This window comes from Atractosteus spatula, chromosome 14 (genome assembly GCF_055471065.1).
Source record: "Atractosteus spatula isolate fAtrSpa1 chromosome 14, fAtrSpa1.hap1, whole genome shotgun sequence".
Lineage (NCBI taxonomy): Eukaryota > Metazoa > Chordata > Actinopteri > Semionotiformes > Lepisosteidae > Atractosteus > Atractosteus spatula.
The window spans coordinates 40,149,931-40,283,839 of NC_142719.1; the positions used below are offsets into that span (position 1 = coordinate 40,149,931).

The 133,909-nt window shown below is 42.1% G+C and overlaps 8 protein-coding genes across 9 annotated transcripts; 3 read left to right on the top strand and 5 right to left on the bottom strand.

Annotated features, from left to right (window-relative positions):
- The first annotated feature begins 35,731 nt into the window (after positions 1–35,731).
- On the top strand, positions 35,732–38,110 carry atoh1b (atonal bHLH transcription factor 1b). The gene has a single exon (XM_088932875.1). The coding sequence runs from the start codon at positions 35,884–35,886 to the stop codon at positions 36,745–36,747; it is 864 nt and encodes a 287-aa protein (XP_088789001.1). The 5' UTR covers positions 35,732–35,883; the 3' UTR covers positions 36,748–38,110.
- A 641-nt stretch (positions 38,111–38,751) lies between these two features.
- Positions 38,752–50,425, bottom strand: dok3 (docking protein 3). The gene is made up of 5 exons (XM_088932518.1): positions 50,290–50,425; positions 48,478–48,783; positions 47,629–47,719; positions 45,124–45,296; positions 38,752–40,364 (listed from the first exon to the last, which is right to left on the bottom strand). Exons 1-5 carry the CDS (start codon positions 50,344–50,346, stop codon positions 39,423–39,425), a joined length of 1,569 nt encoding a protein of 522 aa, XP_088788644.1. The 5' UTR covers positions 50,347–50,425; the 3' UTR covers positions 38,752–39,422.
- Positions 50,426–51,542: 1,117 nt separating this feature from the next.
- On the bottom strand, positions 51,543–68,278 carry ddx41 (DEAD-box helicase 41). Its single transcript, XM_088931802.1, has 17 exons — positions 68,139–68,278; positions 67,580–67,669; positions 66,661–66,814; positions 64,038–64,112; positions 63,752–63,812; positions 62,765–62,901; positions 62,367–62,439; positions 61,112–61,265; positions 60,484–60,620; positions 59,899–60,061; positions 58,426–58,557; positions 58,146–58,217; positions 57,722–57,818; positions 55,520–55,669; positions 55,252–55,323; positions 54,595–54,705; positions 51,543–52,242 (listed from the first exon to the last, which is right to left on the bottom strand). Exons 1-17 carry the CDS (start codon positions 68,163–68,165, stop codon positions 52,106–52,108), a joined length of 1,842 nt encoding a protein of 613 aa, XP_088787928.1. The 5' UTR covers positions 68,166–68,278; the 3' UTR covers positions 51,543–52,105.
- A 646-nt stretch (positions 68,279–68,924) lies between these two features.
- On the bottom strand, positions 68,925–86,861 carry fam193b (family with sequence similarity 193 member B). 2 transcript variants are annotated; one of them, XM_088932843.1, is made up of 10 exons: positions 86,596–86,861; positions 79,186–79,485; positions 78,372–78,555; positions 77,824–78,042; positions 76,970–77,375; positions 76,383–76,578; positions 75,030–75,263; positions 73,361–74,366; positions 71,935–72,010; positions 68,925–71,394 (listed from the first exon to the last, which is right to left on the bottom strand). In XM_088932843.1, exons 1-10 carry the CDS (start codon positions 86,743–86,745, stop codon positions 71,298–71,300), a joined length of 2,868 nt encoding a protein of 955 aa, XP_088788969.1. In that variant the 5' UTR covers positions 86,746–86,861; the 3' UTR covers positions 68,925–71,297. The 2 variants fall into 2 exon arrangements, with proteins under 2 accessions (XP_088788969.1, XP_088788968.1); XM_088932842.1 differs by having other exon boundaries at positions 77,824–78,075.
- Positions 86,862–87,657: 796 nt separating this feature from the next.
- On the top strand, positions 87,658–101,894 carry LOC148821329 (lateral signaling target protein 2 homolog). The gene is made up of 13 exons (XM_088931803.1): positions 87,658–88,652; positions 92,152–92,292; positions 92,442–92,579; positions 93,059–93,261; positions 94,827–94,916; positions 95,522–95,611; positions 96,319–96,420; positions 96,836–97,540; positions 98,033–98,154; positions 98,989–99,105; positions 99,578–99,691; positions 100,558–100,661; positions 101,230–101,894. The coding sequence occupies exons 1-13, from the start codon at positions 88,611–88,613 to the stop codon at positions 101,350–101,352; spliced, it is 2,091 nt and encodes a 696-aa protein (XP_088787929.1). The 5' UTR covers positions 87,658–88,610; the 3' UTR covers positions 101,353–101,894.
- Positions 101,895–102,815: 921 nt separating this feature from the next.
- On the top strand, positions 102,816–110,370 carry mxd3 (MAX dimerization protein 3). The gene is made up of 6 exons (XM_088932473.1): positions 102,816–103,007; positions 103,789–103,888; positions 104,653–104,682; positions 105,483–105,597; positions 105,860–106,025; positions 106,406–110,370. Exons 1-6 carry the CDS (start codon positions 102,938–102,940, stop codon positions 106,522–106,524), a joined length of 600 nt encoding a protein of 199 aa, XP_088788599.1. The 5' UTR covers positions 102,816–102,937; the 3' UTR covers positions 106,525–110,370.
- Positions 110,371–110,812: 442 nt separating this feature from the next.
- Positions 110,813–115,980, bottom strand: prelid1a (PRELI domain containing 1a). Its single transcript, XM_088932472.1, has 6 exons — positions 115,787–115,980; positions 115,091–115,249; positions 114,024–114,249; positions 112,493–112,606; positions 112,090–112,168; positions 110,813–111,672 (listed from the first exon to the last, which is right to left on the bottom strand). Exons 2-6 carry the CDS (start codon positions 115,180–115,182, stop codon positions 111,542–111,544), a joined length of 642 nt encoding a protein of 213 aa, XP_088788598.1. The 5' UTR covers positions 115,183–115,249; positions 115,787–115,980; the 3' UTR covers positions 110,813–111,541.
- Positions 115,981–124,362: 8,382 nt separating this feature from the next.
- Positions 124,363–125,499, bottom strand: npy7r (neuropeptide Y receptor Y7). Its single transcript, XM_088932985.1, has one exon. The coding sequence runs from the start codon at positions 125,497–125,499 to the stop codon at positions 124,363–124,365; it is 1,137 nt and encodes a 378-aa protein (XP_088789111.1).
- Positions 125,500–133,909: the final 8,410 nt, after the last annotated feature.

Here is a 133,909-nt window from a genome sequence, read left to right on the forward strand (position 1 = left end):
ATTGTTTTAGGTTCCCTCGTAGTCTTGTCTATTCAAGACCAGGTACAGTTCTTTTTGGGAAGGACATTATTTCAAGTCCCAAAATGAGCAAAGATAAGCAATATCTATTCTATAACAATGGCGACCAAAATTATACATAGTATTCTAAGTGAGATGGACAGCTTTGATTGATATAATTTTTGTATTATTCATAAATTTAACTACAGTACTCATAATTGAAAGCAGTATCTCTGCAAAGGTTACTGTACACTCATTCCTCCTAGCTTCAACAGTACTCTAAAAAGTTATTTCTGATTGTTTCAAGTGAATATACGGTATAATTGATCAGAGAAATGGGATTTTTAGAATAATGCTTTTCTTGTCACAGAAATACAGAAGCAGGTAACAGCAAATGGAAAAGGGAGAAAACTTGATCCGTCTTATTTTATTTGTTGTTTACTTACTTTGATGCTGTGAAGAAAATGTTCTTCGAGACTTCCTGTAATATTTCAAAATTAATGGTGTTTTTTCATAACCAAAAAAAGCAGTACAGAAGCTCTTCTGAGAAACCATGACAGCACAAATATTCTTGCTTGTTGTTTTTCAGGCCTGTTGTCTGGGAAACCAGACACTTTGTTTTGGACATGTTGTCAAGGAAACAAAGATGGAGAAACCTGTGAAACTAAGTTATATTTTTAGAAATAGAAGTTTCAGTAGCATTTAAGAAAAACTGCTTCATGAATTGGAAATGACAAATAATCATAGCAGTTATATAGAAAGAAATATGAATACACAGCTAGATACATGTTTGCATCTTGCTGTGTTTTAACTGCCATCAGTGCTGAAAATTAGACTTGTCTTTGCCCCATCACATAACAGCTGTTAGTAGCACATTTCTTCTTGTTTTTCACAGATCATCTCTTTGCGGAAAACATTGCACCTGATAGAAGCTGCTTTTCAAGCTTGTGTAACATGCACCTCTCTGTAGCATTCACACAACCTGTGACTACAAGACCCCACATATTTTTAAATGAATGCCCATCGTGAGAGAGAAGGAGTGGCATTGTGGCGCAGTGGTTGTGGGATGCAGTTTGTGTGTTCTCCTTGTGTTCACAAGGGTTTCCTTCAGGTACTCCTGTTTCCTATCACGGTCCAAAAGATATACTGGAAGGTTATCTGGGTGCTGGAAAATTGGTAGTGGTGTGAGTATGTGTGTGTCTTTGTGTAAGTGTGCGATGGACTGGCATCCCAGCCAGGGTATATCCCGCCTTGTAACTGCTGCTTGCTGGGATAGGCTCCATTTCCCCCGTAACGTTTTGGATAAATCGATTAGAAACTGGATGGATGAATGTGAGAATGTTCCTTAGTTCCAAGGACTGGAGATGCCTGACAAATAAAAATCTATAAAATAATTAGCTTGTTGCTGAATTTGCCTGTCCCTGATACGTCACATTAAAACTGCATTAGGACAAGCTGAATCTCTGATCCCGATCTAAGTAACTCAAAGTTTAACAGGCTTTGGTGCTCTGTAATTTGTGTTTTGATTTTTCTCTCTCAGCATTCATCATTCGATGAGTCCTGAAAAGACTCAGTGAGCTTTCTCCCTTGTGAGACTGGAATAGTTACTGATTCAATATAATTGCGCTTTCCAGTTTAGGAGACAATCAGGTTTGAATTGGGCAGAGCAGAAAGAAGCAGCTGCTTGCTGTGACCCTGTTTCCACCTGTATGATGATTCATATGTCATCTGTTCCTCTTCCAACCAAAGAAAAAGACAGAAATTAAATGCCATGAGGTACTAGCTTTGTCTTCGTCTTAATTTCCCTTCCCTAGGGTTTCATTTATCAGGTAGCAGAGACTTTTTTCCTCCAGGAGCCCCTTACACGTTCTGCGCTTTCCTTTAACCAGCCATCTGTGTCGAGATGAAGCTGCGATCCAGCTTTTTGTTGTTTTTTTTCAACATTTCTGCCCTTCCACCCATGCCAGGATGCCTCCACAGACAGGTGTGGGCTGAGAGCAGGCACAGCGCCACTCCTTGGACAATGACAGAGGAGCTCAGCTGCGACAAAGGGCCAGGCCTCTGGGGGGGTGATGTCAATTTCTGTAACAGGATCGGTGCCACTGAGCCCTGTCGTCCCTCACAAACCAAGACTTTGTCACGTCTCTCCTGAGAACTGTGTGGATAAAATACTAGGAAGTTATTTCTAATGGCAATGAGGGTGTGCAAAGTATTGTGTGGTTGTTATGTGCTTAAAAAGGCTTTAAAGGTTTCCATGATGTTGTTAATTAATTTAATGTTATTACTGGAATAAACCATGGGGAGCATCACATAGTGGGTAAGTCTCTGGACTCATAACTAGTAGGTTGTGGGTTCAAGTCCCCAGTGCAGACACTAGTGTTGTATCTTGAATGAGGTATTTTTACTTCAATGGCTCCAGTCCACCCAGCTATAATAATGGGGACCAACATTGCTGGGGTATCTCCTGTGACGGACCGGTGTCCCACCCAAGAGTGTGTCATGTGCTCTTAATTATGCTTAACATCCAAGTAGTTACAGTGTGTAGTTACAGTTTGCCCCCCTAAAGACCTATTTTTGTAAGTTATTTGGAAAATGGTTTTATAGTGTGTCAATTATTTTTTGTCTCCTTCTGAAAGCCACCTATGCTTTTGATATTCAAAAAGAACACACCACCACACACCCCTGTAGTGAATTAGGATAATCACAGCAGCACTCACATATCCTCTGAGACAAATGCTGTCAGACTGATCCTCTGCTGAAGAGAATGGAACTGTGTTTGATAGACACTGAGAGGAAAAGACTTTATTGCCCATGGATAGTGTATCATTGCTTGGCAGCTTCCAGCAGTCTATAATATTGACTCTTTGCTTCAAGATACTGGTTAGCAATATTTTTCACATACTGCTGGCAGACAGAGTGAGAACAAAATGCTCTGTTCACTACTCAGGCTTTTTGAAGAATATGTTTGTATACAGGCTCTGTATTTCTTAATGACAAATATGCAGAAGGCACTGCATTTCATTTCCCTTTAAATTTTATTTCATTTGTTCTTCTGTTTCAACATGATGAGTGTTGCCTAGAAAAATAGTTTTGAAAGCTTTCTTATCATTAAATATTGGAAGTGATTAGGTGGGGGGCCTGACAGACCTATTTTAAATAATGTGTGACTTGGTTTGCAGCATGCTTTTGAAGAGTTTCTGTAGACACTGCAAGTGTAAATAACTGTCTTTTATCACTGGAACAAAATTCCACACCAGTAACCAGAAGGTATTGTCAGCTGTGAGGAAAAGACACTTGCATGATGGAACAGGATACAGTTATGTAGTGGACAAAGGCAGAAGAGTACAGCAAATACTTCTTGCAGTCAGACTTCAGTCCCTGTGCAATGTTCGGTCTACAAAATTGCAAAATGTCTCTTAAAAGCTTTAATCCCTATCCAATCAAATCTTATTCTCTATTTTGCTCTCTCTACATTGGCCTCTAATATAATGACTAGACTTAATATTAGAGCACATGTTTGTGAGCTGTGATGAAAGAATTAGTTATCTATCAGTCTTAGTAAGACTGTATCATACAAGACAGCAACGGCTGGTTATTAACATATTTTCCTCTGTTGAAATTTGAATGAACATTTGTAGAATTTTAATAAGAGAAAATGTCAACAACACAAGGGGCTATTTTTTTAGATCAGTACTGTGTGTGATTCTCATTAGCAGGAAAAGATTCAATACAGCAGCACCTGAAGAAGCGTGCCCAATGTGGGTACATGGGTGGTGCCCTGTTGCTCTCAAGAACAAGGCAATTGTTCTTGACACATCACAAGATCTTGTGGCTATTATCTCAGTTTCGTCAACGTGTTCAATTAGTCTTATGTATGGTGACAGTAAGTAGCCTATCCACATGAGCTCATACAGTTTGATTTTGGAAGCCGTGCAGAACTTTCTGAGTGTCACAAAATCAACTCATGTGAAAGCACCCAAAGAGCCCACTCCTGACTCAACATGCTCCCTGAGCTAACAATGCCGGATGTTGGATCCTCAGGAACATTTCCTTGGATCTCTCCATGGTGTAGTTGATCATCAGTATGTAAATGTGGTATTATATACCTAGACGGAAATTTAGTGCTGTACACTATATTCACACAGCATTAACCAATCAAAAATATCTTGAAGAGATATATTAAAAAACATCACTTATTACAAGACGTAGACTTATTTTATTGCCTATTATTGTTTTTTTCCAGCACAAATTTCTTAATAAATCAAGACAAATACCATTAACATTTGGTCTTTGTTAATACATCTTTATAGAGATCTGAATTATAAAACTGATTTTTACCAAATATTATCAAAGTAAAATGCACCCAGCTTTTTCTGGCTTCCAACATACTGTGCTTCTTTTGCTGCATATCCTTTTATTTCTTTAGGCACAATTATGCTACAATATAACAGTGAGCAATTCTGCACCCTTTGTATGAAAATGATTAATTTGAATTGCTAAGTATATTAAGATCCGGTCCATTTAATTTGTTTACTGCAGCAGACTTTATAGACACAGCTATTTTTAAATTAAATGTTTTCTTAAATAATGATTGTGATTCAGTCATTTCTGACAGTGAGTGCACATAGGGAGAACCTTTTTGTTGTTATCTCAGACAAAGACAATACAGAAACCAGATTCTGTGTCATTATGATATCTCATTATAATTGATTTTAAAGGGCAATAATAATAGTTTCTTAGCCTGTGAAATGTTTTCAATACTCATTCCATTCTTCAAGCAAAATCCATTTTAGTCTTCAATGTTCCTAGATGGATATACCAGCGTATAATATATGGTTTAGAACCTTTTTTCCTAATCAGGAATCACCAGATTTTTCACAATTCACATCATGATGTTGCCTCCATTATTGCTCTGGACCCACAGCAAACTCCACAATCCTTTACTGGAGAGTTAGCACTGGCAGTGGGGATGTCCCTTTCTGAAGCTTCCACAAGCCTGCAGGATTCTGATAAATTAGAGTAGTAGCCCTTTGGCCAAATGGAGTGGGAGACTCTGGCCCAAATATATGGGTATCCCACAGTTACCACCAGTGACGCTCAGCCAATTGAGCTGGTGCTTGGGAAACCCCCGTCACAGAGCTCATCCTGGACTCTATTGGGTGAGTCATGTGAGAGCCCAGAACCAAGGTTTAAACCAAAAGAATACTAGCCTGGCATGCCTCCATCATAGTACTATTACACACTAGGAAACCAGTTATCACCTGTTACCATATTCACGACACCAGATCCATCCAGCCAAACCCTGTTCTTCAAAAGCACATGCTTGTGAGACCTGTGTAGTGATATCACCACAAGTGCATCAAACAATACTTTCCCATGAATCATTATGAAACAAACACTATCTTTGATTCATTTTCACCTTTTTTTTCTTCCATTTGACAGCTGAGTATTCAGCAGTTATTTTTTTGAAAAAAATAAACTGCTGCTTAGTCCTAATATTCTCAAAGCATCATTTATTCATAGTCTATCGTCTTATATTTTCCTCTATGTTATTTATTTCTAGATTTTAGCATTTAAAAAGGATTGTTTAAAGCCAGTTCTGTCAGTGCCTTATTCATTAGATCCTGCAAATTCCATTCCAACAAACACATAATTACAAAATCAATGATGATTCTTTAGCACATGTATGGTGGGTGCCTGCCATCTTCACACTATTAAGAATTAACACCACATTGGGCAAGACAGAAATCACAGCATTTGTCGTCAACATTTGATACAGATCTAAAAAGTTGCATTTGAGCTCTTTAAAGGTACTACTTTAATTAATGTTAACTAGTTGTAAAGTCACTTGCATCACTAATTTTATCAATTCTTTTAAAATACAAATTAGTAGGTTTTTCACTGATGTTCTCTTTAGGCCTGCTATATCTACAAGCTCACTGCTGCCATTGATAGCGCATAATTCTGGAAGCAGATGACATTGACAAAGGAGCAACTACAAGAAAAAGTCTCATTAGAAAATATATACGTTTGTTAGATATCCCTGCTTTTTAACAGCTTTCACCAAAAAGGAAAATTCAATTAGTTAAAAACTTTTTTATCCTTGTAACTGAACTTTTTTGCAGGCTGACTAGGAGTCCACGTCTTAGTATTCGCGAGTAACACCTACGTTTCTTCTCAAAAGATACATATTTTTTGTTCTTTTCCATCCTTAAATGTCTGGCTTTTCAAACAATTATAGATGTACAGAGCTTGGAGGTCTCTTTGAAGGGGTGTCCCTTAAAAATACACCTGCTTGGAGACTATGGAGAATAGAACAGGTAAAGGTTTATTCCCTGCTGAAAAGAGGAGAAAGGAAACACAACGTTTCAGCTGTGGAGCCTTCTTTGGGTGTGACCGAAGGGTGTGAGACCCAAAGAAAGCTCCAGCCGAAACACTTTGTTTCCTTTCTTCTATTTTCAGCAGGAATAAACCTTTACTTGTTCCTTTGCAGCCCACGCATGCTGACGCAGCTACCTACTGTACGTGTACTATAGAGAATGGAGGATTTGGTCATCATGGAGGCGTACATGTTGCAATATTGACACCTTCTTCTACTCCGTCTTTGTAAAAGATAATAAATCCTGTCTTGCACAATTTCTGAATCAGTAAGTGTTTTTTTTTAAAAATGCTAATTTTTTATTCTCTATCACATTTCCGGCCTCCGCCACTAGTTAGCGAAGTCCAGCTTGGTCTTTTTGACACAGCGTTTGTGCATATTTGCCTCAGCCTTTGAAAGGGGCCACACTAACATGAGAGGCAGAGCTTAATTTGGCCTGCTTAGCTTTTCAATTTGCAGAGCTTTTATAGCAGGGCCTTGTAATTGTGGCAAATTAGTGCCAATTGTACAGCCATATTCATGTGTGAACTTAGACTCGCCAGGGACCAGACACTTTCTATTCAAAAGCCTTACTAATGAGAGCACCCACACCATCAGATAAGGGCTGCACTTATTTTCTGGCTAGACCTGGCTAGACCTGACCTGAATTACTGGATTAAAGGTCTACGTTGCCGCGCCGGGCCACACACTCCAGAAAGCAAAAGGAACGCGTCTGGTTGTCTAGGAAACGATTTCTTGCATCGCTTACCTAAACTTAGTAGTGAAGAAAGATTTCCTGTGACGGGCACAGCTGCCTTTCATCTGATGCTTGAGAGTTGATTATGACTGAGAGCCTTTCCGAATGAAAAAGGAAAACAGGTACATGCAAGGAAAGTAGTGACAGACGCGTTATTTCTTTTTTTTATCCCTTCCCAAAATGTATTTTGCTATGAATATGAGAAAGAAAGTGTGAGTTCTTCCTGAGTCTCGTGAAACATACAAACCATTGTCAATAGGCAGGTTTGAACTTTCTTTCTGTGACACAAGTCCGGCATATATTGTCCCTGTGATTTACTAAGAAGTCTAGTAGCCCTTGTCTGACACTTCTCTGCAGTGCTATTTTACATGCTCATTTATTTCCCACGTCTTATAGCATCAGTTTAACTGTAAAAAAAATGGACACCCATACAGCTTGCTCATCAAATGATTGCAGATCTGTGTTTGGAATACCTTTGAATCTTCTATGAATGACAGCTGCTGCAGGGCAACAGCACATGAGAATTGAGAGATAGACGTTATTTTTAATTTTATCGTTGCACAATGACTGCATTTTCACGGGTTGTTCTTCGAATAAGAAGTATAGTTTTTAGAACAAAGCAGCCATAAACGTTTTTTATATGAGCGGGCCATGAATTCTTAGCAGGAAATTTATTTTTGGGCTGTTTTTGCTCCCCATTTCATCACCTCCTTCTGACCTTTTTAGAGTTTTTCCACAGTGTTAAGATAATGATCAGCTCAATTAGGTCATTAAGAGCAGAGGTGGAAATAAAATCCATAGACACTGCAGTCCTCTGGGACTGGAGTTGTGTACCATTGATTTGAATTTTCTGCTGGCTCTCCTTTATGTCATTTACGACACCCTGGCCTTAAGCTTACTTTCTGCAAGGCTTGTGGATTGACTTTAGATCAGATGGTCGGTTAAATATTTTTAACCGGAGGGAGGAAGTTTCAGTTAGACAGTTTAGAATATTGTGTACAGTTTTGGAGAAAAGATATTGCTTCTCTGAAATCAGCCAGGTACATTTCAAGGCTTAAGGAAAAATCTGACACTGCCAGGCTAAATTAACTAAACATTTTTAATCTTAAACAGAGAAGATTAGGAGGAAACCTGTATGTGTTTATAATCCTCACAGGCATTAAGAAAATCTTCCCAGAGGACGTCTTTAGAAACAATTGTGAAACATGAATCACAAGTAGAAATGGTTTGGGAGAGCATTTAAAACCAAGAACCGCAAGCTCTTCTTTATCTGGAGGGCTGTAGGAGCACAGAGCAAGGTATCCAGACATGTTGTTGAAGTCAATATCCTGGTCTCTTTCAGCAAACGGTTGGGGGGATATCCTGGGGTCAATCAACTACCAAATGGCCTCCTCTCGTTAGTAAGTGTTCTTCTGTTTCACAAGACTCTTTTTAGTCTGGCCTGAAGAATTTGATGGGTCCCTTTTTTGAGCTTTATAAAGTTCATTTATTAAGCTCCTTCTGAATGTGAAAGTATCCAAATGCAATGCAAAACAATCCACAGTGACACTCAGAAATAGCATGACACCCTTGATATACACTTCTTAAAGAGTTTTAATAAAAGCACAGAGAAAATTAAGGCGATCAAAATTAACCTGTGATATACATACCCTTCATGTGTCTATTATACTGTATATTCAGGTCTTTTTTCTTGGAGGAATTGGTTTTGCTCTTCTGCAATTACAAATTCAAGTGTTCTTTTAAAGAAAGACAGCCCTTATCTTTTGAATCAATAAGCCTTTCCATAAACCTTCAATAATCTGGGTCTCCTAATTTGTGACTCCACTTCTGCCAACTTGCTCTCCCTGATATAATCCAACTTCATTTGAATTTCACAGTATTGTTTTATCACCAGCAGGGCTTATCTTAACATGAGAAAAGCCTTTTTTAACTTAGAATTCATAGAGGCTATTGCAACCAAACACAGAAGACAATTTTGTTTGCATTTCCACACTGGATGGAAAAAGTGTAGAGTCAGGACCCTTGCATGTCTCTAATTACTGTATCAATGTTTTATTTACAGAAAAGATTATTTATTGGTGCCTAGTGTGTGTGGGGCGCAGGGGTGGATAGGTTTTGGGGTATTGTCACTGTTTGCCTTTAGTCTGCTGATATTCCCTGAATGCAAATGATCTTGAACGGAATTGGCTGTTATTTTAGCAGGGTATTACCATTTTTTTCTTCTTCAGCCTGAAATCTGGCTCTGATATACTTCGACAGAAGATATGGGATATGGGGATTTGGTTACTTAAGATTCAGGATTTGCCAGTTCTTGGTAATGTTTTTTTTTTCATTCTTTTTACATTTTTAAGTCTTCAATGAACTTTTTAGATATCTCCCTTGCAGGTAAAGACTGTATCTGCTGGAAGCACTTGTTTTATTCTACAAATCAAGAACATTCTTTGTTCATTTAAGTTACTTCATTTAAATTGCTCTTAAGGTTAGATCTGGTCAATACTGAGACAAGAGTGCCGCTAAGGAATATGTGTTTTGGTCGACCAGCAGGTAGTGATTTTCAAACCACTGGTATTGATGGAAAGAGTTCTGACCATAGAAGCCTGGCTAAATTCCACTCTGAAATTGCACAATATAGCCTATCGTCTCAGCAAGAATGGCTGTTACCTTCTTAGAATGATATCATATCATGCACATTGTGTCTTCAATTCATGTTCACCTTTAAACTATTTATCATATTTCTCATAGCTACAAATATAAGCATGACTTATGTTCAAAACAATTAAGCAGTTGCTCAGCATCCAGTCTCTCTGAAGTGTGTTTTCTTTGCCAGGTTATCTGACATGTGAAAACCGTTACTCAGCGGTAAAGAAGTATGCAATTAGATATATAGCATAAATGGCATTTTGCAGTAGCCTTTGATGGAACGCTAATGCAACATTCAACATTTCAACATTTGATTTCTCTTTTGAAATTAAATGGTTTTCCAGGGCTTGCATATACTAACATTTTTCAGACATTATATGAAAGCCGCTGACAATAACTTCAGTAATAGCCATGGGATGCCATAATAAATAAACTATGTCAGCTCACATGCCTTGTATGGGTTTGTACTTAAACAGTTTTTTTTATATAATTTGCCACAAAACCTATTATTAAGGTCTGTGAACTTGTGTGCGTGTACTTTAAACTAAGATGACCTAAATGTGAGCTATTAGATGGTACATTATTGGAAGTCAAAATGTTAATAGCAAAGTTAATGTTTAATGCACCTAATGAATAGTTCATTGGATAAGAGGCTTGAAAAATATGATGTATTTATTAAAACACTACATCACATGTTGGGCTCGGGGGCTCAGCTGGCGTGGAAAGCAGTAATTTAAGCAATCCTGATAGTCTTGTGTGAGGGCTTAAGGAGGCCTTCCACGATTTAGAGGACCATAGCATTTCAAAACCTCAATTCTAGGCCAAAAATGGGGTTGGTGGAGGAGAAAAGGATCGAAAAATGGGTTTAATCTTTTTTTTTTGTGCATGTGTCGATGTGTGTGACATTACTACTTGCCGTCATGCTCCAGTTCATCTTTAATATCCTGCTTCAGTCTCCTCCTGTTAGCCACATACGCCTGTGTCACGCACAACCAATTAGTGTAATCGGAGGCACAGCCGGACTCCCACGCCACCAGTACAAGTACATCAAGTTGGAATTTTACAATTTACGATGTTTCGCACCATATTCCATTTGATTTAAACACAGCGCATAATGAAAAGCTCTTTTCCCATCAAAAGTGATTTACTCCCATCAAAACAGCAACAGAAGCTATTATGGTGTGTGATCTACTGTGAAGCAGCCTTTTCCCCCACCTCTCGTATGGTATTGCTTACATAAACAGATTGCGATTTTGTAGCTGGAGCTCAAAAGGGAACAAATTATTAGAGTCAAGAAAAAAAAGGCTTTCTCGGTATCTCGCTTTTGACGCATGCATGAAGAAAATTCCCTTGGCACAAGATGTCTCTGGAAATTAACATAAAATACACATGGTGTAAAGGTGCTCCACAGTAAGGTCTTCCAGTACTTTCCAACACAGGGACGTGATACAGCTGGCCTATTAATTATTACACTCCTTCATCGCAGCTGCAGCTGGCTTGAAACAACTTTAGCGTCTTGAGGCCTAACATGGACTTTAATGAGAGCTGTGGTTCAATTCCGCACCCTGCTCCATCTTAGTTGTGTGTGGGTAAATCAGGTATCTAAAACCTGTAGGGAAAGTTTAAGGTCTGCTGTGAAAAATGTGAGCTGGCTGGTAACCTTGAGGGAAGGAGGTAGCAACTGGGAACGTCTTGAGGCCCTGTCACAGCTCTGGGACGTGAAAGCTGCTCTCTTTACCTCACTTCAACACAGGCCTTATACCATGTGCTTCAGCAGTGACTGAAGACTGACAGTGGCTCCCAACATTGTCACGACAGCGTCCCCCTGTTGAGAGATATCATACTTGGAGTTAATTTAAGAACAAGAAATGCAACTGCAGTTAAGGCCGTGCAATGTGATTGCCTGAGGCAGGTTCCTTAGTTGCTAAGGTCCATCTGCTTCAGGAAGTTCTGCACGTATCTGGGCTCTGGCAGTTCTTCGGCAAACTTTCTTGCCCTTGGGAGAATTTAGCAACCAACGGTTCCCATTCACCTCCCTCCACACTATTTCCCACATATAAAGCTTCTGGTACATAAGCTGAGTTTCAGCCCACCCTGTCTCAAAGGTCACTTTGCTCCCTGAAAAGAGAAGACACGTTGAAGAGAAGACGCATTGTTCAGATCATTTTAAACTTTTAAACTCAAAAAATAAAATTAAAAAAAAAGAAATTATTCTTCAGGCTGACTCAGATCTCAAAGGGCTTCAAATCTTTTATAGCCTGGAATAAAAAAGACTTTAGGAGATTTTGTTGACATTTACCAAATCCTAAAAGGGATTTAAGAAATCACACTTTAATTTCCTACTAGACATACAGCTAAATACCAGAGGCAAAAAATGGAAATTAACCACAACTATATTTAGGAGACAACTTCTTTACACAAATACTTGCATGTCTGGAACATATAAAATGTCATAATTGTTACAAGTTATCTTTTAATCTTAATCTACCAGTTTATACTAAAGTGGCCCTCTGTTTGAGAAATCTGTTGGTATTAGTACTGTAGTAGTCCTCCTGACGCTGATGCTGAGAGACCATTGTCTGTTGTTTTTTTATTCCAACTGAGATTCCTGTCTCCAGTACCAACTGGTGCCTTTGACTGGTCTGCTTGCTTGTTTAGACGTCTCGTTAACTTTTTTCTCCATGTGGCCTAGGGTTCAAAAACACCTTGTTCCAGCAGTATTGTTTCCAACACCTCCGGCGTACAAGACTTTAAGTAGCCTCTCCTCTACTTGCTTACCTTTATTTCTGCATAAAAAAGCTTTAAATGGGTGCAAATGATAGTGCATCAAACAGCACCTCAATGACTTTAAGGTCTTTATTTTTCCTTTGGCCTAGGCCTAGCTGGTTACATCTCAGGCAATGCACGTGGATGTAACAGGGAGCTCAGGATTTGGTACAGTGTTGAAACCGATTAGAAATACTATTCAACTTTTGAAGAGCCAAAAGCAAATTTAAAAATATGCTCCAGACACCAAACAGAAATGAAGCAGCCCGTGATAAAGTCTGTGGCTGGAATGAAAACTTGCAGCCAACCATAGTGGTACCTCGAAACCAGCGATGAAAACCCCTCATCCTGTTGGTTTGAGTTTGACACAAGGGGCCGTGTCGTGTGCCGTCAGTCTTAGGTTTCGTACAGCAGTATTACCCTGCAGAGAGCAGGAAAGTCAGTAAGGCTTCATTTATAGACAAGAGGTGATCAACTAATGCAATACAGGTGTTAAATATTTAGCCAAATAACACATAGAGAAGGGTCCTCATAAAAGAAAAAAGTCTGACAGTCTGTCTAAAAAAAGTCAAATAAAGAGATGTGACAACAGTAGCCAACAGGAATGAAATGACATGATGGATGTACTTGCTTCAACTGTGGTATTGACTAATATGAAGGTGACAGCAATTGTATAGTTGTGGAAAGAATGAGTAATGCAGGGAGGCTCCCAAACACTTCACCAAACACAGGCATGCACTCTGAGCCCACGCTGAGTTATAGGATGGAGCCTGGGTGACGATGGCCAGGAGTGACCACATGGTGGAGAGCATTTGGCTCAGCACTTCTGGGGGGTAGGACTGGGATAATTCAGTGAGGACCCTTGGCTCCCAGAAAAACACAGGAAAAACATGACTTCCTGGGCACCCACAGATTTAACGTGATGTCAGTAATGGATGTGCCTCTCATCCAATCAACGCTAAACATCGCTGCAGAGCTTGTAGAATGTCAAAAGATTAACAGGTTGTAACAGTGAGTTATTGATTTTCTATAAAGACAGGAATACTAAAACCCAGGTTATAAATGTTTTATAGATATAACTTGCAGCTCCTAATGTAAAGCCTTATCCAGAGAACTAGGGGGTTAGTAACATTGTATTATGTTTAACTAATTGCTCAACTAAATTGAAACTTACTGTAATTATTCTAACAAGCCACTGATTAATGATTGAGGATTAAAAAGAGCTCTGTGTAATTTATTTTTACCACAGATTGCTTGCAGTTTTTTTACTTTTAGTAAGCTAAACTCCAAACGATCTACAGTATTTAAAAGAAAAACATGGTTTAAAATAGGACCTGTGCAATACCATACCTGCGAAATATTTGCAATTATGTATTGTCAAGGAAATATTATGATTAATTAATCTGAGGATTAGATTTTCTGTAATATTACTAAGTATCTCCAAAAGTACTTGACTTTTCAGTGTATTTGTAATAGTGAGAAAGGGTTAAACTGAGTGCAGGTGAGTTATGAATTTTAATCAAACTGAGACACACTTTAAACGATTATTAATGTGGAGATTTAGTCAGTATCGATTAATTAAATTAAAACTGCTACAGCTAACCTATTGCAGGATGACAGTTAAATGTCACAACTCACTTCAGGATTTAAACAGAAGTCTGTGAAGATTCATGTCTTTGTATACAAAATGCAAATGTATTTATATGATGTAGAAGATACAATATTCAAAGACATACAGTAATGAAAATAAATACAAACTGACATGAAACATTTAAAGAACATTTTGTTAGCTCATCTTAGCAGTTTAAATAACAGATATGAAAAAAAATTATGAATTACTCCCTTAATTTCAGACATATGCATCATAAATCATACTTGGAATTTTATGAACTGCAGTCATCAGGAGTGTTTTATGAATCCTTTATGACACAAAAGGGAAAAAACGCAAGACAATAAAATACAAAATACCAGAAGAGTTCACTCCTCACCTCATGTGCAGTAATGAAATATCAGCTGTGATGAGGGACTATTTGATGTCAAGTTAGTAACCATGGAAACAAATTTTTGGCAACCAGCTGTTTGACTACACTCTCCCAGGAGAAAGATGCAGTCTAATCCCTTAAATAAAAGTTCAACACTTGCTCACAGGCAGGCCCAGAGGACTATGGACAATCAATTGGATGTTTTTAAACAAATCATCAGAGGATGCATTAAGCAGCATTAAAATCCCAGTTTTATTGTTATCACTCTGAAATCATCAATGCGTTAATGGATGAATGAAAATCCCAGATGAAAGTAAGAAGTTCTGAGCTGGAAAGCTAGTTACCATACTTTTTCTATTCAACATGCAAAAGTTCTGTGTACAGTACTGAAAACCAGAGATTTAGCCCCTTGAGTAAAAAAACAAATACTGCATAAAAACAGAAATAAGTCTAAAAGGAGACTTCTTGGTGGAATTCACCAGTAGTTCTTGGAGTCCTCTAATATTCAAGAAATCATGAAAACATCCTGAGCTGGTTCTTAGCACAGTCCTCGTGGACCACTGACTGTTTAATTCATTCTTTATTCAGAAAGCTAGCAAAGATGACAGAAGAAATGAGGAGGAAATTTATCGGTGAAGGAAACATTAAAATGCTCAAGGATCTCGATAGTTAATTCCCTTGTCTTTGTTTTACAGGTGCATTGGGTTGTGGATTGTTTACTGACTAAAAGCTTGATGATCCCCTGGGCAAGACACTACCACTCACGCAGACTTACAATAGCACACCCTGCAGTAATGTTGATAGATGGAGCTTGTTACTGCTGCACCACTGCCAAATCAGTATAAAAATGTGATTTCATAAAGTGTTGGGAAGTGAATCCCAAACCAAACACAACAACTTGCTGCTAGCAACAGTCAGCACCTGTGCTTCTGTTTTTTATGACAAATGTTTGCTTTGATCTCTTAGTATTTTTGTCTCAGGTTTTTGACATTGCTTTCCAAGAAATACTAACATTTCTAACAGTACTAACATACTCAAATAATTGTATGATGTGAAACTTACATGTGTGTGGGAAATTTAACCTATACAACCCTGTTAGGGTCTGTCTCTTTTTTTCACCATTAAGCATTGCATTTAACTGCATTTTGCATAAAGAATCTTTACAATAATCATTTTAGAGGGGTTTATTGCTCAAGGATGCACAGAACTTTTTGTGTCACTGAATATCACTGAATATGATATCACTGAAGTCACCGAATATTACAATATTACTGCTTAATAGAACTATGTATATTATATGCTGTATAATGCTCCTCAAAATGGGCAGCGGCTTAAAGAAACTATCCATCACTGAACGGCTGGTTGACCTCTGAGCTCAAGGTTGGCAGTCACTCAAAATCTACTTGTTAACCATAGCTCCCTGTGGCTTAATTATTCTATTTATAACACCAACATTTGGTTTTTTAAGCCCTGTTCTGTGTATATATGTGTGCAATGACAGCCAATTAATTCTGTACTTGGCAAATTGGTAAGGAGCTATCGTAAGATTCAGGCAGGGTTGCTTAAGCAATATGGCAACCCAGGCACAAAGCAGAAAGGACTGATTTCGAGTACTAATTTAGAGGTGACAGTGGCTATATATGCCACACTGCATTTCTTTAATATGGCAGCCAATCTCTCTGGTCTTTCACCACAGGCCCTACTTGCAGAGCCTGAGTAACTCAAGTGGAAGGGCATTCTGAACACAATTAAATTCACATGCAGTCTATTAGCAATTAAAGTGTTGCTGTGAGGGATTGTCACATTAGCAGTTTGTCCTAAATGACAAACTATTAATGCATATTTCATCAAGAAATATTTGGCTAGCAATATCTGATGAAAACACCAGAAGCTATAGCATTGTAATATGAGCACGTGCATGCAAATACTTAAAACAAATAAGGATTGTGCTACAAGGTGACCTGAAAAATATTACAAAATAAAGTTCTCACATCAGTGTGTTGTGCATTCCGTTTTGCTATACATTCTACAGGTTTCTAACCCAGGAATGAATACAGAAGGAAATGGGAGGCTGGTAGTTTAAAATTTTGAACACCTAAACCCAATTATAAAGATTGGCTATGTTTGGCTATGTTCAGATATAACTCAGGTTTAGTAAAGAGACAGGGCACTGTTACTAAAACTGTAGATAGATGCTCTTCAATATCCAAATATTTAAAGACTGTTCAATGAAATTAATCTCTTGCACACCTTAGATTGAAATCACTGGAGGACTGCAGCAACATATTTACTCTTATCTGCTGCTGCAGTAGTCAAACACATGGTGACAAGTATTAAATTTAATAATTCAAATACTTAATGAAAGCAATGGAACTGTGGAATGAAGTGATTTAGCTTGTAATTATGAGCGATAGCAATGCTGTTGAAATAAGGGGGACAAATCCTCATTAACGAAAAAAACTAAGACGACATATCCATATTCTCTGTCCTGTTTATATTATATATACAAATAGTCTAAAATAAATACCTTAACACCTATTCTTCTTGCAGAGAGTGTGTGTGACCAGGGAAATGGGAATATCTGGAGCTGCATGCTATATCGGGTCCAAAACACATTTCTCGTTCCTTTATCGTCTTCAAGCTGGCGGAGGATGCTGGGAGAACAACAGAGTGGTGTTGCTGTAGGATTAGAAAGAGTCATGGGAGAACATGGTCAAATCAGGAGCAGCTACAGATACTAGGAAGTGAATATGGTTAGGTTATACTGCCCAAGAAACGGGCCGTAAATTCTGATCATTTGGAAGGAGTGTATATGAAACAAATAATCAGAAGCAGAACTAGTTAGTGTGTGAGACAGTACCTCTCTCCTTCTTATAACACATTTTATCCAAGGTCTTGCCTGGCAGGTGAAGGCTCCCTACTGGCACGGAATCACAAAATGATTTACTATCTTCTTATTTAACAAGAAAGAGATGAATTTATTTCTTATGAGAAGAGCTCGATTGACAGCAATGCTGGGGAAAATCCAGAGGACTGCAGCAATCGCAGCCTGGTTCTTCTTTACAGTGAGAGATATCCTGCCTAAGGGGCAAAAGAATTCTGTAAAAAGATGTCCCGAATAATCCATCACGACCCTCAGCTACAGGACACAGGGTGATTATACCATGTGTTCAGGTGGCTGCAAACCATCACCACCGTTTTAAGGATCAGCTTGTGGATACCAATGCCCATAAAGACAAAGATAAAATATATTTACTTCTGTAGTACGCATGGGGAAGGCAATGCCAAGGGGCTGTATTTATTAGCAGCCTATGATCCACCCCAAGCACAGCTGAAGATTCGGTTTAGAGGGAAGAATCCTTTCTTTTCCTGAAGCATGCTGGGCCTAGTTAATCACCGGGAAATATTATGTGATTCTTTAAATTCCCTTTTTGCAGAACTTCAGTCATCTAGTGAAGTGACAATGACACCACCACATTCATAAATTTTATACTGTCTATCCTGCAGTATCAAAATATACTTTATATAGTTATATTCTGTAGCTATATAGCTATAACTAATGCATGCTACACAGTATATGGAAGATACAGTATATATGTGCCTAATAGACCTCAGTGGCAATTAGAGCTATAACATGTAATAGCATTGATGCCATTAAATGTTTACTGATGCTTCTGGTGACATAGGATAACTCCTAACTCCAAGTGTCATGCAATGGACTGTCCCTTGTGTCCTGTAGCCTCTTGCAGTTTGAACTGGGTTTCTGCTTTGTTTGTTTGCCACAGCACAGTACACTATGAAAAAGCCCGGGTCTGCTTCTATTTTATAGTCCTCGGGAATGGGACACCTGTCACCGGGCCTTTTCATTACCTGGGACAGAAGGGGTCACACCTTACGTGTCACGGTCATCATCCCTCCTCTAGAGGGCGCTCCGATCCTTTTGTATCTTAGTTTCATTTTTACGTTCACCAGCCCCCCTGTTCCCCGTTTATTATTTAAGCCTCGTGCCTCCGAAGCTCAGTGCTCTGCAATGGAAGACGGACGCCCGGAGGCCCGCCTAGCATCAAGTCACCCCTCGTCCATGGCTTGAGGGCAACGGCATCCTGACCAGCTGAGTCCGGGGCTCGGAGCGCCTGGCTTCATTACCGTTCTTTTAAACTTTCTTGTTCCTGGTTCCATGTCCCCGTTCCCTGTATTTATTCATGTCTTGTCTTGGATGGATCTCCTGGTTTTGGATCATGGACTGCGCCCCAGTTTTCCTATTTGGACTGTTTTGGACTCGTTTGTCTGCGCTCCCCCCATGCACCTGGATCACTGTCAGCACCGCCCCCTGTTCGCCATCCCTTCCATTCCTCACCGTGTTTCCCTGTAGCCCTTCTCCAGTCTCTTCCTGATTATACCGTCTGCATAGGGTCCTAAACTACACACTACACGGGAGTCAGGACCAGTTTCTGTTACATTACTGATGTACCGTTCCCTTGGTATTTCAGTAGTCAATGGCTGTTTTTTTATCTAGAATTGTAGATGAAACTGCTTCCTGAAACGTGGTGGTGAACTTTAAAACTGAAACTGTAAGCAACAGAAAGTCACAACTGGCTCAACATTTAAAAGATCATCTTTATTGAAGTTTCTAACCTTTCCCGACTATTAGTTTCCATATATAATTTTGTTTGGGTGCAGGGGTATACAAAGAAAATATGGAATGAGACTCATTAGGAGACAGATTTAGAAAATTGCGCTGACAATAACTAATGCTGTTTATCCATAAGCACACGTTAATTCGTTTTTCCCGCTGATGGAGTGAGAAAGTATTTTGCCAAGCGAGTCTATTCATGTGTCAGACTAAGACAGATACAGCAGGGTACAATTCACCAGATAATAAAATGCACAATGTAATCTCAATGTTGCTTTTGAGGCTTGACCAAAGAGACATCTTTCTTGAATTGACCACTCATATTCCAGAGTCTCAAATGATGAGAATCACAAGTGGCTCATCACTGCTACGAATGCAGGCTTCAATCCACACTACACCACTTGAAACATGTGAAATGGAGACCACGGTCACAGTACCCAGCGAGGGAGATGAATACATAAAAAGAGATTGAGGAAGTGTATTGAGAATTGTTACAGTGATTAAGTAACAGTTACAAAATGCAATAAAAATGATTTCCCTAGGAATAACAGTAGAATAAAGTAGAATAACAAGAATAAAGTGTCCTGAAAGGATTACGGAGTGTTTAGTGAAAATGTGGCAGAACCCGCTTGGCTGAGGGCTGACCTCCTGACCGGAGGACGAGGAGACCAGGACCCCCCTGCAGGGGGAGGAGTGACCAAGGGGCAGCTGCAGAGGGGGAGATGGGGTGGAGGAGGGATGCAAAAAGACGTGTGTAACGGAGAGAAGGGGATCATTGAAGGTGCTTATAGTGTTTTAGGAGAGGGAATGACGTCAGCAGTGATTCCTAATTACTGACAGCCGAGTCTGATTGAACTTGGTAGTTGTCATCCCTCCCAAACGTTTCGTTACAAACTCATCAAAACTCCATGTGATTGAGCATATCCTAGCAGATATTAAGATATCTTGAACAACCTTCACACTGGTACTTGCATTATATTCATACATTTCCAACAGAATACATTTCAAGATGAAAAAGAAGAACAATTCATAGTTTCATAGATTCTAAAACAAAATGGACATATGTAGTGCATTTTGCAAATATATTTTAAAATCTACATTTTAAAATTTCAATATATTGTTCTGTTCATTTAAATATATCTGTACTCATGCTTTTAGAATGTATTTTTAAGATATCCTTATGTCATATGAGATCAGGTCAAGAGACCTACAGGAGTGTGACACTACAGTTTGGAGCCAGAAGTTGGCAGCCTTTGCTTGGTTTTTACAGCAACCCAAAAGCCAGCAGGTTTCTCCACAAGATGAGCTACCACCCCTAAGGTCAGTTACTGACATGTAATATTTGCTGAAGAACAATGAGAACAGAAGAAAGATACAAACAAGAAGGTGCCTCCGAGTTTCATCCAGTCATTTCTTAGAGCATCAGTTTCAACAGTTAGGCTGGGCAGTGTGTTCCAGACTCCCACAATCCTTTGCATAAAAGTGTCTTCTGTTCTCAATCCTTATACCCTTCCCTCTGCTTGCTACTTACTTTCTCTGGTTCATGTTTCCCTGCTGACCTTAATGAAGTCCATCGGGTTGATTTTACTCACACCTGTGATGATTGGAATGCTTGAGCTATCCTTTGTTTAAGACATGTTGAAGACATTCAATTCCTTTAAACTCTCTTTTCAAACCTGAAATTAAACCTCACAGCATGACATTGTTCATAAATCTTTGAAAACCTGTTTCCAGGTAACATAACATGTGTGTATATTTTTACCAATTTAGAACTTTGATTCTAAAACTATTGCAACTCATTAAGTACAGGTGTAATGCATGTGATCTGGGAGGAAGGTTACAAAGGTTTATGAATGTTATTATCATGTGATATTATATCTAAAGTAGTTTAATGAAGGTGGTATGTAGGTTACCTCGAGCATTGCTGAAATACAAGTTTTTAAATTAAGTTTTTTTTTCCATTTTGCCTGCTCTTATACATGTTAAATTGCTTTCAAACAATAGCCAGAAAATAACAGGTTTGCGAAGAAAAATTAGACTAATTAATTCTAATATCATCCGCTGCAAACGTTACCATTGTTCTTCGTTTCCTATTAAACTAGCTCACGAAAGGTTTGCTAAATAAAAGAGGGAGAAGCAACATTTACCAGAATAAATGACTGCTGTTGAAAAAACTAAATGAGGTTCTAAGAAAGCTAGGAGGGAGGCTGCAATCGCAATGCCTGATGACTTCAAATATCTAAAGTAACATGAGAAGAAGTTTAAAACAGAGAGTTAATTACAAAATTTAATACGATTTGTGCTCTTGACAATGCAATTCAGTCTATTTGTTTCTCTAATGTGATGACATCCATTGCTGCAGACACACAAGGGAAGGAGGTTTATGCAAACATTCATATAGCATTCGCAGTACTTTTTGTATGCAAAGTGCATTTAAACAAAACACCAGAGATTTAAAATACATAATGTGCATTGATATCAATCTTTGAACACTGTCAGTAGCTTTTGAATATATTCCAGCACATCACATTAATCTGACATGGGTGGCAGCCCATGCTTGATATACAGTGCAGAAGTCTATAGTACAGCATTGTTTGACATTACATAAACCACACCCATCTCCAAGTCTTATCTGCAAATAATCTGCCCCTCCCTTTCTTTCTTTTTCTACATCTTGATCCTAAGGCACGTCATGTATTGGACACGGAGGTTCACTCTGCTGTAGTTTTATTTTTTTAGAACGTCCCATAACCAGGAATTTGTTATTCCAAGATATGAGGAGAACCTTTCAGAGAATTTTGGATTATTTTCTGTGATCTACCAGGGTCTGCTTGCAAATCAGTATCTGACTGATTCTTTGATCAGACTTCTGCATCAATTGATTAACTTCCTTATTAAGTACGTGGAAGGAAAACGTGAAACTTATATAGGAAAACACACTAGTATTGCAAGGACAGCAAAAGCTGTTTCAAGAAAGAGCCCTCTGTACCGATCGCCAAGAACGTTTTTGTGGCCAATAGATCTAGATTTCCACATTTCCTCTGAGCCAAAGAATGAGGGCTTTGCAGCAAGTATTACTGCTCCCTTATCTCCGCTCTCCCTGATAAACTAATTTAGAAGGGCAAATGTCAATACAAATCGAAACAGCAGAAGAGACAAGGAAAGGTCAGTTCTACACTGAAAAGTAGAAAGTGGAGACATGACACTTTGGAGGAATAAGTAAAGGTTTATTCCACGCTGAAAAGAGAAGAAAGAAAACACAACGTTTCAGCTGTGGAGCCTTCTTCGGGTGACAGGACACTTCGGCTGTTCAATGTTGTTTGATCTTTCTGCTTTCCAGCGTGGAATTAGCCTGTACCTGCTCCTTTACAGCCAACGCAGATCCCCAGTGCAAGCACAACAAAAAATCAAGCGAGGGGCAAGAAACATGAAACATCAGGGAGGAAACAACACTTCTGCCTGACGAAAAACTTCCCAAACTCCAGTGAAAACAAAAGAAAACACTTTTAATTGGATCATTTTTAAACTGGAGAGAGGTTTTCAGGAAATCAGCAACTTTGATTGCTTCAAATACTGGGAAAAGAAGTGCAGGTTAATTAAACCAATCTTGTAATTGGATTCTTACTTAACAAGCACGGGTGGGTTTTGTAGTGTTTTTATTTAGACTTGCTGATTACATTTTGTTTCCTTTGGGGTGCTAATGATAATTCAGATTTAAGGTGAAGGAGGTCATGCGCACAAAATTACCAAACTGGAGACCTGAAGGGCTGTGAAAAAGGCATTAAGGAATACTGCCCCGTCCTTTTTGAAATCTGACACAATACACTACTGCCCCCCAGTGATCAGAGAGATGTTTGAACATTTTGACAAGTGGCTTTTCAGAGAATACACCTGTCAATTCAGGTTCTTTACTGAAATCTTCCTCATTGTGGACACTTCTTCCGGACAGCTCCCTGGACAAGTTGTATTTCCAATACTCTTAAGTTATGGTGCTATGAAGGGCAAATTTTCACCGCCTGCTCATTGTTGACAGGTGCTTACCACATAAATAAGAACAGTGTGTGTCTATGAGTTTGGACTCTATTTAAAAGTTATTTAAGAAGATTTTGGTTTGCAACGTAATGAATGAAAGACAGGTTCAGCAACAGGATCCAATCACCACAACACTGCTTTAACTGTGATCTATTACGATGCTAAAAACAGATAGTCATACATTTTTTTCAAAACTGAAACTAATATCTGGTATGTACACCCCTTGAGGCAGAATGCAGAATTTTGTAAGCTGTATTTTATTCCATTATCTTGATTTTCACTTCAACAACATGTTCCACAGGTACATACTTTGGTGTAAAAATAACTGTTAACTTGCTAACAGTCTCTGTTTTCTTAACTATTTTTCTTTTGTAAACTGGAAAAAAATTTCCAGGTTTGTTCTGTAAATCTTAAATAACAAGACACCAATGAGATATTCTTAAATTTCAAAGATGATTTTTGTGTTAGTAGGTTTGTTCAGAAACATCCTTTCTAGCCTTTATCAGAAAGTTGGTTGTTATTGGTATTTTTTGTGCCAAGCTGGATTTTTTTTGTCTGTATTATATATGGGTTATATATAGGTTGGTCTCTGCTAACATAACCATCTAAAATAAGAGTATTTAAAAATACTGAATGAGCTGCCTCATGTTAAATTAATTGCAACTGTAAGGAATATGACAGCATGGTCAGTGTTAACAGACGTGCTCAGTAGAGACTGAATTCAGACAGTTTTGTTTTCTTCTTTTTAAAACCATCTGTTCTCTCTAAAAGGTTGAAAAAAAAGTAGAGCATGCTAGAGTTAAAAACGATATGTATAAAATAAAGCAAGCTCAAGCACAAGCACGTTCTCTCTGTATATATGAGATACTCAGAACAGCAGGAAAGCAAGCATTAATTATCTGCTGTTCTTCCAATTATTGGGAACATATTACTATGGGGCAATTCGTCTCTTTAATAGGGTCAGTTTTGCTACATCTTTCTTTTTTTAATCAAGAAGCTATTGGATCTGAAAAAATAAAATTCTAATAAAATTCTAAAGCTTGGAAAGAACTAAAACTTTCTCAGCTTTAGTAACGTTCAATGAGCTGCAAGTAATTAAGAGCTAAAGACAGAGTAAATCCTAGATAGACCGTAGCTTTGCACGAAATGGCTGGCGTTCTGTCAGACAGAGCTGGAGAAGCGGGTGACATCCTCGGAGGATTCTGTGGTGACCCTACCAAACCTGGAGTAGATTATTCTTCCTGACACACATCCCTGTTTTCCTCACCGTGTAAATCTGTGGTTAAATCTCAAATAGCGGCTCAAATTATTCCGAGGCAATTTCAAAAGACATCAGTCACTTTTAAAAGGTTAAGGGTTAACTACCTCCAAAGCCTGTGGTAGAAAGGTTTAGTATTTACTGTAGGCATTATATAAGTGCTGTATACATCTCTCTTGACAGTAGTGAAAATTATTTATCTATTCCATCACTGTGTCTTCACAATTGTTCAGATCCGTACTGTAAAAAAATGGAGAGTATGTCCACATCGCATGTGATTGTCTGTGACTGGCAAATACAAACCAATAGCATACCTCTCACATCTTTACCCTGTCAGCATTTGCCCTTCAAAAGGTAATGCTTAGTAAAATGTGCTCGAAGCAGCTTGTTGTGAGTTAAAAGAAATTTCAAAGGAAGTCACCTGACTTGCTTTGCTAAACGTGCAATACGCGCAAGGATAAACATTTCAGTGCAGATGTGGCCCTGTGAAGACTGTATCGGTGTCATAGTGACAAAGAAAACAGGCTTTAAAATTAAGTACATCGAAATCTCACGGGATAAACATTCCGCCTTAAAGCAAACTGCTAGAAAACAATTAAACGATAAAACAACCTGCCGAAAGTGAGAAACAGGATTCAGCAATCAATTGCAAATAAATTCTGGTATATGGAGGTACTTTGAACTTGGTTTATATATAGTTAATCACAAATAAGCTTGAAATTACAAAAATACATTAGACATAGAAGACGCTTTTCAGGTCCTAATAAAACTGATATATGAAGCATGGGCTCCCCCTAGTGATTGTCAAAGAAAGTACAGAACTCTGTTGCAATTTTCTTAAAAGCTTTTGGAAAAGAAATCTTAAAAGGACAAATTGATGTGAATCGTCGGTTTCTAAGCATGCACAGAAATTGAAAACACTTTAGGACTACAGACACTGTCGGGGTGAAATCCCAGATTTGCCTCCTGTTTTAAAATTCAAAACAGATTTGTTTACTCCATGTAATCAGAAAGGAAAGTATTATGAAATGCTAATTGCAAATAACAATATTTGTCTTCTTTTTCACCAGTTGTGAAATTTCAGGTTTGACCACAATGGAACAATATCTGTAGCCCCATAATATCAATGTCTCCTTTATTAGCATCATTTGGCAATAAGCAGTAAATTAGCCAGAATGGTTACATGTGTTTTAAAAATTAAAATCTGCTTTGGATAAAACAAATAATGTACATAAATAGTTTGTACAGAAAGAGCTAATTGCATGAAATCTCACAAATACAAAATGTGCTTAAAAAATGCTTTTTAAATGGGTGTCAATACTTTCAGCTATGGGCGTTTCATGACCTTGACAGGTGAAAAATCTCATGTGCATGCTTCTAAGGTACAAAAATCAATCAGAGCTCATTCAAGTCCAAGAGCTGATAACACAAGAACTGAAACCTGGAGACCATACTAAGCTGTATTAAAATATGCCACTCATATTTCATACATACAGACAGAGGCACCTGAAGCTGACCGCTGGAGTTCAGCTTGTGCGTTGGTGAGTGCCCATCCAATGACTTCAGGACTGTTGTGCCAGCTCATCAATCTTGGAAGAGAGTGACCTGTCAGCAGAGAAATCCTTCCCTTGACCTTGTGATCTTTCATCATCTCTACCCAGTGGAGACAGCTGCACCCTGGCTGTAGAAACCCATCAATATCCCTAAGGCCACCCATCTCATCTCTGGTGATACGACACAGGAAAACTGCACAGTGAATGAAAAAAAGAAATGATTTGAGTTCCTCTACACTGTAACCCTGTTAGGCCTGAGGGAATGAATTCTGTCATTTCTACCATGGGCAAGTGCTACTGATTAGCACTACAAATAGCTATACCTCCTAAAAGAAAGGATACAATGCATATTCGGCTAATTAAAACATTCTGCAATAGTGCATTTTATCCACAATTATTATTAGCAGCAGCATATACAGTACTATGGCGTATGAGCGAATCATCCATGGACTATGCTGCAAAAATGGCTGTAACGTTGCTGGAGTTTCATACAACATATCTAATTGTGTGTCAGAGGGTGGGGAGTGTGTGCTTTGACTGGTGCTTTGTGGAGCTCAAGGTCAGAGTGGTGGCTGACAAGCCTCTATCTGCCACATGTTGTCTTGACACAATAGGAGTCACTTTTGGGTTATTCAGCCTCCTCCTTATCTCCAGCTCTATTGTCGCACATTGTTACTTAATTGCTTCTCCACCTCTTAGCAAACAGACGTGGCTACTGCTGGAAGCTGACAGCAAATTTCATCTGCACGTTGGGCTGATTTTATCCCTCAACTTTGTGCTGTTTACTTTCATGACAGTAATGAGGCTGCACTGTGCAGAACATTAATGCTATTGTGCAACTTCCAGGCAGACCTTTAAAAATAACCACATATTCCTGATGAATATGAATTTTGGTGTTGTTAGACAATACAAACTAGCACACATTCAAGATATATCAATCTTTTTAAAATAGTGTTTAGAAATGGGAATATAATATATATTATATATAAATACAATAGGACTCAACAGAGTCTTCAAGATTACCATCACAAAGTCTGTTTGAATGTTTGAAAGTCTGTGTATCTATGTTGTATCCTGCATGGTGTCCAAACTGTGAATTGTCAACAATAATAAGATAATATTAATATTAATCGTTGTATTAATGTTAATTAATTCAAATTATTTTCAAGCTAAGGGTATTATTCATGCTTAGCGTTTGCTCTTTTTCTTATGCTTCCTCATTTTTTTTGTTACAGGAGGGTTACTCAGGGAAGAGCACTCTAGCAGATAACACTCTGTTAATATCCTGGGGCAGGAAACTCTAGCCCTTGTCCTGAAGAGCTCCAATCTCACCTGACCTGTGGGTTTTTGCAGGTCACTATCAGATCACCAGTTTCTAAAGATATGATACAACTCCACTGTGACTAAATAAAACAGATGATTTGTTAAATGAAGTAATGCAGAGATCATTACTACTCACAGTATAAGTACTCATCATCCCTCAAGGACCAGAGTTCTCTTACTTGAATAAATGACTCGCTTGGTTCATAAGTGGCTTGTAGGTGTTGCCAGTCATTAAAAACAGGTGACCTATGGGGAACTGCAGGACCACAGTTGGAGACCCCCCTGTCTTAGGTCTATACCACACTCCACAAACTCCTGTACAATCTAAATACTGCAGATGACCAAGCCACCTGATACCAGTGGAACAACTCTTAGCCCTGTAGGATCGCCACACTTTTCTGGTGTAACTTCTGAGTTACCACACAGTAACAGGTAGATTAGGGATGCAATCTGCATTCTGGTGTGAAGTGTGAGTGGTCTCGGGGGCTGCAGTTCTTCAAGCAGGAGCCTTGAATAGAAAACGCATGCTGTTCCATAGACCTATTCCAAAACATCGAAGAAAGTAATTACAAGGCCCAGAGGACTGCTAAGCACTTGTAGTTCTAGGAGTGAGGCGATGTGTACTTCAGAATGGTTTGGCTCAGGCTGTTGCTCTGCAGGTCTCTGCATGCTCCAGTGAGTCTGTACCCAGCCCCCTGCTGCGGAAAACAGCACATACACGAGTCCTTCACCTCAGCCCGCAGTTCGAAATTCATGCAGCCATTGTGGGGCTAACGAACCATGAACAACGCTAAATAATTGCTATATCATCACCTTTGAAACTGACTTGGCTTAACGTCGGATTCGCCTCATCGTAACATTGCACTGCAGATCAATAAATCTCGTCATCGATTTGAACACAAATCCTGAACACGGAGTTAGTTTGCAACATCAGAGTGATTTAAGAGGGGTAAGAGGGGGTGAATGTTGCTGCTGTGATCGTTCGCAGCGGGGAAAAAAAAGTCAGCGGAATTATAAAATAATTTTAGTGAGCTGCGTACGTGATAATGTGCAGGCTATTTACTATCGCGTATGCTAAAAAGCGGGTTGTACACAGTTTGGATTTTTACCAGCGTTGAATTTGTTGACTGTGAAGGCTTTCAAAACACCATGTTCACAGAGAAAAAACATTCGCAGTTCAGGGCTCGGTATGGAAGACTTTTTAAAGCCAACCCCTTCGGCTAAAGGACTCCTCTGGTGCATCAGGTACAACGTCTGCAGGCGTTACCCCAGGGGACTCGGGTAGGGGCGTCATACACAACCCCAATGAAAGGACCAAAGGGAAGAGCTTCTCTTTGATTGTGGAAGCGTGTGACTGTTTGTGTGATCCGACCCAGGGCATGTTACAAAGAAGCCGGCCTTGTTAACCATCCTCTCCCCTGTGTCTGCGTGTGTGTGTTTTTTTTCCCCCAAGCCACCCAGCAGGAAGCGAACGGCCATGGAAAAGCGAATGCCCCGAGTTTTAAAATTAGACCTTTCTGACATACAGTGCAAAAATTTAATCCAGCGTTTCCACATCAATCGCCTATTCTTTAGGACGAAAACCCCGGAGAGGAAGCAGAAAAGAGAGTTGTAGATCTCCGCCGGAATAATTATTGGTTATTGATGGGCTTTTCGTCCATTGTTGTATGAAATATGTATATATATGCAATTGACTTTACTTAGGCCTTGTGTGTTTGGGCTTTTTAAACAAAACTTTTTTATTTAGAAATTGTGATCCATATTGGAGTGGACAAAGATTCGCTGAACCATTTTATTGCGGGTGACAAGAGGTGGCGTTTTTAAAAGGATTCGTTACAAAATGAGATGCGTTTAATTTAATACACTCCCCGCAGTTAAACGATACTATTCTGTATAACGCCCCGGTGATGCCTCTAGTCCCATTGACCGTTGGGTTTATTTCGATTAGTAGGCTAATTCAACTGACAACTACGGTTTACACACACAGGCTCTGTGCCCGTGAGGAAGCTGTCAAACAACTAAGACCAACTCTGGAAAATTATTTTAATAATGGGGTAATTTCACAGTACAAATTGCCCGAACACTTGCTAGTTCATATCGTATTAGAAACTACCACAGTTATCTTAAGCTTAATAACCCCTAAATTATAATGGGAAATAAGTTTCCTGCCCTAAATTAATTACTAAATTCTCTTATTAGCGCGTGCAACCCCACATTATCCGCAGCAGAGAGTCATTTACTTGATCAGTCAGCAGTACAGCACCGCCCCTGTGGCTTCGGGTAAATTAAGATAATTATATAGTTTCAAACATCAAGGGCTAAGGCTATATATTTTTTGTCCTCCAAGCTTTATCCTACGTTCCAATGAACTCCCATCTTTAAATTATGTCTGTTGTCTTATCTCAAGATACTCTATCCGACCAAGAACGTTCTCTTTAATTATGTCGCGCAAGGCACAGAAAGCATGCTAAGCTACGGTTAGTTAGAAAGGGGGGCATTTAGCTTCAACTCACTGGGCCAGGAAGAAATCCTGCCTTTTTCTGATTTCAGCTGGTGGCGTGGACATTAAAGGTCATGAATCACCACGAGTATAATTTGCTGAAGTTAATTAGGCCTGCTTCTGTAATTCTGGCGGGCGAAAAAGCATCAAGTCTTAGCGCGAAGATGTCGCGCACATACTTTTTCATCCTCAGACGATCCAGACGAACAAGTTTTCTTACAGTATCTTTACGATCTGGCGAAAAGTTAATACAGCACCTAACCCTGCCTGTTCGCTTCTGTACGCAGAGCTGATCACAAGTGCACGTGTTACACCTTAACGGAAATCGTTAAAGTCAACAAAATAGTAAACGTCTAATTAGAAAATACTAAGCTCACAATTACTTTTCCTTTCAATCATAGTAGGTTTAAAAGTGTGCAACAACTAATATATGATTTTCCTCTTTAGTTCAAAGCACTGTAGCATATGCAGGACATTAGGACCCTTAACCTATGACGAAAAAACCTCACTGCTTGATCGTCTAATTGATGAAGCTACTTCTGGATTTTGGCAGAACAGGATACAGCCAATCAGGAATTAAATTTCGAGATCCAGTGCTATTGGACAGGCATGTACAGCGTGGATTCATGCCTTTGATCCTCTGTAAACACAGTGTTCCTTAAGTGTGCAGATGGGCAGGTACGGTTTCATACAAAGCAAACATACAGTACAACAATAATAACAGTCCTCAATCATGTTTGGGGTGTGCTGTTACAGTGTACCCAGAAATAGAAATATAACCTGGTTTCAGAGCAGAGCAAGTAGATTTCCTTGGACACTACTTCAGTGTTCAAATCCTTCCCCTGCTCTTGGTAGATAATGCCTTATAACCTGCAGACAGATACTACCATATGAGAGCCCTTCTACAGCAGCAAGTGATAAACTGAAAAAACCCCTGAAGCATCAATATCAGGTACATAATCACAAGCTGGTCTCACCGGGGATAGTGAACAAGTGATTCTCGTGGAGAGCGCTCAGGCTGAGAAGAGAGTTGGGAGCCCAAAAGAGCAAATTGAAAGCAATATTAAAGCCCAAGGTGTATGTACTGTACTGATCATTACGTTGCTCATTCTGGGGCGAGGGGGAAAACCAGCTAGTAAGACACTTGTCTCGACTCATCTCTTACGTGCAGAAAGTACTGGGTTTACTGATACTGCAAAGATGAGAGCAAATGACTGGCGAGTTCAAGAAAAAGAAAGCTCTCGAGTTTCCTCGGGATCTCCTTTTCAAGCTCTCCCGTTTGCTTTGTTGCAGACTCCAGACAGGATCTGGGATTTTTGTGCAGTAGAGACTTCTTTCTCGACTCTCTGCCATACTGTCCAGTATGGAAAAGTTCTCCCATCGCAGCCACTGAACTCTGTAGCTTTTTCAAAGTCATTCTTTGACAAAAGAGTTGACTCTTTGTTTGACTGAAGGACCCTACAGAGATGGGTGTATTTTGAAATCATATGAAGCCCTGTAATTGCACTCATCGTAATTGTTTAAGGTAATTGTACTGGTTCTTTAGAGTAATGTTGTGTGTTGAACTTAATTCAGGTTTGCAAACTTGTTTTTTTTGTCTTTCTTTCCTTTTGTTTTCTGCTTTGGGTGTGCAAAGTAGGTTCTGCTTTAGCAAATATTGATTGCTATTTTAAAGTGTCATGACTGCAAAATTTAAAGCAACAAAATGTGAAAACCGTGCAAACTATGCAAGCCTGGTTCAGTGCCGTGCAAACTGCCACATATACAGTAGCTGTTGCTCCTTGATTACTGATCATCCCACATGAATTCCAGTGTGCTATGAGCTTACCAATGTACCGTCACCAGATGGTTTAATATCTTAAATATGTCATATTTATTAGCTGTGTCAATGGTACAATATATACAGCACATATAAAGGGAATACAAAATGTGTTTACATAATACCAACTGTACATGTGTGATCAACAGAGAAAATACAGCATGATCAACTGCACGACCTGGGCCAAGCATTCAAATAACCTTCAGCTCCGCTCTGCAGTGATCCCTCTGAGGACTTATACATTAGTGCTTAGTGCTCCTAAACTCTGGATCTGGCTCAACATGATACATTATCTGCTGACCTTTAAAACCACATACATAATTCAAAAGAATACAGGATGAAACAACATAATTATGCAGATTGTATTTGGGGTGGAAATAAAGCAAAGAGGATCTGGGTAGTGTGCTGAGTTTCCCGATGCACGTGTTCCTGAAGTTCACACTTGCCCGATTACCTATCCAATCGTAAGGAAAGCTGCTTCTTTTTTTTTTGTTCCATGCTGTTGCAAGAAAATTAAAATGTAACCTAACAGAAAGTACGTAATGCAGCCCGGAAACCACACGCGGACTCAAAAGCTGTACAGCCCCCCAAATCGCGCTGACTTTTGAAACCAGAAGTGACCCCACTGATGATGCCCACACGACCACAAGTCCCTCCCGCCTCCCCCCCCCCCAACCCCCCGCGCACCGCGCAGCAGATGGAAAGTGAAGCCCGGCACCCTCACCCTTCAGTCGGCAGGGCTACAGGCTGTCGCGGCGGTGGTGGGGGGACAGGGGAATGAAATATTCATGGAGGAATGAAAGGGCTCCCCTGGTTGGAGAGAGTGGCCGTTTAACCAACCGCGGCAAGGCTCATTAACTCGTCGGCGGGAGGGAAGGTCACGGCAATTTCCTCGGTACCACGGCCAGCGTTCACCGCCTGTTTCCCCGTGTATGCATATGAGCGCACCCCTCTCCAAAAAAGCATTTTCTTTGTTGCCTTCGGTATTATGAGCATCCTATATTTAATTGCGTGTGTAACTGGGGATGGGTCAGAGTTTCCAATCCAATAACTGTCAGCTTCGTTGTCTATTTTTTTCTTTTTCTTTTTTTGGCATTCGGCATAGTGTGTCAGTTGTGAAATATTTATTTTAGAGACAAAGAAGAAGACATCAGAAAGCGTAAACACACTGAAACAGTTCTTAATTAAAGCGTTGTCAGAAAACACGGAGTGATGATTTCAGTCCAATCTATACAACGATCACTGATTTATGAGTAGAGTACCATCGTTAAATTTCTAGAAAGTGTAAAAATATCTTTTTGGTTTGAATTTGTTCTCGTAACCTTCAGATAAGTGAGCAAACGGGAGTTCTCTGAATTAAGAGCAAGCCCGTGCCCAGTTTGTGGTCTTTAATGTAGATTAGAAACTCACTGGTCAATATTATTTTCATTTTCTCATTCCCCAGCTGCAGCCGGAGCTAAACACACGGATAAGGCAAGTTTTATGGTACGGCAATCGATGCAAACGGACAAAAAAATCTTTTGACTAATTTTAGATAAGGTAGTAGTAATAAATCATTGGTTTTAGGTCGCTCCTTCAAACCTCAAGCCGCGTTGCTTAAGATTTGTAAAGATGCCTAAAGCTCTGCACATCCGTTTGAGAATGAAGCAACAAGAAACATAGGTTTGAACATCCGGCTCGACCTATCGAAAGGCCATACCTGTTCCTCCCCACTGGAGACGAGGATACAAACATTTTATCGCAGAGAGCAATTATGTAAAATTTCACACACCACTATATCTTATGAACTGCTTTATGTTTTCGTGTCATTATATGATTATTGCGAGAATATTCACTTAATCCTGACAAGGTAGTGCATCAAATCGACGTTACTTTTGAAGAAAAACATGTCTACAGTGACAATAAATGAGTTTATACATTGCGGCACGTCGTTTAATGCGTCACCTGTACTTTAATTGCCAATCAGCCTACCCCAGACGACATTGCAATGATCTTAATTTATCAGGTTGTGATGTGTCGTGGCGATTATAAAGAATGTCTGATCGTTGACTCTGCCCACTGTGAGCTTTAATGACGAGAGGAGTAAGTAAAAAATGATCATGCAGACTGACGCTTCTTCAATGAGTGATGAACCACAGGAGCTTGTTCCAGTGAATAAAGAGCGCCTGAAAGTTAAACAGTTTAGTTGCGCAGCATATGGAAGATGAAACTTTCTTGGACTCTGCGGCACGTGGCGCAGAGGGACTAAAAAAAGACAATGCAGGGTTTAATAGATTTACTACTACTACTACTAATAATAATAATAATTTCGCTTATTTCTAGTAAGAGACGTGGCATGCATAGAGCCTTATCCCGCTACTATAAAGCGCAAAACGGGACTATATCCTTAAAGGAGGACATGTAAAATACACAGAGGGTGAACCATTCTTAAAAAAAAAAATTAAAAATCCAAAGCATTTTCACTGTGAGCGCAGTTTTCTGGGTAAATAAAAGTATTCTTGTATGGGTTTTATCAGTTCAAATGTTCCAGGTCTTTTCCTGCGACAGGTGCTCCTCCGTCGGCTTGTTTTTCACCTGCTCGTTTTATGGGTTCTCATAACGCGCTCAAGATTATCCGTTTTTACAGCTTTGTATGGGAACTGTCCGACCACAAGCTAACAGTCACTTCCCTGCACTGGGACTATTCACCTCAGGATGCATTGTGGCTAAAACGGTATCTTATCTCGACAATATATTGTACGGAATAGATCTACGACGGGATAATAAAGTTTTAAACATGTGATAGGCTGATACACTGTGTTATTAAGACGGGCTCCGGCGTCGTCGTGCATGTCAGTGTTTGTGTAAGGTGATCTGGCTCCGCAAGTCAATATGGGATGTATGCAGCAATTTGGGCTGCTCGCTATTTAACGTAATCCTCCATAATGGGACACATCCGCGATCTGGATTAATAATTAATATTATTATTTTTCGTATTTTCGATATTATGACATGCTTTATAACTACTTTAACCATTTTGAACAAAACGACACCTAGTTTGTAAGAAGACTTGGGATAAATATTTAAGGTGACATTAAAGACAAAACATAACGTCCAATGGTACTTAATCAATGCGCAATACACCAAGGTTTTGGTAAACCTCATATTTAATCTAATTCAGGATGTGGCCCAATTAAACCTACCATGTTACGCAATCCTACTGCACAAAATAAATTACAAATTAGTGAACTCATTCCAGACTGTGGTTTTAGAAGCTCTTTATCGGGGTGTCATCATCTTCAGCTTTAAAGTAAAATAGTATTTAGCAAGTTGTGTGTCGCGCATCAGAAGCGTGACAAAAACATTTTTCTTTTTAGAAACAAAAAAACAAAAAAAAATCATTATTGACTGATCATCTGTAAGAAGGACTGAATGTGACCACTGTTGCAAGAGCAAGGAATAGTGTAATGACTTTTCACTGCTGTTTGAAAAGGATTTTTGAATTGCATTTTAAATATTCAGTCGCCACGTCGGATATACAGTAACATTTTTTAATGTTAGCATTTGGCACTGGGGTGCTAAATTAATTCGTGAACCGTATATGAAACTGTGTGTGGAAAGTGTAGTTTTAAGTCTCACTTCTTCATTACATAAACACTAAGACATTTACTTTCTCTATTAACCATGATTGTTCTTATTGGCAATCCGATAAATGAAACGATAATTCATCCTTCCATGTGACCGTTTTATATATACAGGGATGGAAATATTTATTTTCGATGCAGACGTATTATTTGTGATGTAGAAGTCGTGGAGAATGGGTTAAACTCTGTAGAAAATAGGCTAGCCATTGAGTTCGTGCGGTTCATTGCGCTTGAATTGTTTTGAATCTTATTACAACTTTTTTTGTTGTTGATGGTGGTTATCCGCTGCACAGAGTCTAGGATTGGCAGTCAAGACCCGGACGCGCAGTGGAGTAGGGCGGGGACAGCAGAAGTTGCAGAATTTAAAGAGTGGAGAGGGTGCAGCACAGCTGATAAAAGTGAGTCATTCACTGCAGCCCTTCTCAAACACATAGCTACCAGGTGGCATAAAAAATTGGGTAATTAGGATAGTGCGCAAACATATAAAAGAAGCAGTAGGAAATTGCAGCACATAAACTGCGTGAAAGTTGACTTATTTCGGTGCCTGCATATTGTTATGTTACATCAGGTGTCCGATTTGTAGAATCGGATAAGTACAACTAAAATAACATTCCGTTTTCAGTTGTATCTGACATTTAGAAGATGACCCTGACAAATGCAAAACTAGCCTTGCTGAGCTGGACCGATGGGAGCATCCAGGAATGCCACAGTGAGGAACTCAAGTTTTCCGAAATCTCGAGATTGGCGCACAGCGACCCGAGGAGCTGGCTGAGCCCTTTCCAGCCTGGGGGTCCGGGGCCTGTTTCATTCCCGGCCCCGGGAGGAGCGGTCCCGGCTCTGTTCGACCACGGGTCACTAGAAGTTGACCTCCAAAAAATGGTATCCAGGAATGCATTATCCAACAGCGCTGTTATGAACGAGAGGGACTTGGATAAATTGAGAGGAGACGAGAATAAACGGAGCAGCTCTCACTACTCCGGCCCGCAGAAGCACAGGCGGGTGGCTGCCAACGCAAGAGAGAGGCGGAGGATGCACGGGCTCAACAGGGCGTTTGACAAGCTGAGAAGCGTCATTCCCTCCCTGGAAAACGAAAAGAAGCTGTCCAAGTATGACACTCTGCAGATGGCGCAAATATACATCACTGAACTCTCCGAGCTACTGGCCGGCGTGGGCAAAAGCGACTGCAGGAGCGGCGCTGGCGACAGTCTCGGCGGAGACCTGGGGGGCCAGGTGAGGACAAGCAACCCGCTGCAAACGTGCTTGCCCGAAGTGAGGGTCGGGAGCAGCGCGAATTACTCCCTGGACAACCCGCCATCCTCCGCCCGGTTCTCCGCGCTCGGCGAGTCTCAGGGCGTGACCGCTGCGGTCGGGCACCTGATTATCCTCTCGAACCCGAAGCCGGCTCTCGGGAGCGAAAGCAAGAGCATGGGGGTGTCCTCTAACGGCAGCGACGGAGAGTCTCCCAGCTGCAGTGACTGCGAGGACGGACACTCAGATAGACATTAACCGGACTGCCTTAGGCCAGGATGAAAATAAGTGTTTTAGAGTAGACAGAGCTGTGCGTGACCGGCGTAGAAACGATAGTACCATCCGCACTACAGCTTTTACATACACTTTACAAAACAGGCAAGTAACTTATAGGGCACTCGACCTAGAGAGTGGGTTCATTGCTGTGTTTAGGAGACGGAAAAAAGGAAGTTTCACAGGAACTAAGAAGTTTGTAGTAGAATGACACGCGATTATTCACTGTAACCCAGATGCTGTGGAATCAACACACCCATACATCTTGTGCAAGACTTGCACACACTATCTTACTCACTTGTCAGTAATGTTTCTTTTTCGTAAATCGTTTTTGTGTCAGCTTCAACAGTCTGTTCTCAGGTAACAAACTAAATCCAGAAGGTGTGTTGCCTATAAACTGCCGAATGAGTTTTCTTTTTTTTTCCCTTTAAATGTTATCTTCAATATATTTTCTGAGGAAATGTCCGACGAATCTAAGGGAAAAACATTTTGGCTGGTCTAAACGTATGGCTTGACACGTTAAATGCCCGTTAAACTCTTCTACGTACGAGAGAATACAACTTTGTCTATTTTTAAGACCACACGTATATTTTCTTTGTGTACTACAAAAGGGATCCGGGGTACATTTGAAGGCAAAAGTCTCATCGAAGTTGTGCCCTTGTATTGTCTTGTCCTTGTTAAAACACAATGGCATATCACTGTCGTTTATCGTAAATTTGGATTCTACCTTACAGTTAAGAACTCTAAAATAATCTATGTAAGAACATGTGCTTTTTAACCAAAATGCTTAAGCTCAGGGTTTTTAAACGGGGACAATTTCACAAAAATGCCAACCCCGTCTTTAAAATATCTTTCTGATTTTTTTAAAATAAAGGTTAAAAACGTTCTCATCACCGTAAGAAATAAAATGTTCTTTGTCTCACTACTCCAAGTTCCAAATAAAACACTATATGCAGAGGATCTATGACTAACTTTATTTTTAATGTAATTAATATATTCTTATAGAAAAATCCAGGTGAGATTGCTAATAGTTGCACTTTATGGAAAAAAAGATAGGGTAGTTGATGGAAACTGGTCGTAGAGACTGTTTTAACTCTGTAATGCATTGTCTTCACACATTTTAAATGTATGTTATTTTGTTATTTATGTTTTACTGTCCATCCAAAAAGTAGTGAACTGTTCTTGTTATTTTATCGATGTTATTATTTAATTTGTTTTCGAACGATGTTAAATAAATTTTTCACAAAGTTAAAATATTCTTCTTCCCGTTTTTGTTCGTTAAAGTTAAAAGTGGAATTAAAAATATAAAAAGATCCAGCGTGAAAACGGAAAAGCATTTTCTCTGACTCATGTCCTAATTAATTCTGAAGAATCTGTATTTGTATTATTTAAAGCTCAGGTTATACTAACTGAAAAGGTCAAAAGAAAAGTTTCTTCGTTATCAGATGTCCAAGGTTTCATTTCTGTTTTTAATCTACTGAGTAATGTACTCAAAACATTAAAGTGTAATTGTGATGTCCCGAGTTTTAAATCCAGAATCTTATCCTAGGTGATTAAGTTGAGAATTACAAAAGGAACGAAATCAATTTTAAAGGAGCATTTTTTCAGTCTCCCGTGGATAAACTATGTTGTCATTTGGCGTGTCAGATTAAATTGCATTATATATCTTTGAGATCGCGAGAAAACCAAAGATTGAAACTAAGAAGTGAAAAACAAGGTTCTATGTGTATAACCACATACAGTGTATATATAAAAGGGGTGTTTTGTCATCTTGTAATGTTATTTTGACTATAAATATTAAATATTACTATTCAACAAAGTCTGATTCAACATGGACTACTCGTCTATAACTTTGTTAAAACAAATGTTTCGATTTAAAGCATAGGTCTAATGTGTATGAAGCTCTCTAACTCATTATGCTATATAACCAAAAAATATTACTTTTTCTGTATGCTTTTGATTTGAATTTTACAGTTTCATACCTTTCACTGTTTTTTTGGGTTTTTTTTTTGCGTCTAGGCGGGGATGATCGAAATAAGACGTTTACAGCACTTGCTGTGCTAGAAGCCATGGGACATAACTGGAAGTTATATGTGCAGTATTATTATACAGTGTAAATAAGTTACTTTTCATTCTTACTCTGTTACTGTCATCGTCCTCTACAAGCATACCTACTTTCTTTTCTTCACTTATGTTCTCTATGGACCCTTGACTGATTAAATCACATAACTAATCAATAACAAGTATTTACTAAATAGGTGATTTAGCCATAGAAGTGGCCACAAGGCAAAATAACTTTTAAAATCCTAGATTGGAAACCAAACGTAGGTGTATTCAAATCTGCAAAAACTCTGTAATATTTCAAGGCAGAACTGGGTTCTGTGATTCTGAGTTTGATTACCTGCTAGCGACCAAAGAGCAAAGATGGGTTGAATAGCTTCAGTTGAATTATAACCTCCCCTGTGTTCTGAGCATTTATACTTGTGGTGTTTAGTTAGATTTGTTGGAAAGAATGAAACAAAGAGAATATGAACCAGGCCAAGTGCATTTTGGACTGCTGTTTGAAAAGGATTTTTGTATTGCATGTCTCATGTCCTCACATACCACAACGAAGCAATGCAGAGCTTGCATATACAGTATATCCACTGCAATCACAGCTGCTAGTTATCATATGTTCTGTCCGTGATCCCCATATTTCGGGCTGGAAGAGCCGGTAAGACTTTGACCCTGTCCTTTGCAAAGATATCAGAAAGCTTCTGCTTGAAGTCTACAGGGATTTCAGTGTTGGTAACAATTGTAGACCTGGGGCTTAAGACTTCGCTTTCCTCCTCATAGCATTTCTCTTTGTTTGACTGCTTGTGAAAAGAGGCCAGAGCATAGAGGCACTCAGAACTGGGAGAATGTTCCTGGTCTTCGGATTCGTTCTGTTCCCAGCTCTTCATGTTGTCATAAAGAGCAGGTTTCTTTGCATAGGCTCCCCAGTAATCCTGGGAGATGTTTTCAGGAGAAGAGGGAACGCTCTTCAGCTTTGAAGAAAGCTTCGTTTCCTTTTCCTGCCTCTGCCAGTAGTCCTCCTCCTTCTCTTCCTCCTCCTCTGCCACTTGCTTGTTAACGTTTTCCTCATCTTCCTCCTCCTCCTTCTCGATGGTTTGTTGTCTGCTCAAAACGCTCCGGAGTGCTCCTTGATCAGAACGTTCCTGCACAGTGGCATAAACAGCTTTCTGAGGGTCATTTTCAAAACTATCCTCATGCTGCTGGCTGGATTTGGGCGTTCTCTGTTGTGCTAAAAGGTTCCTGGGTGGCTTTGGAGCTGGGGTTCGTGTCTTCTCAAGGCCTTCTGGCGGCAGATCCTGGCCTTGTCTTGTTTTGCTTCCCCTGTTGTGGAAAGCTGACATGACCTGGCTGTGTTCCTGCGTGGAGGAATGAGAGAAAGACTGGGAGGACACCACATCTGTTTCTGGGTTCCTCATGCTTATTTGCTTTTTCTGATGTCCAATGACATCTTCAATGGTCCTGTAGATCTTTGCCACATCTTTGGACAGGAATGTGAAGTGGCCTTCCCCAGATTCACACCGCCGGCCAGCCTCAAAGGTCACCGCATCCTAGGATAATAACAGCAATAAAACTTTACTTACAGGTAAAGCCCCCTGCACAAACTTGTAATTGGACCTACAGTGACAGCTCAGTTTTCAGATTCCATATGCCATTCTGTGAATTACATTTGTAGTTTATAAGAATTAAATTAAGTTTTTCTTCAACCCTCTCTTAGTTTTCTGTGGAGAGAATTTATTCCACACATACATTGTCACATACATTTCACAAGTTTACATACATAATTTGTCACACAAGGTCACATAAAACAAAAGCATTTCAATACGTGAGGTAACAAGGCCTCTTGTGGCCACAGACAAGTTACCCTGGTGAGCATGACTAGGTAAAGGTTTGTAACACAACAGCTTCTGTGTCATGAGCCCAGGTGAGTGTGCATTTGCTTGTGGTAACACTAAGCATCAATTAAAAAAAAACTAACCTCTAGCAAAAGCTGATCAAGCACTGAGGTTCTTGGTGTGATTCGATTTAGTGTATGTAGGCATCATGGCACCAATTAAAATTTATTATAAACCCATAGAGATATATGTCCTCCATGTCAAGTCATGGAATAAGATGTGTTTGTCTGTGGTGCAGTCCCTCCAGTAATGCTAGGATGTTCAAGATGAGCAGGGACCTGAGCATCCAGGTATCTTCTAATTCACCTGTCAATGTTTTCTACATGCAAAACGTGATTAGAGAAGACACAAGCATGAGTCGTGCTGCCACCGGCAAGAATGTCTGCATCTGTTTGGTTTCTGTACACAGTTTCATTAATGAGCTGGAGGGATGAAAAGTGTGCACCTGGTGAATACTGAAGAAACTCTCAGCTATTCACAAATCCTCCCAGATCAGCTGTTCTCTGCTGCTGAAATTGACATGCTGACATGATGTGATCCAAAATGCCACAGACTGCCAACTGTATTCCTGAATGTTTATGAAGTTACAGATGGGAGGTGCTGTACCACTGTGCTCCAGCCTTGGTCCTCCTGTGATTTCCATCTCCTTGATACCCTAGTGAAGAACCTGTCCAGCAAGAAGTTTTCAACCAATGGCAAAGTGCTAAAGGCAGCTAAGCCTTAGTTCCAGGAGTCTGCCACAGATGTTGACATACTGGTCTCTCAGTGGAACGCACGTCTACACAAGTTTAGAGCATATATATAAAAATATGTGGGAGGTCGTGTTACCCTTTTCACCAGAACACCCAGTAGGTGTTTCCACATGTACAAATTTTGTTGCAGTGCTTCAAAGCATAGCAGCTAACTACTATGTTCTGTACTGTGAAACACAAATGAATGAATAAATAAGCAATAAAAACAATGAAGAAACAGTACAAAGAACCCTCAACTCTTCCCCCTTTAAGGATGTAAAGATAACACCCTTATTTATTCCTGGCTCTATCACATCTCACTCCTCTGCTCCTACATCTAGACAGCACTTTGCTGAAGAGCCAGCATTTTCATACTTGCACAGCGTGCATGTGTTTTTCACATTTCAGCTTGCGAAAAACACCCAAGAGGATGAGGAAGTGCAGGCGGTCCCTCCAGCCTTCCCACCTCTGAGCCATTCGTTCATCAAAAGGTCAGAGGCAACACCACCATACACAGGAGGGTCAGGGACAAGAAGAGGAGAGGCCAGCAAGAATCATGTACGTTTTTTAAGTTATTTTACTTTAGACTCTTGTTTTGCTTTTTTCCCCATTATGTATCTTTCAAACTATCAGGCAGATCTGTTTGGAGATGTCTTATCTTTGTAAATTTCAGTTCTTTGACATATGAAATAAACTTCCAGCCACAACAACCCTCTAATAAACATGAAATGTCAAATAGCTCCCCAATTCAAAAAAGTAATCTTTGCAAATATGAGGATGCAAAAACCCAATGTAATACACTGCACTAATGCATTTAATCAATTTAATAATAACAAATCCTTGCATTTGCAAGGATTTCTAATCCCAAAGGATTCCAAAGTGCTTTACACATAGGAAGGAATTTTAGCCACCACTGAAGTTCAGCACCTACCTGCGCGACATTAAAATGCCAGCAGCCCCACTCCACATACAGTAGGCATCTAACAATGTCATAGAAAAGAAAGCAAAACTAAAGATTTAAGAATCAAGCTTTTAGGACAATCCATGACCTTGTCAAAATGAAAACATTACAAAGTTATTGCCGGCTATGACCTCCCAGAGTACCAATACGATTCTGACAGCACTGACACTTAGATGTGATCGGGCAATAAATTGGTCTGACTAGAGCAACAGCAAAGTCTGGCCAGTCACAGAACAACTCAGCAGTCTGCATTGCTGAGTTATTCCCACAGCTTTCCTGAAGTCTCGCCACTGTTATCCTAACGGTGCTTGGTCCTGTTGGAAAATAACATTGTTCCTTTCTTAAAGGAGATTCCTCAGTTCACCACCTCACTTCCACCTGTTGGTTTGAGCAATACCATAATCAGCATAACTCTCAACGTGATGTTTCCACCCTTGTCTTTCATCAGGTCTGTCGAGGGCAAGACAAAACCCTCCACCAGTTTCTCTGCTGTCACATCAGATGTGCTCTGGTCCACGGAAGAAGGTGTTTGTTTCGCTTAAGTGTCAATATATTATCCATGTCCGAGCATGCAGGTGAACCTCTGTCATTCTGTTAGGCAACTTTAATTTAATTCTGGCTTGATGTTTGATGCCCATTTGCAGAATATTGTAAAAACATTATTCTTCCGGCTCAGAAACATCTCGAGACTGCAACCTCTGTTGTCTTTGACAGTTGCAGAAGGGCTGGTCAACACATTTGTTTTTTCTAGAATTGATTTCTGCCACACCCTGCTCACTCGGGTAACTAAATCCACACCGAACAAACTCCACTATATTCAGAATTGAGCAGACAGAATCTAGACTAAGTTGTGTGCAAACAATCACATTATTCCTGTCCTCGAGTCCTTGTACTTCTGATAAACTTCTGAAACTTCCTAACCGGTTCCTAACAATCCTCATGCTCACCTGGAAGGCTTTACCTGACTTGGCACCTCAGCACTGTCTGACTTATTATCTGTCTTCTTCCCACCTCGCAGCCTTCAATCATCTGACTCTGGTCTTCTAGGTGTCCCTCAAGCTCGTTTACATTCTACGGATGACAGACAGAACCTTCTCTCGCAACACCCCAGAGCTCTGGAATTCTATACCCAAAGATATCAGGCAGTCACCTACCCTGATTGTATTTTGAGACTTAAAACCTTTCTCTTCTGAAAGCCTTTTACTTAATTAATGTCTGTGCATGCTCCATTCTCTAACTAGTACTGCACCTCTAATCAATTGTCTTTCTTATATGTACTTACTTTGTAATTCACTATCCATTGTAAATTTATCATTTACAGTACTCCTACTGTCAAGAGCTTTTAAATGCTACTTTTAAAGACGTATTCCATGCTGAAAAGAGAAGAAAAGAAACACAACGTTTCGACTGTGGAGCCTTCTTTGGGTGTCACACCTGAAGAAGGCTCCACAGCCTAAATGTTGTGTTTCTTTTCTTCTCTTTTCAGCACGGAATAAACCTTTACTTGTTACTTTGCAGCCTGCACATGCTGATGCAGCTCCCTACTTGAACTACTTTTACAGACGCCATAAAAATGAAGTTATTGTTGTAGCAACTTTAGCAGTGATTTTATGAAATCACAGGGCTGGATCTTAGTTTTGTCATCCAAATGAACAGCACAACTCAAAAACATAGGAAACACATCTTTTCAGTGTTTGAAGTGTAAATAATATTATAGATGCAGATAATGACCTACTGACGTGAACCTAGACTTTTGTGTTTTTATTGTGCATCAGAACACAAGCTCAATTAATTTAGCATTGAAAAAAGAAAGACCAGCATTAGAAAGAATAAACAAGGAAAGCTCATCATCTTCTTTTAAGTGATATTCCATTAATAATTGGGGTTTTCTATAATTAAAAAAAAACAGCTGGGATCTTCACTCACCAGTGTCATTAAAATGCCATTTAGCGTGATGTGAAGTGTGACTAAAGCAATGAAGAGCTGGAGAGTCAAATTGTGCTGCACCAATTGGAACATTAGCTTTATGTGAGGTTAGGGAGTAAAAATCCTCTAAAACAGCACACTGTGCAAATGGTACAATGGTGGTGGATGAGTAAAAACGTCCAATTTATTCATTGACTGGTCTGAGTTCCTAGTGTGTGATAAAAAGAGTTTTATATGAGTGAATTGTTGCTCTTGTTTTAACTCAAGGGAAACATAAGCATGAATGGCACAGTGACGCAGTGCTTAATGTTGCTGTCTTACAGTAGTGCTGGGGCCCTGGGCCTGATTCTTGGGGTGCTACCTGTGTGGAGCTTGTTTCTCCCTGTGTTCATGTGGACCTCCTCCAGGCGCTCCAGTTTTCTCTCACTGTCCAAAGATATACTGATAGGTTAATTAGCTTCTGGGAAAGCTGACACTGGTGTGAGTGTGTGCGTTTGGGTCTTTGCCTGTGTGTGCCCCGCGATGGACTCCTGTCCTGTCTACTGTGTACCCTGCCTTGCACCCGTTGCTTGCTGGGATAGACTCCAGCTCCCCAGTGACCCTGAATTGGAAGAAGTGGTCAGAAAATGGATGGATGGAATAATGAGTATGATCATGAATATTGCAAACAACATGATCATGCTACATTCAGGGCTTAAAAATGAACTTAACCTGAGAAAATGTTTTTAGTCTTTATAGAACTGGATTCCCATGCAATTTGATTAAACGAGCCAAACAGAAAAAGTTGAAAGGCTACCTTATCCTGGCCAAAGCGTCTCAGCAGCTGGTAAGGCCAGTAGTACACTACTTCTTTCGTCTGAGGATCAAGCAGGGCGATAGCTTCTCCATCAAGAGCCAGAAGATAAGTCCCCGTGAGACAACACCTCACCGATGCCTCAGTCTTCTGAACAGTTACTTCATACTCCTGATCTGTGTGAAAAGCAGGACTGGGTAAGTGCATCAAAGAGTCGTCAAGGAGGCCAAACGTAAAACCAAACGACAGAAAAAATCAATATAAATAAAAATGAGTGCTTAAACAGAAGGAATTACCCATCATGCAGCACTTCCAAGCCAACTCATTGACGTGGGTCACTGGATCCAGCATCACTGCTAATCCAGTGCAATGATTGTCAATGAAAGAAATGAAGAGCAGGTTGCTAACCAGCTACTCAGATGATACCTGATAGGACTGGCCTTCCATTTTTTTGTTTCCTATATACTATTAGCATAATTAGCATTTAGCTATGCTCTATTTTGTGTCTTCTGTCTCTTTCTCCTTTACTTGTGAGGGAAGGTTTGGGAGGGATGTGGGAAGGGGACTAGGAATCTCAGATATTCCCAGATAAAACACTGTACTAACAATGTACATGTTCTTTAATATTGCTTCAATATATAAATTATGCATCGCATATTTTTGTTGGTTTTGAAAAACAATAAATATAAGTGAACTGGAAGGCTCACAGAAAAAGCAACTCTCAGACTTTTCTTTCCTCTGCCTCTGCATCATTCTGCCTCTGCACTTCAGTGCTTAGACAAAGGTTTACAAGACAAGAAATCAATCACATGCTCAGTTCTGAAACCTGTGTTCAAAAATAATTTCTGCATGCTTGCTGAACGTCATGTTGGCTGCACTTTATTTGATGTTACAGCATAAAACACAGAATATAAATGGAAGTCCGGTATATAATCTCTTTAAAGCAAGCCTTTAAATTTGCAAACGAAAGACAGAGATTAGTTGAAATTCTGTTAACACTTTGATTACTGTAGAGTTTTGTTTACATATACTTCTGTAGTGTAGCTTTTAGAGAATCTAAAAAAAACGTGGGCTGTCAGATAAGAGTGTGTGTGCATATAAATAAATGTTCAAACTACAATTTGCATACAAGTGTGGAATGCGTAAGATTTAAGTATGATGATCTTTCGTCATGGAAAATAATTGTGTAGCTCAATGTTGTATTTTTTTACACTGCATATATTTTTTTTTCTCAAAAGTGCTTTACCATTAGAAACTACATGTAAGACCAAGATAAACTTAGAATTAATTTCAAGAATTTCAAGAATCCGTACTTTGAAGTGGTGGCTTTATTCAGATAGATCTCTTTCAGGTATTTTTAGATTCATAATTGTTGTGCATATTTACTAGTGCTGTTTCTTCTAGTATTAGTCACAAGAACCTTAGAACTCAAACCTTGATGTTGCATTTCTGTCTCTCACCAGTAATTTGGTCCAAAAAAATTTAAAAAGGAAACATTTGTTGTTTTCAAAGTCTGTATTGTAACTGTTGAAATGTTTAACTGCACAGAGACACTTTCAGAAATCCAACTATTTTCATCCCTAATTATGAATTATCTAATGTTAACTGGTAAACTTGTAGTAATCTGGTAAACTGCCTGTAGTAAAGTTAGAGCTCACTTTTTGTCCAATTGTTTCTTAGCAATTTTCCCTGAATCCGGATTAGTATTTCTAACCTGTTTCTCTCTACAGGTAGTAAAAAACAGAATTCATGTTTGTTTTTCACTCTGAATCACACATACGTCTGAATACACACCCAGTTAGCCTTATTCACGTTTAAGTTTCAGAACTAAAACCAAAAATATCACATCTGCTATCCGAAGAAAACTGAGCATTTTTCTTTTTACTTTTCAGATATGAATTGAGCGGAAATGACCAACGAATGTGAACATAATTTTAAAAACCTCCAAATAATTTTTCACTGCTGTTGGTACACATCCTATTGCACAACATTGGCTGATAAGCTTGTCCTCCAGCTATCACAGATATGAGGGAGCCTACAACTATGGGTTAGGCAACCTTGATCCTTGACCTATTAACCCCAATCCTCTTCCTGGAGGGCATGACAGTCTACAGGATTTCAGTCCACCCAGAATCTTAACAGCCTCGTTATTGGCTTAATTGGGTCAAATTAATGGCTTCTCCCAGCCACTCAGGGAGAAGTTGCCGGTGCTTTAAAGAGACCTAAAAAACCTACAGACACCTTGGCCCCCAAGGACCAAATCCTTGCTTTGGAGGTGCCCTTCAAACAACACCTGTCCTTTCCCTGGAAAATAGAGCTGATTTGACCTGGGATCCACTTAATTGGTGATAATTAAGTCATAATGAAGGTCAGAGAAGGAATGAAAACCACAAACCAAACCAGCCTTCCTTATAGCACCAGGATTGCCCACCCCTGGCTGAAGCAATGACAGACTGTGGACACCAGAGAGATGTGTTTTTGTAAAAGCATAATATTTTTTACACATACCCTTCTTCCATGCTGAATACAGCTCATTCTCCTCCATCGGTATCTCAGAGCTCTCCTGTCTGGCCATGGTGTTTGTGTCTCCATCTCTCTTCTGCAAAACACGCATTATAAATAAGGAAACAACCCCATATGAACTGCCAGCACTCTCACTATGGTGTCTGTTCTGTACGTGCACACACGTAGAGCAATATAGTCTATACACGGTTGAGGCTACATCTGTCAGGAGGAATGCATCTGATATAAGCTACCCTTTACTGTCTTATACAAGTCCAAAGAAAGAATCACAAATTAATCCACATCTGAAAAATATAACTCATATTGCGAGTTACGTCCCTGCAGTTAAGCATATTTGACCACTAACATGGGCTTTAATCAAGCAACAGATTGTGGTTAAACACTGATCATTCAGACAACCAAGGTGTATAACTGGTCTCATTTATACATGAGACATTCTGTAACTTGCTGCCAGGCTCTGTTCTGCTTGACATTCCAGTCTATGAAATACTTCCTTTGTTGTTAGAATGAAATAGAACAGTACTGGCAAATCTACTAGTAATGATTATCCGGAACAATGCCAGCTGGAAGATGAGGAAATGTTGAGAGACCTTTTATGTTGCTATGTGATAAACCAAAATAGGTTTTATGCCTCTGCACCTTACTATTATATAACATGAGACTGTCCATAGCTTCTATCACAGTAGGCTTCTCAATACATATAAAGCACCCCTAAATATTGCCAGGCTATTTAGAAGTCTTCTTCACCCTTGGAAGAATAGTCTGTGTAAGCATGACTTTTAGACTGGACTGCAGCCCCCTTCCTCAGACCAGTTGCACTCTGCTGGGTCATACCTGAAACGCCAGCTGGCAGAGCTTGGTGATCCACTCTTGGGCTTGCTCTGACGCCAGAGTGTACGTGCGCTGGGTGGTGTTGAGGTAGAAGGCGATGCTGTCCTTGGGGCAGCTCTCGTGGGGGGCCGAGGTGATGCTGATGCAGTCGTCCAGGCGAATCACCTTTTTGTCGGTCTTCTTCAGGCCCTGCTTCCCTGCCGCAGCGGCACCCCCACTCCCCCCGTCTCTGATGTCACACAGCTCCACACGGCCGATCCCATAGGGGCTGGCCTGGAAGAGCATCACCCAAGTTCTCTTCCAGCTCTTCTGCACAGATAAAGTGGAGCACTCTTAGAGAAAGACAAAGACACTGCCTTGTTTCACAGAGAAACGCAGAGTGCTTTTCGTGGAGTTTCCCCATTTTCTATCTTGCCAGACATCTGTCTTTGTTTTGCTAGCCTACATCTAACCCTTGTTCAATTCCTCTCTTGTAGCACACACCGGTAATTCTGCAACAGACAAAGCCTTGGCAACCAGTACAAGCTGCACACATACAGCAAGAAAATAAAAAAAAATACAACAAATTGGACCACACTTTCCACCCTGCAGCGAGAAAGGAACAGCAACTTCTGTAAACATCAGAAAGCATAACAGAAAAAGGGAACTTATAAAAAACGAATTGATTAAAAAAACAGATGTGGAAAAAGATCTATGCAAAGTAAATAAACTGGAACAGAAAAATCTACAAGTAGTCCATTTTATTTCACAACAAAATGTAGGCAGAATTCTGCTTCTTAGAAACACAGATGTAGGGAACATATTAATGACAGCAAACAGGAAAATAGACATGTTTCTTCATAGCCAGACCGTTTCCTGTGAGTTAGAGAAGTGTTTACAAAATTCGATACTCAACCCAGATTATTAACCATCTCAAAATGACAATGTGATGCAGCATAATTATAAATAAAATCATAGATTTTTTAAAACAACAGCACATTCTAGATGAGGCCAGATGGTTCCAATGGATAACTAGCAAGAAATTTGAAGAATACTCCATTGTTTCATTTATGAAATTCAAACAAAAAACTAAATTCCCCTAAACCACCAAACAGAAACAAAAACTCCACACACTCACTATAGATCTGGCTCAGTAAGAGTAAAGAACACAAATTCCATTAATGGTCATGCCCGTGATATTTTATGTTTAATACGATTGTTGCTGGCCATATGAAAAAAACAATGAAGCACTAAGTCGCATAAGGGTTGTTCTTCATGGTTTTACAATCCTCTATTGATTGAATTTTGATTGGTAGTTTTTGATTTAATTTCCCATAATGTGAGTTAAAACAAATATGATTCAGATAAAAAAGGAAAATAATAAATATTTGTGAACAAAAACTTGATGAATAGCCAAACGAACGCCTTATATTATGTTTTCCCACTTTACTGTACGTATTATCAATAAACATAGGATGCAGAACAGAAATGCCTTTACATTTCTTTACTGAATTGCCAGAAACGAAGCAAGATTTATCTCAGATTTTCTAAGGATGCTCACTCTGTATTCTCAGTCTCAGAGCACATATCGTGAACATTAAACATGATAATCCCTCCTTGCGTGAATGAAAGCTCAGAAATGGATACTTCAGAGTGTGGAGGATAATATTCATTTAAGCCACATCCAATGGTATCCTAAGAGTTAGCAGCCTGACGACTCCAAATCAAGTCTGATATAATAAAGTCAAATGACAAATAGCATGTCAAAGGCATTAACTGCAGCTGCACTTTCGGGCCGATACCTACAGAACAAGCAAGGGAGAGGCGCAAACTCACCATCCCAAACTTGGCACCTTGCATGTACAACATTCCCTCCCTGGCAGGCTGTTCCATGGCGCTGCAGAAGCACAGGCAAGCTGAGCGCCGAGGCTGACAGCCTGAGCTCACAGTCCAGGGCACAGCTTCCTCTGTGGGCGAGCAGCGACTTCCCAGTGACAGGACGGCATTTCAGCACACAGTGGTTTGATTTCGTAGCCCCGAGCAGGAGTCACGTGCTTGCGGGGCCCTTCGATGGTTGGAGAAGAGGACAAAAGGTTGCAGCTTCCTTTCCGTCACTAGAAAATGATCACTCTTTCAGTGAACACCACTTGGTTTTACAACTGAAATGTAGCCGGGGGTCCTGTCTGAACTATGCACTGCATGCGCCCTGCCCCCAGTTAACTCCATCTACATCTAACTTTTCATGTGCCCTCTGAAGTAAAAAAAATAAAATAAAATCAGCTTTTTAAAAAATAAAACCAGCCAACTCAGAAATGTAAATCAGTTCTCAACGATTTGCACTACTGGGGTTAAAAACAAGAGCAAGCTTGTTTTAAATCGGAAAATGCAAAGTAGGAAAACTTTTTTTATTCGTCTCCGAAATGGACATAGTACGTTGTCTGGATAACACTGTATGGCTTAAAGCAGGGGTCTCTAAATCTGGTTCTGCAGATCCCCACTCCAGTTAGTTATAGAGGTCACCCCCAACTCACATTTTTTAAAGATAAAAAAACACTTCAATTGAAGAGTATTCTGGCTTTTGGTCTAAATGAATTCTACTACACCAGATCATCCATTTAATTAATCACAGGCAAATTGCTACCTATAAACGAGTTACTAATAAAACTGCTGGTCTGGGAGTTAGAGGAGTTAGAGACCCCTGGTGTAAAGAGTAAGCCTTGATAGGGGAGCTACAAGGCACATGGAAAGTTCTACAAAGCTGACGATTTTGACAAGAACAGTGAACAGAATGCTACTTTGCTCTCAAAAGCTGAGATAAGACCATTATCAAGCTGCCACTGCAATCTCAATCACATCAAAAACAATACCAGAACCACCAAACTCCTCAAGGACTTAGCAGCTCAACATAAGAGACGGAACTCAAACCTACTGGGTTATCATCTGCCACTCATTCACATGTGAAAACAGGTGTTGTGACACCTAAAACATGCAAAAGACACTCGCATGCTTTCTTGACAAACTACCATACATACGTGCTTTTTCATTATTAAACATGACTATCACTCAGAAAGAAAAGAATCAGGGAATTAGGTTTACTGTACTTTTATTTACATTATTCTAATGTAGCAGCTTAAATTTACAGCTTAAACTTAAGTTTAAAGTTACAAAACAGCACAAATCACACGTATTTTACACGCATAAAGGTGATGACCGCCTGAAATAAACCAAAATAATTTTCACACCTTACAAAAATGTGTTGATGAGTATGCATATTTCCTGCTGTTTTACATTCAAACTGTTTCACTTGAATGTAAAATGAAACTTGCACAAGATTACAAGTATTAATTTATGCATCTTACCAATAACCAAAACTACAGATGTGTAAAACACATCTTAGAAGAAAAAGTGTATTTATGTGGTCAAAAACCAAGGACACCTTTACACCCATGTTATAAATATACAATATACTGAGACAAAAACTAGGGACTTTAGATCTGTTTAGTATAAGAACATACCGTCAATATCCATTTTCATTTCTCAATTCAGGTATAAATTAAAAGTCCAAATTTATTGTGAATTGACAATTCACTGCACATTATATTTTTCAAATAAAACAGCCAGAAAACTCTCCTCTGCATTTCAGCAGGGTCATTTAAAAGTCCATTGAGCTGTGCGCCAGGTAATCTTTACGGCCAATGTTAGTGACTTGTTTGGTCTGCATGGCCTCCAGTTTGGGACAATCGGTGATACGATGACCCAAACCACCGCAGAAGGTACAGCCTCTCTCCCCTGAAGAAGACAAAAACACAACTGATAAGAAAACTGGCAGAGAGACTCAAAATAATAACATTCAAATTCAGTGCTAGATAAACTTTAAACTGCAAGTTCTCGTTCAATCAGAAATCTGCTAGGCAAATATTACTTCTGTTTCTGTGGAGCTCTATCATTCGTTTAAGAAAGGGTCTTTCTGGTGAAAGGAAAAGCACACAAAAGATTGACAAACCAAACTGACATTCTTAAATCTTTCTTTGGAAATTGTTTTTACTCAAACAGCCTTATTGTTTTCATTGAAACCTGAATGGAAACAATGAACCTTGAATTATGTTGTAGGTTACAGGCTTTTATAATCACTAATTGACCACAAACATTCACAGAAAGTGGTTAATTATAAAAAAGTTGAAAAAATAATGTTTTCTTATAATACTTGAACATTCACTTGATCAGTTTACTTATTTACAGTCTAATTTATGGCATCAACAGTGAACAGTTCATCGTTACTCACTTAATGAGTACAATCTTTAATTACTAATTTTAATCTAATCAAAAAAATAATACTGAACTTACAAATTAACATCTTTCAATTTTAGTGCAGTTTTAACCTTGCTGTTTGGTGGTTAGTTCAATGGTTTTCATATTCGTAATAGAAATTCTTTATTTAAAATAGTTATGCAATATGAACTTTTGAGTTAGATATTATTCTAAAACCTTAAAAGCAATAATCCACAATCTTGATGTCCTCCACTCTTTTTGAAGTTGAAAAAATTCATACATCTCCTCTCACTCTTAGCACATGGACAGTTAGAGGAAGTGTAGACATTAAGGTGGTTTCAATTTGTGATTGAGCTACTTTGCCACAACTCCGAAAATAGAAATCTTATAACCTCATATCTGTTTGCAAAAGGACAGTCTTTCCATTACACCCAGTAGCGTGAAGTCACAGATAGTCAATTACAAATTGAGAACATTTTAAGGGGGACTTCAACATCAACCTAACCAGTCCTCTGAAAGTCTATTAGCTTCTGCTATTCATTTTCTATGACAGTCATTATAATATAAGTCATTTAGTACTGCATTAGTGTCAAATCATTGTTTCGGCAAAAGCCGAAATAAAAGTAAATTAACTTAAATATCATATTTCAATCTGGGTAAACTGTTGTAGATTGTTGTTTTAATATATTCACTTTGATTATTTTTAATTGGGGACAAAAATGGGAAACTTCTAGACAATGAAAGGGAAATGGCCCATGTACTAAACGAAATAATTCCACAATATGCCACAGCCAGTGGAAGTATTAAGTTCTGTATTATACATTAGGATATTTAATTGTAGTAGCATAGGAGAGGCAAAATACTTTGGGTACTAGAAGCACTCAAATTAATAAAATCCCCGGGCCTTGTGGTATGTTACCAATTGCGCGCAAGGAAATGAGATGTTATTCAGAAGCTATAGACTCACCTCTTCCAATAGTTCCATAACAAAGGGGTAATACCCTGGGACTGAAGAATTATAACCATTCGAGAAATGTTCATTCACCCATTCATAAAAAGGGTGAGAAAAATGAATCACGTAACTATAGGCCAACAAGTCTGACAAGTTAATAATTTAAGAGGAATTTTCCAATCGCAAGAGGTAAGCATTCAGGGAAACACTAGTGTTTGGACTGAAAACTAATGACTAGTCAAATTGGGAGGATCTAGTTAGTGGAGCACCACAGGGTTCTACACTAAGACCAGTGCTCTCCCTAATTTACATCAATGATCTAGATTCTGGTATAGTTAGGAGACTTGTCATGATGATGCTAAATTTGGAGGATCAGAAAACACAGTAGAGGCATCTAATAAAATTCTTAAGAGATTTAGATAAAATTCAAGACTGGGCAAACACCAGACAGATCAAGTTTAATGTAGACTTTTAATGGTTAGGACGCCAGTCTACCGCAGGGCACCCACAAACACACACTGCAGGTCCAATTCTCCCAGAAGCAAATTAACCTACCAGCATGTCTTTGGACTTCGGGAAATAACAGCAGCACTTGGAGGGAACTCACAAGAACATGCAAACTCTATGCAGATAGCTCCATAGGAATTGAACCCAGAGCCCAATGAACCATGCTGCCCCAAACAGGCTCCACTCATTTGTAAAATATCTTACATGTTAGTGGGGCCAGCAGGGGGTGCTCACCCTGTGGGCTATGTGGGTCCTAATTCCCCAGTATAATGATGGGGACACCATACTATTTTGTATAAAGGCACCATTTATAACAAGTTGTCAATTACACCAAGATCAATGGATTGTGTTTGTACTGAAGCACATACAAGACTCAGAGAACTGGATACTATGACCAGTAACACGCGTCTCACCTCCAATATCCAGCATGGTCTCGTCTCCCGTCTGCAGCACCTGTAGCACAGGTGGAACCTTCTGCTTCGCCTCGATCAGCAGGGCCTTCAGGTCCATTAGCACCGACTCATCTAAGGAAAGGAGACAAGTAAAGGGAGGGGCATCGTTTTTCAGCTCTACAAGGAGATACGCAAAGAGCACAGGAGTTTGATTACCTCTAGATCGCATATATAGTCAGAAAAACAAATAAGATCACTTTGACAAGGTCTAAGCTCCTCTCACGGGGTGGCTAAAAACAAAAACGCTGATCTGCCAGACTATCTGTTTTCCAGTCCTTTCACAGGGTGGCCATGTTTAAACACAGGGAAATAACAATAACAATGCAGAGGCTGACAAAGAAACCCTCCCAGCTGTTTTTGCTCTGTCATGTGGGTGCTGGAAGCTGGAGGGTTGAGTGGTCAGTATACATGTTTAAATGTTAAACATGTAAATGTTGTAAATGCAGTGGAAATTATGTTACTGTGTTGATCACGGGGTCATGTCTGTGTTCTGTTGCCTTCGTGACATTTGAGAAAGTAATATTTTAAGAAAAGACTGTCAAGTCTGTCAAAGTACAAAAGCTTTTACTAGAGCACCAGATGGAGGAAAAAGCGACATCGTCATCAATGTCATCTTACCACAGGATTTGTTGATGAAAGTGGTAGCAATTCCAGTCTTCCCAGATCGGCCTGTACGACCTATTCTGTGCACTGGACACCCGCAGAAAGACAAACAAATGACACGCTTTAGCCGTACGATCTCAGCTACAATTCTGCAACCTTCAAAAATAATGTACTTCATGGAAAATTCTCCAGTGGTTTAGAGAATGGTTCAAGTATTCTAGATCACCATCCGTTAATCCTCCGAGACAAGTTCACGCAGTGCTGTCTGCTACCGGGGTCTCACCGTAATTCTCAATCTCCTCGGGCATGTCATAGTTCACCACGTGTTGGATGGCTGGGAAATCCAGACCCTTGGAAGCAACATCAGTGGCCACCAGCACATCCTTCTTCCCCTCCTTGAAGGCTTCAATAGCCTTGGTCCTTTCTTCCTGGTCTAAGAGCACAAACATCTTTGTTGACATATCTCTTCTGAAATTCAATTCGCAGCGCTCTCAGCTTCTGTGCCAAGTGAGGTTTTAGTTTGATAAGCACATAGCCTTCACTTTCAATACGATATAAGGGTTATCACCTTCCTCTTGCTCTTTAACCTCAAAATGAAACATACTATGACAGACGGCACCACTGCCTTCCTGCACTTTACTTTGTGCTCATGGTTTCGAGGGTCACTGCAGACATCACTTCATGTTCACAGAACCATCTGTGCTATGAAAAGCCTTACAAAGCAACTTATTTAATTTCTACCGCTGGTCTGTCAATATGGCACACAAGCCTGTACCACATTTTATGTAGTACTTTACATACCTTTAATTGTACCGAACCTGCGCACAGGAAGAGCTCAAATTTTAAGCAATAACAGTCTCAGACATGCATAAGCAACATGCACTAAAGCAGGTGTCCTCAAGTAGTATAAGAGACTATTTTTGGGTTCCCCCCTTAAAAAGAGGTATAATTCATGCTAGTGGGTCTGCTCTGACAGTTTTAAGAGTGTGGCTGCTGACCTGCAGTTCTGCTTTTAGTATTTTACTTGGTTTTTTTTTACAGTGAATTCATCATCATTCTGTGCTGGGTTAACCATGTTTACCACAGGTTAAACGTAGGCGATTCTGGTAGATTGCAATTTACCTACACGAAAAAAGCTCAACTCACTGGGGGACAAAAACAACACTGCTGAATAGCAAATTATGCCCACAGGAAAGCATGAAAAATACTGAAACACGAAAGACAGGACTGATTAAAAAATTAAACAACGGGACATTTATTTTTTAAAATTTTGTCACGCAGCAGACATTTAATGCGTTTTCCTTGTCTTTGGAGCTGCTGGAGTTCTTTGAGACAGAGAATAAAAGATGCATTTTTTTGCATTGGTTTTGCTCCAGTAAACCGAGAGTAGTGGACCATGTATAAAAACCAGTAAAGACTCTAAAGCAAAACAAAAAGGGTTTATTTAGCTTAATCTCACTAGCATATTTCAATTGAGCAACGTCTAGATGTTTTGTAGTAGCAGCTGAGCCATTCAGTAGTTTGGAACACTGAAAATGACCCGTTAATCAGGTGATTTATGAACTTTTCAGGTGTTTCAGAATCTTCACTATCTTCTACATTACCAAAGTTTCTAGACCAGGATTTAAGAGGTTAAATATGCAAGTCGCTACAAAACAATTTACACATTAACCTAAATATTTACAGATTTACAAATTTTTCATAGTCCATATTTCGGTTTTACTCATGCTCTGCCCCTTATTACCACAGATAAGAGCTTACTAGTAACACACTTCTAAGAAAATTTAGCAATTTGATTTTCCATTTAAATTAGAGGAGCCTATTTAGAGTAGTTCTTGAAAAGAGGTCCTCCAGACATAAAAAAGGAAAATCCTTGCACAACTATGAACAGTGAAATTAGTCACTGAAACAGCTTTGCACTGAGAAAACAAATAATGCAACATTCATTAATTCCACTAGAGGTCAGAATTCAAGTATACTGCACAAGAGCAATACAAGACAGTGAATTGTTACTTGTAAAGTATATTGGAGTGTGTAACATTACATTGAAATCTTTAACACTTCTATGATCTGCATACTCTCTTAATCTCCGAGCATAGTGTTTGAGGCAAGCCTCCGGAAAAATTCTTCACATGAAGAATTTTAACAAAAATATGCTACTGTGGAGAAAACTGGGTGCTATTCATTGAACAAGGAATAACAGCAGGTTGTCTGATCAGAAGGCCTTTTCCACATCATCAATGACCAGTACCAAAAACAGCTCATAGACTGCAAATGGAGGCAAGGGAATAGAATCCAGTAATTAACAGGGTGGCTCAGCTGGCACCTCCTTGAAACAAGACTGGAACAGGTTTAAATCATCATGAAGAACATCATGAAACCCCACCAATGCCACCTTTTCCTTGCTTTAAGAGACGTCACTGTGCAAACTGATACACTGATCTACTGCAGTCAGATCCTAGCAGTAGCCAAGGCTAAAATCTACCTTTTCCTCCATGGATAGCCACTGCTTCCACACCCTTGAGCAAGAGGTACTCGTGGATGGCATCCACATCGGCCTTCTTCTCAGCGAATATGAGAACCTGCAATGTAGAGATGGAAAGAAGAGAAAAAAATATTTTTATGTACTGAGGTGCATTAGGCCATTTCTTTATGGGACATAACCAAACTGCAGTCATATCACCAGGAAGAAATGTCTACACAAAGTGTCAATAAGAAGGTACACAGTGTCAATGAGCCTATACAATTGCACCTTTGCAAGCAAACATTAAAAAAACACATTGTGTAGTGCGCTCACATAATCTCACATAATGGAAAAATAACTTAATTATGACTGTTACAGATCTCAATAACAAGGATCACAACCATCATCAATATCATAATCCCAATCATAACTATAACTCACATACCGGCGGTGAAGTTTTCTGTAAGCATTCCAGTAGGTAGACCATTTTAGCTTCCTCCTTCACATACTCCACTTCCTACAGAAGAGTGAATGAATCAAAACGACATAGAACAGGACTATCAACATCTTTTTCTATTGCATATAAATGATGTAAGAAATGCAATTATTATTTTTTTACATTGCCGGAGTTTTATTTGGGCAGAAACATAAAACAGAGAATTAAATACCAGGACTGGCACGAGATGATGGCAGCATTCGCTGACCTGCCCCAGTGTCTCTCTCACCTGTATAACATCCAAGCTTGCGGCTCCAGCACGGCCAACATTAATGGTGATGGGCTTCACCAATGCGCTTTTGGCAAAGTTCTGGATTTTCTTGGGCATAGTGGCACTGAACAACAGAGTCTGCCGCTGGCCCTAAAAAGACAAACAGATCTGTATTTGAAACAATGTAATATGGGGCAATGGTGATATAAGGACTAAACTCATTTACCAGGATCACAAAAATAAACAGCTTTAATATGATTAATATGAGGCACTAAACATGTATGTCGTCAAAGCTGACAAACAACAAAGAAATTTAAACAGTTTTATTTTGGCAAGAACCGAAACAATATGCAAGAGGGGTTTAATTATTTAATTAATGATCCTTCAGATGAACATTCAGGGATGTGTGCAAACTGCACTTGTTAAGTTATGCCTAAGAACACATTATGAACTGTGCCCGCATCAGTCATATATTTTTGTGATCTCGACCCCTCCTGCTTTTCCACAGACGGGGTCAGAAGGAGGGCTTCACACTTAACACAGCTGGCACTTTCAAAACTGAACTGCCCTCTAATCCACGAGCAGGAAAGTCAGGCAAATGCACACAAGACGAGCTCCATGGCAACAGTGTGAAATAGGGGAAGCAAACTTTGCTGCTGTCAGAGCTGCACACAACTTGCAGGCTTCTGTTGAAATCTATTATGCAATTTTCACTGCATAATGGGGGGGGGGGGGGGAGAAGTTGATTTTTTTTTCTGACATGTTTCATGTCTCTCTTTGCCAAGATTGGAAAAAGTATAAAAAGGGGATCTGAATCCAGGTTTCGGTGTCCCTTTGCTTTGTCTGTTTGCGATTTGGGAGGGCCCGGGCATTGGTCTTGAAATCTTCCACTGTCCGCGAGAAACGTTATCTCCTGCATCTTTTCACATTGCAACCCCCACAGTGTCAGCAGCTTGGCTTCAGATGGAGTACTGATACAGCTCTCACTGATAGCAAAGCAGGCTCAAAGGTGTCTGCAAAACCGCAGGCATTGCTGCTGCCTGGTAAACTAAGAATGACTGCCAACAAACCCCACCAACCCAAGAGGGCTCGAACAACTGTGTTCTAACATTTGGGGAATCCTGTTCGGGTCTGAACCAGAGATCTCTATGTTACAGCAGCCTGTCTGTGCTCCATGACAAGCCAGCTCCCTGGAGAAAGCCCCTTCTACACCTTCATCCCTGTTGCGCAATCTAAAAATCATGAAGATCAACATTTCTAACCCTGTTAGCGTCATGACTTGCAGCCACACCCCTTACAACAGAATTAACACAAGTCATGATCACCCTCAATTTGTCTAAGCATTTCTGGTGGGCAAAAAGTTTTAAAACCATGTCTTAAATTAGACAAATTATGTTTTTAGGATCCCTCTGAGGCCACCTTTTATCGCTCTGAGGGCTGCAGGCTGCCCAGTAATATTCCAGCACATTTTACAGTTTTAGTTTATTTCACCTTGAAATAGGAGAAGATGGTCCTGATGTCCTCCTCAAAGCCCATGTCAATCATTCTGTCTGCCTCGTCCAGGGCCAGGTAGCGGCAGATATCCAGGCTTACCATCTTCTTCTGCAGTAGGTCCATCAACCGCCCTGGGGTGGCCACCATCATGTGAACACCACTGCCAAAGAGCGCACACACAGAGTCACACACGTCCAGCACATTCTGTTCACTACAAAAAGTGAACTACGCCTTGGCTGGCAAAGCCAACTAAATTATTTCATTACCCCTAACACCAACACAGTTCTCAGTCAATCAAGATTTAATGACCATTAAAAAAAAGTGAATTTGTAACCACACCAATACCAGGCTCAACTGTGATCTATTGCACTCCAGCAGATTAAAGAGGCTGCCTTCAATATTTGAATGCTTTTACTTTGTGATCACTTACGTATGTCTAACTCTACAAGCTTTTTTAAGTAATGTCTGAATATAATAACTCTAGGTACTCCAGGAATAAGAAAAGATGAGCTGCATGTAAACAATACACCCTTAAAGTATACATCACCAAACACAGAGTAGCAGGGGACAATTTACACTTACTGCTTGACCACTTCCATCTGCTCTTTCACAGACATGCCCCCGATGCACAGGGCACAACGCAGCTGTGGGGCTCCCTCCTCCTCCAGCAGCTTGCAGTAGTACTCAATGATGCTATGGGTCTGTCTCGCCAGCTCTCTCTGGAAGGGGAAGCAATCAGACACACTGTTGCACAAATACTACCTCCCATTCACCTCAAGGTCGCCCACTTAATGTCGTGATAGCTTTCCTCAGAACCCTGCGTCACTTACATCTCAACAGTACTTTCTAAGGACACAGACGGTGGTTTGGTGGGAGACCCATGCATGCTGTTTTACCACGGCAATTATCGGAAAACAAAGCAGCATTTTTTAAAAAGGCTACACCTTTGGAATGTCATTCCAAACCATCTCTTGAGTTGAAAACAAATTAAAATGTGCAAGAATATTACTTAACGCATCTTAGGAGTAGAAGAAATCTTCCAGACTGGGTTTATTTTTAAATTATGCTCCCAAACCAATGGGCACAATTAAAATGATCACAATTAAAGGTCATCATCTAAATAGTAAGTTAGGTTCCTGCCCAAGAGAGATGACACAGAACTGCTGGCTCCCCATCCCTTTGAGAACTCACAGGGGGCTGTAAAACTTACAGAGGGGCAAATAATGAGCCCATAGGGCCCCTCCCTCTTGAAGAAGGGCAGCCTCTTCTCCTGCTCCAGGCAGAACATGATGATCGGCAGCGTGAAGACCAGGGTCTTTCCCGAGCCGGTGAAAGCGATTCCAATCATGTCTCTCCCCGACAGGCTGGAAGAGCACAGACATTAGTCACCAAACAAGGAAGCACAAGCAGACTCGGGCCTTGTATGTGAGGCCTACAAACCAAAAAAGGATTCATATCAGTTTTGGATACCAGGATCATTGTGTTATCTGTTTGCTAAATGATAATACAGTGATATTCCATTACTTTTTTTTGCAATCAAATTCAACACTCTTCCAGGCACTGAAAGAAAATGAATCTATGTATAGCACATAATAAGAAATAACCAAGTAACAATGATTATATGCAACTCTTGTAAATGTCTTTTGTCTGCGACAATAAAAAAAAAATCTAGGACAAGGCAATACCCAGGACAGCATTTTTTCCTTTTTCCAGCAGTCATATCACCCTGCAACTCACAACTGGCAACCCAATGAAGCGAAGAAGGTGTGAGTCTGGACAGTACCTGGATGGGAGACCTCCTGGGAAAAACTAAGGCTGCTGCTGGAAGAGGTGTGAGTGGGGCCAGCAGGAGGCGCTCACCCTGCAGTCTATGTGAGTCCTAAAGCCCCAGTATAGTGACAGGGAAACTTTACTGTAAAAAGGCGCTGTCCTTCGGATGAGACGTAAAACCGAGGCCTTGACTCTCTGTGTTCATTAAAAATCCCAGGGTGTTTCTCGAAAAGAGTAGGGGTGTAACCCCGGCGTCCTGGCCAAATTTCCCATGCCTCCTAATAATCCCCCTCTATGAATTGGCTTCATCACTCTGTTCTCTTCCCCACTAATAACTGATGTGTGGGGAGCGTACTGGTGCACTGTGGCTGCTGTCGCATCATCCAGGTGGGACTGCACACTGGTGGTGGTGGAGAGGATCCCCATTACCTGTAAAGCGCTTTGAGTGGAGTGTCCAGAAAAGCGCTATACAAGTGCAAGCAATTATTATTAGTAGTAGTATTATTACAAATGACTATTTACTTGCTTTTATTGTACTTGGGGAAAAAAATGCAGCCGCTCAACTAAAGCTATCTCCCATACTCCCACAAATAAACATTTTAATGGATGATCATTACCAACAAATATCAAAGTGTCCTTATGTGCACATCAAACTAAATCACAGGCTCTCCTTTGTGATTTCACAGAAAACTTACATAGTTGGAATCCCTTGGATTTGAATAGGTGTTGGATGAACAATTCCTTTCTTTTTCAATCCTTTTAATATTGCTGCAAAACAAAGAATGAAAGTAAGCATACTGAAACAATAGTAACATTCTACTGTATTTCAAAAGTGGAGAACAGTGTGCTTTAACTAAACACCCTTTATAAAACAGTGTACACAGCGCTTAGTCTCATTTATGACAAAAAAAGCAATCCTGTACTTTAAAACTACAAAACTGAAAATGAGGTGACATGTAATTGTCTCCTCATGCAAACTATTCCAGTGTATACTGTGAGATGCGCATTACAAGCTAGGTTCTGGTATGGTCCAAACATGCATTACCAGCTAGCTGTAAAGAAAAACACCCCCAGTGAGAGCGAATCTCTTTACCTGCAGGGAACTTCATCTCCCTGAAGCTCTTGATTGGTTGTGGGATACCTTCTCCCTCGACCAGAATGTGGTACTTCTTTCTGACACGGTCATGGCGAGCTGGAGGCATGCTCAGGATGTATCTTGGGGCCTTCCAGCTAAAGATAGCACATGCCATACGGTGAGTTACTGTTCATAATTAAGACGCATTTTATCATATCTTCACAATGACAGCTCTCTTTTTTTAAGATCACTTTATAGGCCATATACAACTTCTTGCATTAGAAATTCGTCTTTTCGCATACCCCAGCTTTTTCTCCATGAGACACAGACACACAGACAGGGAGAGAAGCTGGGGGTCAGAGCGCAGGCTCAGCCATTTATACGGCGCCCCTGGAGCAGTTGGGGTTAAGGGCCTTGCTCAGGGGCCCAACGGAGTAGGATTCCTCTGCCGGCCACAGGCGCAGATCCTTAGCCACAGAGCCACCGCTCAACCTTTGAAACACTATATTGATTTCTAAGGGTTGTAAACTTAGGCATCCATTAATCTTAAAATGACCCGATGTGACAAAAATATACATAAAGTTAATGAAAACTTTGAAAACTGCTCAGGCATCTTTAATGACAAAATCATCGGTAGCTCATTTAATATCTCAATTGAAGAACAGCACCTCTTACATGGGGCATTGGTGTGTAATTTCTGCTTAAGAGGAAAGAGTGCCACCTACTGGTAAACTACACATAGCAGCAACCTAAATTTCCTCTGAGATCTTCCATCACAGCAGACAAACACTTACAGCATATGCAAATACGTCATCTTAAATATAGACCAGAGAAGAAAAAAAACAACTTAAGTCTCAATATAGTCGTCACCTGATTTTAAAGCATTTTTGGATTCATTTCACATGGTGCATTATGATATTTTGTCTACATAAAGATTAACATGTTCAAAGAGCCAAAGCACAGAAGCCTTTATGAATGTGTAACTTAATAAAAAAACATACTCACCTTGTTTTTATCGGATCATCATATGTGATGCCCTTTGCCATCTCCTTTACGGACATTAAAGCTAAGATGGAAGAAGGCAAGTACAGTTAATACATTAAGGAATTATTACAAGTATTAAAATAATAAAGTGTTCTGTATGTTATTTATCAAGTTATTAAAGTCAGAGAGAAAACAACTGAATACCAAGTTTGCATGGAAACTGATTTGCTAAATTAGCATTCCAATCCAATATAAACAAATTCAAAACAAAAGGAAAAAGGGAAGCAGCATGTATCCCAGCTCTCACCTCTCCCCTCAGCCACACTCTCCAAGATTTTTTCTTCCTCCTTCAGCTGCTTCTCCTTCGCAGACTCCTTTCGTGCTGGAGGGGGTCAAATGGGTACAGGAAGCAGTTAGTTACGTTCTGCACATGAATTCCCTTGTCCAACAACTTACATTTTACAGTGCACCTGAACTAAGCAAGTCAAGATATCGCACTCTTTACTTTACACCACACTGTTAAGCCAGTGTATACTTTGATACACAACTCCTTCTATTCCTTTCTGTCTTTGGGAGTGCACAATACCGTGCACATACTAGGTCTGGACCACATCCTGTTTGTGAGATACAGTGCCATGAAAAAGTATTTGCCCCTTTCCTGATTTCCTCTATTATTCCAGATTTTTTACACTGAATATTTTCAGGTCTTCAACCAAAATCTAATATTATATAAAGGGAACCTGAGTGAACAAATAAACAAATTTGTTTTTACTTATTTCATTTATTCAATGAACAAAGTTATACAACACCAGCTGGCACTGTGTGAAAAAGTAATTGTCCCCTAGTTAAATCAACCCAATTAATCATTTCGAGTCAGCTGACTGAACACAACCAGGCTTCATTACAGCCAGCCCTGCTCAATATAAACCTCACTTATTTTGACCCTTACCATCAGAGTCAAGTTGCCAGCACAAAGTTTCAACAAGCATATTATTCCACGATCAAAGGAAATTCCTGAAGAGATCAGAAAAAAAGTTGTTGATACTGTGTCTATCAGTCTGGAAAGGGTTACAAAGCCATTTCTAAGGCTCTGGGACTTCACTGAACCACAGTGAGAGCCATAATCTCCAAATGGAGTACATTTGGAACAGTAGTGAACCTTTCCAGGAGTGTCCGACCTGCCAAACTTTCTCCAAGGGTGCAGCGTAAAATCATCCAGGAAGTCACAAAGGATCCTAAAAAAACATCTAAAGAACTGCAGGCTTCTCTGGCCTCAGCTAAGGTCAGTGTTCATGACTCCACAATCAGAAAGAGACTAGGCAAAAATGGGCTTCATGGGAGAGTAGCAAGGTGGAAACCACTGCTATCCAAAAAGAACATAAATGCTCATCTCTCATTTTCCAAGAAGCACCTGGATGATCCCCAAGCCTTTTGGGAGAATGTTCCATGGACAGATGAGTCAAAAGTGGAACTTTTTGGATGACATGGGTCTCATTATGGCTGGCATAATGCAAACACGGCATTCCACAGTAAGAACATCATACCAACATTCAAGCATGGTGGTGGTAGTGTGATGTGGTCGGGATGTTTTGCTGCCTCAGGACCTGGACGACTTGACATAATTGAAAGAACCATGAATTCTGTTCTGTATCAGAAAATTCTTAAGGAGAATGTCTGGTCATCTGTCCGTGAGCTGAAGCTGAAGCATAGCTGGGTCATGCAGCAAGACAATGACCCAAAACACAAAAGCAAGTCCACATCAGAATGGCTGAAAAGAAGTAAAAGTTTTGGAGTGGCTTAGTCAAAGTCCAGGCCTAAACCCAATAGAGATGCTGTGGCAGGAAATGAGTAGTTCATGCTCGAAAACCTACCAATGTTTCTGAATTAAAGCAGTTCTGCAAGGAAGAGTGGGCTAAAAATCCTCTACAGCGATGTGAAAGACTGATATTGAATTACAGGAAGCATTTAGTCGCAGTCATTGCAGCTAAAGGTGGCGCAACCAGTTATTACGTGTAAGGGGGCAATTACTTTTTCACACAGGGGATATGGGTGCTGGATAACTTTGTTTATTAAATAAATGAAATAATCATAATATTAAAGAGTTATTTGTTCACTCAGATTCCCTTTATCTAACATTAGATTTTGTCTAAAGATCTGAAAACATCCAGTGTGACAAATATGCAATGATAGAGGAAATCTGGAAGGGGGCAGATATTTTTACACAGCACTGTAGTTCATCAAGGATGATCCATTTTGACCCCCCACACTAAGTAACTGACACTAGAAGGGTGGTTTGGAGTTTTAAAGTTTGTAATAGGGATATCTTCTCCGTCTATTGCTGAATATGTAAAAATGAAAGCCATACATGGAAGGATTTTGTAATCTTTGATTTCACTGGGGTTAATTGTTGAACTTTTTTCGGCATATTTTGATTCATAATACCCTAGACGCTTACTATCACTGCATGTTTAAGATAAAACCACTGAATGGCTTTTGAGCCTACCATCTAAATATTTCAACTGTAACCATTTATCCCAAAGAAACCATGCAAGGAAGGCATATCTCACAATCAAAGCAAGATGAGGTTTTTAGCAATTGACTTCACATGGAATGACCCTATAGCTAAAGCCTGTACAGGAAAGAAAAACGAAGATCTTATCTTCAAAATGCCTCATCCAGAAATGAGTCAACAGATGAGGATACTTCAGTAGTACACAAACTCAAAGAATGTGTTGAAATCAAGATATCATCAGCTAGCCCAGCTTTCGAAGAAGAGTCAAGCGCATGCTGTTTAACACCTTGCACACACATCCCACATGAATGGTTTTTCAACCAACTACAAAGCCTCTTGTGCTATGCCATGAGCCCTGCAGGCTGCAGTTGAGCATGAATACAACGAGAGAGCGGATGTGGCATTTTCCATATTGTACCCTCTGCCTTCTCCTTGAGGTGCTGGTGCTGGTCAAGCAGGCTGACATTGGAGCGTGGCCCTATAGCCTCCTCATCGTCTCTCTGCTCATTGCCACTGTCCTTCTGCTCCTCCTCAGTCAAGCCCTTCCCTCTCAGGCGTAGCAATTTCTGTAACTGAACACGCAGAGCACAGGTTAGCTGTCTCGCTCTAGAGAATATACTAAAGGATGTAAATGAGAAACATGGCTGCAGTTCATCTAGCTTGTCTGGTCGTTAGTCACTGTGCAGTGAGTTCTTGTTCTCCAAGTCAGGGGTTCTTGGCGGAGACCCACACACCTGTGACACCTGTGGGTGTTTGTTCTGGATAGGGTTACACAACTGAACTTGTCTTTAAATATTTAGTAGTATTAATTTGAACTGTTTGAAAGTTCGTAGCTCTTCAACATGTTGAAGGTTGACTTCAGTATGTAACTACAGTATGACATTTCACAAGTCAAATACAATCCCAACTCTGTTTTCTACTTCTCAGTAGAAAAACTTGCAAATATTAGGTAGCTAAGTTTATTATGAATGCAAACCAGAAGGTGTATGGGAAAGATCAAGTGATAAACTTTGGTCTCTGTTACATCAGTGGGTCATGCTGTTAAAAAAACTACACTAAGCATTAAAAGAAGAGCTATGTGGAAACTTTAACAGACTTCAAATTAATGTCTGTCAAAGGCTGCTGTATGGTGCGTACAAGACGAATCTTGGGTACTCTCCAGAAGATGAAAAAAAGGGGGTAGGGCTGATGGAATTATGAATATCCTCATATCTACCAGCCGACCAGTCCCAAACAAGGATTCCCATCCCTCAAAACATAACCAACATAACACAAAACGGTGTGCCCCACTACTTTTCCTAATCGTCACAGTCTGAACAGAAGTCATTTTTTTCTACCATTTGCTGTTTTCGCTGTTTCACTGGAACAAAAGGCACATATTCCTCCTCGTCGGAAAAATCGGAGGCCTCCTCTTCCTGGTAAACTCTCTGTGAAGAGACGAAATAAGGAAGGTTTGGCAGAGTATATCATGGCTTTTTAAAAATACGTAGTCTTCTGGTATATCTTCTTGAAAAGGTGTCTAGTTTAAATGTGCCTGTTTATCACCGCAAAGGAAGAGATCATGACTTGTGTGATTAAGCCAATTTATCCCTTAGTTATCGCACTAACATCTATCAAAATTGATGTTTGATTTGATGTCCGTTCATCAAATTTATAATCAAGTTTCATGGTATCGCCTAGTCTAACATTTCGTTTTCTGCATAACAATCTATATTCTTCAGGTAGGTAGCTGCGTCAGCATGCGTAGGCTGCAAAGGAACAAGTAAAGGTTTATTCCATGCTGAAAATAGAAAAAAAGAAACCATTTGGGCTATGGAGCCTTCTTCAGGTAGGTGTGTGTGAATCTATATATATTTGAACCACACATCATCCTAAATTAATAGTATTTTAACTTACCTTTCTCGTTCTGCTTTCCGTTTCCATTGTTTGGATCTGTATAACTATCTTCGAAATGTTATAGAAAGCGTGTTTAAACCCCCCTTCCGGATCGTAGAAGCGTTGTTCTTCTAAGAAAAAACAAACCCGCGTCCGTCGCGTTTGTCTGACGACACAGCTACGGTGGCTGACAAGGTGCAAACCTTGCCAAAGAAAAACCAGATGTAAGCCACTGAACAAGATCATTGAACGAAATCGGAGAAATGTTAAAACAATTTAAAGGGAAAAAAGTCTATATCTTAAATATTTATGTCCGAGAATGTCAAAGGAAATCGACCCTTATTTTATAGATGTTGAGAATGTTTTAATGTAAATGCACAGCTAATTCAAAAGTTACTTAATTGCTATACTGTACATACTGAAGTAGTCCAGAAAAACAGGTCAAGTTAAACTGTTTTCTGTAATCTTCAGATAACCTGAATTCTTTGTTGAATATTATAATTCCAGGAATTATAAACTTGATTATCGTATGAAAACATCCACACAATGATATGTCGAGCTGACACGTGTGATAATTTTAGGATCCAAAGCTCTTTTAATATTCAGCTAGTTATTTTCTCAAGCCGGAAAAATAGATGTTATTGTAACTTTACTCTAATTCTCATGCATTTAATAAAGGTTCTTTTTGATGTTTGCATGGGTTTTCTCCAACAGGCACCCTCGTGGCCTACTGCTGGTTATTACTTAAATTGGTGTATATCATTTAATGTATTAAATGAAGAAGAGAAAATAAGAACACCGCACAGCTTTTCTTTTGTCAAAACTGTATTGTTTTAACCTTTCAGAATGAAAGATTTTTCACAGTATCAAAAGTGAAGTATAATAAAAAACAGAGAAGCCAACATACACTTGGCTCTTAACGGTACAGTATAAATCTACATTCCAAACTTTTAGGATATTGTCTTGTAGTTTAATATAACCTGGATAGCACCAGAGATCGTGTAAAATATTAAACACAAAAAAAGTTCAAAATAGATTAAAAAAAAAACATCATCTCATTCATGTCAGACTAAGGAAGAATTTTGTTTTAAATAACCCAAACCTCCCCCTGAAACGTATTTCATCTTGTATCTAAAGGGGTTGCCCAGCTAGTAGAGAAAGACGATGGAGAAAGCCCATATGACAATGTAGTCCACTTCCCAGTTCTGGGAATGGGTCTCCAGCATCTGAAAGGTAAAAGCAGTACTAGTACTGGAACAAAAATGCACTGTCAGTTACACATCACTGCTGAAGTGGTCACAAAAGGACACAACAGGTAGCCTTGAGACAACAGAAAGTTTACGGAGGGATCTGGACAGTGACGAACAGTATTGTACCATAACTGCAAAAGCTCTGCTGCTTTAAGTGCTGACATAATACAACACAACTATTTGAGGCTGTCATGCAGTAAAACAGTCTTGGAAGTACACAGAAAACAGCATCAAGGTATTGGACTGACAGCAACAGCATTCTGGGTACGGCAACAGTAAAGAATCCTATCCGAGACCGCTGTGTAGGAGGTATTTAGTTTCTGTAAAACACTGAAATCCATGTTGATTAAAATGTACTCTTGAACAAGAGGTTAGAGTCAAATTAAATTAAAAGGGAAGTGGGGAAAATGAAGCCAATGTCATTCTAAAATTCCATGCAACAATAAGAGATATCCAGTATATTCTCAATACATCCATATTTTCAAATGAAAAATTAGAAACTTTGTTTCAAATATTCAACATTGAGAGAATTTCAAAGATTTCCTATTAGTGTTCTAATTCATGTCAGGTTTGTACTTCATTATAATGACTTATTAAAAGCTTTAAGGTCTTGTCATGGAAGGACTATTACAGGTCTGCATATTGAAACCAGTGTCAATTGGAAGCATACGTGTTCATATTGTCCTGCAAATTTACAGAAAGTCTTTTGTGGTAACTATACTGACACTAAGGATTCCACTCACTCTGAAGCATCAGGGTCCTAATTAATGCTGCACAAGATGTATCGTCTCCAGTGGTGGAAAGAGACCAACATTATGTTCAATTCAAAACCCCTACCACCACTACACAGCATCAAGCTTCACAATAGCAGATGTGAATGAGACATGTGTGGTACATTGTCAATCCAGCCTTCATCTAGTAATAGAAATGAGTGATCAAAACAACCAGCAGATGGCACTAGTTTTCAATTTCTCTTATTGTTCAAGAATGATGAAAACCAGTAAAAGGGTCTCAAAGCAATGTTAAATTTTTAGTGTGGTGGGATATTTCTAGTTCCCATATGACCATGATCGGCTCATCCAAGCAAGGTGCATTCACCTGTTGTGAGAATGAGTTTGCCAGAATACAATAATTTACCAATTTTTAGTCTCCCTAAAAAGTGCTCTCAGTTTGTCCCCTCTGCGCTCAACTTAAAGTAAAACTTAAACAATTTTTTAAATTGTTGAATTTCACTGTAAAATTTTTTAAAATTGGTAAGAATACGTAGGAACAAACAACAATGATTTGAAGAAATAAAAAAAGAGTTGAAGATCACCAAGAAGGAGGATCTGAATAAGAACAGGACATTAAGAACGTAACCATTTGCTGTAACCTGATGCAAAACTGGAGATCTGCTAATTGAAAGCGCCAGACTGGCAGATTATTTTTTAAAAAGCAATGTCTGCATTTAGCAGCGACTGCTTGCTTATTACAATACGAGTGAGGACAGTATAACATGGCCCCTGAACACACAATGGGAGAAGGGCAGTGGGCCTACAACCGGCAGAGTCTTCAGAGCCATTAGCAAGCTAATGTTGACAGGCAGTTACGCTTGAGGGGGCAGGCTGCAGCCGCTGCTCCTCTCTTCCGAACACGTGACACGAACTGGCTGGGAGATACGTGGAGTGTCACAGGTGGTGAATGCCTCAGGGCCCCGGGGGTAACTGGCCACAAAACAAACGTCCCAGAGAGGATGAAGCGGCTTTGGAAAAGTTTCCTTGGTGTCTGTGGTGGAGGATTCAGCCCGCTGCCAGTCCAGCTGCCCGCGGTGATTTTGGTGTCACGCAGGCCGCGGTCTCGGGATGCCGTGGAGGTGAGGGTGGCGGAAGTGGCGCGGGAGGAGATGAAGAAGGAGGTGTGCGCTGGGCTGTCTGTTCTTCTGCTCGTGTGCTTACTGAGCTGCGTTCGAGGGAACCTTCTTGAGGCTGAAGTTGGACCAGTTCACAGCCACTTTCTGTCGCGTCTGTTTGGCAGAATCCAGGCAGAACCTGAGCACGAAGGAAAGCAAAAGTTCGATTAGCATACTCTGACGGAGCGCGCGGCTCTGCACTGCAAGGGACGTGTCGGTGCGGATTTGTAGGTTAACTAAAAAGAGTTCACTCGGGCCAGGAAATTCAAGTCAACAGAAACTGTATGAGTGTTCCCACAAAACACGTATATAATGGTCTGTTGCCTATTCTTATAAAGAAGAGGACTTCATGGATTCATCTCCTGCCATCAATATAGAGTAAAACCAATGGTGCCAGTACTACGACCAACGCGAATATGTCTTTCACCAAAAAGTTGACACCAGGCAACTTCCTCAGCGACTGAATTGACTCAAATCAAAGGAAAAGAACTGAAAGATTCTGGCAAGGTGCAGGTATAACAAGTTTTATGTTCTACACTGTTAAATCTGGTCAATTATGCACTTTTAAAATAAATACTATACGGAACATGCAGTCTTAGTCAGGATTGTGGAAGATTTGAGTAATCCCACTAATGTGTCTTTGTTGTCCGTTACAAAGAAAGTCTAACGGAGGCGATACCTCTTGAAGTATTCAACCTCCCGGTCGATTTCATCCATTTCGGTCCCATCCAGGTCTTTGGGGAGGAACACGTCATCTGGGGGAAAAAAGAAAACGGTGACACTCAGATGTCAACCGCAGAACAACAGCAAGGGGAAGGAAGGGTCTTGTGCTCTGTTCAAGACACGCAACACCGGGAACAGGTAAAGACTCCTGAACAAAGCTTCACAGCCGAAACAGTGTTTCTTTCCACTACCTTTCAGCAAGGAAGCCTACCCAAACCTCATCAATCAATCAGTCAATCAGTAACTGACCTCAATTACAACCACCACCGTGTTTCGAACGTCATCGCTGGAAACAGAATTATTTGCATACATACGTGTCAGAAAGCCATGTCTCCCAGTCCTGGAGCCCGCCTGCTTCTTCTGGCTTTCATTTCAACTAACTTCTTAATTTATTAAACTTGCTGAACCATCGGGCTGAATTTTATTTTTATTCCCCACTCAGCAATCACCATCTCAAATATTCCTATTTATGTGTAGCATTCATGTGTAGGAAATACTGCAAACAGAGCTCCATTTCAACTTTGTTTAAAAAGTGATGTTCTCGTACAGTTTTCTAAACAGCTTCTAACTGGTATCAGTTAATAATGTGCAGAGACAGGTGGCTCCCATAATAAGCAATATTGGTGATGCCTGGTAACAGTAATTTAATTCAACCAGGTTATTGAAATAATAATAAAAATAGTAAGGGTAGGTCTGAAGTCCAGCATATACTATAGGCTTCATGATCCTTTATAATTGTTCCAATATTTGTAAAAACCCAAGCAAAGCACATAGTTCAATTTAAAGGTTCAAATGGATACCAAGGTAAAGTGCATTTCAAACTAGTAACAGAATGCACTTTTTGTACGCAAATGGTTGTGGGATTATGGAATATGCTACCCAGCCTATAACTACGCTTCTTTCAAGATGAAATCCCCGGATCACAAGGTGACTAGAAATATAAATCTAAAGATCTGAATTCATCTCTCGGCATTACTTTCCCGAATATCCTTTGTCAACATCCTGTGACAAGCACAGGACCAACAGACTTAAATCAAGGGGCTAAGGACATTTAAATAGCACGAGCTGCACTGCTCACAAAATTCACTGCTTTCCCAGGTTCAAGGTATTTATGCCAATCTGAAAAACTAGAGGCATATAATGTAATACGTAAAGTATTTGTAATATTATAGAGCCACCACTGGTACTTGGAAGCAAGACAATATCTGTGATTGCAACAATTCCTATATTATTTTGATACAAGAATCTAAAACATAGCCTAAAGATATTTCTCGATTTTAATTTGTAGCACTTACAAACTGCTGTTTTTACTTGAGAAATTGAGTGGCCATCACACTAGCTCATCGGAATAAAGCTATAGGGGACGCAGGAGTTCGTCTTACCAATGGAGCTGCTGGACTTATCCATCTTGCTTTTGCTCTTTTTGCTCTTTCCTCTAGGCTGCTGGGATCCGGCAGCAGTGAGGAAATGGACTCGGGCCTCAGGTTCCAAGTCCGGCCTGGCTCCCGCCGTTGTCTCCTGGCTGTCAGCTCCGTTCTTCTCCGGCGGCCGGCAGCCACCAGAATCGGGACCACCGAGGCCTGGCCTGGGCACCTTCCCCTCCTCGGGCCTCTTTGCCAGCGGTGCATGGCTTTTCTGGGACTCCCCTGCTGCCGGCGGCTGGGCGGGTTGTTTGGGACCTGTTTTGGAGTTGCTCCCCGATCCCGTTGCTCTCGCTGGGGTTTCCTTGTTTTTCTGGAGCTCACTCCCAGTGGCCGACTTGGCAACTTTAGCAGGCGCCTGCTGCTGCTGCTGCTTCTTTCCTTTCCTCTGCTTGCCAGCGGCCCCCGCGGCTTTTGCGTCGGGACTCTCCTCCTTGCTCTTCACTCCCAGAGCTACCCCCTGCTGGACTGGAGACGTGTTCCTCCCGGGGCTCCTCTCTGGAGAGCGGACGCGGATCAGCTTGGAGAGGCTGGGCGTCGCGTTGAGTCGCTGCACGTCCTGGGCGGCCAGACCCTCCCTGCCGTTGACCAGGTGGTTCTTGAGGCTTCCCAGGGTGAGCGGGGAGAGGTCCAGGTCGATCTGCTGCAGGTCGGAGGAGCCGTTGAGGTGCGACAGCAGGTGGTTGCCCTCCAGGGTGGCAGCCTTCTTGGGAAAATCGTTGACGTCCAGGTTGAGGTCGTACATGCTGAAGGAGGCGCGGATGGAATCCTTGATAGTGTTTTTGATTTCCTCCAGCCGGCTGGTCAGGAAGCTGTTCACTCGCTCCAGCTCCAGCTGAGGCCATTCCAGGAGCCGGCCTGCCTCTGTCTCCGCTGCAGGAGCGCCCTCTTGTGGTTGCCCCGGGGGCGAGGACCGGGCATCAATGCGTAAGGGTTCTGCACTGCACTGCTGGGCCTTTTCTTTCTCCTGCAGGGGGGCACACAGACAGCAAACGCCACTTATATCAGGGGGCACGTTTCCCGTGTGCGAGTGCAGCATTTTATGACAACGGTACAAGTAAAGGTCAATTCTGCGCTAAAACGTATAAAGAAGTAACAAAATGTTTTGGCTGAGGAGGAGGAGGAGGCTTGAAAAAGGCGACTCAAAGGCCAAAACGTTTTGTTTCTTACTTCTAATTTTCTGGGTGGAATTAACCTTCACTTGTTGCTTTGCAACTGACGGGGCTCCCAAATTGAACGTCTTCGATCGTTTTAGGACAATCCTGATTATTTTACTACAACACCACAGCACGTTAGTTCTTTCTCCCACTACAGCAGCTATTCCTGTACAGTTCATCTGCCCAGTATAATATATTTCTCTGTAGAAGTGTAAGCGCACTTAGAGGCCACGTTACAGATGACTACATTCCATACAGGAATTTGAAGGCTTATTAAAAAAATCCAATAACAGAGATTAAAAAACCTGCTGGGAGACTGATAACTCTAAACATAATAAGTACCTGCAAACAGGAATGTGCACAGTGAGAGTGAGCATCAGCTCCCACAGTAGTAGTAAGGGTTATAAACATAAGTACTGTCATAAGTCCTTGCAGTATAATCATTTTAATAACGATTCGGGGAATAAGAATACCTTCTTCTTCTGCTTGTGGCGGGCTCGCTTGGCGGCCTTGGCGCTGTTGACCGGCTTGGGCTCGGTGCTGTTGATGAAGTCCAGCAGCTCGTCCACGTCGCGGTGGTCGATGGCGCCGGGCGCCGCGGGGTCCGAGTCCTGGCGCGGGGGCAGCTCCTCCTTGCGCCGCGTGAGCCGCGACCGCAGCTTCTCGCGGATCTCCGCGTAGTTCCGGCTCGTGGGGGCGGCGGGAGGCTGGAGAGATCGGAAAACAAACACCCTTGACTGACGTCTCCCTGCTGCAGGTTAAAACACATTGCCGGGATAATGACAGGCTTCTTTCCCCTTAAGTCCGATGGAGATCACTTAAATGACGCAAACGCTCCTGTACTCGTTTTTAACTTCAACCACATATCCCACAAAACATGACACAACATCAGAACACCTGACGCTCATTTCACATTCATTTCGGTTCCTTTAAATGTCAGGATACATGATACAAAAGTCTGATGAGGCTGGTGTCTACCAACTCGAAATATAGGCCAACGTATTATATCCGAATACAGACGGCACATACCTAGTGTTTTCCATTATCGTAAGCTAAGTGCGTCACAAAAACACCCCATCTCGAATAACAGGCAGGCAATGAAGTCAGTCAGCTCTTTCATATGAAAAGCCATACCTTCACCCCTCACGGAACAAGATGCTGTGTTAGTACTGGTTTAATCATCACGCTAAAAGTCAAACGGTTAGTTCACTGCTGTCTGAGCTCAAGTTGTGCCTGTTAAAAAAACGAACTCTTAAAATTTCCAGTCCTACAAAGTCCAGAACAACAGTTTCTAACAACTCATTAATAAGGCTCACTGGCATCTCGGGGAGACAAGATTGTTAAATGTTAATGTTAACTCATGGGGCAATCTGACGGGAGTGGTTAACCCACCTTCAGATTCTGATTTCTCAGCTCCCATTCGCCGTAGTGAAGCCTTACCTAAAGCTCACCCAGGAAACTCACCTAAAGACCACTGTATTGAAAGGAAATAGCTCCTACTAGGACGAATGCATGTTCATTTAACCCAGAAAATAAAGAGTTGAGGAATACAGACACATATAAAATAATGCTTATTTACACAATTATTAAATAGCCCTATATTAGACAGAGGAAACTGAATATGAATAAGTCTGTAACTGTATGGTCTAAATATGTTAAGGTGACTGAAAAGATGGTAATAAATGTATGGTCCTGTTGGGATTGGGTGCCCTGCGGTCAGAAGTTGGAAAGTGTTCAATCCGGGCCAGCCGCCGGTCGTGCCAGCCCCCCGGCTGACAGGCGGGCTCGAGCTCCCGCGGACCCCCGCGGTCGTTTCGGGAGCGTACCGCGTTGTGGCCGAAGAACTCGCAGTAGCAGCAGTCGCAGTACTTCCCGTCCTTCTGGTTGGTGGAGGAGGAGGCGCAGGAGCTCCTCTCCGAGCTGCTGTCCTCGTCCTCGCCCAGGCCCTCCTCCAGCTCGCAGGGCGGGTGGCACACCGCGCCGGTGCCGTTCGCCAGCTTGTGCCCTTTGCACGCCTGGTCCCTGCAAGCAGACAGGCAGCTCTGGGCAAGGGCAATCAGCACGGGCAGCGCCAACGCGCGAGCCAGCGATCTGGGTCCTTCAGGGGCTTCACGGATGAAACACAGCTTGCATTAAACCCCCCCCAGAAAGCGGTCTTTGAATCCAAATGACTTATATTTCCACCAGGTAGATATACAGTTGTGAAGGCAAGAACGAGTCTCAGTATGAATTCTTCAGAAATGAGTGTGACTGATCCTTACAAAACCACCTTGCCCCAAAGATAAATAACAGGAATAATAAACAAGGTGCAGGTCTGTTATGAACTATATAGTAGTGTTCACATTTTTAAAAAAAAAAACGAACCTGTTTCTAAACGTGCCCTTAACTGACAACGAATAACACTGGTGCTCACCTGCAGGCTCCAGACGACACGTGCCCCGCACTGGGAGATGTGACAGTCCCATTGCTGTGCCCGTTACAGGGATGGCCACATCCTGTTGGCGAGGGGGCCAGTTTAGTGTGCTGCGTGTTCGCTGCCGGAATGTGGGAGTTTTTGCACGCTCCCGGCTTGTGTAGGGAAGCGGGGTTGTCCGGTCCGGCTGCCATCTTGGATACTGGCACGTGGAGGTTCGGTACCAAAGGGGTGAACGGAGCGTGTGCTGCTAGCCCGGGGCTGGGAGAGGTCACGTGCACGTGCTGGCTGGAGGGCTGCTTGGGAGGGAGCAGTGAGGAATGCTGGGAAGACAGCCCAGTGGGGCTGTTGGGCGGCACAGCTAGGTCTGAGTGCTGATGGTGCTCAGTGGAATGGAAGACCTCACCTGCGAAAGACACACAAGAGTTCGCATCGTGGCAGAACTACTCGACAGCGTATGACCTCAAACTACACAACTGCAGAACAAGCTGTATTTTTACTCACAGAATCATTCTTTCCTTATTTAAAAAAAAAAAGATTCTGACCCCAGCAAAGCTCTGTAAGGTGTTTTTTCGACCGATGGCTACTAAACTACACCAAATTGTTTCTTTATAAAGCCTGTCGAGTTGCAAAAATGCAACAGCTTCTGCCTTTAGTGTATCATCTCATACACGGTGATGAATTATCAGCAACGCCCATCTCAAAATGCAATGGAGAAAAACAGCAGTGATGTGAATGTAAGGCATTCTCATTTTCTGCTTCTTAGCTCCACATCTCACGTAATGAAAATCTGACGCAGCAGCAGTGAATTACAATAGCCATTGAACACAGGAAATGATGAGCTCTCATCTCACCTGGAGGGGTGGGCCTCCGGCACATGGACTTCAAGTGCTTGGGGGTGGTCTTGCACAGATCAGAAGAGGTAGAGAGAGGAGACCCTGGAGCTGTCGCACTGGAATTCTGGGAAGCTGGATGACTATAAGGACAAACCTTGGTCCCAGCAATCTTTGCAGATTTCCCTGGGGCCTCATGAGAAGGCCTTTTTTCGTGGCAATGTGGTCCCCCTGTGCCACCTGGAGCAACACAGACACAGCATTTAGAGTCGCCTAAGGGAAGGATGAAAAGAGCCTTGTTTTGATTGACAGATTTGTCTGTAGCACTGCAGTTAAGCACACAATTATTCCGAACCACCTGTTCCGTTAGCAGCGGTACAGGAGGAAAACCATGCACGGCACGATTCATACAAAACCGAAATCTACCGCAGGAATCGGACTAAACAATATGACCCCCGTGCATCTGTGTGCGTGCTTCAGAGACAGACAGGGAAGGCTGGGGGCATCAAGACATGCACAAGTGCAGCTGCTGCACCGACGTGCCCGAGCGGTACGGCGGGCTCCCTGACCTTGCGGCGGGTGTGTGGCCGCTCCGTGGTTGCAGTGCGCTCCCCCGTTCGTGTGAGCCGAGTTCCACAGCCCCGAGAGCTTGTGTGCCGACAGGAAGGAGCTGGGGTCCCACTCCACGGAGCTCTGCTCCGGATAGCCGTTCCCACAGCTCTGAGACTTGCAGGAGGAGTGCGACAGGGACACCTGCATCGGGGACGGCAACATGGCTTTAGCCACGGAGGCTGTAGCTTTCCGTGGCTGGCACTGGAGAGGGCAGCGCCGAGGAACATGCCGGTCACGCGTTCGAAAACGAGCCTGTGCAAGGAGCCTGAGCAGACACTGCAGAAACTGGCAAATACATTTGACAGAGCCAACATGCTGAGGACTGGCGCCACTCTGACACCTACAGCTGGGAACACTCCCTGTCGTGCTGAAACTATAATAATCATAAACTGGTTTAGATCTGAATATGAAGTGCATATAATGATGCAAAGGAACAAGTAAAGGTTTGTTCCATGCTGAAAAGAGAAGAAAAGAAACAACGTTTCCTCTGTGGAGCCTTCTTCAGGTGTGAAGATGTGACACTCGAAGAAGGCTCCACAGCCGAAATGTTGCGTTTCTTTTCTTCTCTTTTCAGCACAGAATAAACCTGTACTTGTTCCTTTGCAGCCTACGCATGCTGACGCAGCTACCCACTAGAACCTCATATATTGATGTCAGATTGCATGATGAAAGTGCTACTCTGGGGTGCTTTGGGGCCTCCGGGGACGACCAGCACCACAGAAACGCAAGGGCTTGTCATGAGGAGACGAACAGGAGGCGTCGGCCACTGACCGTCAGGGCCTGCTCCTGCATTGCCCTCCGCTCCTCCTCCTCCACAGTCTTCCGGCAGCTCTGGCAGATCCACAGGGGCACCTCTCCCAGCAGGGACTGCGAGAGCGCCGGCACGGCGTCCGCCAGCTTCCTCCCGGGGGCGTCCTTGAGCAGGGCCTGCGAGAGCGCCGGCATGGCGTCGCCCAGCTTCAGCCCCGCGCCCGGCAGCCCGTTGGCGGGGTTCGCCCCCCAGTCCTTGAACTCGCGGTGGCACAGCAGGCAGCGGGTGTGCATGGGCTGGGCAGCAGCGAGGTGTAGTGGCTGTGCAAGGACAAGACCCCCCCCCCCCCCACTGTTAGTTAGCCCAGCTCTCTCCACACCCCGCCCCCCCCTCGCCGAACCCAGCACAGCACCGTGCTGAATAACACGCACCTGCACACATCAAACACACCAGTGAGAAGCTGCACACTTCCACCCCGCAGAATAACACCGACCTGCAAACACGGCTGCGCTGAGCTGAGCATCTCAATTAGCCGGTGAAAAAAAAGAAACACACTGTGCTTTGAAAAAAAAAAGTGCGCAAAAAGGCTAGTTAATCCTCTACAGCTGAAGGTGCTGGTAAATAAGCAGCAGGTTCGTAAGATGAAACAGTTCAGGAGCACATTACAGCAGAAGGCACAAGTGAAGACAGCTGCTCTTCTTTCACTTTCTAAATATAAACTGAAACTTATTTTTTTCGCCTTCAAAGAGCTTCATCTTCTGCAATGTTTCCTGTTCCAATGTTTATCTGACAAGACACCAGGTGCAATAAGGGTATAGATATTGCTATAGATCTATGTATTACTTTTTTTGTTTTCTTGTGCAACCAGTATGGTGGGGAGACAGTAATTTAGTCTTGTTTTAATTCTGCGAAGTGCGGGGAAGAATTCAGCTGTTTTGCTGAAGCAGTCTGAGCCTGCGGGATTGCACACTTCACACACAATTCTGAACACCACCTGTCGAGAGTAGCCCTCTCCTCCTTGTAGCCTGAAGACTGTCATATGAGGATCCAGAACTAAAAAAACATCTTTGCAGGCTGCAGCTTAAACACATTTAAAAGAAAAATAAATAGGGGAAGAGTCTTAAAAAGTGGTTGAGAGCTGAAGCAGAATTGGAAAAAAAACATGAAAAGGCAGCCATCAGTCTTTCAATGTTTATGAACAGTGACTGGCATTGCAAAACTGAAAAGGCTGCACATCATTGTACGGCAAACATCTTGCAACTAAAGTTACTGTTGAGTCTTGTAAAACAAACTTCTATTGCCCACAACTGGACCCTATGCAAGTGCTCAGACGAGACACTGAAACAGTGCTACATACAAAGCATCCCCCTGCAACAGGCTGTCCAGTCCAGCATCTGTCTAAGCCTCTGTAAAGCACCAGTTGAAAGATCTGAGGAGCTGGGGAAAACCTGCCAATTTGGTCCAATGAAATCAGTAAAGAACTGCTTGAGGTTGTTAAGGATAGAGCTGAAGCAAACATCTGCACGCACACTAGCCCTCCAGGAGCTGGGTTACAAGCCCCTGCTCTATACCTTCAAATGTAGGATTAAAATCCAACGTATAAAAACACTCTTAATAGTTTAGTTGAGTTTCTATAAAAACAGAGCCACTAACATTTTAATAATACAGGTGTTCTCTCCAACACAAAAATTACTTCGATAGAACGTATTTTTTCCATTTGTGACACGAGGCAGTTCAGAAACTTGAATTCAGTCTAATTAGAAAAATATCCGTGCACGAAGTGAATGAGACATTCATCTACAAAAGGCCTGTACATAGCATGCTTTTATTTCCCAAACTACTGTAACATAAAGGCAATGAAAAGACGGAGTTAAATCATGCACATGTGTGTATTTCTGCCATCTCAAAGTCATGCTTTCTCACGATGACATAGAGCTTGTATGTAACTATTGCAATTTACTTTACAACCCTACTTTTTTTGCAGTGTCACAGGATTCATCTTCATTCCTTAACTGTGGTGCCTGCCCCCAAACCCACCACCATTTCTCTTGACTGAATTTAAACCCTTTTTACACCAACTTGTCATTGGATTAACTTCCCTGTGCTCTGGAAAATTTCTGTCAAGGACTCAAGCAAATTGCTTATTAAATTGAGCTATGCTGAATTCATATTCCTGTTTTTTTTTAAAACAAAGATTTCAGAGACTCCCAGTAATATTTTTCATTAAAGTATGCAATAAATTATTCCATACTACAGGAATGGTGCTGCAGCAATCACGTTTTATTCTATAGTTCATTACCTCAGCTGCAGACAACAGCTTTAGATTGTTAACTTGTCTTCAATTCACACAAGAGCAGAGAGAGAAGGTTCCATTAAAGGCAATGCACCAGGAGATGTGTGTACTGTAAGAGGTTTATGACATTTAAAGTAAAGTAACACGGAGCTACACTCACCAGCGGGGAAAGCAGAAACACCAGAGAATTCAAAAATACAGTCTTTGACTCATGCTTCCAGTTCATCTCTCATAACTCCAACCCACTTAATACTCTATACTTCTTAACAGGAGAGTTATAAAGGTCTTATGACTAACCAATTAAAAGCAGGAGCTTGCAAAGAATGTGGAGAGAAGTTTTTTCTTTCCTTATACCACTGTGGTGACAAAACCAATTTTTAAAACAAGGGCAATGACTGATCTAAGGCACAAAATATTTGCAGGAAGGCTGAAATAACAATATATTTCTAAAGGAATGAAAACCAATGATATCACTCTATACAGGAGCCACACATATCTAAACAATCGTCATGCAAGCTGACTGATTTTTACAGTGTACTCTGAAACATTAAATACATGAGCCCTTAAAACAGAAGGGTTTAGGGCAGCAATAGTATCTTAAGCACTGCATAATAATGTACAGAAATCTGACAGCTTTCCCTTTCAATTCAAAAGGAATTTCATTTTTTCCCCACGAGAAAATATCTATAAAAAGTAATCTTGCATGTTTGTGTTTTCACTGTACCCATTTCAATTTATTTTTATGTATTAAAAATAAAAAAAATCCAGACTGCATTTGGCAAGCAGTCAGTTCTTTTCGGCCTTGTTGTTGTTATGCTTAAATATAATTTTAGGTTCAACAGCGTCCCTGTCTACTGCACGACACAACACACAACACTCTCAGTTAGACAGAACAGTTTCTTTTAAAAGAAGGGACCCCGTTTCAAAGGGGGATTTACAGTACTTAACAGAGTTTTACTGCCATCCATACAAAACAAACAATATCTTCATGGAAAAATTTCTGCAGATCACCCTGTATGAACAGAAGTCAAAACAAGTAAACAAGCCGATAGCATTATTCATGACGTAGGCAGGTAATTTCCGGATTCAAGCCGCAATGGCTCATTGAACCAGAGCCTATCCTGGTTTCCTGGTGTCAAGTGAACAGAGAGCCCAAGACTCTTCTCTCCCACGGGTGAGACATCAGTCAGTCGCAGGACCCCCCCCCCAAAAACGCTGGTCCGCATTCATGCATCTGGGTGGACTGGAGCCATGTGGAAAAAGTACAACAGCGGTGTCTGCAGCAGGGACTCGAACCCACAACCCACTAGTCAGGAGTCCAGAGCCTCATCCTCTACGCTGCACAGCCCCCATTCATTATTTTAACCACCCCAACCTGAGGGTCTGCTGAAAGCAAGAGGAAAGTCTGCTTTGCCAATAGTGAATCTGAAAAGCACCGGAGCAAGCGAGCAGGACCGCAGGGAGCAGGGTGGACAGTGGGAACCGCTGGAGCACAAGCCCGCGCGGACAGGGCGCTACGCCCGCAGCTGTTCCGACGGGCTCCCCGCTCGCTCTGCGGAACGAAGGCAAGACAGAAAGAGCTTTTTCTTCCCCCCCCCCAGCACGGGTGGGGGGTGGTGTTCTTCCAGGGATTCTTGGGCCCGGAGCCAGCTGCCGATTACACGGGCAACAGCACGCTGAACGAGAGGGGGTTTGGCTAAGGCCCACAAGTGAGGTCTGCAGGGCAGGAGAGGAACGGGTCAGGAACCAGGCAGCCGGGCCATGGCAGGCCATGGGAGTGGGTGATGTAGTGCACGAATGTAAGAGATGCCATGCCGCTGTGATACCCACTACACACCTGGCATACAGGAACTTGACAGAAGTTTAAGGTCACTAGCCTACCAACTTGAAACCGACACTGTCATTTTGTTTTTCAAATCTAAATGATTTGCCAGTGCCTGGATATTTGACAATATACTTAAGCAAGAGAAGACAAACCACTGTTTCTTAGCTTCACTGAAATATCTCATTTTGTCCTGAAAAGAAAGAATTACTAAACCCTAAGCCCTGCTCTCCACTGGACAGATTCAGTATGGAAGAATTATTCGATTTTCCCCCTCCCTATTTGACTGCAAAGGGAGAACACTTTCAGCATGAATTTATAACAGGCAAAAGGTAAAAGAGAATAGCTGTGTCTCTAAGTGAATGCATTTTGTTACAGTCACTGCTATCAAAGCAAACATTTCTTCACCACACTTTCACTGATTAATACATATGGGCAGACCCTGATTCTTTTTTTAAAGGCAAAGGAATTTCAATTAGAGACTCCCTTGCTTGAAAAGCAGAACCTTAGCGAACTGTGGCCAGATGTTACGCTGTCACATATCGTCACATTCATCAGTAACACTGCAGCAGGTTCCACAGTCCAGGAACGGGCATAGGTGATGAGGAAATTTGAAGCTCAGCTTTGTTGGATATTAACTTCCAAAATGTTAAGCAGATGATGCCACTTGCCCTAAAACTAAGGGTTAGAAAGACGTAAGAAATGCAGATAAGGACATTTTTAGATTAGATTATTATTGCCATAGTATTTATTTCTTGATAATTCTAAAGTACAACCATTTACATGGTAGTAGAACTATTTGATAACAGCAATCTAAGCAAATGAAAGCTGCATTTACAATAAACCAGCATTTTTACGATACAATATTTTCACTTTGTTGAGCACTCTTATTCCTTAAATTTCCTGGAGCCTATACAGTTGTTACTTTCACTTTCCAACTATGAAAATTAAAAGCAGTGTCAGTCCCATTTCAATGGTGCAGTAAAATGATTAATGCTGTAAAATATAATGGCAAACAGCTTGTTGCGGTTTCCTTCATCGACAAAACTGTAGCTGTAAAGTGGAGATGTTGCATTTTGCTGCAGAAATCTTTCTCGTCCTAACAGAACAGGTGACGCTCAAGGGCCCATTTGATGAATGAGATCAACCAGACTTGGCAAAATGCAGAATTGTGAATTTTGACAGATGATCAGTTTATCTTCTAGAAAAAATGAAATGACTTAGTTCTGCACATTTTAATCAACTCACTTACAGCTGTCATTCATGATGTGACATTTCCACCTGGTAATATCAATAAAAACAGCTTCAATCTTTTAAAACTCATAAAGAATTACTGCTATTAATGAACTCGGCTAAGTTTCAGCTTCTTCGCTGTTAGTTGCGGAGGCAGACTGGAACAACTCTGAACGATGAAGGTATTTTCCCACGTCTCTGGGCAACTAAATAGATGTGCAGATAAAACACTCTTCTGGTATGAGAAACAATAAAACAATTCAGTTTCCTGGGCAAGGGCTGTCTCTGCCCAGTTGTGTGATCCACGGTAACTGTAGCTGCTTGCTCGAACACAGTGTCACAGAAAACAGGTTTGACTGCCCTCAGAAGAAACTTATTCTCCTTTACACAAAGTCTCCCACCAAGGTTATCTTAAGGAAAGGATTTTCTTTTTTTCAAGACCATAGATGGCACGTGAACTTGAACAGACTACAACAGAAGCCCCTGCGCCCGCTGGCTTTGTGGCTGAGCAAGAGTACAAGTACTTGAGGATAAAGTACCACACAGTCCCATTTTTGACTGTGGAAATCACAAAGCACATTATCATGAAAGCTGTGGCTTTCCAAGCAGAAGCATGGCATGCTCTTTCAGGTATGGCGATACCAACAGTTAAAAAAACAGTGGTTACCTTTCTAGGTCCTGTGGTCTAAAAGTAGTATTTAATGTGCTTCTCTGAAACAGGAAAAGAATTTGTAATTCACTTCTTTCATATTTCATCTTAGAACCCGATTTAAAATAAGATCCAAAACACTGAACTGAACTTTAACGCATTTTAAAGTCTAAGTCGGTCTACTAAAAATATTATCTAATATCTAACATGCTTTAATCACGCATACATCTATGCTATACTTCCTGAATACCTGCCAGCTCAAACTACGGTCTCCAATAACAGTTATTTCATTCTCATCTCTTTTCCAGGGCTGTAATAGCAAACAGACTGTCATTTTAGGAGTCCTGAAACGGTAAAATTGCTGATACACAGTCTTCAGCTGCTATTGAGAGCTGTGCAGTGTTTGTCTGAAAAGCCATTCACTGAGGTATAATTTTGTTGTCAAATTAGTATATAGATTGATCTCTAAGAAAAAAGCCATTGCAAGAACAACCTGCATATGAAATGCAATACTGTAAACGTCTGCACATCTAATTGGATAGACAAAGGTGACATCCATAAAAATTTTAATTACTGTTTGCGATACCTCGTCCGCCGATCTGGCAAGAAGCACCTTCTCTAGAGACGAATGCGCAAACCGTCGGACAGATGTCAGAAATTCATCGCGCACACACCTACTGCAGACGGCGGCATGAAAACTAACGTGCAGTTAACGGGTTTCTGATATGTCTATAAGGGTAATGCCTATAATCCTCCGCAATTTGCAATTTTACACACACACACACATACACATATATATATATCAGCCTTTATTTAAAAAGTAGACTACAAGAAGAAGAGAGTTTCTCACCCTCGGAAAACACGCACATTATTTCTCGGCGTGGTCGTGGGTGAGCATCGCCACGCGACTGCGTGCTCTCTGTCCGGCCGAGCGCGGAGCAGCCTCCGCACCGCCCTGCAACTCCCGGCTGCGAGACACAGTATCGCCTTCACCTTGCCCGGCCCCTCTCAGACAGGCACACACTGTATCCTCCGAGGTGCGTTTCTACCCGAAAAGAAGCATCCTTGCACCCCGGTCAATACAACCTCTCGAAAAGAGGCGCAGAATAACTCGTACCTCGCCAAATTTAAAAATGCACGGATAAATGAGCTGAGCTGAGATGCATACATTAAAGATGTAAGAGACCACTGCATTGCACGAATCAAACTATCCATATATGCACGTACAAATACGTGTATATAGCACAGCTTACACTTACCGTCAGCCTGAACAGTGTGCATGTGTCTTATTTATTTAATTTCTCCCGATCCGCCCCATCCAACCTATAAGATCGGCACGTATTAGATCCTTAACGCAGAACATCCAGCAGCCAGCAAACCCCACAGAATGCATACATGATATGTGCGTTGTGCAGAAAGAGATTTTTTTTTACCTGATTCGGCTTGGCCAGCCTGTCCAGTCCCGCATCTCCGCCACCGCCAGCTGTATCGCCGGGAGAGACGGGGCTTTTCGCTAGACTCTGCTGTCCTGTTCCCAGCTCTTTATTCCCAGCTCCCTGCTGCTTACTTTTCTTCCGAGCCATCCTACAAGTTTCAGCGATAACCTTCGGCCCAGTTTGTACCAGTTTATCCGGTGGGAAAACCACACTTTCGCTTCTTCCAGCAGCACAAGCCTTGCCTACCTTCTCCGGGCAAGACAACAGCCAATATGGCGGAGTACTGGCAAACACTTAAGTTCAGAGGTCAACCAAGTGTTGGCAAAACGGCTTCACTTCAACTTTAGGGCAGACAAGTAAGTTCTCACCATTTCTAGTTGGGGCAGAATGCACACATTGAGTCTGTTTATTATTATTATTGTTGTTGTTATATATTTAATTATGTTTATAGTTTAAAAAATTTTCCCCATGATTGTCAATGTAGCTAATTAATTGTGCCATGAAGAATTTTATAAAAGTGGTTGGAATCCTGTACCTAATTGGAAAAAAAAAGGCTCAGTCCATACAGCTAGTGAATAGAGTAAGTGTCGCAGACAAAAAAAGCAAAAAACAAAAACTTGCAAGCTCTTACCCACTGACAGCTCTCCACACAACTCTGCCACTGTAAGGCTGCATGGAGCTCTGCCACATACAGACAGCATGAGAGCTGTAACGCATTAGAAAATACTGGAGTGTGCGTGAAATAGGGAAAGTTGTCAGCCTCAACATAACTACGATGAAGTATGAACAAGTTTAAAAATAAAGATTTTAATGTGGGTTTGAACAGGCCTTTCATTTACTTGTAAGAGCAAAAAAAAAAAAAGAACAGCAATTCGCGTATGACGCGTTGTTTCCCCCCTCCTCCCCAGATTAGAGATCCAAACCGAAGGCACCCCCCCGGACCGCAATACATCATCATCACCCCGCTTCACGGAGCCGCAGGTGAGCCCAGGTGCTGGGAGAGAGGCGGTCGCGAGCCCGCGGGGCGTGACGTCACGCGCCGTCCCCGCTTGAAAAGGCGTGGAGCGGCGGCGGGCGGCCGAGAGCACTGAGGTTAATAGGCGAGACATTGGGTTGGTTTTCCCCCATTCCTACCCCCAAGTTTTAAAGTGATTCCAGCGAGGTAGCGGCTGGGGGAAAGCAAGGCAGGATTAAAGCAAGCACGCAAGCAAGCGTGCCTGCGTGGTGGGGAGGAAAGCCTAAAAAAAAGGCAGAAGAGTAAAAGTGTCTTTACCTGGAAGTATAGAAGACACAGGTAAAACAGGAACTGAGACGCCTCATTTCGCGTAAGTGAGCCTGGCTTGCTTGTATACCAAGCATGTGGGGCGCTGTAGCAAACGGGAGTGCAAGTCGGACAAGGAAATGAAGAAAACCAGAAGATGCAAAGTTGTTTTGTTTTTTCTTCATCCAGTTGCTAGTATCTCGTACTTCCTGAGAACACCGCGGAGTGCCTCGGAGGTATGACGAGATTGAAACTGATTGATTTCGCAACGTCGAGGTGATATCACGGCAAAATCAAACGGCAACTGTATGTTTTTTTTTTTTGGGGGGGGGTGTGTGTGTGTAGTGGGAAAGATATCGATCTTTGGATTATTTATGTAGGCATGTACCGGCAGAAAGGTGCTATTTTAAGAAGGGCTACCTACGGCAACTTAAACTGGAAAGATTCCCGCAACTATGATTTACAGTAATTTATGCACCCTGAGGACACAGGAAGGGTCAATATTAAAAACAGTAAGAAAAATCCCTGAAACTGAGATGTTCTATTAAAAAAAACGACACTAACCTACAAAGCACCGTACTACCAGAAACTTTTCGTCACATGAAGGCGGTGAAGCCGAGAAGCTAATTCACGAAGGAAAAAGGGGAGCGTGTAACTGGCTTGAAAAATCGCCATAAAACCCTGCGAGTTCTCTCTTCACAAGCAGATTTAAACGTCCTAACTCGAGAACATCGTCTTTTTTTAAAAAAAAATGCTCTCAGCCCTCATGAGGAGATGGTTTTGCCGGCCAAAGGTAAGTTTTTTTCTATTTGTTTTCGGGCAATTCCTGACACCTACATTGATCACATGCCGAAACCAGCAAATCCCGAAACTTTATCCACTTTCTCTTGCTTTGACAATGGCCACAACAAAACCACCGTGACCGATTTAGCTTCTTGGTAAGGGATAACAGTCTCTAGATGACCACTCATAAAAAAATTAAGAAGCATGAAGGATAACATTTACACTAAAAAAAGTAACCAGAGGCGGCAAAGATGTACAAACACGACGGTGATGAGAGCGGAAGGCTAAAATGAGTATTCTTTAAAATACGATTGTGTGATGCCTGTACTGACATTCAGGCGTGGTTTATGAACAGAACCGTCGGAGAGTTTAAAAGCTCTTATTTTCATTAGCATGCCCAGCCCGAGTCCCGAAAGGCTTTCAAACCCGATTGTTCAGTTAAGATGCGTTCGGTGTGGGTTTTCCCCTCGAAACGATTGTGAATCAAACTTTAAAGAAAGAAAAGAGAAGAGGGGTGAAGGAAGATTTTAGTAAAGTTTTTTTTTTCTCCTCTAGTTAGTTCGAACAGATTCATTTTACGCTTGACTCGAGTGACGTGTGAGGTTGAAAGATATTTGCTCCTTGTGGTTTGTTAGTGCCGCTGCATCGGAGACCTACGGGCTTGAGTGTGGTGCAGATTCCTTATGCTTTATGTATAGCAGCAGCCTTGCAGGAGGGTGAAAGTTATTGTTTTGGTTGCCAAGTCATCCTTCAAAACATCTAGAATGCCTCGGGTGTTGAAGAAGGAAACCAGCCTGAGGAATTGAGCCCATGGTGCCCCTAGACCAGTTTGGCCTAGCTGAAGGGTTTAGGCTCATCCTTGATGGTCCATGCAGGTTGTACTGGGGGGGGAGTAATCCCAGATTCCAGATAACCAAAAGAAAAGCCTTAGTGTTAAATTCCCCTGGGGTTTGTGAGCATCCCATGCCTCTGTCACTATAACTTCAGCGTTTTCACATAACTTAAGATGAGTGGCCGAAGACTGGCTTTCATTTGAATTTGAACCTTGAATGTGAATTATTCGCCTTCCCAAATTGTTCTAGTGTTTTTACTCCAGTACCCAGAATTAAGAGCAGAAGAATACTAGACATTTTGACGCCCTCGTTACCGGTTTGCGAAATTGCGTGCTGCTTCAGAGAGGAAAGCACATATTTAGGAACAGACGGTCTAAGAGTTCTGTGCCGTTTTTTTTATGGGATTTTCTGGAATGTCAGTCGGGGACCAGTAGGTTTATTGGCTGTGGAATTGTACAAAAGGAAGGCATTCCCGGCTTGAAATATCCAAGCCCGTCTTCGCATTCTTTCCGTATTTTTTTTTCGGTTGTCCCTAAAAACAAAGGCCGTGTTGGGAAAGATTTGGGGGAATGCGTGGATTTCCTCACGTTCTCCAGACTTTGCCTGGAGTGGTGCTGAACCGCAGCACAGCCGCGTGTGATGCAATGGTATTTACAGTCTCCAGACTGTGGGTTCTGAACCTGCCTTAATCCACATCGCTCCCTTTCACACAAGCCTGTTCTTTCAGCGTCGACTGCCTCAGTCAGTCGCAGACAAGATAGGCCCAGTTCTTTGTTTTCCTTAGCTGTGGTTAAACTTGTTGAGCCACAACAGTCTTGAGGGGTTTATTGACTCCACAGTATTGAGCTTTGATACTAAATATTTTATGGACTCAAGAGATCCTTAAAGCTTTTGTGAAGTACAGTTCCACAGAATTAAGATTTAATTTCCACATCTTTAAGATGAGTTTTCCCCTCCGCCCCCTGCTTTTAAACAAAATTCCCTTTCCTTTTTTAAACCAGTGTGTGGGGTAGGGGTAGAGTGGTTTCAGATCTGGAGACAATCGTCCAACACCTTAATATATCGACATGCACTTTTAATTCCTTTTCATATCGGTACTAAAACATTCACCTGAAATCTGACTGGATGGCAATATCTACGTTTGTTGCCTTTAATAGTGATTTGTCAACGGCAGGCTCCCTCAATGGCTGACTTCAAACAGGCAGGCCTATTGTTTGCGTATTTGAGAAGTTTCCTGTTGAGGTAGCCTCTTATCTCCTGCTGCTTACAAAGCACTAGTAAGGAGTTCGACCTATTACACCTTGATGTTTGAAGTTTATTCACAATGTCCAGTACTGATACCAAGTGTCCAGTTCTTTCAGTGTATTAGTGCTGCATTCACTTCTGCTTCAGTTAACAGTACTGATCCACCTAACAAGTCTTTATTTTGGAATTGGGCTAGATGCCTAAATGTATGAAACGTTGTAGAGGAACAAAAACACATTTGTGAGACCTTCTATGTTCAGTATCCCTGATGGGCAGTATCCTGGCTTTGCCTTCACCAGTCATGTTAGATGGGACCCCTCGAAGATTAGGGGTCATCTTGGGGTTTCTGGGACATGAAGTTATCTCGCACTCATTTTCAATGTGTTGTAAGAAACCACCTGAAGTTGTTCATCCAGAAGCAGACATTGTGTGCACTGTGCATTGGCATTGAAAGGATGTTTTCATTGTATTTCTCATTGCACTGCTGGGTCCTGTTTAAGAAGGACATATGCCAGATTCGCTCGCGTAGATGCAGAAGGAAACGAGTCTTGCTCCTCTCCAGGTCTTTTTAATGAAACTAAGCCAGCTGTTGAAACTGTGAATATTGATTGTTGCTTTTTCTGCATGTTGAACGTGTACACATTAGTCATGCCATTATTACATCAACAGCTGTAATTTGGCCTTGGAATGCCCTGGAATCGAGAAGTGGCTTGTTACTTCCGTCACTGGTGTTGTCAGTGTCATGCCTGTGCTCTGTGGCTTAGAGGCGAGGATGGATTGCACAAATGATGGTGTAATGGAACTAAAATATGTGCATTTATGCATATACATCCACATTTATCCCTATTACTGTAGCATTTCCCAGACCGTGCCTTTAATTCACAGGAAACTGCAGGGATGGGTCAACACCTGCCTACTCGCATTCCTATCTTTCTGGTCTGACAGCTTCTACAACAGAGCACCACAGATCTGGGGGATGTGTCTGAGCTTGTAGGCAACATGGCCTGCAAGCCAATGGATCTGCTACATTCTAAAGCAGAACTGGGGCACCCCACAGCCGTCTGTCATCTGTAGCCACAATATTGTATTTATAAAGATGGAAGATTAGAATCTGATTTTTTTTCTTTTATTAGGTCAAAATGTGGTCTGTGAGTTGGGGTAGGGGGACTGGATACTTTATTTGTTTCGTAACTGAACTATTCACTTTCCCCAATTAGCTTTGATTGAGCAAGCATTACAGTCGTGAATCACTTAAAGGGAAGGTGTTCGTCCAGTGCAGGGGGGTGGACTTTCTTCTGATACTGTGATTTAGTTTTGTTAATTTGCTCTTAATGCTGTTGAAGGTCTGGATCAAGGGAGCATCCCAGCACATGGATGAGCTCTGTGGGCAGTGGTGGCCTTCATCAGTCGTCATGTTTTCTCCCCTCTCAGAGGTCAGACCGGAGGCCGCTGGCCCAGTTCTACTTTGCTGATGAGGACTTGACCCGTGTCACAGCAGAGCTGAATGGCATCGACCTGCGGAAGGACCCCCAGAAGTACCTGGTGCTGCTTAACCAGCTCCGTATTAGCCAGGTAGCCGGCGAGCACTCCTACCCACGAAGACTCTGATCGGTTGAACTTGTTTGCCCTTTACTGAGGGGTGCCTTGCTCTGTTAAACTGCCGAGTAATTTAGGCCGAAGTCCAAATTGAACCAAACCCCTGTGATTGTGCTGCCTGGCAGGATCGCATGTTGCGAGCCGTCGAGCTGGTGATGGAGGACTGCATCTCGGCGCAGAGACAGAGCCGCGACTACCACGTCAAGTTTCCCGACGAGATTCTTCACGAGAACCTGGGCGTGCAGCTGTGGTTCGCGGCAGAGGTGAGGGAGACGTCTGTGGAGTCCTCCGTGAAGCTGTAAATGCAGCCATATCATCCATCTGGTTGTGTCATTCTGTCCCTACACCCACCACTTGTGCTAAGCGATAGTTTTTGAAACGTTCCAATGTTCATTTTAATTATGGTCCTTTTTTAAAATATAGAATATTCTATTGATCCTGTTGTAAAGTCTGAGGTCCCATGTGTTCACTCCTTACCTCTTCTGTAGTACACTGGTATACGTTGGCCCTGTTTTTCTACTGGGCCAAGAGTTGGGAGAATGGTGCAGAGTTACAGTATGTAGCCAGTAGCCACTGACGGTAAGCACACCTGCCCTTTCGGCTTGTTAGTGCTCATCCCGACACATGACACGAAGGAGGGGGGTTGGGGGTTGGGGGGACAAACCTCTGCAGCTCCCGTTCCACCCCGCGCGCCGCCCTGTTTGGCAGCTGTCGGAAAGCTGACCGCTCTCTCGCGCCGCAGTGCCTGTTGGTGGGCTCCTTCCTGGAGGTGCGCGAGTCGGAGGGGCTGCTGTTGCGCCCCCTGGCGGCGCGGCTCCTGTTCTGCCTGGAGGACGCCAGGCTGCGGCTGAGGGAGCAGTGCCTGAGCGACCCGCACAGCTACTCTCCCCGGCTCCGGGAGGCTCTGCTGCAGTACGACCGCGTCTTCGCCGAGTTCGAGCTCAGGTACGGGGAGGGCGCCTGCCTTTGCTCTCGGTGGCCTCGTGCCAGCAGCAGTCACTGTTGAAAAGGCTTTTGCGTTTCTCAGTTTAAAATCTTTTTTTTTCACTTTCAAAATTTGTATGCGATTTGTGGTTTTTAGCATAATAAAATGCAGATCTCCAAGTAAAAATTAATTCCTGTATTCATATTGGTTCTTTGTGTTTATTTCCCCTCTCGGATCGTCGGAGCCTTCAGTTCTCTGCCTGCTTGCCGTTCACGTTAGAGTAGTTCATTCCAGCTTGCAAGCTCTTAAACATGTAGATTTAGTGTAAAGGACGCTGAGGTTTGTCTTCCAGGATCCTATGAAAGGGTTTTGATCGGACCGGCTGTTCTTTTCCTCTTGGACAGAAGCCGTGATGTCCAGAATTTATTTTAATGGCTTTGAAGGAATGAAATAGTGTGGAGAAGCTTTGTATGGCGAAAGGTTTAGGGATGCAGAAGTGACTTAGATTTGCTGCTGTTCAGGTTCTTTAGACCACCTGTTCAGTACAGTGCAGCCATTTACTCCTGCTGTAATGATGACGATGCAAGGGTGGTGGTGGGGCGCGTTATCTCCTCCCCCCATTTTGGGTTGAAAAAACCTTGATGAAGTGTTTTAATTAAAACTCATTATTGAAATGTTTCTGGATTTCAAAAGGTGCTTTGTTGCTTGCAGTATTTTTCTTAGCAAACTGTCAACCTCAAAAATGTCTGCTCTTTTCAGACCAGTGCCTTTCAAATCATTGTGGTCTTGTGCATTGAGCAACCTTGAACCGTCAAGGTGAATCTGATAAGTGGTGGCCTCTGTGTCATGCTGTAACTGCATCCTAGACTTGTTTGCTGATATGACGGAGGTAAATACCACTTGCTGTGGCTTTCATGGGTTGTTCACATTGGATTAATCAAGGCACTGACGTCTGAACTTTCCCCCTTCTGAAATGCAGGCCATGGGAACAACAGAGAATTTTGGGGTTCCTTGGGGATGAGCGCACTGAAGCTAGTTGTGCCGTCATTGTGGTTTCTTGCTTCATGTGGTTTTCTTAAATGACTAGGAAAAAGTGCAAGGCAGATGGTTTGATCATCATGCAATTGGTCGTTGAACAGGGAAAATGAAATAAGCATGTCTTGGTTTCAGATCTTATTTGTAGGTCTGCTAATTTTACCTCATCGTTTGAGTGACGAGAGAGAGACATGAATTAAAGTCTGTGGTTTTGGCTACCTGGCCATTTCTAATTTAGATGATTTGTCAGACTGTAATACTGTACTCATGATGTGTGTAACTTAACTACATTTTTTTACCAAGATGCGTCTTAGACATGACTGCTACAATAGCACCGTGAGCAAGTCAGCGAAGTGGTTTAGCTTTGCCCTCAGGCAAACGTAAGAGGTGTTTTTCAGGCCTGTACTTGCCACTATGCGCAAACATCCTGAACTTTTTAATGGGAAAGCTAATTATTGTGACTCCTTTCATTTATGATTGAACACAAAAGTGTGCCTGGGAGGTGTGAGGTTGTGAGAGGTGTGGTGCTGAAAGGGGCTTTGTTTTTCAGCTATATTTCCATGGTGATCCCAGTGAAGTCGGCAGAGGAACTACAGAGGCAGCAGGAGATCGTGGTGCTGTTCTGCGAGACTGTGGAGAGGTGAGACTACATGGACCTTCTAGAAAACCTGGATACTCTATTTTGAATCTTATTTAAACCTTCAGTTTTAGAAAGTCTATATCAAAAGCTGACAAGACACGAGGATGTCATGACTTATGAATGCGTCATAAATAGCCAGCTTCAACATTTTAGGTCTTCCTGAAGACAAGAAAATATTTTTGGTATTTAGTTTGAGCTGGTGCACCAGATTTTCTGAACCATGGATGTTCAGTCTTGGTCCTGGAGAGCAGGTGCTGCTGCTTTAAAGAGACTTGGGGAAAATCCTGGAGACACTTTTGGTCTCCTAGACTAGGGTTGGACATGCTCAAACTAAATCACTCCAAAAGTTTTTATCAGTCCTTTAGTTACACGGGTTGACTAACTGGAGATCTCTTGTACAGTAGTTTGATTCTTGTTTAGTTTGACTCTAAAGTAGTACAATGTGGTCTTATAAACTGACCATATAATCACTTTTGTGCTTGATTTAGCAACATGTTTTCCTTGCCCATTGCCGTTTGCATTGGCTACAATAATTATCTGAATTATTAAGTGCACCACTTTATAATGGAGCCATTGTCACTTGATTCTGTTCTCTCCTTTTATAGAGCATTGAAACTGGGGTACTTAAGCCAGGAGCTGATTGATGGCTATGAACCACTGGTGATGTTCACCATCCCCAGACTGGCCATAATTTGGTGAGCATGGGGTTTTTTTTTTTTTGCTCTTTGATCCGTGTAGTCTTCAGTGAAATTTCTTTCTGCACAACCAGAAGGAACGATGCTTCTGCTTCTGCTGTCCTAAGTTGTTAAAAATAGCCCACTTGGACACGGTACTCTGATGTACATATTTATGCTATAAAAACACCTGGATTGTTTTATTTGTGACCCTGAATCTAATTTTTAGAGGCATCAGTTTTAGTGAATGAAACAGGCTAAGGAAAATATTAAATTATAGCACGTTAAATGTGCAGCTCACTGCAGTTTGTACTTGAAGTAAAGACGCTGCAATTTTGGTTTTCCATTCCTTGTTTTGATATAGAATCTCAAAACCACCGGTTTTATCTTTTTTTTTTACATCCCACTACTGAAGTCTAAATCACTACTAGTAAAGACGCATTGATATTTTTTGTTCTTTTTTTTTCTGTAGATCATTGTTCCTGGGACACTTTTAGATATTGTAAAATAAAATTTCAAATTTAACTCATTGAGCACTCATCTGCTTTTAAAGCAGAAAGTTAACACCATTGGCAATGTTGCAGACGTTGCAATACTTGATTTCCAATAAAAAAAATCTAATGACACAAATGCCTGTTTTTATCAACCGCTTATACAGACAATGGCCTGATATGGCTGTATGGAGTTTCCTGATGAATGAACCTTTCTCCCTCTCTTTGTAAACGAAGTGGCCTGCTGATCTTCCCAGATGGCCCACTGAACCTCCAGCATGGACCAGAGGGCATGTCTAGCCTCTTCAGCCCTTTCTACTCCCTCCTGCTGAAAATCAGGTCAGTCGGGGTGTTGTGGCCTGGCCTGCCCTGCTGCATTGCTTGTCGTCCTGCTGCCACTGTTGCTTCCTCTTTAGACTTCTTTAAAGTGCCATGCATTAATGCCCTCTCACCCAGTTTTCTAAAAAAAGTAATCTGGCAAAGTTTGTACTTTTTTTTTTAGAAACTTGTGATTATTTTTGTAATGAATATTCTGCTTCATACAAATGACTTTGTGTGCTTACTCCTTAGGATCTAGAAACTTTTTTTGAACTAATGTTCATAAAAATGTTATTTATGGCAATGTTTCTGTTGTCTTTGTGCAGCGTTAAAATATAGAAAGGCTGAAATGTCAATCTTTCTGAATTGAGAGGGGTAGGGTGGTGACTTTTTGCACCTCCTTCATCAACCAATACAGAAACCTTTCCCTTTGCAGGGATCTGCTGCGGGTCCTGACCAAGGAGGAGCTCGATGTCCTGGAAAGAAACCTGTGTGCTGCCGAGTCCAGCGACTTCCTGTGTTCTTCAGCCTCTGCTACTGGAGGACAAGAGTCCCTCCCTGGCACTGACCCCACTGTTGACTCCAGGCCAGTGGAGGATGGGCCGTCTGTGCCTGGGTCTCGCCAGGCACCTGCCACGTATCCCAGCCACCCCTGCTCCTCCACAGCACCCCCACTTTGCTGCAGCGGTACTGGCGTTTGGCCCGAGCATCCTCGCTGCCCCACTCCGGACCAGGAGGCCGTGGGATGTGACAGACGGTCCCCCGTTTCCCACGAGAAGTGGGGCGCCACCTTCTCCGGGGCCGCGTGTGCGCTCTGCAGCTCGGGGTTCCAAGAGCAGGGGCGGCGCCAGCTGGCGGAAGCCGGGGAGAGCGGGCCTGCTCGTGTGCCGGACTCAGGCCCGCAGCCTGAAGCCGGCCTCCCCGGGCAGGGCTCCAGGGAGCAGGCGGGGCGGACTGCTGATTGGGCCGCCGCCGCCGGAGTGTGTTCCCATCGCTCCCCCCATCCCAGCAGCCCCGGTGCCGGCACCGAGGCAGAAGCCAGGGAGCGCCAGTGGAGGCGCAGGGTGATGGTGCACAGTTGGCATTCTGGGCAGCCGTTTCCGGCTGTGGCAGCCAGGCGCCCCTTCGGAGACGGCAGAAGGTAACGAGCGAACAGATGCACCGGGAGGCAGGACATTGAGACAGAGCGACCTCGGTCTTAAAGAAACAGCCGCAGGTTGAAGGAGAGTTCTGAGTTTCAGTAGCAACAGCGTGGCTGGAAGAGTATGGGAAGGGTCTGTCTCCACTTTGACTGGGAGATGGAGGTTTGGGTTTAATTGAGGCAGCTGAGCTACTAGGTATAAGACTGAGTGGTTTGTTGGACTGGAGGGGTCCAAGTCACTTGTTTTCATTGTGTTCAAACATTCTGCTGCACAGTAAATGAATTAAATATACAGAGATGGCAGTCGGGGGGGGAAAAAAAAATCAATCAAACTCTATTACAAGACCTATACTTGGATGAAGGGTCTTCCTCCCACGCAAGAAGAAGCCTGCTGTTGAAAGTACACTTAACTTAAATAACATGATTTAACGTTCATATTGGAACACTGATTTAGCAGAATCTTGATTTTTTTTTAATTTCCTTTTTTTGAAGGATTGGCAGTGAGCAGGAGAACCAGACCAGCCAAGCGGGCGTCTACGATGAGAGAGTGGACCTCCGTGCTCGGTACAGCTGCAGCAACGACCTGATACACAGGCTGTTTGTGTGCATCTCAGGTAGCCTACAGATTCGTTTCCTTTATAGACTCTGGAAAAACTACACTGCTTTCATTGATGCACCTCGGCGCAATCAGCTGAAGTTAGTGAAGTTCTTAAGACGCTTAACCCGCTGTGTTTAATATTCCAATACCAGGCCCTGCATAAAGCTCTAGGAGGGGGTGATGGATACAATTTGTTGCCTTCGAAATCTGAATGTTCCTTAATGGGCTTTCATATTAAATCTTGCATCTTAAAACGCACCCTCTGGTTTGGGTTAAAGCCAAGGCATTTAATAAGTGGTTAGGATTTAGCTTCAATGAAACAATAAGAAGGATAAATAAGGTTTATGTAATGGTCCTTTTGTTTAATGACTGCAGCATTACCACCTTGCTTACCTTCTGAGAATTACATTAGACAAAGTATTGGGCCTAGGAAACCTCTAAGGATGTTTCTGTAAACGGTGTTGGTTCACCAGTAGGTGACACTGCTGTTTTCTGTCCTTTGAACGAGACGGTACATCTAGTTACTGACAACTTGATCATTAATGATCACATGGCACTGTTCATAACCGAAAAGGGTGTTAACCCTGATCTCCTGGGTGGACTCCTCTTGGGACTTACAATCATCTGGCTTCCCTAAATTTCTTCAATTTGCAAAGAGGTTTCAATTTAAATACGTTCGCCCCCTTGAGGACAGATTTCTCACTTCTCTGCCTGCTCTTCTGGTTCTTAATGGCAGCCACCCGTTGCCCAAGCAGGTGGAACACTTCAATCCTCTGGGTCTCCTCCTATATGTAAAATGCTCCCAGATCCCATAGGATGGACAGTGCTACATACCCGTTTTCATTTGCAGGGGTTGCAGACCAGCTCCAGACGAACTTTGCCAGCGATATGCGAGCAATTTTGAAGTGCGTCTTTGAGTTGATCGTCTCCCATGACGAAGTGTGGGATGGCTCTGTCCCGCCTCACAGTAAGCCAAACTTGTCATCTTGTTGTGGGCAGGAAACTTTTTCAGACGCCTCCCGAGTACAGACTTTGAGCTCCAATAAACACTTTGCTTGTTTTTGCAGGCTTGATGGCCACCCTTATCCAATATGAGTATATGAAAGCTGACAGCTTTTTTTTAGAAAAGGAAATTGTAGATGCCTGCTATGTGTTTTGATTATTTAATCAAGCACAGATTGTCACATTTGGTGACTAAATTTAGATCAGAGTCACAAACCTCTTGCTTTTTGCAGCCTAGTGAATTCCCTTCTTAGTGCATTCCTCTTAGCAAAATGTGATTAAAGCTATTGAAGCCTCCGTCAATTAGACGAATGTGCCAGAGTCTCGAGTCCCATTTTTGCCCTGAATTAATTTAGCATCCTGGCCGCTCCAGGCTCCGAGTGAGCAAAGCGGAGAGTGACGGATCTAAGGAGAGTGCGTTCTCTCCTGTTTCACAGCAGAGGGAGAGGAGGAAGACCAGCGGCTGGAGGAAGGTCCCGATCCTGGCCCAGAGGAATGTGAATTGTGTGACGATCTGAACGCCGGAGTTTCAGACATGGGCAATATAGGAGGTAAAGGATTAGGAGGGTCTAAACCTGACAGGGCGCATAGCTGTTAAACATGGATATTTAAGGTAAACTGACCTACTTCTTGTTTTTCAGGGCACTTGCAGATTTGGTCATTCAAGTTCTCTTAAATTAAAACTGCATACTTTTTGTATATGCCTGTGTTCTCGTGTACATTCTATTTATGCACATGTATATAAATGCAATATTAGGTCAGGATTTTTTTTGTATTAACATTAAATGAAACATAAGACGTATTACAGATGTAGCCATCTTTGGATATAATGTTACTACCACAAAAACGTGACTCCTGGTGTTTGGTTTGAGCTACCTAAGTTTTTTTTTTTGAGAGGGGAGGGCAGTTTCCAGAACAGCACCTGTATAAAATGATGGCTTAGATTGCAATGGGATATGAGCAGTTAATGCTTGACTGCAACATATAGTGGGTTTGGTACTGTATACTCTTAGGAATTAAGTCCTATACACGTGCTATTGTAGTCTATCAAAAGCCCCATGTATCAAGCAATGGATTTGTAAAGGGAATGTTGAGGACTCAAATCCTAGGTGAGGTAATGCTGTTGTACATTGCTCTGACCCATCAAACCACACTGAGGCTGAAGGGTGAAAGTCCAGAGCAGCAGGAGGAGGAGAAGATTGGGCTGTGGGGCTTAAGGTTAGCTCTTGAAAATGCAGCTCTCTCTGCCCCTGCTGGGATTTGACCCAGGTTTTTAGTGGGATCAAAGCACAGACGTGCCAAGAGACTCTGCCACAGAGGTCCACACCATCTAGGTTTCAGAGATGGGTTCAGTGCACCAGCCCCGTCACATACAGTATGGGGGGGGGAAACTCACAGGCCGTCTCTTCCCTGGCAGGACCACCTGTCTGGGTGCCCGACAGTGCCTGTGACCACTGCACAGCCTGCCAAGCCCCGTTCACCATCCTGCGCCGGCGGCACCACTGCCGGAGCTGTGGGAAGGTAGGCACCAGGACCGAGGTCTCGCGGCCTGCTGGGCGCTGCTCAAGGGGCATGCTAAACGCTTCGTTTACGCAGCTCTGTGCTAAAGCTTCGCCAGTCTAACCCAGATCTGAACCTGCTTGCTGGCTTTTGGAGTGAGTGAGGGTCTGTTCATTTTCTGTGTTGCATGTTTTTGATCCTGGGGAGGCAGAAATAAATGGCATGATTTGATTTTTTTTTTTCTGGAAACAAAATTGGTTCGCTTAGAAAAAGCTTTATCGTTCGAGGATGGCAGGGGGGAGCAGAGGGGTTAGGGCTGCTGCCTTGCAGTTCTGGGGTTCAATTCTGGACCAGGGCCGCTACCTGCGTGGAGTGTTTGGACTGCGAGAGGAAACCCACACAAATACAAAGTCCCACTGGTGGACTAATTGGCCCTGGTGTATGTGGTGTGTGTGTGTGTGTCCTGCAATGGACTGGCATCCCAAATGGGCTGCACCCTGCCTTGCTCCCCCGCGACCCTGCACCGGATACTCCTGCCTCGTTCAGCAGAGGACGAAGTCGATGGCCTGGCCTCTCCTGCTCGTTTCAGATCTTCTGTGCACGCTGCTCCCCCCACGAGGCCCCGCTGCCTCGCTTCGGACAGATGAAGCCGGTGCGCGTGTGCAACCACTGCTACGATTTCCACATCGTGGGAGAAACCACGCCACTTTGAGAGGAGTGAAAGGGAAAACGGACTTGATTGGGGGATGGGGGGGGGGGTGATCTGGAAGGTTGAGTTCTGGGGGGGGGGAAAGCTGGGTGTTTGGTAGTGTCCTTGGCCAATGACTGCAAACTGAGTCACAACTGATCTTTTTTTTTCTGTATACCCTCTACAGAATTTTAAGTTAGCCTTTGTATGTATTTCCATTAGATTTTCCTAAGTTTTGTAGATCTGTAGTTCCTAAGGCTCCTGTGGCTAGCACTGTTCCAGAAATGCATCTGCTTTTCAGCAAGAAAGGTTATTTTTCTTATAGCTCTGCACATTGTGAAATTCTGGATTTATGCTTTCAAGTATTGAGAGAAACCCCTTTTGCACCATGATGTAGTAATTTCAGGGAATTTCTAGTTAAGTTGCAAAATTTTAAGTAAACTTCATGAAAACGTGAAAATTGTATTTAATTACATAATGGGTAGAATTTTTTTTAAATGTTTTTGTAAAAAAAAAAGTCTAATGGAGTTCCTCTCGACAATAAATTGAAATGTTTAACAACCTAATCTGCAGCACGGGTCTGTGCTCCCAGTGGTTTTATTTAATTTCATAACTTGCTTTAGTTTCACTACTGGTAAGATTTAGCAACGAGAAAACAATCTCCAATGATTCCGTCGTCGTCGCAGTATTACACAGCGTAATTCAGTGCAAATGACGGAAGACGTCTGCTGGGTTTCAGAAAGTTAGACTTGAAAAGGCAGTCCTTTCACGCAAAGGACCACTTTCCCTCGTTTTCTCTACCTTTTTGAATTTTCAAACTCTCCTGACTGTTCCCGCCTGCTTGTATTTTTAAATCATCTCTGTAAGACGTCACGTTCTCTTCCCGTCCGCCAATCCGGCTACACCACCGCGCTGTGGGGGCGGTCCTCGTCGGCTACTGACCAATGAAAATCAACGTGTTGGTCAAACGCCGATGTCACACGCAGACGTCCATGTTGAATGCGGCAGAATTAAATGCTGAATGACTACTATTTTTTTCCCCCCGAAATACCGGCTGAAGTATTTCCCACTCCTCCCCGAGAAAGGGCTATATTTTGAGATTAACATATCCGTTCATTGATCTGACCAAATATGGCGAACACCTTCAAAGTTTGGAGCAATACTTCTGCTGTATCGATTACTGAAGTCGATGCAGGTTCAGCAGGGAAAGTGAAAGACGAAGGCTGTGGTGATCCTTTTACCACACCCTGAACTCCCACTGCAGCCTAGATTCAGCGCCGCGGCCAGTTTGGATGTGCACAACACGATGGTGGTCGGACGGCTTAAAAGGGGGGGGGGTAAAAATGAAGTATTTTTAAGTTTAGGCCACAACAAAGATGGCAGTGTTCTCCTTCCGACGGCGCTCAGGGGGCGTGTTTCTGTGCCTGTCGACGTTGCAAGGGCGCGCCCTAACGTCCTAGGGAGGCGGGGGAAGGTGACGTCAGCCTTAAACAAGGCACCTTCGGTAGCACTTTGCCCCCTTCGGCACGGAATTAGTGGGGTTGGTAGGCGGAATAGCTGCACCCATCTTTCCAGTTTGCACGGTCTTTAAAAGCAAGGGGGGAAAAAAATGGAAAATAATAACTGTAACATCCATGTGCTGCTGCAGGCCGCGGAGTACTTGGACAGGCGAGAAAGAGGTAAGTTAGCTCCCAGCTCGGATACTTTCTCTTTTGACTTGCAGCTCAGTTAGGACCGCTGCGTCTGAACTATTCTCCAGTTCTGTTTTTTTTTTTTTTTGGTGGGGGGGTTCCGTGCAAAATGCAGATCGCATCGGGGTGCACCTGTTTGCGGGCGCAGTTGTGGTGCTCGAACCGTCCGCCAAGATCAGTTTCGGCTGGCCTTCGCGCTGAGCCCGTCCCACTGGCTGACCCAAATATTATGTTATACAATATTGTTATTGCGCAGAGGCGCCAAGCCGTCACTGGTTCAAAAACCGAGATGAGCCCGGAGCGGAGTTGTATGAACGCAGCCCCGCACCGGGAGCAGGGTAGCTCCTTCTCTCCGATGCTTGAGCCTAAAATCGCCTGAAAATCAGCTCGGTTTTTTCGTGCGGCATCCCAAGATTAGCGCTGACCGTGGCGCCAAAAAAAGCCCGTCTGTGTTTTGATCGCCGGCTGGTTGGTTGGGGGGGGGACCTGTCACTGTCGTCGGCAAGGCTGCATCAAACCCGCAGAAACGCGGAGATGAGGAATTGGGTGTAGCAGCAATGTTACTTTTCCGAGTTACAGTTTAGCGTGTGGGAATATCTCCCCTTTTCAGACGTGTTTGTTCTGGTGGCAATGCTCGTCAATGCAAAAGGCGGCTCCGGTGGAGCGCAGCCCAGCCTCTCTCTAACCCTGTCTGGTGGGGACAGACAAAGAGATTGTGACCCCGGCTTGTTTTTTTGTTTTTGTCATGGGGGTGTTTTTTTTTTTTTAGAAGCAGAGCACGGCTATGCATCGCTGCAGCCTTTGAATAGCAGAGGGATGTCGGACAAGAGACACAAACCCAAAGCCAGGAAGAATCCGGACAACGTCAGGTAAGGCGCCTCTTGTCCAAAAGCGCGCTGCTTTCAAGTGAAAACTATCTTTATTCCCCCCCAAATCGTTGTTCCCCGGACAAGCGATTCGGGAACTGTTACTGTAGTTTTGATCACCGTGTTTACGTTTCTAGTTAACCCGAGTTTGGGCGTGGTGCGGTTACTCAGTTGTTAGTAGGTTTGCTGTGTTACAAATAAGTAAAAAGTTACAGTGCTCAAGGTCTTGCGGGTAGTTTTCGCCCTCTCTAATCCCCACTAAAACTTCAGGATTTTGTCAAACGGTTCCCAGAAATATCGTTTTGTGAAGAAGACGGGAAATCTACTCGGGTGTCACTGTTGCTCCCGTGATAAACATTATTCCTGAGCACTCAAGACGTGCGGTTAGACTTGCACTAATTTCCTGCAGTTAAGGGCTGCAGAAGCACAGTCTTGAATAAATCTTAATTTCAGGCCTGTGGTAACGTGGGTTGATACTTCCGATTCGAAATGGAAAATTGTCGTGTACTTAAAATATGCGTTGTCGTTGTGTTTAAAGCATTGCACATAATCTTGTCTGCTTTTTTTTAAAAAAAAATACACCCCATCAGACACTTCTCACGAGAGGAGGAAGAGTACTTTTTTCAGTGGCCTCAGGAGTTACCAATGTTCGCATTTTCAATAATTCCCAAAGTCGTGTTGATTGAATTGTGGTTTAGTTATACAGCAGACCCTTTAGCTTTTCTTAAGGTAGTTTGATTGACCTGTCCTTTTTTTCTCCCCCATAGATCAGTGCACAACGAGCTGGAAAAGCACAGGTAAAAGGTTTTATTTATTTTCTTCCTTGGACCTCTCTACTGCAGCCCGTTTTATTTGGCTGGCGTGGTAAAGAAAGAGCAAAAAGATCACTGAGCCCACAACACAGTGCAAGCAGAATTTGCGAAGGGGCCTGGGAGTAAGGCTCAGGCCCTGCGCTCCGATTTGGGATTTTTTTCCACGCGGTTTCGCCGGCGGCCCTGGGGAAGGAGGAGCGGGAAAGCCGAGTTCCCCCCGGGAGTCCAGACAGGCAGCCCGGCTGCGCTCTCCGGCCAAGCGCCTCGGGGCCGAGACTCAGCTCACTAAGCGCAGCCAGGAGTCGTGCACGTTCTTTCATCCCTTTTATTGGTATTCATGTTCAACAAAGCTCACATGCAGTCATTAAGGGGCAGTCACAGAGTAAAAGAACAAAGAAAATAGCACCCAATATCGGAAAGATACAGACACAAAAACACGTCTCCGGTCTCCAAATCCCTTCTAAGGCTCTGGTGACATCCGTCCCGCCTCTCCAAATCCAGCCACCTCCCTCCCCATCCAGCATAACTTCCCTCCGTCCCTCGGGGGAGCGGTTCTGTCAGAATGACTCTAGAAGAGTAAGGAAAGGCCTTCCGTTCCCCTTCAGAACGGCGCCAAGCCTTTCGCGGGGCAGGACGCTAAACATTTCTCCATACCAAACCGTAACAGAAGGTGTCTTTCTTTTGCTGAATCTCCGGTTGACTGACAGTCCATTTCCCTGCTGAAAACATCACGATTTCTCTATCCCCCCCCCCCCCTTTTCTCGCCCTGGTTCCGTGGGGCACAGGCGGGCCCAGCTGCGCCGCTGCCTGGACCTCCTGAAGGAGCAGGTGCCGCTGTCCTCGGACTCGGTGCGGAACACCACGCTGAATCTGCTGCGCCGGGCCCGGGTGCACATCAAGGTGAGAGGCGGGCGCGAGCGCTCTAGACCGCGTGTGTGCTTGTGACTGCGATGGGCCGTCGGAGAGAGACCTCCCCCCCCACCCCGTCTGTGAGATTTGTCCTCCTGAATTCGGGGCCCCTGGTATAATTGCCCACCCTGTTTCTGCACGAGTGCCCACGGGTGTGTTTGTGCGCGCTCCGTTTCGTGCTTGTGGTTTGGCGCCGCTGGTTTCGCTGGGACCCCGGTGGTGACTGCCCGCTTGTGCGCTGGCGCCCTTCCAGAAGCTGCAGGAGCAGGATGAGCAGGCGGAGAGGCTGAAGGACCGGCTGCGCTGGGAGCAGAGGGGCTTGCGGGGCCGCCTGGAGCAGCTGCTGGGAGGCACGGAGAGGACGCGCAGCGACAGCCTGGGCTCCGCGCTGTCCTCCGAGAGGTCCGACTCCGACAGAGGTACTGCCCCTGGTCTCCTAACGCTCTGGACACTCCCCTCAAGGCGCTGGCGTGCGCACAGTCCGCTCCCCACACGGCGGCTCTCAGTGGGCTGTGGAGCAGAGTGATGAAGCCCGTTCAGACACTGGGCTTGTATGGACCAGTGCACCCACTGAAATAATACAGCAATACAGGAGAATTAATGTGCTGACCAACTGGATCTAAGTTTAGTACTGCTGCAAGAGAGCATGGCTTTAGGCTCCTGTACTTCGATTTTATTCTGCATATGAAGTGTCCCCACTAGAAGGAGGTCAGAAAACACTACATGTAATTGTACAATCCCTATTGAAGTCCCACCCTGCTTCTGCGAAAGTATTAACGTCGCGTGTATGTCGTTGCAGAGGACGTGGAGGTTGACGTGGAGAGCACGCTGTTTGTGTGTGTGGAGTCCGAAAACCTCGGGGCGACGCAAGCCGAAGGTGACCACAGCTATTCCACCGCGGGGCGGGCTTGGTTATGACGGAGCGCCATCTGCTGGTCAGAAACAAAACTGAACAAAACAAACAAGTCCGCCGGACACGCCACAGCAGGAATGAAAATGCTCCAGATTTTCGAGGCACTTTTTCTGCACTAGAAGCGCAATGCAACTATAGCACAAAAAAACAGCAACTGACATGCATTTACCTTTTGAGATGTACAGCATTTTTCTAAAAAAAACGACTTCTGGGCCAGTTTGCACGGGCAACATGCACTGATCTGAATGGATCATTGTTGTCTGAAGCTTTCTGATCGTGTCAGGATTAAAAAAAAAAAAAGTGAAGCAAAAAAACTTAAGAGCTGCAAATGCGTGCTTGAAACAGGATGCAGCCAACGAGAAAAACGATTTTGTAACACGACCATGAAATGACATCTGTCCTGGATGAAGTATTCTCACTACCTTGACATGACATGCACAGTTAGCTCTTCTTTTGTAAGGATATTTTGCGTTTTTTATTATTTCAGGTAGTGTGTGCGTTTGCAATGAGTTGAGATTACATTATAAAATTGTACTCGTGTGTACTGCAGTTAAAGGCACAGTGAAATGCAGATCATGAAACTCATTTATCAAGAAATAGAAAAAGGGTAGAAATTACCTTGCAAATTTACCACAGTAACATTTTTACTATGAATTTATTGGTGCTCTGTTTTAGTTTTAAGTGCGGTGTTTTACACTACCTATTCAGCACCATTAGAAGTTGTAGAACAAGGAGCAATGCAATTCACCTGCAGTACAGCAGTCTGTTTTTTTTATTCCTTAGTGGCGAGTGGTGTTGTTGGCTTTAGCAGTGCCCTTAAACAAAGTGATCAAATCCAGCATGCAATGTCCCCAAGCACTTCGTAGATCAGAAACGATAAATGATCTTTGCACAGCTGGAATTCCAGTTGCTTGAGGAAGGTTCTGAGCGAGTTCCTCCAGGCAAGATAACTTTGTGCCTTTTATGGGATGGAAGCGGAGTCAATTCCTTTGTATCCAAAGGAAAAAAGGAAGCTGTAGGATAGTTTTAGAGCAGTGAAAACTGTCAGTCTTGCACTCTCGCGCTTGTGATGGCTTTTGAGTGAGGAAACACCAACTGTTTTAGTGTCCAATGCCTTCTCATGCTTGTGTGAGCCTAATTTAATTGGCTGCTTTGTTTTAAAAGACAGTATTTTCTTAGGTAAAACTCAGAAGGTGGGAGATGTCATTCGCTCAGAACCCTGTATGATATGCATCCTTTTTTTTAAACCTTTGACAATGTGAGACCGATAGAAACACCTCGTTGCCCAGTATGTGAGTGAAGTCAGAGTCTGAAGAGCAGACAATAGCGCCTGCTCTGTGAGAGGTAACTGGCGGGATGTCACATGCTTTTATTCTGACAAAAGCGTGGAATTTAAGGCCATCCCTTGTTATGTGCTTCCTGATCTTTTTCAATTAGATAAAACTACCCCATGTCTAAGTGAAAATTGTCAAACTGTTCACTGTTCGATTCTTCATTATCAGCAATGGAAAAAGCAGGAGTTATTATACACCTTAAGTATGTGAGAATTTAGCTTAACCTTGTGCTCAAAGTACACTTAAAGTTAATTTGGAACAGAAACTCCTTTTTCCAAGCCCTAATGCATAGTGAGAAGTTAATGCTGATGAAGGTTTGAGAAACCTGTTGAAGTGTGGGAGGTCGAAATACCATAAGCATGCACGTCTAGCATTGCATGGTCTGTTATCTGGAAAAAGATTACTCCTGTTAAATCTCTTGGTCCCTTTTACCTGGAATGATTTTGCAGCTCCTGTTATGAAAAGGTTGAGTCTTCCATTCTGCATGAATGAGTCCTTGCTGAAGAGAGGAGCAGGAGGGAGCCCATGTGTACAGCAGGGCGTGGTGTGGGAGCAGTCTGAGTGAAGGATTTGCTAAAGGTTACAGCAGGAGCTCCCCTGAGACTGGAGCCCATGTTATATCCGGAAGCAGTACTCTTCCGCCATTGGGAAAGAATAGATCAGTAACAGTACGGAATGGAATAATCATGAGCAAATATTCCATTTTCAGGAGGAAAGGTATTGTGCCACCCGGGTAATACTTACGCAGCTTTTTACAGAGCAGGCGCACAGTACTGCTGTTGCACTGAGGACTGGCCGGTCCTGATTCTGAGCACTCCTCTGCAGAGAGCTGAGTGCCAAAGGGGCCACACTTGCTCGTGTTTTTCCAATTATGCTGACAAGCTTCACTGGCACAGCGCTTTTTACAGCAGTTCATTGCACTTCTTTTGCCTTGTATTGTGTAAGCTAATTAGATGGAAATATCCTGGAGGGGCATGCTTCATTATTTTAAGCTCTTAAGGTTTGTTTTAGTGAATTGCATTTTTTGTTAACCGTTTTGAATTGTGCGTATTCGAATGCTTCACTGAAGTACATTCCAGTTTTCTTACCAGCACTTAAGACAACCTTCTTTTTCTTTTGCTACTTACCAGCAAGCACTGATTTTAAACATTCTTTTTATATGTTTTTTTTTTTTGCATGCATATGTTTTCTTGTTCTTTTTCATGATGTATTCCGGCACATTATTAAATGTAATTGTGCTGTAGTATTTGTTTTGAAGGAAGGTAATAACTCAGAGGTTAAACTTAAAACGTAATTTTTAAATTAGCCCTGTTTTTAGTCCAGATTTAAAAACAAAGCAGTGCCTAGAGCACATTCTGCGAGAGGCTATGATCTATATTTATGTTATCTCCTCTGGGGTAATTCCTTCCAGTGATTATGACTTATTTATTTTAAGGTGATAGATTGAATTTAAATTTGTGTATCTAATCTAAAATTTTGTACTTAATAAGATGTTGTGAAAACAAGACCATAGGAATGTCACATTCTATATAGCACCTCCGCCACAACACCCCCTTTTGTACTGCCAGCAGTTTAGTGTTGAAAAGCCATTCGCTTGTGCATGATAGAAATGTTCTACAAGAAACAGTTATTCACAGCTTTAGTCTGCCAGCCCTGTTTATAACTGTTTAATAAGACCCCCTGCAGGTTAAATTAAAGTTTGCTGCACAAGACGGGTAATAGAAGCTCCTGCCATCGCAGCCCCTGTCCCCTCAGAGACTACAGTGTACATTTCCCAAGCTTCAAGAGGCACAAGAATAGTCTTCCATACTGCTGTGGGTTTGCAAAATACCCCTGTAGGTTCTGTGTGGGACAATGGGGATTTAGCATGCCAAATGCTGGCAGAAACAAATTCCAACACTTTTGCCTTACCGGACTTAATTCAGCCACCAGCTGAAACAAAGTATTACGCTAATCAAGCAGATGGAGCCGACAGGTTTCGAAATGCAGATACTGCTTGGTCACCACGTTTTGGCATTAATTCAGTTTAATAGCCAAGTCCGTTAATGCAGCAGGCTTGAGTTGCTGGTACTGCCTGGAAGAACAGGGCTAGACAGCTGTCGATACCACTGTCCCTACGTTGGTCTGTTGAAGATGTTTCTCATTCTACACTTGCTGTATGGTACAGGTGAAACTGGCAGTGTCAGACTTCATTTTCAGATTCTGCTAGGGTTTATTGACATGGCCTTCTGCAGCACCCATGTGGTGCTCTATTTTCTGCTGATTAAAGCATCATTGCTGACTAAATTGTTGGTATTTTAATGTGCAGATGAAGCTGTAGAAATAGCACTTCCTTTATATTTACTGCTTGAAATGCACACCTTTTGGATGTTTTTAGGGCTAGGTGGGCCGTTACCATGTGAATGGAAAGAACAAGGACCATTTTTATGTACTTACATTCCCTTATCCCAGTAATCTGATGTAGCATTGTTTAATATTAGAATTTGTATAATAAATATTTTTATATATTTAAATCAATTTTGTGCTTTGTGTCTTTATTTTATATAAACTCCAAAGGTTTTTATTTGGGGGTGTGTGGGGTATTGATAATTGCACTAGTTCTAAACTTTCAGAGAAAGGGAATTTTCCATATGGCAAGTTTATTTAAATAAATAGGTGTAAATGCATTGGAAATGTTCATGGAAAGGTTTATGGTTCCTACATTTACATATGCTACTATCAACACACGGGGCAGACATTCATCAGCTTTTTAAAAAACCAATGTTGGAATATAATTATTGCATCTAGACTCTGAAGATCTAAACAAATGCAGAATAAGGAAAGTGGTCTAGACAGCTGGGAAAGGTTTTAGGATTGCACATTCATGGTATGACTGCCTGCAACTTATTATATAAAGAAGCTTATTTGATGTAAAAGATTTTAAGTTAAATTCTTACCCGCTTGAATAAAAGATGCTACACATTTAGTCTTCCAGAATGTTTATTTGGCCTGAACATAATCTCAACCTAAAATCAACTGGATTTTTTTCCTTAATTTTAGCACCACCACTTATGTTTATAAATATTCTGAAGTGCCCAGGAATTGCAACCCAATACTTAAAAAAAATAACCATTAAAGAAGGGTGTCATATTCAGAAAACTATTCCAGTTCATCACCCTATAACTGCAGCAGGTACACAGAACTCTGTCTTACAGTGTGATGGTCACTACGGTGGACCAAAAGATTACACTTTAATAAAAGGTTACTTCAATTTGAAGTAGATCTGAATTTCCAGTACTGTAAATGGAAAAAAAAAAGCAGTTTATGTAACATGATTTTTTCCTAGGATTTGAATGCACCTGTACCAAACAACACATTACCGTTCTGTAACTTTCTAAGCTTGAGGGCACCTGTTTCAAGTCACATAGAGGAGGCAAACAAATCAACAGACAGTAAAAAATTAGCGATGTCTGACATGACATTTTGTAACCACAATTACAAAGGCTAGGACAGTCAAGTTTCCTGTTCAGTCTATGGGAATTGGTTGCAATTATTACAAGAACATATATGTTTTGGAATCATGTTTCTCCAACAAACGGCTCCGACGTCCAGGTGGGCAGCTCCAAGCTGCAGAGACAGGGGCCGGGTGAGCCCTGTTCTGTGAGAGCATGAGCCACAGGGGAGTGTTAGTCCATCCCAGAGCCACAGATCAGACGAACTGCTTCTTCTGAGCCTGGGACGCCAGATCCTTCGCCTTCTCCCTGGCAGCCAGAGCCGTCTCCTTCGCTTTCCCTCGCGCTTCTTTGGCCGTCTCGACCAGAGTCCACGACGGAGTTTCACCTTGAGGAAGACGCGCTTACAGGTCAGGGAAAAAAGCCAACGCAATCTTTCTATATATATATAATAAAAAGGCACAGGAACACATTTCATCGACTATGTTGATTGTAATTGTAAAAAAATGTGAAGATCCAAAAAGCTAACATATAGTACGTGTATATCTTATATAATAGTGTTTTGGGGCTGAAAATACAATTGTGATTTAACAGACATTTGGCAATAATACCCCTTTCCCACTATTAGTTCATTAAACCAAGGGTGTACTGCATCTAAAACTCTCAACATCTGCGCCTGTGGCAGATGTGTGTTATGTCTGGAACTTGATGCCAATGAATTTAATAATTAGCCATTTTCTTCACATAATGTCTCGTAATTACTCTGTATTCATTTTCTACATATCAGCTGCCTGCATTTTCCTACCTTGCATTCTTGCCAAGACGTACTCAAATCCCTTCATGGTCTTCGAAACACTGGTCTTAAACCTTGCAAGGCCAAATTCCTACCAAAAAAAACTGATTTTAGACAATGCCGTGCTTCAGATACACATTGCTCAATTCATAGAAGTGTGTCAGCAGGGACACTAGTGACTTACATAAGATTTGGGTTACGTAAAGACATGTGGACCAGAACTCAAGGAGTAGGTTCTCTAATTAGCCAAGCAAATGTCTGACTGAAGAGTACAGTATGAGTCACCCTGTACCGCTTTTACATTCAAATGAATGAAATAGAGGAGGTACAGGTAATAATACTAAATGCATTATTCTTGTGCTTTAGAAGTCAAACGTTTCCATGTCAATGCCCTGTCTATGCTTCGCCCACTAACCTGAATACCTCTGGAGAGGCCATACAAGTTGGAAGAGATCCAGGCTTCTCTTTTGATCTCAGTCCAGCTGCCGTTTTCCCGATTCATCCCGTACACACAGCGCTCTTCCACAGTCTGCAACAGCCACAGCACAATTAATGACCCCCAGTTTCACAAAAAGACAAGCAGCAATGAATGCAGTAGGACGATATACAAATATTATGTGGAATCAAAATCCTACATTGGAATAGCCAGTGCCAATTCTTTCTGCTTGCCTAGTGTATTGTTTCATTTTGAGGTAACCAAGGACAAACAGTATTTTCCCCACATCGGGAATCAAGAAAGCCAATTGTGTCTTCTGCAGTGTGAACATCTGAGCTGGAGTGCCCAATGGAAGACTAGTTTAGTGCTGCCAATTTCAATGTGGCACAGCCCTGATTCACAACTGGGATTTCCAGGTTTGCACATTTTTTCCTGCTATCCACAAGTGAGTGTATAAGCACATTCGGTGCAAAAAAGAAATAGGCAATTGTGTTGTGTGGGAGCACAGGAAGCCATTCTATAGCTAACATGTTTAGGCTGACAGAAGCATGATGCCATGTGATCACTGGAGGAAAGGAATTAAAGTATGATCACTTTTATTTATAAAGTGCCTTTCAAACCCAAGGCGGCTAGTAAAAAGGTGAGTTTTGAAGAATTTGTCTCTCGTAGGGTCTGAGGAAGGTCATTCCACAACGATGGAGCAGCTACAGAAAACGCATGGCCACCAGAGCTCTGAGACCGAGTCCCTGGGTACAGTGAGCAGAGGACCAGTCTCAGCTGAACGCAGCCTATGGCAGGGGGTAAAAACACAGAGGAGCTCAGACACGTTTGAGGGAGCCAGATTGTTTAGAGCCTTGAAATTCAGTAACAAGATCTTATATCGAATACATGAACCAATATAGAGACTTAAGTGCAGAAGTGATATTCTGCCAAGGTCTAATGTGAGTTAGTAGTCTAGCCACAGAGCTTTGGACCTATTGCTTCTTGTTCAGTAGAGTGTAGGAGAGCCCATAGAGTAAAGAGTTGCAGGAATCAAGCCTTGATGTCAGAAATGCATGAATCAGACACTAAGCAGCTTGTTGTCTGACCGGAAGGCATTACAGGGGGTGATCAGGTCAGCCCAGTCCATTACTGGAGTTCAGCTCCCCTCTTCTGTGGACATCTTTACAACTCGCTGTCTCGGGAAGGCTGGAAGTATCGCTAAGGATAACAATCATCCTGTTTTCCCACTTTTTTTTTCTCCCCTTCCCTCTGGCAAGCGTTACAGGAGCATAAAGGCACGGACCTCCAGATTCAGAGACAGTTTCTTCCCACAAGCTGTCAGATTACTGAACTCTACCCCTACCACTGGCTCACACTGCTGTGTTTTTTGAAGTTGTATGTTATTTAAACAAGTTGTTGTTGCTGCTGCTGCTGCTGTTCTTCGTATAGGAGCATACATGCAAACAAGCATTTCGTGGCACTTGTGCGTATGATAACAAGCTGATCCGAGTCTGGCGGCGGGGCTGACCATGAGGCGCGCGTGGCTGATGTTCCAGGTGAAGGTGGTGAGGGTCCTGCTCTGGGGGTCCACCACGGAGTCCTCGATCACGTAGGCACAGCGGGCCACGTTGGCAGGGAGGTACCGCTCCGCCCAGCGAGGCACCCGGCTTGTCTTGGTCAGCAGGCGCCGGGAAACGAGCTGGTTGTCCGAGGTGACCTCCCGGAACAGGATGTCCTCCGTCAGGACGTGCTTACTGAAACAACAGCGGAGAGCGTCGGCTCTCCGTTCGCTTTCAACGGAAGATTTCCGAGCCTACCAACCGCTTCGGATAAATCCCCCAGGGTCACAGTGGGATGAGGGGAAAACCAGCAGTGAGAAAGCGTTTGGTCACTGTGAAGCAATGTTTAAAGCTTTTAAACTACACATGGGAGAAAAGAAACATTTAATAGCATTGTAACATCCTCGCACTGTGGTATCAGTGATGAATGAGTATTATTGTTAACCTGGGAATATTAAGGACTGCTTCAGAAGACAGATAAAACTTCCAAGATGAGAAGGTCATTATTCAGTAAATGAATAATTGATGTACCCCCTGCACATTCTGCCTTATTTTCTCCATAACGACAAAAATCAGTCTTCTTGTAGAAGCCACTGACAATCGGCAAGTGCTCACCGCAGGAGCGGTTCTGCCACAGGGTTTGTGTGTGGGTGGGAGGGACTTCCACTCCCCCAGCTCAAGAAAAACACCCTGCGTTTGAAAAAACATCCAGTTCTGCAAGAGCAGCAGCTCAAACTCAATTCGCGGAGAAGCTGGTGTCTCCGTAAAAGTGTTCCTTCTCTCGAGTAATCAGTTGTAAAACACCTCAAAGAAAATCCTCATGAGGTTGCAACACAAGGCAGAATTCTACTACCCCAGGAGTAGGACAGAGTACTGCAAAGGTTTAAGAAAGCAGACAACACACAAGCATGACATCCCACCCCTCCCCTGTAGGAGGCTAGTGGCCACTGTGACCAACAGCACGCTATGGCTCCACACAGACTATGTACAAACAGCCTCAACCCCGAGTTTGTCCCATGTCACTAGCTGATAGTACCTGTAAGGATTCGGATACCGCTGCCAGAATGCAATGAAGACTTGGTCCCAGGAGGCTTTCAGAACACTGATCCCTAAGAAGTACTTCACCATCGTTTTCGGGATATGGAGAGAGTCGCAAGTGGAGAGAAGACAGAACCTCGATCGGCAGACGAGCTCACTGTTACACAGAAACAAGTTGTCAAACAGCTGCCAATATAACATCTCTTTTTCATCTAAAATGTCAATCAAGCAAACACATTGGACACAAGCCTTACATAACTGCAACGGTGCAAAATAAGTGACTCAGGTAATTCTACAACACATTATTTTCTCTCATATTTCTAATGACTGGAATTGAGCGGGGAGCTTCTTAAACTTTTTGCAAACTTTCTCGATTGAGACTCTAAAAATAAACGCTTAAACGCCACACTAACTTTGCCCAAGATATGCCACTGTTTTTCGTGTTTTGCACCGACTGCGATGTTGAAATCACAACTAAGGATAACCAATATAAAAGACAGACATCAACTTTGAAACAGGACGAAACCAAGGTAATTGTGAGTTCGATGTCGTAGCTAAATAAAATCTAATACACTGACTATATTGATTTATGTTAAATACGACTTTGAAAACAAATGGTACATCCGGTTTAGGCTACCTGATGGTCTGTAATCGATGCACATGAATGGGCCAGTCAAATGAATGACATACTCACCAGCAATCTCGGGTAAACCGCCGTATCGGCAGATATTACCGAATTATCCCACATCAACACGTCAACACGCTTTCATTTCGATCTGTTTTTGACAACGTTTTCTTAACCCTTGATATCTGGAAAAGGCAAAGAACGTGCGACTAGTATGTGCTTACATGCGAGACGTGAGTCAGGAAGCACAGAAGGTCAAGAATGACGACACTTCCGGCTCGTGTCAGTGGAGACCATAGACATCACCAACAAGTTGACAGATCGATTTGTGCGGTATTGCAAAGAACCGTGGTTTAGTCTGTTAATGCAGCGCCATGACGCCGTTGTACTACACAATGTGTATAAAACCTACAAACCTTAATGACTAAACTCATGAGTAAGGAAGATCACGGCAATGTGTTTTACGATTATGTTTTTTTTAATTATATTTCTTCTGACAGAAACATGGTGGCGCAGTTTAACTATTGCATGGTGCCTTAGAATCAAAGTTCCTATGTTATATTAGCTTCAGGTTCAGAGCTAGGTGTGATTCAGATTTAACAATTGAAGAAGTTGATGTGGCATTTAAGAGGCTAGATAGGGCAAGGCTCCAGGCACGGACTGATTAACTGTTGAATTGTATGAATTATTTTGGAAAGACTTAAAGAGACTCTCTATAACAGACCTTTTTGGAGTGCATATCCAATAATACTTTGTCTACTACTTTGAGACAAGGTGTCATTACATTAATCCCTAAAACAGGTAAAAATTTTAAATATATTGACAACTGGAGGTCAATCTCATTATTAAATATAGATTACAAGATTTTCTCACATGTCTATGCAAACAGATTAAAAAATAGATTATCGCAAGTAATAAGTGAGACTCAATTAAGATTTATAAAAGGAACAGCCATAATAATATACGTTTAGTGCTGGACTTGTTAGATTATTGAAAATATTGGATGACGGTTTAATATTATTCTTAGATTTCTACAAGGCTTTTGACAGACTGGAACATCCATTTATTGCTCGATCCTTACAAAATTTCAGTTTTGGCTCTAAATGTATTACAATAATTCAATTACTATATAATAACATTAACAGTTCGGTTTCTCTTAGTAATGGAACGTCACCACGATTCCTCATCAATTGGGGAGTTAGACAAGGTTGTCCCATTTCTCCGTTATTATTTATATTGGCTGCAGAAACATTAGCAATCCTAATCAAAAACAGTAACATCAAGCTGTTGAATGCCAGGGGCACTCCTATTATTATTAGCCAAATGGCAGACGATACAAGATTATTTTTAAAAGATAAAGATCAGGTATCATTGGCAATTGAAACCATTAAGACATTTTCAAATGCTTCAGGATTATCTTTGAACACGAAAAAATGTTAAATAAAAATTATGATAACCATTTTATAGAAATTCAAACTATACCAATGAAATCTCAGTCAGATACTTGGGGATTTGTGTAAATAAATAGGTAGAAGATAGGATTAAACATTCTCTAGCTAACAACATCTCCAAAACTCAGGCCAGGCTTAATAGCTGGCTACAAAGAGATTATTTGGTAGCCTTCTTTTGGTTAAAACAGAAAGTATCTCCAGATTTATTTACCCAGCAGCTTCAATCTCCATTCCCACTGCAATAATTAAAAATATAAATAAATTAAATTTCTCCTACATCTGGAAAAAGAAAACACATTATATAAGAAAAGGTAAAATGATTAAAGCGTATGAAGAGGGTGGTGCCAATATGATAGATTTTGATATCATGAATGGTACCCTAGAGATAAATTGGTTGTGTTCCTTTATGAAGGATACAGACCGCTTTTGGTTTGCTATTCCTAGGAGATTAATGGGAGAATTAGGAGGCATTGACCTCCTGTTGAGATGTGCTTTTGATATAAACAAGCTCCCGATAAGACTATCTGCTTTTAATCAACAAGTACTGTGTCACGAAGCATTTTTCAGGACCCTTTGCAGACAATAGAATCCGGAAGGGAGTGAGACAAACACGAGGAAAGAAGACCAGGATCGGGGCAGGAAGAAGAACAGGGTGGCGTGCCGAGGGTGCGCTGGTGCTCCTGGGGGCATGGCCAAGGCAAACAAGTCCAAAGGGAGTCTGTAGGGAAATCCAGAGTAGGCAAAATCTGGGTCCAGGGCTTGGAGCGCCTGGCCCTGTTACCCCTTCTATTTCCCTTCTCCGGATCCCGCTCCGGCTTTTAACTGTTGTCGTCTTTGTCATGGATGGATCACCCGGCTCTGGACTTTCACCCACTGGACCACACCCCCACCCTGAGCGCCAGTGCAATGTCGACATGCCCCAGTCCTGGTCTTCTTTCTCCATGTTTGTTGCACTCTCTTCTGGATCCTATCGTCTGCATAGGGTCCTGAAAAATCTTTTGAGACAATGCCATTGTGAAGCCTATGCCGTCGAGCCACTCCTGGACCCACTGGTAGGCGGGCTTCCGGGCGCCCGTCATCCAACGCTGAGCCTGGATTGGTAGGAACATCTGGCTTTTAGAGGGAAGGGCTGGAACAGGAGGCAGGTGCAAAAATCATGGCAAACTAGAAAGAGCCAGAGCGCCCTTACAAATGACAGGAACCATTTAACCCATCGGGCCTGTTTGGTGGTTAGTAGCTTATTGATCCAAGGATCACAACCCGGGTTCGATTTCAGCTACATGGATGTTTAGCTCGTCCCATACTCCCACAATGCTTTGTGTCCTGTGGTTCCTGTTTCACTGTTCCTTTTGAAGGTCTCCTCCAGGTTGGTGAGGTCCGTGCCCTTGAGGATTTTGAAAAGTTGGCTCAAGTCCCCACGTAATCCTCTCTGTTCAAGACTAAACATGGCTACAGTGGTGTCAGGGGCGCGATGGGATAGCCCTTCGCCGAGGGGAGAGTGTAACGAACGGCCGGCATACAGTTTGTACGAGCCGGTTGCAGCACGGTGACGGCACCGCCCTCTACTCCCCTGCCCATAGCGGAGACCCGGGTTCGATCCTGAGGCGGGGGACAAACTGGGGCAGGAGCGGCAAGGGCAGAAACCGCCATTAACCCGAAGTCGCTACAATATGTACTTTGGTACATTTTTCTCAACCTTCCATTTTTTGTACTCTTTTGAGCACTGTTATCCCCAATAATATTGTAACGCTTACGGCCGTCAGGTACTGTGTAAGAGCCGGCGTACCAGAGCAGGTGACGTCACCGCCCTTCCCTATGATAGCAGGACTACAGCTACTGGGCTGGAGAGAGATCTCTCTTTAGCTCACGGGGCTGGGTCGCTGCAGATTGACGCGGAAGTCCCGGGTTCGAGCCACCTATACTTTGGGCCGACCTGATGCGGCAAGGGCGCCCGCCTGAGCCCCCGTTGCGTTACAATATATATATTTTTCAGAAGTACAGTAAAGGAGAAATTTCCACGCACGTCTGGCTTGTCGAATGTCCTCCGTGCAGTGTTAAACACTTCGTGTGTTTGATTGTCTCACGGCCTGCTTTGTCTTGAAAAAAACAAATGAAGGGAGACGTGCAATACCACAATATACCACGAGAGGGCACGCAATAGTGTCTTTTAATAAAGTGTATTGCAAGAGCAACAATATTCTGATTTGTAATTACATCTTACATCATATTATTTATATGCACTTTTAAATCATCAATTATCATAAGAGTACTAGACCCAGCAATATTTTTCTGTTTGTGGACTCGCAGTTACCAGCATGAAAGATAAATTGTTCTGTAGTGCCAACTGAAGTGTTTAAAATTTCGAATGAGTGGTGCACTTTCATTCCTCTCAAATATTTAGAGCGTAAATTCTATAGGAAAAAATGTCATTGATGCACAGATCTGGACCACATTATTTGCACTGCAAAAAAAATGTGGATCTCGTCTATTCTGGGCCCTGTTAATTAACTTTCAAAGCTGTGATTTTCTGTAATCTGGACGTTATTGGCCCTTCACAAAATGTGCACAATGTATTGTATAGTAATGAATGAGTGACCATTTGACCATTTGGTATGCTTTCTTATTACAGAACCTATCAGGTAGGAAGGTGAGCAGAATACAAGACGACCTTTGCTTATATACTGTACAGTGCATTTTCTTGGCGACGTTGGTGCATTATAATACATCTTGCTGAATTACTGAGGAGAAATGAATAGTTAAATGCACAGCTAGAAGATATTTAACATGAGGTTTAACTGGCAGGAAATGGCTCCTTTGTGCATGAGAGGGAAGGCCGATTGAAGTTGCTGGGAATTGCAGTAATCGCTTTACTGGTATTCTGGTCATGGGCTGGAGGGCCCGTTGTTACAGATGGCAGAACTGACTCGAACTCGCTCATCTGTCATCGCTCGTCTGTCATCCGCCACTGTAACAGAAACACCGGGCAGCTATGATCCGGAATATAAAGCACCGCTCCTCTTCTTGTTTAACACAAGCAAAAGCCCAAGGGGCACACGGCCCCGCCCAGATTTTGATCCGTTTTGGCCGTTGTGAACCCGGAGAACGAGGCGCGTACGAGGAAAATCAGCGCTCTGTCGGGTCAGGCGTCTGCACACAGGAGGGCGCTGCAGCTCGCTGCGCTGCCCTTGTGGAATCGACCAAAAGCCGCAGCTCGCAGATGTGACCTTTGCTGTTGTTCCCCGGCGCAAATAAATTCGGCAGCAGGATGGATACACACAATTCTGAGAAAAACAAGATAAGCCGAAGGTCCTCCTGTCGTGTGTACCTTTTCAGTAGGCGAATAGTTTAGTCTTTCCAAACCCCAACATGGAGATATTTAAATGCGTTTGACTACACTGTTCGATATGAATTAAAATTATATCAGGTGGGGGGCTGCGTCAGCATGCGTAGGCTGCAAAGGAACAAGTAAAGGTTTGTTCCATGCTGAAAAGAGAAGAAAGAAAACACAACGTTTCGGCCGTGGAACCTTCTTCAGGTGTGACCATTTATTATTTTCTTTCTACTTTAATATGATAACTTTATGCAGAAAGGCAAATCTCTAGACGAACTGTTAAGCATTCATATAATATAACAATAATAATATCATTTTTGGGGGTTTTCACTAGTGTATTTTAAAATTCTTCCAAATTAACTGGAAAGAATACCTATCCAAGGCCTTATCTCTATAAAAAGCGTATATTTAACCGGCTGCACACCTTCTAGAACACACCGTCCATCCATTTTTTCAACCACTGCCTGCAGGGTCACAGAGGAGTCAGAGCCTATCCCAGCAAGCACCAGGTGCAAGGTAGGGTCGGGCTAAATCAGGAGACCAGTTCATTGGAGGGCACACACAGGCACAGACACAGACGTGCACACACTCCCACCTGCGGCCAAACCAATCTACCCACCAAGTATGTTTTTGGAATGTGGTAGGAAACCCAAACAAACACAAGGAGAACATACAAACTCCATGCAAACAGCACCCCAGGTGCAGAATTGAACCCAGGGCCCAGTACTGCAGGGCAGCTATATTAACCATTGCATCACGCTTTATCATTCATTAAAATGTCATCTGTCTTATGTTGTAACTCAACCCTTGTAAGTCTACAGTAAATTCACATATCTAGGACAAAGACGGCATCTTTCTGTTTGACTTGAAAGTAATCTCTATGTGTATACAGGCACTCGAAATCCTTTCTTAATGAACTGACAGGGAAACACAAACATGTTCCAAAATATGATAGATGGGATTACATGTTTTAATAAGAGTTTTACAACAATATTCATAACAAAATAAATGTGCAATAAGTGTTGCTTATTAAGAAAAACATGTGACAATGCAAATTCATAAATACTTTCAGTGATGCATATCTGCTTAAAACTATTTACATTTTATTTCAAATAAAATATAAAGGTTCAGTGAACAATGTGGAATTAAAGCATACTTGTTCACGTGCACACATTACTTCAGTATCACTGAGACAGCATGCATATTCTGGAATTAATGTTTTTGCACATCATGTTATGAATGCCTTCCAATCCCCAGCATGTGTATCTAAATATATATATAAACAGAAACATATATTTTTTGTTTTTAACAAAAGAATGAGATCAGAACACAATATAACTCCAGCAATTAACAGGTTTCTTTTTACATTAAGGAGCTCTGTTTTCATAAAAGAATCTCAACTGGATATACAAAATACAACAAATTTAGTGTCAGAAAATACTGCTTTTGGAAAATGCAACGCACTTGGGTTAGTCCTCTGAGCATGGAAATGTATTTACTTATTCACAAACATTAAATGATTTTGCATGTCTATGCAGTAAGAGTTTCTGCCCCCAGACAGTCAGCATCCCCCACAAGAACACTGCTTTGCCATCTTTCCTCTCCTGCTGTCCTGCTGGCTCATTTCAGAGTGGGTCGCATTCTCAGTCTGAGCAGAACATCGGCACAATAAATAATACAGCAGACTCCTGTGAATGGAATCATCCACACTGTTTTCCCAGCCGCCTGTCAGGGAGCTGTGGGTGGGATGTGAACTGGCTGCCTAGATCCTCAGAGCTGTATGGAATATTCCATACTGAGCTGAGAAGCCATGATTTAGGTAAGAGGCCTTTCGATCACAGTGAGAGAGGGGCCAGGCAGCTGGGCTTATGGATCTAACAGTTTAAAAAAAAATTAAAATAACATCTGCCCCCCATTCCCCCACCCAATTATTGTAGAGTAAATATTTGGAGAGAAATGCCTCTTGTAATTATTACTCTGGAAAATTTGCCTCTTCATAGAAAGCCAATGCCATCACTTTAAAAAAACATGCTCCTTAGTACACCAAACTTTTTTTGTTGGGTTTGTGAAAATTGACAGAAGCATAGCATGTTGTTCCAGAATCAGAAGAATAACAATGTTTGCTTTTGTTGTAACTGATATATAGTACCTTAAATGGATGTAGTACGAAACTGCTTACTTTACTTACATGCTTCATTGTATGAACGAGCAGAAGTGTACATGACAAATAAAGTGTTCTGTCCTGACAAGGATCTTAATTAAGAGGTTATCCTCTTTGATCATAGCAGCTATTTAAAACCAGTTTTGGAAGCAATTGCAAAGTTCGTTAACTATAGATGATATATCATTCAATTTAGCAAAGGTGTTTCTTCCCTTATATATATGAGAGAGAGTTTGTATAAAGCTCCTTAAAAAGCCTTTTCATATTCATCTAAATTCTATTAACCTAAAACAAAAAAATGATGATTTACTATATAAACCTATCAGACCGGAGGAGCTGTGGAGTTACCTGCTTTCCACTTTCCGCCTAATCTTGAATTCTTAATTAAACCGATTATTTGCATAAGAACTGAAATCATGTAGTTGCTAGGTCTAAATCCATTGCAGACTGGAAAGCACTGAAAACCCTGCAGGACTTCAACCCCTGAGACTGCACCTGTCTGTATTGAACACACATTTCCTGGGCATGGCGAGTGATGCATGTCGGGCTAATAATAGTTCTGATGTGAATTTGCTTCTCACTCCCTCATAAACATGCCGTTTCACTTGGAGACAATGCAGATGCCCATTACACCCAATCTAAAATGCTTATATACAATAACCAGCTTGTCTAATAATTTGTCTGCTTCTTAAATTAATGCTTTCTTGGTTCATTGTGTGAACCTTGCAAGTTCCATTTCTCCTAAGGCTTCTGTCAAAGCACTTTCTTTTCTGGTTTATTTTTGTCAACAAGCAACACCACGTCTGTTGCGTTTCAACACATGCTTTAAAGTGTAAAAGACTGTAGGATCGTCCAGCCCACAAACTGAGTGACAACTGCTACCGAGTCCAGAGAAGTCAGCACACACTCATACCAAGCTGCTATGATTAAATGACATTTGGGTTCATTATATAACAAGCTGAAGTGTGGCTGAAAACAGAGTGTTTAGCTTATGTTCTGGCAAAATATTTTTCAGAGCACAAGGCTAACAGTTGGTTAATGAGATAAGGTCATGTTCCACACATAGCAGAGAGCTCTGTTTGGCTCTTCATTCGAGCAGTCTTGAAGACTATCATCCCAAGGTACTGTGTTTGAATAAACGTGGCAGAAGTTTAAAAGATTGCAGAATGTAGAGAGTTTCCAAAAGATAAGAATAAAAAGGCACGAAGCTGAAGGCAGGCGTTTCCTTCATGTCAACTTAGTGCTTGCTACCAAAGACTGTTTCAGTTTCACTTCGTTTCATGCCTGCAAGAAAAGCTTTCCGGTCAGCCTCACAGAGACGCAGAGAAATGAAGAGACAAAGTAAAGGTAAACAGGTGATCAGAAATGGAAATTCATTTAGCTTCTTAAGAAGGGAACAGTGGGGTGGAGGAAAGATAAAAAAAAGCATATTGAGTGGAATAAGGTGCATGACGGAATAAAGACAAAAGGAGAAAATGAAATGACCAAATATTTACATTGAAAAGTATTGGATGTGTTTGTAGGGTGATCTAGAAATCTACGCTAGAAATCTCAGCTAAGCAGCACTTGCAAACCTTTCAATGACGACTTTGTGCGGAGTAAACGGGCATATGCAAATTGCATTGAGCAGTGCTCTCTCTAATGAGGTTAAACATGACACTGTTAGCATCAGAAGCTGCTTCTCCCATCCCTGGCATTTGGCCTACACGGCTGTGGGCCGCTGTCCGATGCTGGGTCCGGTCAGAGTCAAGGCCCGGTGAGACCGGGTCCTAAAGGACCCCTCAGGGTGGATGGTCTCGGGCTTGTGCTCGCAGCGGAAGAACATGAGGAAGCCGTTCCTGTAGTTCTTGTTCATCCAGCCGTAGAGCAGAGGGTTGGCGAAGGTGGAGCACATGGCAATAACGTGGAAGACTGTGTAGAGCAGCTTGTAGTCTTTGAACTTCATGATCAGGTCCAGGTCGCTGGCCAGCTGAAACATGTGGAAGGGCAGCCAGCACACGCCGAAAACCACCACCACCGAAGCCAGCATCTTGGTGGTCTTTCTCCGGCGGTAGACACTCTCGCTCCTGTTGCTCGGACTCACGTGGTTCTTCAGCTTGAACCAGATTCTCACGTAGGCATAGCTGATGATGCCCAAGGGCACCACGTACTGCAGGAGCAGCATGGAGAGGCTGTAGATGATCCCGTCCCGGTTGGATCCATGGGGCCACTTCTCGGAGCAGACGGCGATCTTCAGGTTTATGAAAGGGATCTCCTCGTACCTGTACTCCCGGAAGATGGCCAAGGGACTTGCTAGGATGGCCGCGGCCAGCCAGGTGAGGGCTATGATGCCGAAGCTTAGGGGCTTGGAGATGCGGTGGCCCAGGTGGAAGACGATGCACCTGTGCCTCTCTAGTGCAATGACGGTCAAGGTGAGGATAGAGACATGGACGCTCAGGGCCTGGGCATAAGGCACCAGATGGCACAAAACGGCCCCGAACTTCCACTCGTCCATCAAGGTGTACACCAGCGTGAAGGGGAGACAGAGACTGTCCACCATCAGGTCTGCCAGGGCCAAGTTGGCAATGAAGAAGTTGGTGACCGTCCGCATGTTCCTGTATCGGACGATCATGTAAATGACCAGCGAGTTCCCAATCAAGCCCAGGAGGATGATGAGGGAGTAGGCCGCGATGAGGGTGATCTGTACCCCCAGGTGCTTCGTGACGTCCGTGACAAAGCCGGGTTTGTGCAGGTCTGTACGGCCACTGCTCGTGCTGCCTTGATGCCATCGAGTGGACAGAGCACTGCCCAGCGCCGGTGCTGTCCCCTCTGAGCTGTTTGAAAGATCCAAGGGACCCATGATAGCAGCAGCTCACAATCCTGGGAAGCTCAGATCCTTCAAGTGAATGGAAACAAAAACAGATTTTGTAGTTATGATCATTCTTCCTTCTTAACAGTTAAGCTGTTTGCATCCATCACAGTTTTCAACACCTCTAGACATTATTTTCTGTTTTCCAGCTTTCTTTGGCGACGATGCTGCTCTATGTTTTTCTTTTTAGTAAGCACATAGAGTGCTTGCCCATTAAGCTGAGGCTTGCAGTATATGAATCATTCTCGCAGAGATTTGTGCATGCGTTTGCCAAAGCAGCAGTTTTAATGCTACAGTAACCATGATGCAAGATCAGAAAAAAGGAAGGCCATGTATTTTTTATTTGTTTTATTCATAAAGTATTTTTCACAGTTAAAATTATAGACTGAGTATTAAGATATTTGCTTGGAATTTATCAAGTGCTATTTCTAAATCTGTCTGTCTGACGTTCTTTTTTCTACTGTATAGCTAATAGACATCCCAGACAGGAATGATTTCTTTTCATGCCTTCCTTCCTCTTCAAACAGCTTCTTACCTTGCCTTGATGTTTTTTTTTAGTATAACGTATTCTGTGTGGAGGGCAGTTTTCTTTGTATTCACTGCAGATGACAGATCATCATCTAAAGATCAACTTATTTAAATACAGCATTGTACTAAAGCTAATGTCCCTCAGCAAAGTATCCGCTATCTGTAACATGTTAATCATAATCATGAAAAGGTCAAATTTAGCAGACAATAAGAGGCAGCAAAAGACTTGATAGAAGCATTCATAATCCTTAAGGACGTTTGATGACTTCTTCAAAATGGACTGGGAAACACGAACCAGGCATTATAAGTGGAAACTACATAGGAGAGAAATTAAAACTCAGAACAACCATTTTACCCAGGGGATTATGGGAGTATGGAACAAGCTACCCAGCCAATACCCTGGCTTCTTTCAAGACATGGCTGGATGAGATTCTTGAATCAAATAGCTACTATCAATTGGGCAAAATGGTCCTGGAATGGCCTTCTAAACATCTATGGGTGTTCCTATCTTCTTATTCTTATGTTCTTTTACAAACAGTGTGTATATCGTGAGGTGGGCATTTTCCATATTAAAATGAAAACCTTCCCAAACAACCTTTGGTCCTCAGACTTCAGTGTTTTGAGAACCAGTGGAAACTGCTGTTTGGTTCCATTGATCCATCATGCTGGAAGAAGATGTGGGATTGGGCAGCAAAGGTTTCTTAACTTTCTGAAATTCATGTCACATCCTGTTTAAGCAGTTCCTGGAGCTCACTGAGACCCCAGTACATTTATCTAGTTGAAGGAGTTGAGGGGGTCCTAATATATTGACCAATGAGTCTGGATATAAATATATACATTAAACCCAACATGGTGAAGATCACGGACACATGGAGCATAAGGAGAGAGACAGGCTCCCCTTCTTCTGTACCTTTATTTTATGGTCATTTCTAAATTTATAATAGATGAAGACAAACACTTGCATTATTAAAAAAAAGGAACAACATTTCTATCTCTGCATGGTGCAAGTCTGTGATATTGTTTCAATTTGCTCATCAGAAACAATTCTGCTTGCCGCCGAGCCACCCTGATCTCCCGCAGTTAAGCAATACAGTTTTCATGCAGCATGATCAAAACTCCCCTGCTCAAGAAATGATGAGATACAATAATACACCAAAGTATCCTTAAATTCCCGCCATTAAAACACTGAGACGTTGCTAAAGTACTGGGTGTAAGTGGGAAGTATTAGTATAAGTCACATAAATTACGACAAATAAGCACCTCAGATGTGCAAAACATTCTTCAACCTCCCTGCCTCTTTCAATTCTTCTAGTGTATCCAGCTTCAAGCAGTTCAGTGAATCAAAGTCATTTGTGGTTTTGCTGTGTGCCGTCACAAGCTGTACCTGGACTGACATTTAAGTGAAGGCGAAGTCATGGGCCACAGTGCCTAAATTGCACTGTGCTTCATCATTCCTGTCTCACTAAGGAACCTCTTAACCTCTAGGTTTGGTTTTGTAGTTTCCTTCAAGGTTGATCTGTCATAGCCCTAGTTTTAACACAGAAGGGACAAAACATCTAAAATAACACAAACGTGAAAGTAAAGCATAAATGCTCTGTTTTGCTCATTATCTGTTTTTAACCTCACACATGCTGCATGGAAAAGGGAAAGATGTGTAATTTCCAAAGCCTGAAGGACAGAGTGCAATGGACATGGGCACCTCAATCAGCAAAACTTCAGCTGCTTAAATTAAACAATTGACACTCAGACTCTCCCTATAACTGGGGAAATGCTCTCTTCCACAGCAAAGTCTGTGAGCCAGACAGAGATTTGTACATTAAAACTCTATTAGTGCTGTTCAGGTGCCAGGTTGCCCACAGCAACATTGGACTTGTCTAGAATGTGGCCGTATCATAAAGAGGAGAAAGGTATCAGTCTGAAATACGGCTTGGGTTAATGATTTCTTTAGTTATGTCTCCATGAGGGGAGAGGAGTTCAAAGAAAATGAAGCTCAAATAAGGAAAAATCTCCAGATTAGTATACTGTAGTGTAAAAAATAGAATGCAAATTTGATATTTAAGTCTTAAATGCTAAGGTGTCCTTCATCTAGAGATTAAAGAGAAACTCTTCACTCTTCAGATGCTTCTGTTTGAGTGTAGGCAGTGACAATCCCCATCACCTGCGGATGTTCTAAAATACACCCCAAATACCTCACCCACATACCAATAATAATGGATAAATGGAAATAACAGCCCTATCTTTTTTTTCCTCACTTCATCCCCTACATTTTTCTTGCTTATTTGGAGAGTGCACAGGTGCACAAACAGTCTGCAGTCTTGTATGTATTGACACTGGAATCAGTGTAAAATTACATTAACCTTGCTTCAGCCCCGTACTAATACAAGGGTTCTCCAATGGTACAGAAGGCTGTTGACCTTCTTAGCACTGTCCCCCCCGTACTGTCACCCGCTCATTCCTCTGTCTTCTGAAGTGAGATACTTGTGCTGTGTTAGCCGCATGCACCTCTTATCTCTCCAATTACCTCCTGCACCAGGAGCACAGAGGTGTCGGCGTGCAACACAAGCCCACCTGCAGTGTTGCTGGACCCTGTCCACATTGACATTTCAGACTTCAGACTGATTCACTGGCTTCAGAAACACATTGTCTCATTTTCCAGTTCAAGGAAAAATCTTTCCCTTCCCTTTTTTCACCTCCTTTCCAGTGCTGGAGACTCTAGTCACAATAAGAAGGGACTACTTCTGTATCAATGGAACGCTTGGAAGCATTAATTAAACCTGAAAGATGCGGGGCTTCTGAAGGCTCAGTATATGGCAATGAGAGGGATCAACGTGCCTGCTTTTTCCACTGTGTTACATCATCCCCATGTGAGATAAATTAAACAGCTTTTACAGAAGAACAGTGGTAATCTCCAGATGTGGCACATGTGTGAATCAATATGTCATTCTCTGGTTACCTTTTTTTTTCTCAATCAAAGTGAACAATACAGGCTGCATCACGAAGCTGGTACATCTACAGTATTCTGCAGGGTTCCGAAAGGCATAGAAACCTGAGACAGCCCTGGAAAAAAGCACTTATCACATTCTGACTGCTGAGTATCCGATTTAGTCTATTATAATGTCACTCTTATGTCCTCTGAATGGAGAACTACCTTCTTCAGATGAGGGCCACAAACAAGAGCAGCCGAGTATTTACAGATGATGAGAGGATAAGTACCCAAAATCACTGACTCAGAGGTCATTTGGATTAATGGGCACAGTTAAAGACAGAATGGCAGTACTGCCTCGTTTTTTTTACAAAAAGAAAAAGAGTGGACTCTTTGCCTTTGTCAAAATTTTATTCAGATTTGATAGACTTGTTTGATTTTCACCTTATTTTTTTTATACACACAGCTTATCCTTCACTAGCCTGTAGATGAGCTAATCTGTACATGTTTCTTCTTCTGCACACTAACACACTAGCCTTCTGCACACTAACATGTGACTTCCTGCATTTGTTTTGGTAGTGTTTCAAACATCAAAGCGCAACAAACAGAAGACGTGGCCAAGATGTGAAGTCTTCAGTATTTCACCTGAACACAGAGGAGTCCTTAACCCACGAGGAGGAAGGGTACCTCCAGCTGGCCCAGTGAACTCACATTCAGGACCTCCCAGTGGGTCTCTGCATGGGCTAGGAAGCAGGCACTCACTCAGAAAGGTCATTTCCTCAGCAAAATTACCAGGTCAGTGTTCGTTTTCATTACCAACACCCTCCAGCTAAGAAACTAAAATATTCTCCAACACGGCAAGCTCTGATGAACAAGGAAGCTGGCTGATTAGGAGTCTTCCTTTCTGTCCAAATGAAAACTAAGTAAAACTGTCACTTGTCACAGTAGTGAGGTGACTAGGATATGAGCAATTAGCAGACTCGGTCTAAAGTTAATGTAAAGGCAATGCAGCTACACTAGACAAATAGGAAGGAGACCCACTGTCCTTTCAGGTTTGTAAAAAAAAGGCCTGACTGTTGTATTAATTTGGGATTTTTGTGGCTGTGCAATTTTAATGCATCACAAGCAAAGCATGATTTCAAAATAGATTTTCTGCTTTTTTCTTGTTGTTATTATTATTAAAGGTCTCAATTAATCCGGTGCGCTATGGCTCACAGAATGGAAAATAGGCACTACTGCTATTTATTTTTAAAAACTTGATCAGGCCAGTACAGTAGCTTTGAGATTCACACAATTATTATGATTGCTGTTACATATTTCCACTGCAACTCTATTGAAAAAAAAAATCCCCAGAGGGGGAACAAACACAATTAGAGGTAAACGGATGAAAGTTTGGATAATTTCTGTTTTCAAAATCTGCTACAGGGAAGCGGTTATGCCCCTTATTCGTAGTGATTAAAAGATATTGCCATGGGAACCGTGAGTTCAGGAAGCAGAAACCTCTGAGATCACGTTGACCTTCTGCTCACTGTTCACGTTCGGAGCGAAGGTAACGCAAAGGCTTGTGGAAAAAAGTCAATCAAAAGCTCCAGTATTTGTGTGTGAGAGCACTATGCTTACTGAAGAGCAGTGTAGAAATGTTATATCTGTCGTTCGGCCTTTTTTTTTGTTTGTTTTTAAAGAACATTTCCCGAAAAAGAAGGATGCCGGTTCGTGTCTCAACAGTAATCCTCGTCATTCATATTCCATCAGAAGAGCACTGCGCCACAGTTCACTGCACAAGGTATAAGAGCCTTCAGATACAGAATTGTGCTAAACCCGATTCCATCTGCAATTGCTATAATTTTAATTATTTTAATAAGCGTTGGAAGGTCCTTTTGATATTACAACTGTGGGGATACTTGCGTGCCTGGTAGATGAGACACTTCGTCAAGTCCCAGTGTACTATATTTTAACTGCGGTTTATTACACAACAAAAAGCAAAGTTTCCTCTGTTTTACCACTCTTTCATATATGACAGAAGTGTATGGGTGGATATTGATGAAGCGCCTCAGTGTTTGTCACTAACTGAACAGCACCAAGGACAGAAACCGGGTGCATAACGTGTTTTGAAGACGCTCGCCAATCTTCATCACTACTTGAACAGCACCACGGACAGCTACCTGAGCCGCTGGAAATCGGATGCACGTAAAATTGCCGCAGGAACTGTTCAGTTTTATTTTAAACTTAAAAGAAAACTAAGTTTTCAGGAGCCCCTATAACAGCAATTGAATAGAAGTCAATTAGTGTCATACACAAATAGCAATGCATCACAGGAAAAGTGAGATCCAAACTACGCTCTTCAACAACAACAAAACAACTGGATTGAAAAGTATGCTTAGCATCGTCGACTTGTTGGAGTATTATTCTGTTTTATTCATCAACACTAGAATAAATACATAATATAAAAATACGCATCTTCAGCGTATTATTCTCTATGGTTCGTTTCATTTAATTTTTAAACAACATAACACAATGAAATGAAACAGAGATCTTCCACTTATCCAAATATAATATCAGTAATAGCTGCGCAGCAGTTCGTCTCTATATTTCTTGAAAGCAATGCACGGTGAACTTACCCGATTTCTCCTCAACCGGCTGGATCTGCAGAAAATGAATATGTGGAAATATCAATATGAAATTCCGCGCAGCAAGTCGGAATCGTGTCTCTCACATATCGAACGACTTTCAGGAGCCCTAAAGTACGCCTTCTCTTTCACGGCGGTATTTTACGGGGATGAAGACACCTGCTGTTTCGATATTGAAGCTGGAGCTGTGCCGGAGTACAGTAGGTGACAGGAGGAACACGGAGACTTCAGAAAGCGCGAGTCTGTCGACTGGCGCTCGGCAGTGAGACTGGCTCTGCTGGTCTACAGCTGCACGGGTTTTGCCCACCGCTGTCAGGTGCAGGCTGGAATAAAGCACATCTGTCTATCACATGTAATAAACCGGTTTTCACGAACCTATCCACATAATTTGAAACAGAACCGCCCACCGCACGGAGACATTTAACAAACTGCAAAAGGGCAGTAGTGCACGAGCCCAACCTGGAGTCCGGCTGTCACGTGGATCGCACCCTGGCGCGCTACTCCCGTAACACATGCAATTTAGTAGTCTTTTAGCAATTTAACTAACTTTAATCATTAATTTAGAACAGAGTATTGAATAGCATCTGTACGTAAAAGCAAAGCGTCTTATTTTCCAACCGTCAGCACTACAATCCAAAAAACTATACATCTTTTATGTATTTCTGCTTCTCGCCATGAAAAGTCTGAAGTCTTTTTTTTTTTTTATCGGTAACGTTGAATGGTTCCGTTATTCAAGTGATGAAATAGGCTGTCAATGAGCCCCCGAGAGAAATAATCTTGCGTGTCAGATCAAGGCTGAAACTCAACGTGCGATTGTGTAACTAGCCTTTAAGCGGTGCAGCTAAAAAATAAAGTTGATAATTTATTTAGACGATACCTCCCTGAGACCTAGCCGTAATGTCCCATGTGGAAAGGTGTTCCTGACTCCCTGAAGGCTTTCGTGTCCGCGGAGTCCTGTTGACTAGATGAAGGGCACACTGTCAATTCCCTCAGAAATTCCCACCGCACAGTTAAGACTTCAGGTGAATATTCCCGACGGCCGATGAAATTCAATTACAACGCACACAGAGCACAAGCGCACATGGACGATTCAGCTGCGCTTGGAGTGAAGGTAGGACTCTCCACGACCGTCTGCCTCAGGCCCTGCAAGTCGCCCTCCAGGTTTTGCGTCTTCGTTAAAATAATGGTTCTGCGTCGAGACCGCCTACTTCAAAACGCACTGTAAGAGCTGGGTATTCTAATGTTTCTAATGACACGTCAGGGCACTCTGACAACCCAGACCGAGATCCCAGCACCATGCGATAATGCCGTGCAATCCAGGCGATCTCTTACTTTTCTGTAATCCAGCTCAGTTTAAACAATAGATTGACTGTTTCATCAGGGAAACCCAGTGTAAAGTACGACAAATACCCCATGTCGCTGGGAGTGCTCTGTAGTTTGTTTTTTCTGCTTGTTTTTAATTTTAAATGAACTCGTGGGACGGGTGAAAAGCTTCTGTCTCTCGTTTTAAAGATACTGTATGACTGATGCTACTGTACATAAATCAACGTCTTCCTCTTCGGGCTCCGAAGTCCAGTCAGGGACCGATGTCTTTAAATTGAAAATGCCATTAAAATATTTTGTACATGTTTGAGAACCCGAGATTTATCGGAGCACCTTTGCTGGAGCAAATGTTATCGAGGCCCCATCTCACCACAGAGGCTTATGATCTAAGGGGCGAATTTTCCCTTTAACGAGAAGAATTGTCAAGTCAGAGCCGGCTGCCCGAGCGCAACTCTTTCCATCAGCACCGACCTTCCAACTTGATGTCAACCTCGGAAATCATTTCGGGTGTTTTTCCAGCTCGGGAGACTTCTGCAAAGACCTGTTTAAAAGAAAAAAACCACTGCCAGTCATTTTAGAAGAACTGTGCAGCGGAATAATGCTTTTTTCTAAAATTGCATTGACAGATCCTCATGGATTATTTATCTCTGACCACAGTTATGGTCTGACAATAATATGGAAAAAAGTAGTAATGCAAAATTGAATTACTGCAGTGAAAGTGATTGAACTAATCGATGCAACAGCGGTACGTTTCAATATGTAACTTAAGAGCAGGTTGAAATTTTTTTATGCGCGTCTTCCACCTACTTTTTTACTGTATGTCTTACACAATACCAGCTGATCTTGTGTTCAAAGCTTGCCTGTCAGATCTCAAACTTGTTTCTACTTTGGAGAGCCCAGGGATTAAAACACACCTAAAAAGTCAAACCCTTCAGTGGGTGAAATCTGGAAGCAATTGTAAGTAAACCAATTGAACTAGTAGTAAACTATTCAAGAAAGT

Bases quoted from the DNA above. Each gene is read 5' to 3' on its own strand.
- atoh1b (XM_088932875.1), top strand. From the start codon at position 35,884: ATGACCCTGACAAATGCAAAACTAGCCTTGCTGAGCTGGACCGATGGG.
- dok3 (XM_088932518.1), bottom strand. From the start codon at position 50,346: ATGGAACAGCCTGCCAGGGAGGGAATGTTGTACATGCAAGGTGCCAAG. The intron at 48,784-50,289 runs GTGAGTTTGCGC...TTATCTGTGCAG, and splicing joins AAGGTGCCAAGTTTGGGATG to AAGAGCTGGAAGAGAACTTG. The intron at 45,297-47,628 runs GTATGTGTAAAA...CTTTTCACACAG, and splicing joins GTATTCAGCATGGAAGAAGG to ATCAGGAGTATGAAGTAACT.
- ddx41 (XM_088931802.1), bottom strand. From the start codon at position 68,165: ATGGAAACGGAAAGCAGAACGAGAAAG. The intron at 64,113-66,660 runs GTACAATATGGA...GACCCCCTCCAG, and splicing joins CCTCAAGGAGAAGGCAGAGG to CACGAAAGGAGTCTGCGAAG. The intron at 58,218-58,425 runs GTGAGAGAGACA...ACTCTTCTGTAG, and splicing joins CAAGCTTGGATGTTATACAG to GAAGTGGAGTATGTGAAGGA.
- fam193b (XM_088932842.1), bottom strand. From the start codon at position 86,745: ATGGCTCGGAAGAAAAGTAAGCAGCAGGGAGCTGGGAATAAAGAGCTG. The intron at 77,376-77,823 runs GTGAGATGAGAG...TGTCTTTCGCAG, and splicing joins CCGGAGGCCCACCCCTCCAG to GTGAGGTCTTCCATTCCACT. The intron at 71,395-71,934 runs GTATCGCCTCCG...CTTCGTGCTCAG, and splicing joins GAGGTTGAATACTTCAAGAG to GTTCTGCCTGGATTCTGCCA.
- LOC148821329 (XM_088931803.1), top strand. From the start codon at position 88,611: ATGCTCTCAGCCCTCATGAGGAGATGGTTTTGCCGGCCAAAG. The intron at 97,541-98,032 runs GTAACGAGCGAA...CTTTTTTTGAAG, and splicing joins CCCTTCGGAGACGGCAGAAG to GATTGGCAGTGAGCAGGAGA. The intron at 99,692-100,557 runs GTAAAGGATTAG...CTTCCCTGGCAG, and splicing joins AGACATGGGCAATATAGGAG to GACCACCTGTCTGGGTGCCC.
- mxd3 (XM_088932473.1), top strand. From the start codon at position 102,938: ATGGAAAATAATAACTGTAACATCCATGTGCTGCTGCAGGCCGCGGAG. The intron at 103,008-103,788 runs GTAAGTTAGCTC...TTTTTTTTTTAG, and splicing joins CTTGGACAGGCGAGAAAGAG to AAGCAGAGCACGGCTATGCA. The intron at 103,889-104,652 runs GTAAGGCGCCTC...TCTCCCCCATAG, and splicing joins AAGAATCCGGACAACGTCAG to ATCAGTGCACAACGAGCTGG.
- prelid1a (XM_088932472.1), bottom strand. From the start codon at position 115,182: ATGGTGAAGTACTTCTTAGGGATCAGTGTTCTGAAAGCCTCCTGGGAC. The intron at 112,169-112,492 runs GTTAGTGGGCGA...TTTTTTTGGTAG, and splicing joins GCCTCTCCAGAGGTATTCAG to GAATTTGGCCTTGCAAGGTT. The intron at 111,673-112,089 runs GTAGGAAAATGC...GTCTTCCTCAAG, and splicing joins CGTCTTGGCAAGAATGCAAG to GTGAAACTCCGTCGTGGACT.
- npy7r (XM_088932985.1), bottom strand. From the start codon at position 125,499: ATGGGTCCCTTGGATCTTTCAAACAGCTCAGAGGGGACAGCACCGGCG.